At 41.5% G+C, this 121896-nt stretch overlaps 11 protein-coding genes and 1 pseudogene across 20 annotated transcripts; 6 read left to right on the top strand and 6 right to left on the bottom strand.

Annotated features, from left to right (window-relative positions):
* The first annotated feature begins 251 nt into the window (after positions 1-251).
* On the top strand, positions 252-30010 carry si:dkey-28e7.3 (trafficking kinesin-binding protein 1). 7 transcript variants are annotated; one of them, XM_034600159.1, is made up of 17 exons: positions 252-381; positions 3727-3865; positions 11791-12144; positions 12363-12551; positions 20733-20809; positions 21008-21124; positions 21213-21307; positions 22359-22467; positions 22788-22866; positions 22954-23084; positions 23476-23550; positions 23679-23890; positions 25275-25493; positions 25709-26043; positions 26264-26452; positions 26707-26809; positions 28280-30010. In XM_034600159.1, coding segments are annotated over exons 4-17 (2157 nt in total). In that variant the 5' UTR covers positions 252-381; positions 3727-3865; positions 11791-12144; positions 12363-12550; the 3' UTR covers positions 28695-30010. The 7 variants fall into 7 exon arrangements, 6 of the variants coding, with proteins under 6 accessions (XP_034456050.1, XP_034456057.1, XP_034456090.1 ...); XM_034600166.1 differs by having other exon boundaries at positions 3727-3869; positions 28280-29146; XR_004615419.1 differs by lacking the exons at positions 252-381; positions 3727-3865; positions 11791-12144; positions 12363-12551; positions 28280-30010 and adding exons at positions 16207-16658; positions 27058-27152; positions 27186-27341.
* A 45-nt stretch (positions 30011-30055) lies between these two features.
* Positions 30056-31068, bottom strand: LOC117770799 (gastrin/cholecystokinin-like peptide). Its single transcript, XM_034600544.1, has 3 exons — positions 30714-31068; positions 30391-30636; positions 30056-30255 (listed from the first exon to the last, which is right to left on the bottom strand). Exons 2-3 carry the CDS (start codon positions 30632-30634, stop codon positions 30179-30181), a joined length of 321 nt encoding a protein of 106 aa, XP_034456435.1. The 5' UTR covers positions 30635-30636; positions 30714-31068; the 3' UTR covers positions 30056-30178.
* A 3899-nt stretch (positions 31069-34967) lies between these two features.
* LOC117770656 (keratin, type I cytoskeletal 20-like) lies at positions 34968-39146 on the top strand. The gene is made up of 9 exons (XM_034600312.1): positions 34968-35470; positions 36649-36774; positions 36920-37002; positions 37636-37792; positions 37954-38115; positions 38211-38336; positions 38477-38703; positions 38798-38838; positions 38933-39146. The coding sequence occupies exons 1-9, from the start codon at positions 35075-35077 to the stop codon at positions 39037-39039; spliced, it is 1425 nt and encodes a 474-aa protein (XP_034456203.1). The 5' UTR covers positions 34968-35074; the 3' UTR covers positions 39040-39146.
* Positions 39147-46298: 7152 nt separating this feature from the next.
* On the top strand, positions 46299-48788 carry LOC117770667 (keratin, type I cytoskeletal 13-like). 2 transcript variants are annotated; one of them, XM_034600331.1, is made up of 8 exons: positions 46299-46804; positions 46841-47055; positions 47254-47336; positions 47459-47615; positions 47716-47877; positions 47965-48090; positions 48222-48439; positions 48563-48788. In XM_034600331.1, the coding sequence occupies exons 1-8, from the start codon at positions 46534-46536 to the stop codon at positions 48660-48662; spliced, it is 1332 nt and encodes a 443-aa protein (XP_034456222.1). In that variant the 5' UTR covers positions 46299-46533; the 3' UTR covers positions 48663-48788. The 2 variants fall into 2 exon arrangements, with proteins under 2 accessions (XP_034456222.1, XP_034456214.1); XM_034600323.1 differs by having other exon boundaries at positions 46299-47055.
* A 1914-nt stretch (positions 48789-50702) lies between these two features.
* On the top strand, positions 50703-53192 carry LOC117770684 (keratin, type I cytoskeletal 13-like). Its single transcript, XM_034600341.1, has 7 exons — positions 50703-51459; positions 51658-51740; positions 51863-52019; positions 52120-52281; positions 52369-52494; positions 52626-52843; positions 52967-53192. The coding sequence occupies exons 1-7, from the start codon at positions 50938-50940 to the stop codon at positions 53064-53066; spliced, it is 1368 nt and encodes a 455-aa protein (XP_034456232.1). The 5' UTR covers positions 50703-50937; the 3' UTR covers positions 53067-53192.
* A 1980-nt stretch (positions 53193-55172) lies between these two features.
* On the bottom strand, positions 55173-58647 carry LOC117770724 (keratin, type I cytoskeletal 13-like). The gene is made up of 8 exons (XM_034600404.1): positions 58257-58647; positions 57779-57861; positions 57444-57600; positions 56613-56774; positions 56400-56525; positions 55596-55816; positions 55421-55431; positions 55173-55321 (listed from the first exon to the last, which is right to left on the bottom strand). The coding sequence occupies exons 1-8, from the start codon at positions 58593-58595 to the stop codon at positions 55224-55226; spliced, it is 1197 nt and encodes a 398-aa protein (XP_034456295.1). The 5' UTR covers positions 58596-58647; the 3' UTR covers positions 55173-55223.
* Positions 58648-58715: 68 nt separating this feature from the next.
* LOC117771737 lies at positions 58716-61113 on the top strand (annotated as a pseudogene).
* Positions 61114-63093: 1980 nt separating this feature from the next.
* Positions 63094-66568, bottom strand: krt98 (keratin 98). Its single transcript, XM_034600391.1, has 8 exons — positions 66187-66568; positions 65710-65792; positions 65375-65531; positions 64534-64695; positions 64321-64446; positions 63517-63737; positions 63342-63352; positions 63094-63242 (listed from the first exon to the last, which is right to left on the bottom strand). Exons 1-8 carry the CDS (start codon positions 66523-66525, stop codon positions 63145-63147), a joined length of 1197 nt encoding a protein of 398 aa, XP_034456282.1. The 5' UTR covers positions 66526-66568; the 3' UTR covers positions 63094-63144.
* Positions 66569-80168: 13600 nt separating this feature from the next.
* Positions 80169-83428, top strand: krt94 (keratin 94). 3 transcript variants are annotated; one of them, XM_034600376.1, is made up of 9 exons: positions 80169-80570; positions 81044-81126; positions 81228-81384; positions 81525-81686; positions 81839-81964; positions 82657-82877; positions 82997-83010; positions 83103-83187; positions 83219-83428. In XM_034600376.1, the coding sequence occupies exons 1-8, from the start codon at positions 80169-80171 to the stop codon at positions 83150-83152; spliced, it is 1215 nt and encodes a 404-aa protein (XP_034456267.1). In that variant the 3' UTR covers positions 83153-83187; positions 83219-83428. The 3 variants fall into 3 exon arrangements, with proteins under 3 accessions (XP_034456267.1, XP_034456258.1, XP_034456250.1); XM_034600367.1 differs by having other exon boundaries at positions 83103-83201; positions 83242-83428; XM_034600359.1 differs by having other exon boundaries at positions 83103-83428.
* Positions 83429-89901: 6473 nt separating this feature from the next.
* Positions 89902-99117, bottom strand: LOC117770694 (stromal membrane-associated protein 1-like). Its single transcript, XM_034600348.1, has 10 exons — positions 98838-99117; positions 98279-98412; positions 97442-97527; positions 97258-97333; positions 97091-97153; positions 96923-96998; positions 94577-94710; positions 92747-92954; positions 91615-91952; positions 89902-90580 (listed from the first exon to the last, which is right to left on the bottom strand). Exons 1-10 carry the CDS (start codon positions 98953-98955, stop codon positions 90446-90448), a joined length of 1368 nt encoding a protein of 455 aa, XP_034456239.1. The 5' UTR covers positions 98956-99117; the 3' UTR covers positions 89902-90445.
* A 1387-nt stretch (positions 99118-100504) lies between these two features.
* On the bottom strand, positions 100505-105252 carry cenpk (centromere protein K). The gene is made up of 10 exons (XM_034600469.1): positions 105138-105252; positions 104694-104801; positions 104531-104587; positions 103622-103685; positions 103343-103389; positions 103151-103233; positions 102434-102532; positions 102151-102286; positions 101979-102032; positions 100505-100809 (listed from the first exon to the last, which is right to left on the bottom strand). The coding sequence occupies exons 1-10, from the start codon at positions 105138-105140 to the stop codon at positions 100654-100656; spliced, it is 807 nt and encodes a 268-aa protein (XP_034456360.1). The 5' UTR covers positions 105141-105252; the 3' UTR covers positions 100505-100653.
* A 6111-nt stretch (positions 105253-111363) lies between these two features.
* Positions 111364-114334, bottom strand: lbx1b (ladybird homeobox 1b). The gene is made up of 2 exons (XM_034600480.1): positions 113364-114334; positions 111364-112847 (listed from the first exon to the last, which is right to left on the bottom strand). The coding sequence occupies exons 1-2, from the start codon at positions 113689-113691 to the stop codon at positions 112372-112374; spliced, it is 804 nt and encodes a 267-aa protein (XP_034456371.1). The 5' UTR covers positions 113692-114334; the 3' UTR covers positions 111364-112371.
* Between the last annotated feature and the right edge of the window lie 7562 nt (positions 114335-121896).

The following is a 121896-nucleotide window of genomic DNA, read 5'->3' as shown; positions in this document are numbered from 1 at the left end:
GGAGGGTGAGATGAGGGGTCTTCAGCTGCAACATAAAACCTTATCCTTAGGTGTCACTAAATTCTAAACACTGAACCTTTAACACAGGTCAAGCTAACAGGCATGTTTATAATGGGCACTGCCCTGTTAAAAAAAAAGAAAGTAAAATAGCAAATAAATAGTCAATTAGTCAATTTAGTCAGCAGAAAGCAAAAAAAAAAGAGCTATCGTTAATAAGTTTTAAATAAACCACTAATGTTTCGCCGCAGAACTACGTGTCCCATGATGCCCCGCGCGGTCAAGATGAGCAAATGGAACACGGAGCGGAGCAGCCGCGGTGACAGCTGAGTTTACTGAGAGACCCTAAAGCGACCACGGACACACTCAGGTGAAACAAAACATGTGAGTTTAACCTCGTCTCCTCCTTTCTCCTCTCGTTTTGATTCACACACAGTTCTGCGGTCGACATGTTTGTTTTTTTTAACAGAACAAACGTGGTGAATTTCCACAGCGCTCCAGCAGCAGCAGCAGCAGGGTGGGATTTCCCTCTGAGGTCGGAAGTGCTGATGACACGATTCTTGGTTGTTTATTTAACATCTTACAAGCACGGACTTTCTGACTAATACAACACAAGTCAACCACATTTCACCCACAGCTCCGTGCTCATACGTGCACGGAGCTGCTGCTGATTGTTTACAAGGTGTTGTTTTAGCTGCCTTAGTAGCTAGCAAGTTTATGTGGGCTCTTCCCGGTCTAGCTAACTGTTTTATTTCTTTGATAATAAAGTAATAGCTGCTGTCTTATTGTGAAACTTATGCACGGCAAGTTTATTAGTACAAGACAATCCAAAGTGCTTTACAAGGCATCATGGCACATTGTAAAATCAACTTCAGGCGATACAAAGAAATGAGCATTTAAAAAGAAATTGAAAAGATAGTATAATAAAAACAAAAATATACTTTATAGAATACCCTTCAAAACACACTTAGAAAGTGCTTTATGATAAAAAAAAAATGGAAAGTTGAAGGCCAACAATAGGAAATAGTTAAAGAGCAAACGATTTAAAAGCAATTTGTGGATCACACAGCAATAGAGAACATATACAGATGATAAACGAGTAAAAACAAGATCAAATAAAACGTTATAAAATGATTAAAATAGAGAGTACGATCAGAACTAGGAGAAAAAAGAAATAAAAGAGTGAAGAAATAGAAATGAGTAATTATTTGATTTAATAAAAACGCTTAGGTAAATAGGAAAGTGGTTCAGCATTGATTTAAAAGAACTAAGAGTTGCAGCAGACCTGCAGTTCTTTGGGAGCTTGTTCCACTTGTGCAGCATTAAAACTGAACGCTGCCTCTCCAGCTGTCAGGGCTTCTCCATATGAGTTTTGAATCTCAGTTTACAGCAGAACGAACATCTCATTACATCTTCAGACCCTCCTCCTGTCACAAACACTGGCGACTCCTCTGTTATTGAGAGTCACCTGCTCATTGTTCTTCATCCTGCTGTAACAATAGCCGGTGTATATATACACCTTCATATACACTGTAGAGTCAGACAGCACAGACTGACAGAAGGTGCACCCTCTCTGAATGCACACGGGTTACTGTAAGCTGCAGGGTAATGAATGGGACCTTTGTGTGTAAACAACTGCACATTATTCACTGTGTGTTCTACATAGTTGGTCGAGATTGACATGCAGAGGCACACCTCTAACCCAAATGCAATCTGAAAATAAGTGTGTATTTAGTAAATTGAAGTTATGAGTTGAAAAACTCTAACTTTAATATCCCTGTAGATAATTATACTCAAAAATATACTTTCTTTCACTTGTTCTTTCCCTCCTCGCTTAACATGTTTTTAAATGACGCAATGTTTAAGACCATCTAATTCTGGTTGAGCACAAACAATCCATCTATCCATTGTCTGTACTGCGTATCCTGTATGGGTCAAAGGGGGCTGGAGCCAATCCCAGCTGGCGAGAGGAAGGTACACCCAAACAGCTCATCAGCGAATAACATAAACAAATAAATAGAACATAAATACAGAAAAACATAAATTAATCATTCATTAACTGTAATCGAGGTAAAAGTTTGAAATACACTTGATATTGATTAAAGGTCATATTGCCCAGCCCTGCTCAGACAATTTATTTTATCCACAGCAAAGTAAAATCTAGTTTCAGTTCACAAAGTTTGTTTTCATGTTTATGTAATCCTACTACATTGTTTCTTCAGTTTGGTCTTCAATAGTCATTTTTGCCTGGGTAGAAAAATTATGAAAAGGTACATCAGTTTCTTCTCAGAGACTGAAAAACAAAACCAGGCGCTGTATGAAAAGATTTAATAGCTGACTCAGTTGCTCCAAACAGTTAAAGGTTATGCTGATAAATAATTCTCTGTTCTTTTAATGAGTTTACAGAGTGTAGGGGGGGGGGGTTGTCAAAGCACAGATTCAGCTCAGAGAGTTCAGCAAAGCGGAGGAATGTGAAGTTCCTCACTTTTTGGAAAACATCTTGTGTGATGTAACTGAATATTTTAGCTGTTTGCTGTGAAGTCATGGCTGTATCAGGTTTCATGTTAATAACCAAACAGTTTCTATTTTAGAACAAGTGGTAGATCCTTAAGAAACCACAATTCCCTTTTTTGGTGAACATGCAAAAGACGTCAAATCACAGCGTAAACATGCAGATCAGTCAGTCGTTGTTCAAGGTGTTAAATGATCAAATGGTCTTATAGCACGATGGCTACGCTGCAATATAAACACATGCTTTGGAAGTATTATCATTTGTGCTTGTTCATTGTGTTTATATGTTTCTCTTTATTGTTTCTGTCATGTTTTGACTGAAGCAATACTGTGTTTTTTTTGTCCTCAGCATTGTCATTAGTTGGGACAGGGTAGACACTGAGGAATCTTTAAGCATACAACATATCCATAGAGGATTTTTTTTCTCACTTGCTTAAACATTGAGAGATAGATTGTTGTTTAATGTTGTTTTTTTCCAAGTGTAGTCTTTCAGTGTGAGAGCAGGACTTACTGATTTCTCGTTCAGATCCTTGCACTCAAATAGCCCCCGCTAGTGCTTAGATTTGCTCTGCTTGTGCTCAAACTATTAGTTAGAAAAAGACCCATAGTTTTCAACATCGTCACAGATTTTCCAGGGAATAATTGATGGATCTTGATGGAAAAAAATCCGGCACAGTTAGGGGGCTGGTATCTATGAATGTGAGCAATTTGGTGCAGCTTGGTTGGATTAAATGATACCGTTGGTCCTTGGTGGAGGTATGTGCTCTACTTAGGGCCCTAGTTTGTTTTATACAGAAACTCTACCTCAGATGTGTAAAAGGTTTTGCTGGTTGTCAGGTTTTTGTCATTCTCTGCTCATAAAGTAGAGTTTACAACCACAATCTTCACTCGGGAGCAAAAACCAGTCTTTCAACTCAACAGAAATAACAATGTGACATTAATCATGGTAATTATTTATATCAACTGATGTGAGCATTTTGTATCTTTATATAATTTAAACCACATCATCCAGCCCTATATAGACCACTGTCTTTTCTCACTTTTAGGTCACTTATCTGTCCATTGTGACTCAGGCACCATAGACCACCACGCCTTTTCTTCGCATGTCCCTCCTCCTCCTCTCTCATTCCTCCTTCCGCTCCACCTCCACCCCGCCTCACTGTTGCTCTCTCTCTCTCTCTCTCTCTCTCTCTCTCTCTCTCTCTCTCTCTCTCTCAGGACACACTCGGGACAGGACAGAAGCCGGCCGGTAAAGCAGCACTAGCGGCAGAGATCATTTGATTTAATGGGTGTACACTGAACAAGACAGTTCCCTCTCCTGCACAGATCATCACATGCTAACTGCTGCAGCGTCACAGTAAGTAAGTCTCTTTCAGCTTTTGAATCAGTTTTATAGCTGCTGGGCTTGTCCAGTGTTATTAGCATTTTAGCATGATCTCTGTGTGTCTGCTGCTGAACTCTATCTGTGTTGATTAGCTTGGTCCAGAACAGAAGCTTTTACCGGTTAATTTTTCTGCCTAATTGTGGACAGAAACATAGAGAATGAATGCATGATTTACAACAATATATTATCCCTGAAGTCCCCTGATTATGTTTGTATTAGTTGAATCAATCATTTTTTTAATTTGCTTTAGGCTCTTTGTACTTTTGAACCAGCCCTGCTGATTAGATGTCCTGAGGAGATTTCTTGGTTCGGACTCTCTGAGGTCTTAAGTTTGTCTCTGAACTGTCAGGTGGGACAATGTGTGGGAGACTTCCTGTTTTATTTTCTCTGCTGCTGTTTTGACATTGAGCTGTTCCTGAACACGACACTACACAACAGAGTGCCTAGCACCAAATTCATTAGAAAAGTTGTACAACAGTACTATGATATAAAACACTGACATGCTTGGTAGTTCATGTTGACCTCATGCTGTAATCGTCAACGCAGCTGACTCAAGAGTTTTTTCTATAAAAGTCTTTTGAATTAAAATAAACATTTACATAACGGATGAGAGCGAGAAATAGATCTACCACTAAATATGCACATGCTAAACAATGATTGAGAATAGCCCTTATGTGCGTGCATAAATCTGTTAGTCTGTGTGTCTCCAAGACCCAGTAAATAAATGCATCAGTCTGATCTTGTGTGCACTTCAGGCAGTTAATGCTATATGTGGTTTATATTTAAGTTCTTCTAGTTTATTTCTTCCAGATTTTAGTTACACATTTAGAAGCTATGTTGTGGTTAAGTTCTCAAATTCGGGAACAACATCTGATTTAACAGACAACTTGGTTGCTACTCAAAGATTAGGTCAGAGTCAAAATAAACACTAGGTAGTTAAGTCCACTGCCTGCTTGTGAGTCTGTTGGTTTACTGTAGTATGAATGGAGTGAATATTCTTTAAAACCCCAAACGTCCTGCTTTAGGTCTAACTGGGGACACAAGAGCAATTTGATATTACTGATGGGACTGTGCAGAATCATTTATTTTAACCTTGCCGCTTGATCTCACAGTCTGTTTTAGAGGTCATGGTAGTCAGTAACTTAGCAAACTGACTCTGTGTTGCACACTTGCATAATATTTAACTCTTGACTACGACACGTTATTCCCTCATAGATCTGCAAGGTGATTCCTTTGGGAAGTTTTATGTGTTCCTTTATAAGCTCTTTAAGCTAATTTATGTGACTGCGTTTTGAGAGAACAGAGCAGATTGTTCCTTCAGAGAGTGAGTGATAGTTATTTGACTTTATGTGACCACTTTCTTTTCATGCAGAGTTGCTGTCCAGATTTAGATCTCCCAGTTGTCAGGGTGACATTCTTGCTCTGATTAAGGTCTCACTCCTTTAACTCCTGTTCCTCTATGTCTGTCCTATTAGTTCTCCTCCGACTCACGTGAACACCATACCCATGTATACGGTTAATCTCAAATTGGACAACTGATTATTTGATTGACACATAAAAATGTGAGTGGCTTTATCGCTTTTCATATTCATGTCAACAATATTCTTGGATTTTGTACCATTGGTCAGACAAAACAAGCAATTTGAAGATTCTTTTTATTCTTATCATTTTATTTTTCACTTTTTCTGTTATCTTATAGAGGACTAATTGATAAATTTAAAAACATGACAGACAGATTCATCAGTTTGTAATCATTATTCATTTTATTATTAATCCTTGCAGTCGTATTCCTTCCTGCCATTTTCTAAGTGTTCATGTAAGCTTCTGTATCTTTCAGTCCCTTTCCAGCACCTTTCCAGAGCTCTTTAATGTGGCAAACTTCAATATTTGTTTAGTATCTGGCATCACATCCTGCCTTTTGTCATGGTTTGGGTTTTGTGTTTGCATTGTGCAGACCTCTGCCTGATATGAAACATTTTATAATTAAAATTATAAAACCTATCCGCACAGATACAATTTTAAGGAAGACTATGTTGGCAAGAAGACGCCAGGCTTTCCTGACTGCTGTTGAATGAGATTGAAACTCCCAGATCTCACCTTTATATCTCAGGTCTCTTTTATGATAACAATATGACTCATATAATTGACCTGTTATAGGAACCTGGTCAGGTTGTTAATTTTTAACCAAACCTTTCTCCTAATTCACCATTACGGGGGAGTCAGGTAGTTCAGAACAACTGTCGTTTCCATCATCGAGAAGAGTGTGACAGCAGCGTGGAGCTGGTTAGTTGATGTTGAGGCTGTAGCTTTTAATACAAGAGGTAGTCATTCAAAGTTGGTGATTTATAACTTAACCTCTTTATGTTTTCTTTCTTAAACTTTTACAAGCCGCGTTTATTTTTTTAAATGGAGTAAACAAATCTATATCAGTTGAATAAAGAACTGTAACCTGAGCACTGAGCAGTAGAGTACTGCATTAGTTGGCATTACAGAAAGACACGCATTACCTGTCATTGCAGTTATATTGGTCCATAAATGTCTTATGATGCTGTGTGTGTGTGACTTGGTCTGCTGAGATCGTGACCTGATGCACGTCTGCTTATCTCTGTACTACAACACAATGATGCACTGTGCACATGTCGTCCTCTCAGCTGGTTAGGTTCAAATATCTATTTCCAGCCTGGTGTTCTGAACTTGGTGTTTTACACAGAACTATTGAACGTGGCAAATTATTTCAAATAATGAGGTAAATGCATGTTGCTTGTTTCCCCAAAACAGTCTATTTGAGTTGTATTATGCATGAATTTAAAAGTAGGATTGGTAAGTTGTTTCTGAAACAATTTTCATACTATTTGTTTAAATCCTCCTCACGTCCCGATAGCCGTCGGTAAATAAAATGATGAAGAACAAAAGCAGCTGTATTGTTTATTACAGTCCTTGCAGGACTGTAATAAACACGAACAATCATTTCAGTGAGTTGGAATAAAAAGATTGGCTGGCGTACCTGTCTGTCACTATACCTGCCTGCCTGCGAGCACCCTGCCTGGGCTCTCTCTGCACGTGACAGGAGTCTACAGCTGAAGAGGCGTACACCGCTGATGCAGAGACGAGTCAGAAGTTAGCGAGCGAGTCACGGACAAGTCGGCTTCAGTTGTCTGTCAGTACATGTTCATGGGATTTGGGATGTAGCTTTGATGAGAGGGCCGATGAGACTGGGTTGGATGTATCGGTTGCTTATTTTCAAAGTGTAGCCTGCTTTTGATAGCTTTTCCAGGGTTACCAACCTTAGCTTTAATGTACTCCAGCATAAGAATAAACTGTGCAGGTTTACTAAACAGTTGTTTGGTGACAACAGAATAAAAATGTTAGCTTCAATATTTTCTGACAGCAGATGTTTTCCACTTCTGTCTGCATTTAACTGCATTCCAAACACATACAGCTATTACCATTGTCATGTAAAGAATTGTTGTACAGATTGTCATTGAAAAACTTAATCCACTGTTATGTCACACAGTAAAAGTAAGTAATGTGCGTAATATTTACCTCTTTACTGTAAATTTTGCTGCAGATGTATGTGCCATGCATTCTGGATCAAATTCAAGCCTCTAAAGCTCAAATGACATTAAATCGTTGAATGAGGCAATCACCCAGATCTTGTGTCCTTTATTCTCTCGTACCTTGAAGGCATCTGAGGTGTAATGCTAGAGTTAAGTAGGCCTCATATTCAAAGTAGAATCAGAGCAGTTTCTATTCAACATTGTTAACTTTCCTGTTATATTAATAACCTTGGACATCAGATGCACCCCTCTAAGTATGATATGAAAACAATCTCCTACTGCCTGCTCACATAGCCTGAGGTGATCCCAATAAGTGTTTTACTTTCCTCCTCATTCCCTGTAACTAATGATACCAAAGATACTGGTAGTTAGACTTGTTCATTAAAACAAAGGACATGCTGAACACCAAATATTTATTTGATGAGTGAAATGTTAATGTTTAAAAAAAAAGCATTATTGCAATTAAATGATCTTGCACTGACTCACTTATCTCTTACCTTGTTAGCTCATGTCAAACTGCATGAACTGAGCAGCTTATTATTCTGCCATGACTTGAGTGCAGTCAAACTTGTGGAGGACGACAAAGTTTCAAACGAGTCCTGAAAGAAGAGAGAAAAGGAGAAAAGGTACAGTATATAGTGACTAGTGAATATTCTATAAAATTGACATTATACATATTACTTTACTCAAAATGTCTGACTTTGCAAACAATATATTCCATTCATGCTTTTGTGGAAGGAAAATTTACCTTAAGTTGTGTTGAACATCAAGTGCTAAGCTTTACGAGTAAAAAACTGCTTCACACTTGGTATGTGTATTTTTAACGGCCCAAGAAGTGCAGTGTCGACTTTGGTGCGATTTGAAAACGCAATACGTTCACTGTTAATAAACTCTGAACAAACGTAGCCAGCACGCTGTAGCAGTGGCGGCTGGGACTCGTCAATGCAAGTGACGTTATCGGTCACGACAACAGCAAATTCACAACAACGGCATGTTTATGACAATGGCAACAAGAACTGATTCTCCAGTCTGGGGTTCTGAACACTGAGTCTAGCTTCATTGAACTTTGAATAAACAGGTGAACAGCTCTTTGTGCAGCTGCTCCAGGGTTCTGTGGACTGAGTCCTGGAGTCGGCCTTTACTTGCTCAATCACTGCAGGTCACTTTTACAGTTTCAGAAAGGAAGCTGCAATCGGCATCACCATAGTCCAATAAACACTGCACTAGTCTTAACATATAGCAACTAGTGGCAGAAGAGCTAAAAATGATCTATAACTGAAGAATTTTTTTTATTTTTGCCTACATACAAACATACCTTTAACTTGCCAGTTTAATAGAAGTGCTCCACTATGAGAAATATGTCTGTTAACTTTGAAAAGCATTTGCTAAATGGATCTCAGAGTTAATGGACTGTAGTTCCAAGTTTTTAAATTTAGATTTATAGTATTGAGCATGAGTCTTAATTTTCTGATATCTGAGGCTGTAATTTCCTGATATCTCTCTAGGTTCAAGATAACTAACTCTGCTTCAGAGGATAATTTGGACTTTGCTGCTTGAATTAACTACTTAGAGGTTTTATTGTTTTCTGAGCAGCTACACTCTCACTGAATTTGTCTTGCAGTAGGTCACTCATTCAATCTGTCACTTACAGACTGAATAAAAAGTGTTAACAGTATCCTTTATCCCATTCATTCCTAAGTACTATAGTACGCAGGTTTCAAATGCTCCCCTCCTTCAACCCCTTTAGAGCAGGGGTCTTCTGTCCCTCCCTCGTTCCCCTCCCGCCCTCCATCTCACTTTCACTCCTGTGTGCCTCTGCTCACGTACACACCCTCCTGGAAGCACATTATTTGCACGGAGTACCAACGTAGAGCTTTTCAAACACCCTTTACCTCTGTAGAGTTCAGCTCAGATCCAGTCCAGGCTCCAAGGTCCGAGGCATGCAGGGTTTTTCTGCTTTGCGGTTTCAGTTCAGACGTGACTTCAAGCCAGTAGCAAACATGAAGCATCAGCTTTTCTCACTGTGATTATTTTTGTTACTGTCAGGTTGATTCTGGTTACAGTAAACTCTCAAAAATCCCTGATGGCATTTTAAATCTCTTTTGACCGTCTCTTCTGTTGCTGTGTCTGAATGCGGATGTGCACTAATCCACTGTGCAGCCCCATTATGTTCTGTATGAATGATGCTGTGGCTGATTACTCAGCTGACAGTTTGGGTTTTTTCCCCTCTGGCATCCTGCCCAGCACAGTAAAAAGACAAGAATACAAAGGAGGGGGAGAGGGCTAATAACCGTGTCCCCTGGTGTCACCCCTAAGTGGCTGACAGGGTCTCGCTCGGTTGCATGGCTAACTAACCAACTGTGTGTTTCACTAACTGCTAAATTAGACATGACAGGGTGTTAATGTGAAAAGCTTGGACATGCCTGTTTTTTTTTTCTTCCATGAGTGGATAGCTTTTGTTTTGTATGCATGATAAATTAATAGATTATGCAGAGTGTCTATGGGATGTAGGCAAGTGGGAACCTTTACTCTTTACTCACCCCATGCATACTGTAGATTTACTGCCACTCATGGGCCGTGTGAAGGGGGTGAATATAAAAGCTGGAGTGCATGTGTGGCTGCAGTGCGGAGTCATCTGGAGGATGCATGGTGAAGTGCTGGCTGCAAACCAAAACACTCAGCTGATTGGATGGACTGTGCTGTGAAGGATGAAGGGAACAGAAAGGGGCCTCTGGTGGTGGTAGTGGGGGCATTATTTCATGGGTTATCAGGTGGGTGTGTTGTGATGTGTACACAGCTGCAGTCTTTAGCTGTGTGTGTCATGTGCATTTGTGGTCTGGGCTTATCATGGCCGTCTGGTAGCTGTTGCTTTAATTGGGACTAACTCTATGCCCTCTGGCCTGCTTATTTTATAACTGCAATAACTGGTTGGAGGTATCAAGTGTCCTTTTCTTACCAGCCAAGGTAAGGCATGAAGCCTTTATGACAAACGCATTATTCCAACAATAATACGTGCTTATTTGAGCTGTGGGAGACTGTCTTTATTATCTATAAACAAAACAGATACACTAGTTGTTATTATTAAAATAATGCAGGCTAAAATCTTTGTCATGAATGTTCCTCTGAAAAATGTCCTGACTGAAAATGCATGTTTTGTTTTAATGCTTGTTGTGTACTATTGTATATTACCACATTTAATGACTAACAACACGGTTCATATTTTTCATAGAAACAAAAAAAAAAAAAAAACTTAAAAAAAAACTTATATGCTCTTTGCAAGACAAGACACAATATTATGCAGTAACAAAACAGAGAGTGTGTGTTTTCTATATAAATTATTATTATGATATTGAGTATGATTATGAGTATGGCTTTACTACTACTACTACTACTACTACTAATAATAATAATAATAATAATAATAATACTTGGTCAATTATGTCCAACACTGCTGAATTAGTCACAGACCTGTGCAAATATTTAGTAACATTTGCTTTCTACTGCTTAATATAACACAAATTCTTGTTGGCCTTAGCTGTTAGCGGTTCTGTGTGTGGTTCACTGAGCATGTACCAGCTCTTGCTCTGTATAGGAGTGTTACAGTTATGCTGAGGAACCTGATCTGCGTGTAGCTTCGGGCTGTAACTTTATCTTTGTGACCTTGAAACACAGACAGGGGTCCAGGCCCTGCTTTGTCTTCTAGTCAAAGACTCTTTGGTCAAACAAAAGGTTTGATATTGGGTGAGTGTGGATCTTTTGAAAAATAAATGAATCTTATTTTGTTACAAAATTAGATGTATTAGGAACCATGGTAAAGGTAACAAGTTCAGTGTTAAATGTGTTAATTCTCTCTCACACGCACACGCACACATAACATGGCTGTATGGAGTTTTTGTTTTATAAAATGATGAAATGACACTTTATCATTAAGTTTTGTCACAGATATACAAGGCCTGCACAGATATTTGTTAGATAGAAAAATCACTGTACGAACCAGTTCAATTTCCATATCAGGTGAGGCTGTAATATTAATTGTTATATAGTTTGTTTCTAACCAGTTATTTATATATTACATTGTAATATAACTTTCATTATATTCATAAAGAGTAAAAGTCAAGCATTGCGTCAGTTTCTAATTTAATGTGTTTATTTGCTGAAAATCTGAAATATAGAAATCTGTCCTCACGTCAAATTAAAGTAGTTGAAGACAGTAAGATTCAGCAAGATCATTGTATTACTACTACACTATCACTGCATTACAGACTTTCCTGCACACAGATCCTTTAATATGTTATTGTTTCCTGTCTTTTTCCTTCTGTCTCTCCCTCTTTCTCTCTCTAGTCATACTCTCCAACGAGTTTGAGCCTGATGCCCTGAGAGCCTTTCTTATCTCCCTGAGCCACCAGGGGGCCTCAGTCCCACAGTGGCACAGCTGTAGCCTTCAGTTTGTCTTCATCCTGAACCCTCCGGCCCCAGTCAAGCTGTCCCACCCTGCCTCCTCTCCATCCTCTTCTTCTCCTCCCTCCTGGCCCCCACAGGCCCCCCTGGACTCCCAGTCAGCCATCTCCCTCTATGAGGGGAGGGGGGACGCGGCAGTGTCTCTGGATGTGGACCCCCAGCCTCTTGAGCTTACTTCACAAGAGAACCTCAGGGACCTGGGACCACGGCCCTGTCATGATGTGTCAACTTTAACAGGTAGGTCCCACCTTGAATAATCGTATACATGTGGCTCGATTGATTTACAATTGAAAACTAGATGCTGGTTCCTACATTAATCAGCAGAGGGCAGTGTGTCACTGTAGATGACAAGCATGTTTACTAATGGTTTTCTAAGTGCTGCTGACTTTCAGTGTTTTTCTTTCCTTATCCACAAACCCACACACACACTCAAACAACGAACCCCCCTCGCTCAGACCTTTGTTCCAACCTACCTGAGCTGGAGATAGTGAGCCTGTTATCAGAGGCTCAGCCCAATTACACTCTGCGAGCAGACAGCGTGTTTGGGTACGACAATGACGACTGGCTGCACACACCCCTGCTGCCACCAGAGGTCGTTCTGGGACTCACTCACGACCAGATCGGAGAGACGCTCAAGTACTTCAGTGAGTATTGTTTCATTTGCACATTAGGTGCTGTATTGATTGACCTTATTATGAAATGTTAAATGTGTCACTATTGACTTTTGCATTTAATCATTACACCTTACATCAGAGTAAATAAACAGTCATTTCCCTGCAGCTTCATGTGCAGCTCAGTTTTTTTATATTTTAAATATTGAGTATGGATGAATCCCACTTCATGCTATCCTCTAAAAATATACAGACTGTAACTCCTTGTCATATTTATCAATATAAATTTTAGAGGTAGCAACACAAGCTATATATCTTTACAAGAAAGTAAATATGATAATGTAGGGATTATCCCAATAGTTCACCACCTTAGTGATAATTTATAAGTTAAGTTGAAAGGTTTGTTGAAAGTTAATACGTTACTTTGGCCAATAAAATGTGAGATGGCAGCTTTTTATGATTGAACAAATTTCAAATTAAGGTAAGAAGACAAATTAGATCTTTGTCTTTACAGATGGATCAAAAACAATTGCTAAGTGTTTTTGAACTTACAAAACCACAACAAATACCTACATATACAAATACAGTATTTCTAACTAGTGAAACACTGTTTGCATTGTATTTAAGAAAGAGATTTTTGCTAATAGTCACGGGACTGTTTTTGATAATGACCTCCATGACCAATTCCGGTGTAGAAATTCTCACTGCATGTGTTTTCTCTTTGTGTTCTGAAACCGAGATGAAATTGTGAGACAAACAGGACGACAGAACCACAATACCCCAACCAACCCCAAAATATCACAATGATTGGTCTCTTTAAAGTTAGGGCAAGATACATGAGTTGTAAACATTGTATGTTATAGTCTTCCTGCTGCATGTGTTGCATTTGGTCAAACTAAGATGGAGTGACGCCTGCTTGGCAAGTTCAATTTGATCAAGATGGATAATAATAATAATAATAATTTTGTAATACTAAATTCCGAGCCGTCTTTTCCTTAATGTTTGTGCTCTCTCTCCTGTATGTGTTCTGTAGTTAGAGAGTCCTCCCCTCTCCTCAGCCACATTTGTGAGTCACAGATGTCAAATGTCAGCAAGCCGATTAACCTGGCGTCTCTTGGCTTCCTTAACAGTTTCCACTGTAGCTCCACAGATGGCTCATCCTAGTGGCCACTTTGACATCACATTGACACTGTTGGCATATCTGTTGCTGCAGCAACACCGACAGGGTTTATCATTAGATCTATAGATATTCTAGACCTGTGAGAGGTTATGGCAACCTCACCTCATCTACGAGCTTCCTTTGAAGGTGGAGCATTTGTTAGTTTCGGTAAATTCCCTCAAACACACTGAGGGGTTGATCACTGAGTCAATAGAGAACAGTATGACATTCATGATGTAAAGCCAGTAAATCAGTGATTTGTCCAGTGACACATAAAATTCAGTTTATATGGAAATATCAGACATTTTTACTTTGCAGTCAGACAGTATTTGAAAAGTTTGAACTTACTCATAACTACCTCTTCAGTTTATTTTCTGTATTTCCCCTGATGAATTTTCCATGTATATTAAGTATAATGTTTCTTTATTTGAAGATTTCCTTTACTCCTGAAGACCTTGGTTCATGTTGATAAGATTTCATGAGCTTGTTTGTGGCTGTGTCCTCACAGTGTTAGATAGGCTATACCCCGGTGATGCCAAGCCACATGTTGTTATCAACATGACTCCTACAGCAGCAGAATGTTAATGTTGCTCTGCGTCTGCTGGGTGTGTCAGTAGAAAGATGTTTGAACACATACTCCATATTCAGCTCAATAAGGTTGGTTAATAAGAAACATATCGAGTGTCTCAGGTTTCTTACCAATAATGTGATTATGGTTATGAAGCGTGAAGTACCTGTCACATTTAATTGAGTAACTTATTTTGAGGAAGCACTCTTCATTTTTGATCCACACCTAAAACATAATTAATGACACATAACTGATCCACAACAAGGAGCAGCTCTCATGGGAAAATGCTTAGTGTCAGTTCAGACGTGCAGAGGAATTTCACTTGTCTTGTTAAATAATTAGCCTTGTCCCGCAGCGTGTTTTGCTCTTGTTGTTGAGAGCTGTTTGCAGACAGGGAGGAGGACATGTCTGATCTTTAATAAATAATTACTTTTCCTGTGTCAGACAGTATGAGCACTACGTGATTATCGTGCAGTTATGTTTTTCTGTACCAGACGCCGTGGGGCCAAATCTGCAGTTAACGATACAAATGACCTTCCAGGGTGTTGTTCCCTAAGACAAATATTTCACCAGTGTTATCAGCTCTCAGTTTGCACAGATTTGTACAGGTCACATAGCACAATATGTACTCAAAAGGAGTTACAGTGGGTTTGATTCTGATTTTATTTCATGCGTACATTTTCTTTTTCAAATTTCTCTTTATGCATATGTTGATAGATCTTTAATACATAAGGTAATCACGTGTCTCATAGGGATATGATATTTAGAGGAGGTTGAATCAAAGCACTTTACTGTATTGTTGTGTTTTTATTGCTGGGTGGTGACTCGAACATGTAGCACTCGTCTTTGCTGGTTATTGTGGTCAAAGTTCTTGAGACATTAATTCCTCCTATTGTCAACTGCAGAACTTTTACTTATGTTGTTGCAGTGTTGGCCTGTTGATGTCTAGGTGGTGAACCATCCCTGGAAAAGAAGGTTTTATCTCCACATAGACAGTGCTTGTTTCATTTTACTGCAAAGACCGAATGAAAGAAAGAAATGGGATAGCACAAGTGCAAAGTTGCATCCACTCTCTCTTGCGTGCATCATTTGATGTTGAAAGAGTCAGTTTGTATATGAAAAATGGATGAGGAGGTTAATATTTGATTGCAAGAAACTGCTGTGTGGGGTCAGACAGGACGGTGATAAAGGTGGCTGTAAATAACTGTGGGTCATTGCAGCTTAATCACTGGAAGTGATTTGACCTGGATTGAAATGAAAATGAAGCTGTTACAAGATTAAATACAATTTCTGGGGTTTCCACAATGATGTTAGAAAATAAAAAAATCAATAACTATTGGTCCATAGAAAGCAACTGGCTAATCCTAAGAAAGGGATCAGGTAAATTAATTAGATTATTAAAATTACAAACAATGTGCCTTAATAGCAATTTGTTTTATTCATAATGGGCTTAATCTTTACTGAAATTAATCATTAATTTAATATAGAAATGTGTTTGAATAGATTGTCTCAAATGCCTGATGAGACTCTCTCATGGCAAAAAAATAAATGACTATTTTTTCCTCTGGGTTTCTTCACAGTAATCTTAGCCTTCAATCCTATTGATTCTGTTGCCTCCATCAGACCCCTGTGGGGGGGGGAGTGGCTCAGTCTGCAGCAGTATTACGCAGACCCCTCTCTCTGTCTGGTGTGACGTATGTATAGAATAAGAGCAGCCATTGGCACAGGCGGAACCTACCATCTCCTTCACTTCAGAGGGGTGGGTGGTGTTTGTCAGCATCCTTTTTTAAATGCATCAGATTTCCCATCCTGAATATTTGTTTTCATTTATAACCATTTTATAATATATTCTTGTGCTTGGACAAAGCCAGTGTGATCAGTAGCAGCTTTGGTCGCTCACAGTTTAGATTTTCTTCCTCCTTCACCCCCCCTCCTCTTCCTCCCCTCTTCTCTTACCCGGTAGTCCAACGTGGCCAGGTGAACAGAGGCAGGCATGACGACAGATGGCTCGTACAGTCTGAGGGATTATTTATTAACACCAAGCAGCTCACATTCTCTTGCACACACAAACACAGGTGTACACACCCACTCACGTAGACCAGCGGACTCTGTTTTCACATATACACAGGCCAGCAGGACGATGGCTGGGACACAGCTGCTGAGACACAGCACAGCCAACACACAGTAGAGTCAGAAGAACAAGGGATTTAACTGATGGACGGAGACACCGAGGGTAGTTTCTCTGCGGTCACAATGGAGGTGTGGAGCTCCTCTGCCTCTGAGGAGGAGGAAGAGGACAAGAGCGCGTCCAGCCTTGTGGATGAAGCAGTGCAGGAGAAGATATGCCTCAACAGCAACAACAATAACAATAATAACAACAACAAAGACGGTCTTTGCAGGGAGGTGACACAAGGTGAGATAAGACAGCGCGTGATGTTCCAGCGGAGCTCAGGTGTTTGTTATCTAAGTGCTTTAATTCTAAACAGTGCTCTGCATGTGGGGCAGGTGCAGTGGTGCTGTTGAGGGTCATCCTGTAAATGAGGAATACCAACAGAATGTCTGAATTTGCAGCTCTTATCACGAAGATGCTTTAGTTCAACATTTAAGTGTCCAGAGAGGTGTTAAGTTTTGTAAATGGATTGAGCGTGAATGCTTCCTCTTAGTGTGGTGAAGGTCACTGAGCCTGTGTGTGCGTGTGGCCGCAGTCTGCAGCAGCAGAATCTAGCCTGTGTACATAAAAGCATTGTGAATCCTGGTTGTGGCTTGTTCAACTGTGGTTAATATATGGAGGTCAGACCCATAATTCAGGGAACATTATTTTAATGCCACAGTTTCTATTTCATTACAGTTTTAATTTCTTTGCCACTGACATTCTATTAGAGTGCTATTTTGCATAATTTGAGAGGGCACATTGTTTTGAAATCGTAGAAAATGAAAACTTGTCTGGTCTGTGGTTCAGAAGGTCACAGACTGCAGGTAAATTAACTGTGCTGCTGCCCTACTTCCGATCCTGTCTTCTGAGGGTATCGCATGCGGATGGTGTAGAGCAGTTTGACTTGGCACGCTAAAATCTGTTTATTGATGCATCTGCTTATAAAGAAGAACATGGTTGTATGTCTCAGATTAAAAAGGTTTTTGTCCTGAACAGAGCAGCAGTGTCAGCAGTCACTCTCCTCCATTACTCCTCTGTGCGGGGCGTTCTTTGTCTGAATGGGCATGTGGCTGGTGCCTGCACGAATACTGCGACACGGGCACCCCTCCAGAATGAAATGACGTTCTAAACAACAGTCTCTATGCTTCAGCAGATTGGAGCTTTAACTGTATATTATGTTTATTACGTCTTTATTTATTGTTTATTACATTCAAATCAAGCACTAATCAGTGATGAATCTGGCTCTGAAAAATGTAACCACATCTTTATATATTTCCTTCCACTCTCCACTATTTTACCACTCTAAAAAATGTCTTGACAGATCTACAGTAAGAAGCTCTGCGAGGCAAATTTGAGCTCCTGCCAGCTCTGCAGAACTATGGAGATCAATAGAGGATAAATGTGAATCTTATTCTTGGCGCTGATCCATGCCTGTCTGATCCCCACAGCATAACGTCATAAGTAAAGCTAAGTCAGCAGGGTTCATCCAAAGGAACAGTGTTGACCTCTTCTTCCTCTGCGGGTTAGCCGCCTGGATTTAGCTCAGCACCAACTGCAAAAGCTCTCGGTGGCATAATGCATCTCTTTCCTTGATCTGTGCTGCACTGTAGAGTGAGGTCAAGAGGAAATGGATCAGGTAGTTCAGCTGGTGAGACAGTTTAGCTCCTTATCATGAAGATGAAATTATACTTCATTGACTAAGAACAAGAACTCCTTGGAAATAGTACACAGCAGAGGTACTTTTGTAGTATAGTCCTGTGGCAGAAGATGGATACACTGTGTTACAGGACAGTATCTGGAACCTCTCCACTGCCCTGCTGCCAACATTTTTCTTTTAGCACATGTAGCAATCCACTTTAAGGACAATAGGATTTTAGAAAGTTATCTAATTAACCTTTGTTGATTTATATAATGCAGACTAATACCTAATGCAGGTATTTTAAACTAATTAACCATTTAGTGCTCAGGAGGACTTGTATAAACCTTTATAATAATGTGTAATTTAGACTGTGATTTACGATTACTTTGCATGATTGAATGATGTAAATTAGTAAATATATATAGCCAGTCAGCGAGTCTTAATATCAGAAATAGACATGTTGACTCTGATTATTTTGATCAAGGTGGATGATGGGAATAGTTCTATTAAAGCTTTTATGTAGGTTTTTATCAGTGTAATAAACCAAAATAAACGTGTCAAATTTCAGTGTTTATTCTTGACCTTTGAAAGAGCCGAATTATTTCAGCTCAGTGTCCATTTAGTAGCTGTTGTGCAGCTTTTGATTATATCACATATACTTTATCAGTGAAATAGGTGTTTAAAATTGTTCATTTTCCTGTGTGACATTTCTTCAGACAGATTCAATTTTATGATTAGACTTGAATTAGCATGACAGTATTCCTAACCTGCATTTTGAAGGCTGAGTCAGCTAGAAATGAGAGATTACTTCTGCGATTGGGCAATAAACGCTCACCTGGATTTTCCCCCGTGCAATGTCTGAGATCCACCAGTGGACCTGTTGCATCGTCACCACTGAGCTCACAAATTGAGGGAAGGGTTTCATGTATCATTTGTCAGTTATGTCACCATTGTGACCCAGATCCACATTTAACAGGAGTGACATTAACATTTCTGTTCACCGCCCTACTGATGTTATGGTTAAAACCTTTGAACTTTGACATGGGTTAAATTATTTTCACTACCTTTTTTTCTTCTTTTTGAAGCATTTTTGTTTCTACATTTCTCTTTAGTGAGACCATACCACTACCATACTGTAAATCACCTCAGAGAGCTGTAGACCTTATATAATTCATGGGCAGCTATAGTTTACAGTGGAATAGTTCAGCACAAGGTTTCCATTAGGCTGATTAGTCACCGATACAGATATCCAATCACTGTTTCCAGGCCAAATTCAAGTGCATCCATCTAATTACTTTGCAGTATGGCAACTACCAATCTGAGTCCAGCTAAGCTTTCTGCTGAAGTAAGCTTTTTCATTCAGAGTTACACACAAGTCCAGGCAATACTCATCATTAAAAAGAGATGAGTCAGATGTTAAACGACAGTATTCATCTTAAGTCATTACGTTTTGTTCCCTCAAGCATGTATCTGTTAGTGTAGGCAGCTATTTAATGTGAGTCCTTGGTGTAGTCAAAACAATGTGGGTAATTAACATTTAAAAACAAATAAGGATAATAACTTTTCACCGTTTGGCTCATGTTCAATGCTTTAATGGCTTTAATTAAGAGCCTGTGTACGTCATTACCAGATCTGTCTAAACTGAGTACATAAACAAATGTAAACAAAAGTAGCAAGTCAATAAGCAGTCGTTGTTATCCCCTTCATGCTGTACATGTCCTGCTGGTGTGAACACTCAGTCAGTTTAGAGCTTCCTTCTCGTTGAGCTATATCGGTATTCAGGAGAGAAGGCCTTTATTGGCGTCTTATCTGGGCTAAAAGGGATCAAGCTAAGAGGATCAGTATCTGGCTGACAACAGGGAGATGTTGTGGTCTGAAACTCAGAGCAGAAGTGTGCTCTGTATACTCCACACTCTCATTCATTAAAAACAATACTTTCAGAGTTTTCACCCCGGCTGTTGTTACAGGTTAATATTTCCTAATTATTTTGTGCATGTTAAAGAGCGTAGTCTCTCTTTCTTTCACTTTGTTTACATGATCAGGTAATCTATGAAGAATAATCCAGTTTTAAATGTTTATAATCCATAATCTATGTTCATCAGAGAAATTCATCCAGGAATTCAACAGAAAACACAAAAGGTTTAATAGGAAAACACAGGACTTTACAGCACTGGATGAGTGAATTGATTGGCAAGTTAACTGATTAATTGAAACTGATCAGAACACTTAACACAATAAAACTATAAGTGGATATAAAACACATAAAACTCTATTCTCTAACTTCTCAAAAAATGAATAATTTATTAAATAATAATTTAATAATACAACGTCAACAAATGGGTTCAGGGCCATAGCATTTTCAATATGGATATTTGATGTGTTATTAATACAGGTAAATTGCATGTAAAAGGGCTGTTACCTGATTGTGAGAGGTTACAAGGTCTTTTAATGCGACTTATGTACAGTCATTCAATTTTTTCTAATGCTGACTTTTCAGTAGCTAATTTGAAAATAAGAACCGAAGAAGCGACCAGTCGAAGTCAAAAAGCTTCTCCACTGTCTAGTTAGTATCCAACACATCTCTTGTCTCATAGAAACCAGTTTGTGAGGCCGTTGTTGCAGTGTGTCTACTCTGTGCCGTCTCCAGCTCTGTATCTTCCTGCATTCATCAAATCCCTCTCTCCCCCCTCCCGCAGTGCTGTGCTCAGACAGAGTGGGCCAGGTCACCAAGACGTATCATGACATTAAGGCAGTCACCCACCTGCTGGAGGAGGTAAGAGAGAGACACTCAGCCAATGAAAAGGATTAAAGAGGATTAAACTTAGCTGCCTCTCTGACCCTCACTGTTTTCAACTGTGACTTCCTTCCTTAAACTCTTATTGTGTAAAATAAGTTTTAGAAATATATGCATGTTGTTAATAAATATATGTTAACAAATAAAATAAATGCTGTACTTTGTATCACTTTGCAGAAAGAGCGGGATCTGGAGTTAGCAGCACGTATCGGTCAGTCTCTCCTGAAGCAAAACCAAGAACTAACGACACGCAATGAAATGCTGGATGAACAGCTTGAGACTGCAAAGGAGGAGGTAAAAACCTGCCTCATGACACACACACTTACTGTTGTCAGTTATGTTACAGTCTGCTGAGCTCAAGTGATCATGACTTATTTTCTAGATTGCACAACTTCGACACGAGCTCTCGATGCGAGACGACCTCCTTCAATTCTACGCGAGCACTGAAGAGACTGAGAACGCGGAATCGCTCTCACCGTGAGTGCAGCACGCACGTCCATGTACACTGAGGTTGAGGAATGACTGCCATTAATATTGAGGTCCTTAAAAGTCCAAGTCTATGACTAAGTCTTTGTACTGTACATCCAGTATCCTGCATTTTCTGCAATACATAATACTGAAGACTTTTCATTACACTTATTTCCCTTTCAGAACAGACAGAGCAGCCTCCTCCCTTTAAATACACAGGAATTACCTGTTGATAAGTTGCATAGTTCAACCTTGGTCTTTGACAAACTTTTTGCTTGTAGTTCTGTTCTTTTTTAAAATTGTATTCTTGTGAAATTGAAAAGAAAAGTACTTTTTACTGCAGTGCAGTGCGAGCATAAAACAGGTGATAGTGAAGACACTTTGACTCTGAAGGGAGCAACGTGTCTTCACTATCACACTGAAATGTTGCTTTAGGGTCCGGTCACACATACAGTATGCAAATGTTTGAGCGGCGAACCTTCGCCTCCCGTTTCAATCAGTGCATCAAGGAGGCAAATAAAACCTGCCTGTCCTGTGGCAAAGCAAATCACAGGGTGACTTCACATGGAGTTTAACTGTGGTGAACTTTGACCGATCTTGTATTTATGACTGGGCCCTCACCCTGCTGCTCAGTACACTGAGTCTGTGTGGAAGCAAACACATGTTAGAACATCTCCACTGATCCTCTCAAAGTTTCCTGCTAAGCTCTCTACTAAAGTCCTTCCCATCAGCAGTTAATCATCACCACTATTCACTGTTGTCCCTCTTTTCATTGTATCCGCTCAGTCAAAGCTTTTTGAACCATTAATCACAGATTTTCTGATTTCAGCTCAATCATTTATTGTTTCAGTTTTACAACTACAACATGTTCTTTGTAGACAGCCATTAGACTGTATTTGTAAAACAGTATGAATAACTTGAATATTGGTTGACATAGGAGCTGAGTATTTGTGATTATATACACTCTGATTTAAGGTCATGCGTGTTTCCTATAGATATTTTTGAAAAAGAGTGAAAAGATGGGTTGTTCAATGAAGACATACTTTTTGTTTTGTTGCAGGATTAAAAGGAATGAATCGTGCAGTTCTCTCACCAACTTTGTCCACTACGACTTCCTGCAGCAGAAACTGAAAGTTTTAGAAGAGGATAACCGGAAACTAAAATTAGAGGTATTTAGCATGACGCAGTTCCCACAAGGGAAATTTTTTTAATTTGTATTTTTTATATTGAAAATGTAACTGATACACAGACCAATCATTCTGTAATATTTAATTGTTCTTAAAACTACTTCAATATACCAGAAATGCAGGATGCATTCTTATTTCAAATCTACAAATTAAAATTTAACATATTTCTGAAAATAATATGTCATCAATGTGAGGTTAAAGAGTTGTTAAGTCAATATTTGGGGAAGTAACTGACATAGATGTTTCACTTTGAAATGATTGTATAATACAATACAATTCATACATGCTTAAAAACTTTGCAGGCTCACGAGCTCACTACAGAGACGACCAACTACGAGGAGCAAGAGCAGGAGCTGATGATGGTGTGCGTGGAAGAGCTCTGTAAGTGTTACAGTGCAGATTCAACAGCTGGAAATAATGTAGCTGTAACTTAGGTACAGGGGCATTTATCTGACTTGTGTGTTTCAGCATCTGTCAACAAGCAGGTGGTTGACCTCTCAGAGGAGCTGGCACGGAAAGTCGAGGACACTCTCAGACAGCAGGAGGAGATCAGCTCACTGCTCGCTCAGATTGTGGACCTGCAAGCCCGCTGCAAAGGGGTGAGGGACACACACACACACACAACCACACACAAATACATACATACACACACACACAACCACACACAAATACATACATACACACACATAAATACATTTACAGAGAAGCACAAATTCTTCCCACAAGGTGTCCTCAAGGAGCAGCCACTCAGTATATAGTCCTGTGTCATTATGATATATTCCATATTGCTTTGTTCGTGTTATACCTTTTACTGTGTAAAGCACTTTGGTCAACCAAGTTGTTTTAAATGTGCTATATAAATAAAGTTGGCATTGACTGTAATAAGTGTCATTTGCTTTCAACGGTTTCCATGTTCTTTAAACACCAACCAATAAATTCATGTGAAATCACAGTAAAACTCTTTTAACTGTATTCACTCTGTCCTTCCAGCTCACCCATGAGAACGAGGGGCTGAACCAGCAGCTGAGTTCCTCCCGTGAGAGTCAGATGAAACTTAAATCAGAGGCAAGACACTCACTGTTAAATACTTTTGTCTTCCTGTCTGTATGGCTGAATGGTTGTCAAGTCTCTGCATAGTTGTGTATGTTGTGAGTTCTACAATATATAATTGTGTTGTCTCCCCCTGTCTGCAGCTCAAGGACCTGCAGGACAAGTACTCGGAGTGTGGAGACATGCTCCACGAGGCCCGAGAGGACATTAAAAACCTGCGGAACAAGAGCGTGCCCAACAGCACGGTGCAGCGCTACACCGCACTGGCCTCTGTCCTGCCAATGGACTCACTGGCAGCTGAGATAGAGGGCACCTTCCGCAAAGGCCTGGACACCCCGGCTCCGTCAGAATACAAGTGAGTCCGTCAGTTTGTGAGTGTGTTCTCACCTGTTGGAGGCAAATGTGAACAAGCTCAGCACCAGGTTATTTTTCCTATAAGTAAATCATCAAGGGTTATAAAAAAAGTGCCTCTAGTTTTACCCTCTGACCTTTTGGATGACTTAAACAAAAACACAGCCCTTCAGAATTTCATTTATATTTATTAAACAATATTGATCTTATTCATTCTTTTTTTGTTTTTAATCTAGTGAAACCCCACTCAATCTGTTTTAAAGTGTAAAATCCCCTGTATGTTCATTGTTTGACAATGTCTTGCAGGAATATTGAGAAGAAAGCAGTATAGCTTTTCTAATATTTCAGTGAAAATAATTTAGTTTGCAGAGCAGAACTCAAAAACCATTTGGAGTATTTTCATGAAACTTCACACTGATGTTAATCAGGCATTGGATTTGTACCTTTTTGAAAATATGATCATCTTCTGTGTTTTCATGGCAAAAGTTTGACTCAAGTTTGACACATTTTGCCAAACTGAGACGTGGCTCTGTACTAAGTAAGAGAAAGAAACCGCGCAACATTCTGTTTTCAGGATATGGATATGAAGAGATTACTCTTAATCAATATTAATTACTTCTAGGGAACTTCAGGTAACTGATATATCGCCAAAGTATCTGCCCTTTCAGGTTTTGTGGGTTCTGGGGAAATGTCCACTCCCAATGACTTTTTTAACCACTGCAAAAACAATCTGAGATCTAATGGTTTCTGGCACAAATCCAAGCTGACTACAGTGGCTGTTCTTGTGCGAAGCAGAACTGTCTTTTAATTTTACAGAGCAAAGTGTTTCACTTGAATTGAGTTCATTTAATCCTTAATCCGCATCAATTTGCTTTGAGATCATGACAATGTTCCTGGAGTTATATTTATTAGCTGTATATCTGTATAACTGTATCTACAGTAAAATACACTGAGAAAGACTACGTGTAATGGACAGTTAATTAAGTCCATGTACTCAAGTACTATGCATAAGTCAGATTTTGAAGCAGCTGTACTTAACCTGTGTATTTCAATAAAAAGTGCTGGCATGGGTTGAGACTAAATACTTGAAATGATGTTCAGGTTTGGGCAGGGTTGGTTACATTGGCAAGGGCTGAGTTTGGGTTGGGTTTGGACACAAAAAACTGAATGCCATGCTTCGTTCGTTTTTCCTCGGGTGCAGAAAGTTTTTTTTATTGACCTTAAAAATAGATCATAAATCACACCGTTTTCTTCCTGTAGCTTGTGTAAGACAACACTTGCATTAGAGCCGATCTTCTGATATTGTGATGGGGATACTGATGGTCTATGACAGTGATGAATGTTCAAGTGTGATTCAATGACCACTTATACTCTGCTTATCCTGAAAGGAACCACCCGTGGCGTGTGTTTGAAACAGTGAAGGTGGTGAACAAGGTCGGGAAGCTGCGGTCTCTGTGCCAGTCTCCGGCACTCCCAGGCTCCAGCCCGGGGTCGGCTCGCTCCAGTTATACCAGCACCCCCCGAACGAGCTACTATGGCTCTGATAATGCCAGCTTTACCCTGGAGGAGAAGCCCAGCTCCACTCAAGCTCAGAAAGAGGACAACAGGTGTGTGTGTGTGTGTGTCACTGCACTGTTATCTCGAATGGAAAATTCCACATTTCTTTACATGTAGGATATTATCAATAACTTAAAATGACATTCTTTGTGTTTGAACAGGACAGGGTTTGCAAAATGAACTTGATATTGATAATAATAACCACTAAAGGAACATTTTCTGTAAGGTTGAAGCAGTTAAACATTGTCATGTGTTCTCCTTGTAGTGTTGTTGGGCCAAAGCGTCTGGGTCAGCCGGGCACCCCAGGGGGCCAGGACCTGGAAGCTGCTTTGCGCAGCCTGTCGGCCCGCCAACAGAGCCACTCCTCCGAGCGGCCTTTCTTTGAAGTGGAGCGTGAGCGTAAACTCCGTGCCTTGGAAGCAAACTGCGAGGACGGCGAGGTCTCCAGTGGCTTTCTGACACCAAACAGCCTGGGGTCCAGCCCGGCAACATCGACAGGCACCAACTACTCCAACGGCAGCTCACGGCACTCCTGTGGCTCCTCGGCAGGATCCAGGTCTTACCTGCCAGACCGCCTGCAGATCGTCAAACCTCTGGAAGGTAAACCATCCATCCATCATCTATGCTGTTACTCTTCCACACATTGAACTGTTGAGGCAGAATATTACACACACTTCCATCTTGCCTCACTCATCTCTGTCAACTTGTTACAGCAAGATTCACTTTGATTTTACTCATTCGGGAAACAAGTAAACCTTATTTTGATTGTGATGTACCTGCTCTCTTTACAACCGGTGTTCCTTGTGACTCTGTCCGTCAGGCTCTGTGACTCTGCATCAGTGGCAGCAGCTGGCCAAACCAAACCTGGGCGGCATCCTGCATCCACGTCCGGGCGTCCTGACCAAAGACTTCAGGGAGCTCGAGGTGGACATACAGCACGTCTACAGCCTGAACGACCTGGAGGAGGATGAACCCGACCTGTCGCAGCTCTCTGGAGCGCACGCCATGGGTAAGACACTTGCAAACACACTGACTACACACATGCTACATTCAGAGAGTTCCACCACCTCTGTCATGTATATTCAGTTTAGCAAATACCCTTTAGAATGGTTTCTGCTACTGGTTTTTTCAAGCTAGCAGCGTTTGTCTGCCATTCAAGTAGTTTCCATCCTTATTTATTCTAACCCATATAGTTTCTCATCATAGTCTGCTTTATCTTTCGTGTGTAGTTTAACATGCTTCTCTCCTTCCATGATCGCCCAGCCTCTCCACCTGGTCCCAACCTCCCTCAGACCTCTCCCACACATACCATTACCACCTGCCAAGTCCTCCAACCCTCCCTCCTCATCCCCTCCTTCCCTACTAGGTAAGAATACACACTGACTTTTTTTGTGTTTTTTTTACCACGTTGTGTTGTCTTTATTTTTCACAGCTCTAACCCGGTGAATTTCCATCTTGGATAGTAAAGCTACTTTTGAGCTTGAATTTGATTTTGTACTGATGTGATGGTCATTAATCCACAACCTTGTTTCGATACAGGTGTTCCAGATTTCATCTTTTCCATCCTGCTGCTTTATTTATCTCTTTGCCGTCTTCTGCTCTTTACCCTCACAGTGGCAGAAAACGTCTGTCGAGGCTCTTTCTCCAGCTCTAGAAAGAGCATTCGGGGAAAAGTAAGAGTTGGGGGCAGATTCACAATGAATGCTCAGTAAATGTCTCGGATATTAACCACGCACGCACCATACCCTGTTTGTCTGACTAAATAGTGTCTTGGTTCACATTTGAAGAAGGTGTTTGGCCTACATTTTCACTAAGGAAGACTTTGTATAACGTCTGAAATTCCACTGTAAACCTTTTCTATGACCTATTAATGACCTAATGTTCCTGGCTATTTCATGAAAAACCATGTACAGTGCCTCTGTGAAATATACACCCTTACTACTTACTAACACTTTGTGACGCAGAGTTGTCAAAAGCTGCTTTTCGACATGCACTGAACTCTGGATCATTTCCTTACATCATCCGGACAGGCTGTATGTAAGAACGCAAATGTCTGAGTGAGAGGCTCCAGACATTCTGGAGTTTTTACAAGGCTGCTGGCGGAAGAAACTCAGAGAATGTCCAGAGCCTCTCACGTGAGCTCACTCATGTGAGCTCAAAACAGCTGGAGATTCTCTGGAGCATTCACCGCGAACGTGTTTATGACGTTTCTAACAAATGCAAAAATGAAAAAGCAAGAAGAATACAAATATCTCAGGATGAAAAAGCGGTGCCATACACATAGAGGACACAGAGGAGGATGTCAAGAGAGCGTTTGGTGACAGGGGCAGACGCCGGTGTCGATGTGCTGTCAACAAAAAGACATGATATCCACAGATGAATTAATGTTCCATCCGGCCTCTGCCTGCTGCACCACCCCTCACTCAAACACTGCTGAGATGTTTGTGTTTTTGTGAACGCAACGGAGCAGAGAATCTCCTGCTGCGTTGTTCATATGTGAAAGGGGAACCCGGGAGAAAGTCTGGACCCAATTGTGCAGACATTCTGTGGAGTTCATGTCTGAAAACGGCTGTGCTGTCTCATCTGCTCTTACTTTGTTTCTACTCCGACACATTCTTGCTTTTCCTAGGTTTTTATCCTAGCAACCACACTAACATCATGTTTATTCATTTCACAGCAGTGATAGACACTAACAACAACTGAACTAACTGAAAACATCATTCTGTTTTGTGTTGTGTATGAACTTTCATGTTTGAACAACAACAGACGGCTGGATTTCTAATCTATTGTGTGTTAAGCTATGTTTGGTTTTTAATTGTTTTATTTCTGTGTGCAGCCTTCACTCTTTCGGCCTGCCACCTTGTCGGAGCTCTGAGCACGTGAGCACTTCATCTCCTGCCCACCAGCAGCACTTTGGCCCACGAGGCCGGAGCAGCACCACCACCACCGACACCACTGCAAACATAACCACCTCATCACCGGGACTCGTGCAGTTGCTGCAAGAGCGCGGTATCTCAGCCGCTCCTTATCCCCACCACCTCCTGCACAACAGCTACAATACAAAACCTCCGTTCACAGCAAACGACAAAGGTGGAGGCTTGTCATCGGCCAGGGAAGCAGGAAGGAAATTTTTCAGCTTGAACCTCGTGGGGAAACTTCATAGCCTCGGGCTGCACAGGGTGGCAGCCTGGGGGATGATGGGCCGCAGTAACAAGGAGAGAGAAGCAGCGAGGCATCCACTGAACGTCTGACCATCCACCACTCACTCCTCTTTCATTCACCGCAGTGGCTTTGAGTGGAGCCATCTGACACTGCTCTGGTGTCTCGAAAACAAGAGACGCAGAATGCGCAGGAGCCATACTTTGAGTTGTCCGTTGTGTATAGCACTGTTCTTTTGTATGACGTTATGTACAGTAGATAAACTTGTGTCTGTGTGTGTGTGTCTGTGTGTGTGTGTAACATCTTCATCTCAGGACAATCACCTGATCACCTGACCAGTCCGTCTGACTGACACTTTTCTTTTTACACAAAAAAAAAAGGAAACATCTTTAAAAAACTGCTTTTTATATTGTGTTTTGTGAATGTCATTTTACAGTTTCCTGCCACCGGTTTAAAAAAAACCCTCACCATCTTTTTTTTGTTTGTTTGTTTCTGAAGTGAAAAAAGTCAAGTTGTAAGTATAAATAACAACGAGAGAGTAGATAATTCAATTGCACGTCTTTTTTTTGTTGTAATTAGTTAAAACCACAAATCAAGCCAATTCTGGTCCTGAAGATCTTTCAAATGCACTAAATTACACTTTGGTCTTCCTGTTCAGTAGCTGCTACTCTGAAGAAAGCATGTTGTATATAAGATTGTCAAATGGCATTAAATGGATCCAGAAGCACTGCGATGACTTCTGCTCCACACTGGGGGGGGGGCCGGCGGCGATGACGCTGACTGAACTGAATGTCGATCAAAGTCGGATCAACTTCTGCCCCCGCAGTTCGTCGCCTGCTTTCACACAGCACATGTCGTCATGGCTGCGGACGGTGCCGCATCAAAGTCTTGACTCCGGACTTAACGTGTATCTTGATCCAAACCTCAGCAAAAAATAAATGAAAACAAACAAATCAGGTCTGCCAATGCCGCATTGAAAAACAGCCAATGAGAGTTTTAAAAGCAATATGTGTATTGACTGATTGTATTGACTGAAAAATCTTGCTTGTACAAAGCTGCTGTATTTCATGTCATCAGGAACTTTTGAAACTGCTGGGATGTAAATGAAATCAAAAATCCTGCGGGGCGTTCAAAGTGAATTCTCCGTGGTGTTCAGGGAAATATTCTCTAACAGAAATACCAGTAGAATAAAGTTATTAATAATAATGTAAACAGCATGGTTCTTCAATGACCTGCAGGTAAAAGGCATAGGATACTTGTGGATGCAAAAGGGAATGAATCAAACACAGGTTATAATTTGTGTTCATCAACCAAACCACTGTTTCTCTGCTGTATAGTCTCTGTTGTTAGCATCACATGTGTGTGTAAACTGAACCACCTGTGAATAAAACTTTGCATTTTCATCAAGTACAGTTCCACATGTCTCCGTGTTTCCTCTTCAATCAACAGATAAACACTGCAAGAATTCTGCCAAATAGTTTATTTGTAAAGTTGCAGGGACAGTAAAACATTTCCTGTTGAAATCTAAAATGTGAACACAAAGCAGGGGGAGCTCTGAGGTCGTCACCGTGGCGTCTCACTCTGCGTCCCGCCGTCCGAAGTCCACCCAGCCCTGGTAGTCTCGATCCGGCATGCACTCAGAGTTCATCACCTCTGTGAACAAACCAGTCCTACGTGAACCACACACACCGATTCAGTTTACACCTCCTCCATCTCATGTATCTCACTGACAGGAAAACCCCAACCGCACAGAAAATAGCTTTCACACCCCAACAGCCCACAGCATACCTGAAATTGCTTTCATTACTTGTTTGGTCATAATCTCCCGTTCGTCCTCAGATAGGTGTGCCCGTCTCTCCATCCGTGCAGAGCGAGTCTGAGGCGCCGGCTCCCGTCTGTGGGCCGAGTCCTTCGCCCTCTCCCTCTTGGCCAGGAGCTGCTGGAGTGTGCTGGTCGTCTCAGGTGAGGAGGCCGCACCGCACACGAGCAGAGCCACCAGCAGTGCCAACACCAGCATAACTTTCCCTGACATGTCTGTGCATAAAAAAAAGGCAGACTTTTAGTAGAATTTATCATCTTTTAAACCATTTAGAATGAGAACAGCACTGTACCTGTGGAGATGAGATGAGTATGTTCACAACTACGTCCAAGAGATGTGAAGCTTCTGGTGCAGATCTGGTGATTCTGAGCCGATCTCAACCTTTTATACCGAAACCTTTGAGTATGAGTGATGTGGCCTTAGAATCCCAGAGTGATAACAGTGTTCACTGATTGATTGGGAGACGGATGCACTGGGAGGATGTGCGTAAAGGAAACGACAGACCACTACATCTGTGAACCCATTATTGTTCTTTTCACTCACCTGGAAAGGCCCTTTTTGCTCCGCAATAGCAATTAAACAGCTCAATGTATTTACACTAGAAATCCAATACAACTTTAGAGCCTTTTTCAACCAATACTTAGTATCTGGCGTAACTATGCAGCAGCTGACTTCCTCACTGTGAGTGTGTGTGAGGCGGGAAACTGGCTTTTCTTGTGTCATCAAATGGCTTTTGGTGATTAGATATCTCCATATAATAAGCATCTGTTGTTACTAACAATTCACACATATTGGAACAAGAGTCAATTCATTCTTTCCCATTTCCTTTAGTCACTTCCTTCAGGCTGTAGTTTTTATGCCCCTGCATCGCTGACAGCCAGTGGCCAGAGGTGTTGTCCGCCCCTTGCCATTCTTGTGAACACCATATCTCAAGATCACTTTGAGGGAATATCTTCAGATTTGGTTCAAACCTTCAGTTTGATTTAAGGATGACCTGATTACAATTGTGTGGTCAAAGGTCAAGGTCACTGTGATGTATGCACAGTATTTTTTGTTTTGTCGTGCATGTTTGTGTCTCTTCCCAAAGTATTTCCTTTCTCCATTCAGGAAACAGCAGCATAATTTGGATAGAAACAGGTAAAAGGTGACAATGAATGGTGACAGTTATTCGTTTACGTTGCCAAACCAAATCTGAAAGTTCCCCCATACCGTGTGTTTGAGCTTTAAAGAAGACAAAAGTTGATATTTTCCAAGGTTTATCATCAATTGTTGCTTCAAATTTAAATTTAAAACAAAATTTTAAAGTGGTGCAAAACTTCAGAATTGTCTTTATTAGTGGAAGAACATACACTAGATACTCCTCTAGTGCACAGCCTGATGGCAATTGAAAAAATGGCAAAAATATGGATATTAATATGGATGTGGAAACATGGATATTATCCACGGTGACATTTGTAATAAATAGACCATTAGAATTAGAATCTGTGACTTGCAGTGTTTGGCCTCTTGATCGTGATACCTCAAGTCTGCCTTATTATTTCAAATTTTGACCAGTTTTCACTTGGACTCAGGATGGTGATTCTAGTCCATCATTCATTTTCAGAAAATAGAACGGGATCCACTGGGTGATTATCGACTTCATTGCGTCACGTTGTGCTCTGGATTCCCTAAATGACACATGTAACCCATTAGTGAAACCCAGCAGAGCGTTGTTAACATCAGCGCTGTTTGCAGACTGTATAGATATCCTACAGGTATCCCGTCCATAGTGTGTCCTGTTTCCCCCGACTTCTGTAAAGCAGAAACATCATGAACACGCCCCTCCAGCCCAGTATTTTCTGACCAATGGATGATTGATTTGGTTAATTAAAATGAAGACAAAAGAGGAGCAACGCCAGCACAATGGAGAGAAGGCCCTGAAGGTGTAAGTGTTAGAAAAAGGGAGTCAACCTCCAGCGAACTAACACCTGCGGATATAATCACAAAGGATACACCTGAACTGCAGCAGGAATTCAGACATCACTCGAGGAAACACACAACCATCTGAAATCTGATAAATGTGCCAGACGCCATGCTCACACGTTATCAGGCTGTGGCAGATGTCCATCCCTGCTTTTGTTTGTTTTCAGATGTTCACTTGTGGACTCTCAGCTATGTGCCAACAAAAATAATGCTTTAATAAAAAGCTGCAGGACTTGTACAACTGGTGCGATGATGAGTTTACTGAGAGTACACTAATGGTTGTGTGACTGTGTCAGTAAAACCATCATCTCTGCTGCTCTAGCTGTTTACTTCTATCTTTTCTCTGTGTCTTTCAGTTTTTGGTCCCAATCGGATTTAAAATGTGTTCTGGGGGATATTTTATTAAATCCACAATACAACACTCAGACATATTTTACAGGAACTAGAATCACCACCCTGTGGTTGTCTGCCTCTGGCATCGTGTGCAGTTTTAGTCCACATATATATATCTTATTCCAGACTATGAGATCACCGTGACCTTGACCTTTGACCTTTGGCATTTGACCTCTGACCTCTGACGACCAAATCTAATCGCTCATCCTTGAGTCCAAATAAAGTATGCGTACCAAACTTGAAGAAATTCCTTCAAGGTGTTCTTAAGATAATGTTGATAAAGGCTGAGATGGACGACCCGATAACATTTCTCTTCCAGCCACTGGCTGACGCTGGCACAAAGGCAAAACAAGCTTTTTGGGTTTACAGTAAAATAATTAGGGAAAAAAGTCTTGTGGTCTAAACATGGTTGTATTAGATTAATTATTATTTACACACCAATTAATAACAAAAATAATCAATTAAATCAATGTTAAAGATGTAATAAAAATGTTACTCTTCTTTAGTGATATGCAGCTCAACACGGCAGTTTATGTCACACCCACAAAACTTCCTACACAACTTGTGATCCACAACAAGAAAACTGAATCACTCACTACACTACACCAACACTGACACTGAAGAAACTGATAGAAATACACTGACAGCAGGTTGGTGTTAAATTCAATTACATAAAAAAGCCACTTTATTGCATAGCTTGTGCTACCTTATAGTGCACGTCACACAAAAAGAACCAGCACGTGTGTGGAATAACTAACAGACGTAGAAATATACAACAATGGTCGTCCACGCTGTCCTCTGCATTTGGCCACAAGCTTTTCTCTACATCACATCTCATGTCGTCTCTCATCTGTAACAGATTTACAGTGCATTTGTGTTAAGTCGACCTTGAATGTAAATACATGTCTTTCCTTCTGTTAAAGAAAACCTGTCAAACAAAAAGAACTAAAACATCCCTTGTGTTACACGCAGTTTCTAAATGTGTGTATCACAGGATGCAACTTTTGCATCTGCAGTGGAGTTTGTTTTCACTATATAATAATAATAATAATAATAATAATAATAATAATAATAATAATAATAATATTTTTGTTGTTTGACATGTTTTTTTTAACAGAAGGAAAGACATGTATTTACATTCATAGTCTTAAACATGGATGTAAGGAAGAACCTCTGCCACAAAATTGTTTTCGTGCAATGTGTTATCTTTCACTTTCCTTGATGGGTGTTTCCCTGAGATGTCTTCTAAAGATTATTGTGTCAATCACATCAGGATGTTTTAGTCCACACCTTAGATAAACATTCTATTAAAAGGGTGTGACAGTGGTGAGAAACGTGCTTTACTTTTAAATGTCTTTATTTTCACACTTTAGTTAATATATTTTTGAGACAAGTGGAATTTACAGTGAAAATAAACTGATGATGATGATGATGATTGAGTCCGGTTCTGGTCAAGGTTTTTCTCTCCACAGGGGCCATTTCTTTTTTGCTTTTTTGTGGGTACTGTTGGGTTTCTCCATCATTTTGTCTCAACCTTATAATATGAAGTGCATATTGATAATATATGTGGTGATTTGGCGAAATACACACATAAACTTCAATTCCTAAAATGGCACACTGCAGGTGCAAGCTGTTTTGGCCGAGCTTGCCAGATCTAGTTTTTCTCATCATGCCCCTACAACGTGGAAAAACACACGGAACAATCCACAGCACATCTTCATGTTTTAGTTTATTCATTTATTTGATTGATTCATTTGCTTTAAATCAAATGTTATGAACTGAATTTATTCCCAAAAATTTGACTTTTGTTTATTTTTGTACTTTGCTATATTGTAAATGGGGTCAATTTATTCCCAAGTTCAAATAAAGGTGGACTGACTTACTGAATGAATGAATTGTTATTTCTTCTATCTAAAGCCACCTTAAAGGAGTTCTCCCAGTTAGTGCATGAAATGGTTAAGTCTTTTGCATTTCACCTTGCTGCAGCTGCTTTAAGTATGAGTGACATTTGAGGAAATAAGCTATCACCTTCATGTCTGCCTGGATATCCATCTGATGATCAGCTATCCAGTCCAACTAGATATTCAACCTGTCTTCCACAGAGCGTCTCTAATGCTTGTGCATGCACCTATTAAGCTGCATTTACTTTTGAAAACATATTATCTGCATACCTTGCATAGTTGTGGCCGGCGACCTGACGCCTTCACAGTTCTATAAAAACCCAGCAGTCTGCACTGAGCCACTACACCAGTCTTCTAGCTCTCCACCAGCCTCCACTTGCACCATCCACCTCTCACCATGACTTCAGCCCTCATCGGCCAAAGCAGCAGCTACAGCTCCCGCAGCATCTCTGGCTCCCGCACCATCTCCGGCTCCCGCAGCATCTCTGGCTCCCGCAGCATCTCTGGCTCCCGCAGCATCTCTGGCTCCCGCAGCATCTCTGGCTCCAGCGCCCTGAGCCTGAGCGGAGGGATGCAGGTGCTCGGAGGCAGACAGACCCGCATCTCCACCGGCGGCTCCATCCTGAGCAGCACACCCAGCATGTATGGAGGAGCAGGGGGTTACGGGACCCGCATCTCCCAGTCTGCGTTCTCCTTCGGCTCTGGGTCTGGGTACAACGAGTGTGCAGTCATCGGCAATGAGAAGGGGACCATGCAGAACCTCAACGACCGGCTGGCCTCCTACCTGGAGAAGGTAAGCCATGAGGATGATAAGGATGATAGCTGCACAGGTTCTTATATGTAAAAAACTGACTTTAAATTACATGGGAATGCACCCATACACACACACACACACACACACATAACATAACCCTAACCCCTTAACCCTGACCCCCCTAACCCTACACACATGTTTGTACTTATTTCTTAGTGAGGACATTCATTGACATTAACTAAATGCCTAACCTAAACCTAACTTTAAACCCTAACCCTAAAACCTTAACCCTTAAAAAGGGTTAAAAGTCTTAACCCTCAAACAGCCCTTGGAAAAATGTAGGTCCACCCAAAATGTCCTCACTCTGTAGGGTCTATGCTTACACACACACACACACACACACACACACACACAGACACACACACACACACACACACACACACACACACACACACACACACACACACACACACACACACACACAAATGCAGACACCCTTACTTACACTTCTGAGTATTTGATATTTAAATCACTTTAATGTATTTTAACAGTGAATGTACTTTTTGCTCTGTGCTCTTTGTTTAACAGTTATTTGTTCCTTTGCAGTTTTTGATATCAAGAACCTTCATATGATGTCAAATATAAATCATTGTAAAATAATCTGTAGCTCCACTTACAACAAGCTCCATCTGGACCAGATGATGCATTAATGCAAAAAGGCCTAAGATTACATATGATAATACAATACAGAGAGACTTAACTTCTCTTTTCTTTTACTTTACTAAGTTAGATATTATTAGTTGATTATGAAAAGTAAAGGCTAAATGACCGATCACTGATAATGACATATATGTATGTAAAATGATGAATATACCACGATTCAAGAATAAAAATGCAACACAAAGTGCATTTCATAAAAGTGATTTAAAACCTTTATGTTCAAACAAAATAAGAAAATGAAATTTTATATAAATGTTGTATATCAGGTAAAACATTTAAAATTTAGCAGTCGGAGATCAATTGAAAGAGCCATACAAAACAGTGTTACCTCAAACTTTTCCTACTCAGACTAGGAAAAAAAAGAAATGAAATGCATCTGACCTGTGTGGTGTATTCTTGAAACAGTGGATTGAGGGAGAGAATAATTTGCCTCCAAGTGTCACCATGAGTCAGACCTAGGAGTTTCATAAACAGTCACATTGTGGTTGTGTTTGCAGGTGAAATCCCTGGAAGCGGCCAACAGGAAGCTGGAGGTGCAGATCAGTGAGTTCTGTGAGAAGAGATCCTACGTGTCCAGAGAACTCAGCGGATACTTTGCCTCCATCACTGACTTCCAGGCGCAGGCACGTCTCACAACAAGCACATCCTGACACGTTGGGAGGAATGCACGCCTCACACTCATGTTTTAGACACGTGAACAGCAACCGTGTGTCTACTCTGTGAAAGTGCAGAGTAAATACTGACTTCACTTCATTTCCCCTCCTTTAGGTCACAAGGAGGCGCTTAGAGAATCAAAATGTCCTCCTGCAGATTGACAACGCTCGGCTGGCTGCTGAAGACTTTAAAATGAAGTAGGTTTACATTCCTCTGGGACCTGATTCTAAACTCATATACACCCTCCATTTCATCTGAGTATATGTCAAACAAATCTGAAGAAAGTTTTCTTTGTCTACTACATGTAAGCTGTATGTATGGAGAGTTCTATTAACACCTAATGAAACATGACCAAGACATGTTTTTGCACTTATTGAGATTTCATTCCCCGATGGCATACGGATGTGGGCCACTTCAGGCAAAGATGTGGCAATGGCTCATCTGGCCTTCTTGTGGCCCTGCGCAAAGGGATGTGAGCCTAAAGTGGCCATCGTGTAAATGAACAAATATGGCCCAAATATCCCAAAACAAATATTGGCAAACATGCGGTGCTTTAGGCAAAGTGTTATATGGATGTGAACCTAAAGTGGGCCATATGGTAAATGGTATCTATGGCTGAAATAGCACAAAACTAATTTGGTTCACATGTGATATTGATGTGGCTTACTTTTGGCCCAGATCTGGCAAACAGGACCACCCAAGTGCCATTATTCCAATCTGAATGTGGGCCAGATGTGCGATGTGTGGGATGTGGGCCAAAACAGATTTGTTATGTTAGGTAAAACTTGAACAGACCTCTAACTGCACATCCACCCAACATCTCTCTGTAGGTACGAGATGGAGCTGCACTTGCGCACGATGGTGGAGGCCGACTTGTTTCGTTTCCGAGGGATCCGGGACAACGTGACTCTGAACATCAGCGACCTGGAGATGCAGGTAGAGGGTCTGAGAGAGGAGCTGGCCTACACCAAGAGCAACCACCAGGAGGTAAGAACCCTTCAGTGGATTCAGAGGGATTTACCTGCTGAGTAATCTCTCGAGGGTTGGGGTTGCAAGTGCAAGGGCGCCATCAGCTGGTGGTTGCAGACATGACTCTCAGGGCAGGAGGACAGAGAAGTGTTAAATGCATGCTCTTCTCCACGCTGCAGGAGATGCGTCTGCTGAGGGTCCAGCAGACTGGTAATGTGAACGTGGAGGTGGACAGTTCAGAATCGGTGGATCTGATGAAGACCATGCAGGAAATCAGGGAGTACTACGAGACTATGATCTTGAAGAACAAGCAGGAAGTTGAGAAGTGGTTCCAAGAAAAGGTGAGATGGGAGGGCCTGAAAATGTCCATGAAAGTATGGTGGGAACTTTCAAAGTATTTATCTTGTGTGTGTGCGTGTGTTTGTGTGTGTCTAAGATGTCTAGTCTCGAGGTGGTCCTCATTACAACCACCACAGAAGTGAAGACTTATTACACACAGCTGGCAGAGCTCAAGAGGACCTACCAGAGTTTGGAGATAAATCGACAAAGCATCTCCACAGAGGTCAGCCACAGACGAAATGACACAGTGTAGATGAGAGTAATCTGATCGCACTTTCATATTGACTAGATACATGAAACCAAGATTTCCCCCTCAGTTCTTTTTTCTGATGGAGCTGACGGTCTTTCATTGTCTCCCTGCAGTTTCAGTGCCTGCACCAGAGTTTGGAGGAGGCAAACAGTCGATACAGCATTCAGCTCAGCCAGCTGCAGGTGACCATTAACGTTCTGGAGGAGGAACTGCAGTGTCTGAGAGTCTCCACCGAGCATCAGCAATCTGAGTACAACCTGCTGCTGGACATCAAGATGAGGCTGGAGCGGGAGATCGCCGAGTACAGGAGGCTGCTGGAGGGAGGGCAGTACGAGAAAAGGTGAGAGATGAAGTGTGTTTTGCCTGGAAGTTGTATGCCGACAAGTTGGAGCAATGAAACATGTTCTAAATTGAACGTTCCCTCTCCCCCATAGGACTGTGATCATCAGCAAGATGGTGGAAGAAGTGGTGGAAGGTAAGACTCCACACCGGCTTCCCAACACACTTTCTGTGCCGTGGTAACATGTTGTCGTCATGTGCCTCTTTGTGTTTGTCCCCCACCTCCACAGAGCATAAGCCCCACATCGAGAGGAGAGTGAAGACCATCGTGGAGGAGCTTGTTGATGGAAAGGTGGTGTCCTCCAGCGTCGACACCCAAGTGACAGACATTCAGTGATTGTATTTTACAGCGAGGTTGCAGCAGGTGATGATCTTTCCTTGGCAGATGTTCACTCTGATTATTCTGACTCCAAAACAATGATTAAAGACAGAAATCAAAGAAAAGAGTGTATTTTTCATTTTAATATTGTTTTAGTTTGATGGTAGATGTACCTTAGTCACTAGAAACAACAATTCTTGCATTGTTCAATTTAGGTAACCGAAAGACAAGGATACGTTTTTTTTTCCTGGGTTCAATGTTGGTGACACATGTATTTTTTCCCATGTGGAATACTGTGTAGTAGGGGTATGCTAAGTTGTGTTTTGAGTGTAACTCACTCATGACCACCAGGTGTCACCTTTGTCTTTCTCTCTGAAGGATCTAACTTACACACCTTTGTTGGACCAAACAACTTGTTTTAAGTAGCAACAGATTGTTGCTGCCAACGCGAAATTTGGAAACACAATTTTCTTTATTTCAATCAAGGGGAAATAAATTATGATCTGCAAATAGCACAAAATTATATGTATTAAAGCCATTTTAACAGTAAAAAGGAGAGAAACCACACTGCTACACTGGATGTGATTAGATAGATAGATAGATAGATAGATAGATAGATAGAAAATAAAATCACAAAGACAGGACATTATGTGTCAGAATGTGTCCTGCTGTAAATGTAAAGAGTTCATTATGATCTGACTGTTCCAAAAACATGGATCTGAGGATTAGGTTCAGTGAGGTCGGTCACTCCTGAGTCACAGACAGCTTCTTCACTTCCAGTAGGTGGAGCTGAGTCAGGTGGAGACTTGATCTGCAGTAATCCTCACACCACAGTTAACCAGTCTGACAGGTTAATGTGTTGGTCACTAGAACAGCTAAGACTTTCAATCTTTTGTGGTTTTTGTGCTCCACTGTATCCACACGTTGCTGCAGTTTATCATCGGTGCTATTAAATATGAGTGATTCATGCTTTTTCATGTTTAGGCAAAGAGGACGTGATTCACAAATTTAACTTCACACTGCATGACTAAAAAGAAAAAAAAAATACATGTGCACCATTGTGGGCGAATCATGCATGTTATTCATATCACTGAAACATAAAAAATGTATTACCAACTTTAAAAGTACTTAAATTGGTAACACACAAACAAAGTTTTCAAAGTTTTTCAAATTAATGTTAACAATTGGGTTAGCATAAGTTAAGGAAACTAATTTGCCTGTTTACAAATGAATTATTTTTAAAAGTTCGTCCAACTATTTTCTTTGTCAGTGAAAACGATTTAGTTTTAAGTCCACAATTCTAACATCAAATTCGCCCTTGTGTCAAATTTCCTGGCAATTCAGAAAGTAAAAGTTGTCATACAGAGTGGGACATTTTCCTGCATGTGTCAGTAATGGATCAAGGATTTTTCTTAATCAGGGGCCACAACTTGATGTAACTACATCTCTGGACAGCTTCAAAAAACCACTCAAACACCTTTTGAGGGGGCCTCCACCCTGTCATTAGTGCTGTTTAGTTCTATCCTGTTTTGTGCAAATTGCTTTCTTTTCTTTTCTTTTCTTTTCTTTTCTTTTCTTTTCTTTTCTTTTCTTTTCTTTTCTCTTCATCCTTGTTACTCTTGAAAGGCTCTATATAAATCCAAGCTATTATTATGATTATTATTATGATTATTATTATGATTATGATTATGATTATTATTATTATTATGATTAACTTTCACAGAGGGGCCAATTATATGCACAACTTCCATGCAGAATTCCTGATTCAGTAAGATGCACATAGAAGTAATTCCTTGTTTACTCTTAGCTCTATAGCTTTGAGCAAAGCCCCACAAAATTGTTCAAACAGAAAATATAAAATTCTCAGCAAATGCTTCTATTTATTGTTAGTATCGTTAGTGAGTGGCAGTTATTTTGAGACTACTGACAGCAGAGGGGCCAGGGCTCCCCTGGATCCGCCCCTGGCATTTGTGCTTTTGGCTGTAGCAGGGTGCACCACGCCTCTCACCAAACGCCAGCTGGGATTTGCTCCAGCCCCCCCTGCGACCCTCAAAGGATGAAGATGGTCTACCTCACAGAGAGAGAAAACACAGGCGGTCATGCTACTCCGTGTGTGCGCGACGTGAGGAGGTGTGGGTTTCCCCTCAGCTGAGAGCAGTTTGCTCCATTATGACCAAACCACAGGCAGTAACGAGTTTAATTGTGTGCACATTAAGCCCAGTCGAGACAACTCGCAGCAGAGAAAATAAAGCTGCTGATTTAATAATATCGCACACATTAATGAGAGAGGAGAAGCTCTGCCGCTCAGCTCTGAGTTCAGAATCGTCTGCAGTAATTTTCCAGACCTTTCAAACCATCTCAAGATGACTAGATTAGTTGAGGCAGGAATTATTGCTCTCTTCTCAGGGTGTGTCTAGTCCCTGCAGGGCACTTCCTGATACAGCAGAAACCAGCCTGGGCCTGTGGTAGAATGAAAGTTCACAAAGGCAGAGGAGCATTGTTAGTGCGTTCATGAGTAATCACGGAGCACACTATCTCTCCTACAAGAGATCTAGGGCGAGATATTGTTTTAAGCTGGCTCTTACATGAGACAGTCACACGCCCAGGTAGAAGCTCTGCTATTTCTCAGCTCATACTGCATTTTGAACATACTGTTCCAGTTTCTGCTGAAAGCTGCAGGCTACTTGTGACTGTGAGGCACTTCATACTCACACTTTAATGGACTTCTTGCATTCTGAGGAGTAAACCTGTCAAAAAGAATTATTGCAAGTTCAACAGATACCACAGGGCAGGAATCAGTCTGTAGTGAGGTTTGAGCAGATATGGCGAAAATACGTTCTCATGGTAAAAATGTTCACATCTGTCAATTTGGATAATTGTCAAGATAAATGTGAAGTATCATGTCTCTGAAGTTTGGTCGATTTTTGCACCTTAGTGAAAGTTGAAGACATTTGTTAGAACATGAAACATTCCACAATCTGAGGTTAAAAATTGAAACCAATTATACTAAACCATGCTTGTGCAATTCATGAACATTATGTCCCAGGAGGTAAGGCAATAGTTTGTCTGTCTGTAAGATAGCACCATTACACAAACCATACTGGACAGATTTACACTTTCTCAAAGCTTCCAGAAAGGGATTTTTTTTAATTTTTACATTTCCACCACTTTCCCCAGGAATAATTCATTGATCTTGATGAAAAGAATCTGGCATATTTCCGGAACTGATGAGTGTGTGAAATATGGTGCAGCTTGAATAAATTTGAAGGGGATTGTTGGGCCTTGGTGGAGGTATGTGCTCTACTGAGTGGTATTCTTGTGTTCTCTTGCTATTGGAGAAAATAATATTGCAATGACAACTGTTATCATTTGATTTTTGTATTTGATTTTAAAATGTTTGAAAAGCTGAATCCAGATGAATGCAGATGGAGCGTGTTCCAGTTCGCAGGAGTATCTTGATTCCAACCATGAATACCTCATTCATGCTCTGCAAACAGAAACCGCAGTCACACCTTGCCTTTTACTGCCAAGCATACCGTTCTCATTATTCATTCATCTTACATGACAGAACAGCTCTGTCCTCTTTTGTCAAAACAAGAGGGTGCATTGTGTCACTCTGTTGCAGAACGTTGTATTCAAACTTAATATGTACATTTTCTTATACTTATTTGGATGTATCTGTGAAATAGTGGTTGATAATGTTAAGAGGCACATGGACAGAGATGAAACCTGCAAGTACATCACTGATTTTGTGTTTAACCTCACAAAACCTAAAAGAAAAGGGCACATTTCTATATAAATACACAATGCACAACAACACTTGCAGTTGTGTTAATTTTTATTTGCAGATTTGCAAATGCAAGTTTTCTGCAACATCTCATCAACACAACCACAGTCTCTCAGCTGCTGGCTGCACATATCACAGCTGCCTCAGTGCACCTTTCTGTGATTTTCAAAGGATTGCATGTCATTTAGTTGCAGGAGCAGATAAAATAATGTATCTTTAGTACAATAATGATAAATATATTTGGTGAAAAGCTTCTGAAAGGTCATAAATGTATGTGACATTTAAAGGCTAAATACTTGGCAAACTAGAAGGGCAGACAGTGAATACCTCTGCCACTGCCCAACAGTCCCTCAATGAAACCACAGTTAAATTCACTCAATCCAGATATTTATTAGTGGTCCCGGGTCGTGATCGTGGTGGCAGGTGATTACAACAAGACTGCTTGATATACAATATAACTACTCACATTACTGGCAATAACTCCTGCATTTCAATTGTCATTGCTGCTCTCTCTATCTCTTTCTGACATTTTCTTATGTATAAATACTCAAAACATTGACACACCTTTCCATTATGTTAAAAACTGTTTCTTCTAATAGATGTTGTAAATACTGTTGTTTTGTTGATGTGTCCTTCCTGTTGTTTTGGTAGTTTTTCCTCACTATTGTTGAGGGTTACGAACAGAGGATGTCGCACCTTGTGAAGCCCTATGAGACAAATTGTGATTTGTGAATATGAGCTTTACAAATAAAATTTGATTGATTGATTGATTTTGATTTGCACCAAATTGCACACACTCAAAAATATCAGTCCCTAAAACATAGCTTTTTTTCCCCATCAACATTCATGAGGTATTGTCCAAGAAATCCACAAAATGTTGAAAAAGGTGTTAAAGAAAGTGAAAAAAAAATGCCTGGATTTACCCCCTGATTCAGTTCTGTACAAAATGTTGCGGGTTCTTCCTTGACCTGTACCAAGCTTCACGGAAGTCAATCATGATTTTTTTGTGTAATCTTTAATCCACAGATATTTTTGTGTGTGTTTTTTTCATCTTTTAATTTGTTGGTAGCTAGTTGAGAAGTCTTCTTTTAGCAGGCTGTAACGACGAGTCAAAATCCTCACTCCTGTACCAGTTCAGTTCACAGCAGGACACTGACTAAACCAACAGATGCCAATGTGAGAAAACAGACCAGCAGCTGTGTAAGTGGTCAATGGTTGTTAAGATGTTTCCCTCTAAACCACAACCCAGGGTGGCGCTATAGAGGGAAAGCCTGAGTACCACTTGACAGACAGACATACAGCTGCTCCCTGCACACATGTTAACCTATGAACATTATTGCATGTGTTGTTTCAGAACATGTTTCTCACAGACCAGGCTTATTCAAGAATCAAGCTTCAAGATTCAAGCTTCAAGATTCAAGCTTCAAGATTCAAGCTTCAAGATTCAAGATTCAAGATTCAAGATTCAAGATTCAAGATTCAAGATTCAAGACTTTCTTGTCATGTGCACAACAATTACATTTAGCTCAATGTAATATGTAATTTGTAATGTAACATTAAAAAAAAGAAAGGAAAAAAAGTGAGACTTTGTTTGAGTTTTAGATTGTTGGATTTTTTCTTACAACAACATTAATTCTGTTTCAGAAAAAGGGAGGACAAAATTGTTTATAAACTGAAAAACAAGTTTCCATTTATGATCACTGCATCACTTTCTCCACCATCTCCTTCAGTGTGAGACAGCTACCTGGTTGCGTGTGACATCTGTGTGATCACAACCGTTGCCTTGAGCCTGAGGAAAACTGGCTCAGTTGAGCATTACCTCATTTCTGGAAATGTTCTATACCTGTGATAAATGTTCTTGTCATAGCTTCTATTTTTTTTCGATTTTATTATTATTCATTTGCAAAGTTGTCCAACATTATTATGAGCTCTATTTCATTGCAATAAATATGAGAAAACCTCATCAGTCTGCAGAAATCAGGGCGAGCTGACAGTTTAATGGTTACGGTTACCACACGCCACATGGATACAAACTCCCTGAGCAGAAGGCCAACTTTTGCTGTGTCTAAAAACTCACAGGTTCACATACATCACGAAGAACTAGTCTGTTAATACACATAGTAAACTTTACATAAGCTTAATCAAACAGAACATTTTGTATTAATGTGCTAATTTGTTTAAACCTCACCTCCAGTGCCACACCCCAGTGATATACTACCACAGGAATGTTTGAACGCATCCTTGTAAAGACGTGCACAGCCTGTGTCGTGCACTAACATTTACACCAGCACTTGGTTGTGCATAGGTTATCCATTAAGAAACTGAGACTGCAAGTGGCTCATCTGTAAAAATAAACTTTTTTTCCTACTTTTCCGCGAACTTGTTTTTTATACTTGAAGACAACATAAATCTAAAAAGAACAAGCGTGGAGCAGTGAAATTCTTAACCAAGTGCAATTAGCTTTGCAGAGCTGTACTTTACCTCCTGTGCGTTGGTGTGTCGGTGTTAAAATACTTTCTCCCCGAGAGACACAAATATCTTCCCCCATATATTACTGGGGTTTCAAACTAAGTACTTTGCACATAATTTATGGTTGTTTAGCATATGCATGGGATGAGTGTGCAACCGTCAAATGAAAAGCAGCAGTGAAAAGAAACATCGGCTTTTTATTACTTTGAGCTGTGCATGAGCACAGTCTGCTGAAGTAATTTGTTAGTGAGAGGTAAAACAACTCTTTGTTACGTTCAACCACGAATAAAATCAGTCAGTACTAATACATGTATTATTCTAAGAATAAAAGAAGCAAAAGATTTAATCACCTGCATGTTTCTTTTATAAATCTAATCAGACTCAACAAAAGACATGAATGTGGTGACATGGAAAGAAGCACACAAGGAAGAGCTTCTTCTTGTTGGGGCATGATGCACATACCGAAGTGCGCTGCCAAGAAAACGAAGAAAACATGCAGGCACACCTTCAGCTTTCAGGCACTCCTGTGAGGTCAGGTCTCAACATGGCCTCATGAGCATCTGTAAAAACTGCTTCTAGTTGGGAATGCTGCAGGCTACTGGGAAGCAAAAAGAGAAAGTTTGTGGAAAGATGTGAAAATGAACTGAAACTGTGAATAGAACTTAAAATAATAATAATACTAATTGTACCTTGGGTAAGTTAGTTCAGAGAACAAAGACAAAGGTGTGTGAGAAGAGTTGAGCTGGCCGATAATTAAGTTAAAAAAAAGTTCTGTATTGAACCCTATAGTGTTTGTAATGATTGTTGGCTTGGTATCGTAACAGGTTTGGCCAGTATGGCAGTCTTGCTCAAGATTTATGGCACAAACTCAGCAGACACATGATCTGTCACAATTTTCAAACTTGCTGGATTTGACTGAATAACTCACCTGAGGGAAAACATGCAACGGGCGTAGCCCTTTTCAATTTAAACAGTGTGGTTTGGAGAAATAAAAGAAAACAGGATTAAAGCTAATCCCACTTTATTCTGCTCGTTGCACAAAATTAACTTGAAGGGTGTGTGTGATGGGACGGGCTGAGCAGCCTTTATTAGGTCATGCTCCTCCCTTCAGCCCTGCACGGCCCCACCCACATCAGGCGCAGCAGCAGCCCTGTGCAGGATAAAAAGGGGGCAGAGGTAGAGCTCTGCATCTTACTCCGTCTCCTCTCCTGGGTAGTCAGACCTCCTGAGCAGTCTTCACAGTATCATCTGCAACAATGACCAGCAGACCCAGCATGACAAGCATGTCAAGCAGCAGGTCCGGGCGTTTCGGAAGTGGAAGTCTTAGTGGAGGTGGAGGTGGAGGCTCGATGCAAAGGTCATATGCCTCAAGTGTGTATGCCGGTGCAGGTGGCACTGGATCTAGAATCTCCACAAGCTGTTATGGAGCTGGTGGAGGTGGTGGTATTAGGAGTAGCATTGGAGGTGGATTTGGTGGAGGATCTGGAGGTGGATTTGGTGGAGGATATGGTGGAGGATTCGGAGGAGGATCTGGAGGTGGATTCGGAGGAGGATATGGTGGAGGTGAGAGCGCAGAGCTGAACATCTCCACCAACGAGAAGGCCACCATGCAGAACCTGAACGACCGTCTGGCCAGCTACCTGGACAAAGTGCGCAGCCTTGAGAAGGCCAACGCTGAGCTGGAGCTGAGGATCCGCCAGTTCTTGGAGAGCAAAACCGCCCCCAATGCCCGTGACTATTCTGCTTTTGAGGCCACCATTGCTGACCTGCAGGGAAAGGTATGTCACATGACCTCTGAACCCTGAATGTAATTTACCATGTGAAGCAGCTCCCATACGTGTAGGTTTATACACTGGAGGGACACTGCATGTGCGTGACTTTGTCTACAGTGATTGTGAAAGACTGATCTAATGTTACATGCAATGCTACTGTGATGTGTTGGAGTCTGAAACATGAAATATTTCTTTGTTACACAGATCCAGAATTCCACCTGTGTCAATGCAGGAATCTATCTGGCTATTGACAACGCAAAACTGGCAGCAGACGACTTCAGAACCAAGTAAGCAACAAGATCAGAGACAAAAAGTGTCTAAAATCTGTGAATCAACCAGACCCTGCATTTGTTAAGAATGCATACATTGATGTTAAGTTGCAAATGTCTGCTCTCTCGCTGCCTCACAGGTATGAGAATGAGCTTGCCATGCGTCAATCGGTGGAGGCAGATATTGCCGGTCTGAAGAGACTGTTGGATGAGCTGACACTGGCCAGATCAGACCTGGAGATGCAGATCGAAGGCCTCAGGGAGGAGCTGATCTTCCTCAAGAAGAACCACGAGGAGGTGGGTCCCAGACGCAGAGCATCTAAGTGAATGTGCTTTGCAATTCTTTGAACAAAGAAACAAGATCTATCTACTTCTTAACAAACTGTTTATTCACCAGGAATTGGCAGCCATGCGCACCCAGATGAGTGGACAGATCAACGTGGAGGTGGACGCAACACCTCAGCAGGACCTGACCGCCATAATGGCTGAGATCCGTGAGCAGTATGAATCTGTAGCTGCCAAGAACCAGAGAGAGCTGGAAGCCTGGTTCCAGACAAAGGTAAGACAGGGCCAAAACCACAGTGGATTCATTTTGATCAAGGGTATGTAGTACTATATGACACTAATGTTTTTACTTCTACCACAGTCAGAGACGTTGACCCAGGAGGTGGCAGTCAGCACAGAAGTCCTCCAAACGACCAAGACAGAAATCACTGAGCTCCGTCGCACACTGCAGGGCCTGGAGATCGAGCTGCAGTCACAAATGAGCATGGTAAATAAAAAGGGAGCAAATCTCTACACTTGCCTTACCAATGCTTTCTCTCCTCGTGCCACTTCCAACATTTTTCCAGTTTATACATTTTTTCACCTTCTTTCATTCTTCTCCTCTCTTTCCTCCCGCAGAAATCGGCACTGGAAGGCACCTTGGCGGACACAGAGTATCGTTACTCCATGCAGCTCCAAAGCCTCCAGATGCAGGTGACGAGCCTGGAAGGACAGCTGACGCAGCTGCGTGCCGACATGGAGCGCCAGAGCCAAGAGTACAAGATGCTGCTCGACATCAAGACGCGGCTGGAGATGGAGATCGCAGAATACAAGAGGCTGATGGACGGAGAGGGCAGGTGAGGAAATAAGAGACAGGGTCAAAATAATGCTTTGAAATACTGTCTTTCCCCTTCAACTCTGGAATTTTAACCATTACAATGGTTTTAATGGCACCACTGTATTTGTCTTTCTTTTCACAGTATGAGTGTTTCATCAAGAACCTCCTCATCAAAGATGATAGTGGTCACAGAGGAAATGCGGGACGGCAAGGTGGTGTCCTCCTCTGTCACCACCACATAATCTGTCCCACAAAGCAAGCACAACACAGAGGGTCACACCCGAAGAACACAAGCTCAACATCGAAACCAAAACCTTCCTTCATATGCACATGTGAATGTAATAAAAGGCTCTCTGTTTGCTGACTACTATCTGTCTGACCGAGTCTCCTTGATTCTAAATGATGTCATTATGGTAACAGTTGCAATGGTTTGGTTTATTTTAAATTGCACATTTGATCTTCATCCTGATAAGAGATGATTTAAGTATTTGGCAGATCTGAGATAAGATTATTTTAGACAAACGTGTTTAAAATGACAGCTTGAAGCTGGAGTAGCAAAGTGTTCCAACCACGTTATGAACCGGATATAAAGCGATAAAGAAACTGGGGATAAGGTTCTTATATGAATCCTGAGGCTATTTAAGAGGGAAAATGTTCTTACCTACTCCTCAACAATTTCTTTTGTGATACCGATGAGTTCAGGGCTTTACCCCCACAGGCTGCACAGGTTTCAGCAGCACATCAGTAAAATATAGCTCTGTGTTCAAAAGCAGCATGTTTAGGGATTTCAACCCAATAAGCAAGGATTCAAAAGTTCAAGTATACCTGCAATATACCAGTTTACTTCTGCAACAATAAGTGAACGTCCGCCCCTCACAACAAGGAAGTGCTGGGTCTGAATCTGCTTCCTCCGGCAGTCTACATGCAAGTTTGAATGGGGGCATATGAATTCAACTCACAGGGTGTTACGAATGTGGCGGACTGGCACCTTGTCAAGGGAGTTTACTTCCACCTCATGCATGCTGGGATCTGTCCCAGTCCCTCATTACATCGGTTAAAGCTTCATTAATCAATGTTTTTGATGACTAGAGCGTGTGTTTCCACCTCTGCGAGTAAACCGAAAAACTTTCATCCCTTTTTTATTCCCCATGATGGAACTTCATGTGTGAATTAAAATATTTTTCCCTGAATCTGCCAACCTGTTCCATAAACTGTACATCAAGTTGACACATGTCAACACCTTTCAATTTAAAAACTCATCATACAAAAATATAATAATAGAGGCACACAGTGGTCCAGAGGAGGAAGGTGCAGGGTATTTTTTGGTTGCAGTACTTCTATTGGCCACTAAGATATATTGACAAGAATGCTGACAAGCAGTGCCTTGGTCTAATTACACTCCCCTTCGACTGCAGCTCCATGGGGCAGCAGGTTTTCGCCCAGCAGAATGTTATGGCTGACACATTGGCAAATAATGTCTTTGCATTCTGCAGAAAATGTGCAACATTATAATCCCACTTGAACCATATATCTTCCGAAGACATTCAACCACAAATAAAATCAGTCAGTAATAATACATGCATTATTCTAAGAATAAAACAAGCACCTGCATGTTTCTTTTATAAATCTAATCAGACTCCACAAAAGACATGAATGTGGTGACATGGAAAGAAGCACACAAGGAAGAGCTTCTTCTTGTTGGGGCATGATGCACATACCGAGGTGCGCTGCCAAGAAAACATGCAGGCACACCTTCAGCTTTCCGGCACTCCTGTGACCAGTCTTGATTGATGTCAGGTCTCAACATGGCCTCATGAGCATCTGTAAAAACTGCTTCTAGTTGGGAATGCTGCAGGCTACTGGGAAGCAAAAAGAGAAAGTTTGTGGAAAGATGTGAAAATGAACTGAAACTGTGAATAGAACTTAAAATAATAATAATACTAATTGTACCTTGGGTAAGTTAGTTCAGAGAACAAAGACAAAGGTGTGTGAGAAGAGTTGAGCTGGCCGAGAATTAAGTTAAAAAAAAGTTCTGTATTGAACCCTATAGTGTTTGTAATGATTGTTGGCTTGGTATCGTAACAGGTTTGGCCAGTATGGCAGTCTTGCTCAAGATTTATGGCACAAACTCAGCAGACACATGATCTGTCACAATTTTCAAACTTGCTGGATTTGACTGAATAACTCACCTGAGGGAAAACATGCAACGGGCGTAGCCCTTTTCAATTTAAACAGTGTGGTTTGGAGAAATAAAAGAAAACAGGATTAAAGCTAATCCCACTTTATTCTGCTCGTTGCACAAAATTAACTTGAAGGGTGTGTGTGATGGGACGGGCTGAGCAGCCTTTATTAGGTCATGCTCCTCCCTTCAGCCCTGCACGGCCCCACCCACATCAGGCGCAGCAGCAGCCCTGTGCAGGATAAAAAGGGGGCAGAGGTAGAGCTCTGCATCTTACTCCGTCTCCTCTCCTGGGTAGTCAGACCTCCTGAGCAGTCTTCACAGTATCATCTGCAACAATGACCAGCAGACCCAGCATGACAAGCATGTCAAGCAGCAGGTCCGGGCGTTTCGGAAGTGGAAGTCTTAGTGGAGGTGGAGGTGGAGGCTCGATGCAAAGGTCATATGCCTCAAGTGTGTATGCCGGTGCAGGTGGCACTGGATCTAGAATCTCCACAAGCTGTTATGGAGCTGGTGGAGGTGGTGGTATTAGGAGTAGCATTGGAGGTGGATTTGGTGGAGGATCTGGAGGTGGATTTGGTGGAGGATATGGTGGAGGATTCGGAGGAGGATCTGGAGGTGGATTCGGAGGAGGATATGGTGGAGGTGAGAGCGCAGAGCTGAACATCTCCACCAACGAGAAGGCCACCATGCAGAACCTGAACGACCGTCTGGCCAGCTACCTGGACAAAGTGCGCAGCCTTGAGAAGGCCAACGCTGAGCTGGAGCTGAGGATCCGCCAGTTCTTGGAGAGCAAAACCGCCCCCAATGCCCGTGACTATTCTGCTTTTGAGGCCACCATTGCTGACCTGCAGGGAAAGGTATGTCACATGACCTCTGAACCCTGAATGTAATTTACCATGTGAAGCAGCTCCCATACGTGTAGGTTTATACACTGGAGGGACACTGCATGTGCGTGACTTTGTCTACAGTGATTGTGAAAGACTGATCTAATGTTACATGCAATGCTACTGTGATGTGTTGGAGTCTGAAACATGAAATATTTCTTTGTTACACAGATCCAGAATTCCACCTGTGTCAATGCAGGAATCTATCTGGCTATTGACAACGCAAAACTGGCAGCAGACGACTTCAGAACCAAGTAAGCAACAAGATCAGAGACAAAAAGTGTCTAAAATCTGTGAATCAACCAGACCCTGCATTTGTTAAGAATGCATACATTGATGTTAAGTTGCAAATGTCTGCTCTCTCGCTGCCTCACAGGTATGAGAATGAGCTTGCCATGCGTCAATCGGTGGAGGCAGATATTGCCGGTCTGAAGAGACTGTTGGATGAGCTGACACTGGCCAGATCAGACCTGGAGATGCAGATCGAAGGCCTCAGGGAGGAGCTGATCTTCCTCAAGAAGAACCACGAGGAGGTGGGTCCCAGACGCAGAGCATCTAAGTGAATGTGCTTTGCAATTCTTTGAACAAAGAAACAAGATCTATCTACTTCTTAACAAACTGTTTATTCACCAGGAATTGGCAGCCATGCGCACCCAGATGAGTGGACAGATCAACGTGGAGGTGGACGCCACACCTCAGCAGGACCTGACCGCCATAATGGCTGAGATCCGTGAGCAGTATGAATCTGTAGCTGCCAAGAACCAGAGAGAGCTGGAAGCCTGGTTCCAGACAAAGGTAAGACAGGGCCAAAACCACAGTGGATTCATTTTGATCAAGGGTATGTAGTACTATATGACACTAATGTTTTTACTTCTACCACAGTCAGAGACGTTGACCCAGGAGGTGGCAGTCAGCACAGAAGTCCTCCAAACGACCAAGACAGAAATCACTGAGCTCCGTCGCACACTGCAGGGCCTGGAGATCGAGCTGCAGTCACAAATGAGCATGGTAAATAAAAAGGGAGCAAATCTCTACACTTGCCTTACCAATGCTTTCTCTCCTCGTGCCACTTCCAACATTTTTCCAGTTTATACATTTTTTCACCTTCTTTCATTCTTCTCCTCTCTTTCCTCCCGCAGAAATCGGCACTGGAAGGCACCTTGGCGGACACAGAGTGTCGTTACTCCATGCAGCTCCAAAGCCTCCAGATGCAGGTGACGAGCCTGGAAGGACAGCTGATGCAGCTGCGTGCCGACATGGAGCGCCAGAGCCAAGAGTACAAGATGCTGCTCGACATCAAGACACGGCTGGAGATGGAGATCGCAGAATACAAGAGGCTGATGGACGGAGAGGGCAGGTGAGGAAATAAGAGACAGGGTCAAAATAATGCTTTGAAATACTGTCTTTCCCCTTCAACTCTGGAATTTTAACCATTACAATGGTTTTAATGGCACCACTGTATTTGTCTTTCTTTTCACAGTATGAGTGTTTCATCAAGAACCTCCTCATCAAAGATTATAGTGGTCACAGAGGAAACGCAGGACGGCAAGGTGGTGTCCTCCTCTGTCACCACCACATAATCTGTCCCACAAAGCAAGCACAACACAGAGGGTCACACCCGAAGAACACAAGCTCAACATCGAAACCAAAACCTTCCTTCATATGCACATGTGAATGTAATAAAAGGCTCTCTGTTTGCTGACTACTATCTGTCTGACCGAGTCTCCTTGATTCTAAATGATGTCATTATGGTAACAGTTGCAATGGTTTGGTTTATTTTAAATTGCACATTTGATCTTCATCCTGATAAGAGATGATTTAAGTATTTGGCAGATTTGAGATAAGATTATTTTAGACAAACGTGTTTAAAATGACAGCTTGAAGCTGGAGTAGCAAAGTGTTCCAACCACGTTATGAACCGGATATAAAGCAATAAAGAAACTGGGGATAAGGTTCTTATATGAATCCTGAGGCTATTTAAGAGGGGAAATGTTCTTACCTACTCCTCAACAATTTCTTTTGTGATACCGATGAGTTCAGGGCTTTACCCCCACAGGCTGCACAGGTTTCAGCAGCACATCAGCAAAATATAGCTCTGTGTTCAAAAGCAGCATGTTTAGGGATTTCAACCCAATAAGCAAGGATTCAAAAGTTCAAGTATACCTGCAATATACCAGTTTACTTCTGCAACAATAAGTGAACGTCCGCCCCTCACAACAAGGAAGTGCTGGGTCTGAATCTGCTTCCTCCGGCAGTCTACATGCAAGTTTGAATGGGGGCATATGAATTCAACTCACAGGGTGTTACGAATGTGGCGGACTGGCACCTTGTCAAGGGAGTTTACTTCCACCTCATGCATGCTGAGGTAAACCGAAAAACTTTCATCCCTTTTTTATTCCCCATGATGGAACTTCATGTGTGAATTAAAATATGTTTCCCTGAATCTGCCAACCTGTTCCATAAACTGTACATCCAGTTGACACATGTCAACACCTTTCAATTTAAAAACTCATCATACAAAAATATAATAATAGAGGCACCCATTGGTCCAGAGGAGGAAGGTGCAGGGTATTTTTTGGTTGCAGTACTTCTGTTGGCCACTAAGATATTTTGACAAGAATGCTGACATGCAGTGCCTTGGTCTAATTACACTCCCCTTCGACTGCAGCTCCATGGGGCAGCAGGTTTTCACTCAGCAGAATGTTATGGCTGACACATTGGCAAACAATGTCTTTGCATTCTGCAGAAAATGTGCAACATTATAATCCCACTTGAACCATATATCTTCCTAATCAATGTAAATGTTCTATTTCTTGCCCTTCAGCTCTGCTTTGATCTCCATCATCGACTGCATATAAAGACAAGTCTCCACATCCTCCAGTTCAGCAAGAATTAAGCCAGTATATCCTTGATACGGGTGCCGCGGTCTTGTGCCTGTGATTTATTTAGTTGTTTAATTATTTGGAGCCAGACACTTCACAGTAGTGGAGCTGCAGCATCAAAGTCCTGCCGATCTACGCTCTCAACCAATCCCAGTGAGTCAGTCTCAACTGTCAATCATGACATCACACCTTTTTTTAAGCATCAAACACTAGAAACCAAACTTATCAGAAACATGAACACTTGTACATACATCAGCAACTACCTCAAATGACAGAAACCGTCTTCAGGAAAAATGTATTTGACATGCACTTAATTTGGTCTATGTCCGATCTGCTAACATGGAGGAGGTGTAGTTTATAACCTATACTGCAGCCAGCCACCAGGGGGCAATCAACATCATTTGGCCTCACTTTGAGGAGCAGTCATGCCGTCTATCTTTACCGTCTATGATTTAAACTAACTCTTGAGAAAGGCATCTGGGTCATATGTGCTAAACTTTTTAATATTCTCCACCAGCTAGATGAAACTTGTAATCCTGTGCCTACAAGTAACAAGTTTGTCAGAGCTGCAGAATTTGGAATCATCTTTAGGTGTGTCAATGTGAATGGCCCGCTATTGACATTACACGTATTATTTGCATTGTCAATTGAAAAAAATTCATGCAACACGTACAGGTAAACTCCAAGATACAGTGACACCACTGTTTTTACACTTTATACATAATTCAAACAAAAAAGACTCATACTTCATCAGTGAGGGACAAAAATGATCTGCTCATTATAGAATTCAACGACACCAGAAACTTCAATTCAACTGCAGTATCTTTATTGATTTTTGTGATTGCTTCCAATTTTTCACTTAATCTCATCCACTTCTACATCAACAGTCTCGCTAGTGCCGACCACCTTTCCATCCACAACTGTCTCCACCACCGTGATGACCTTTGTGACCACTGAAAAAAAGAAATGAAACAACAATCATGAGCAAACTTTAGACATTTTAGACACATCAGGTTCAATTTAATGATAAAAGGTTGTTGAAAAATGCTTACCTTGTCTGGTGCTGGTAATGATGGAAAAAAAGAAAGTGGAAAACATTAGTCTGGAACATATCTACATCACCATTGTCTTCAACTTGAGTGCATATTTTTCCTCTAACACCCTCTCATTTGTCTCATTTTCAAATGTTTCTCTATCCCTTGTTTCTCTCTCTCCGTCAGGTCTCACCTCTCATCCTCCCCATCCAGCAGCCTCCTGTACTCTGCGATCTCTAGCTCCAGCCGGGTCTTGAGGTCCAGCAGCATGTCGTAATCTTGCTTGTTGCTGGTGATGTTTGCGTGGAGCTGGGACAGCTGATTCTCCAGGCTTGTGACCATGGCCTGGAGGCTGGCAAGCTGTGCTGCGTAGCGAGCCTGAGTCTCTGCCAGGGTGTTCTCCAGAGTGGATTTCTGTTGGGGTTTCGAGGGAAACAGGTGATTATACATTCAGGAATATTACATGACAGTGTGCATCTAAAAATCTGCTTAAAGAACTGTTGAGTGTTTAGCTAACGCCAACTCCTCATGTCTCCTTATTTGCTTTCTTGCAGTGCTGAATACAAAGCTAAAACCTGCAGCAAATTAGCTTAGCTTAGCTTAATTACTGGATTCAGCTAGCCTGGCTTGGAAGTAAAAGTTAAAAGAGTCTGGTACCAGCAAAAGTATTGTGGTGTTATTGGGGGTTACACAGACTTGTATTCAGCCATGCCCACTTGTCTTGTGAACCGATGGTAGTCTTTATGCTAAGCTAAGCTAGCTGGCTAACTGGCAGAGGCTTCATATCTAAAGCACAGACATGAATGAGGTATCAATTTTCTCCTTTAGTTCTTGGCAACAAAGCAAAACAGTATATTTCACAAAATGTCAAACTACATCTTTGAACCTACTGTTTCTATAACCATACATTAAAAACTACTGTGTCGTCTTGAAAATATAGTATCAGTGTCAACCCCAGCAAATAATCAATCTTCACATGTTTACAATGTGGACATACCATGCTCGAATTGGACTGGAGTTCGATCTGAAGCCTCTGGAGGGTGCTCTTCAGGTCCCTGACCTCTGTGCGGGACGTCGTCAGGCACTCTGTGTTTGTAATCACGTCCTGCTCCACCACTGTAAGCTGGACACAACATGGCACGTGTTAATGAAGAATATCAAGTGACTTGACCCATAAACGAATTGAGCGGCGACCGTTGTGACGCCTTACCTTGTTCTGGTACCAGGACTCGAGCTCCTTGCGGTTCTTGCTGATCGTGCCCTCGTAGTGCTCTCTGATTTCGGCCATAACCTTGTTCAGGTCTGGAGAGGGAGAAGCGTCTACGGACACGTTGACAGTGCCTCCGATTTGACCCCTCACCAGAAGCATCTCCTGTACAGGTCAGAGGGGAAACAACTTGATGAGGCACTGGAAGAACGCAATAAACCTTTTACTATTACAACAGTAGTCGATGCAATGTATGGGTGCATTTACTTTGGCTTTCATCTCTTTTCACTTTGTGTGTGTGTGTGTGTGTGTGTGTGTGTGTGTGTGTGTGTGTGTGTGTGTGTGTGTGTGTGTGTGTGCGTGTGTGTTATGTGTTTCTGTTCTGTGTGTTGGAAAAACAGAAGCAATGAGCTAATGGGTGGAGAGAAAAATACAAGGACGTGTGCAAAGAGAAGCGGGGGCAGCTTTGGGAAAAGACTAAAGGCGGCAGACGTGTTTATTTAAGCCTAACCTACCATGGTGTTTCCTCAGTCTTATCAGTGTTATTAGAGGTAAGGCAGAGGTCATGTGAGTGAATTGTGACCAGTTGAAACCAGGATTACAGTGAATAGCTGGTGTATTTATCTCTCTGCAGCTGAAAAGTTGGATGGTGTTTGCCATTTAATCAATCACCAGTGTAGTAACATACTTTCAAGTCATGTGCTTACACAGGGTGGGTGTTGGCCCATGGGATACATTACGTGATGACAAATGTAAACTGTGTGTAAAGCCACGCTTGAAAAACCTGAACAGTTTGAAATCAGCGCACCACTACTGGCTGTTCCCTCATCTCACCTCTTCGTGGTTCCTCTTGAGCATGATGAGCTCGTCCTTCAGCGACTCGTACTGACTCTCCAGATCCATCCTGGCCATGTTCATGTCATCCAGCACCCGCTTCAGTCCAGCAATGTCAGCCTCCACAGCCATCCTCATGGCCAGCTCGTTCTCATACCTGAGGAGGGCGACACACAGGGAGGACGGACAGACAGGTCAGAGAGGTTCGGTGGCTCGTAAAAGTTAGAATTCATCAGTTAGACATTAGTTACCACTCTGATGCGCAATGTCAGGTTTCACTTATGTGTCAGTGGAGAGAGGGGCAGGGGGTATTGACAGAAATAGAGGACACTCACTTCATTTTGAAATCATCAGCAGCCAGTTTTGCATTGTCGATGTCCAGGATTGTCTTGGCATTGAGCCTGGAGGCGACACGAATCTGAGGAAGAAGATAAAAACAATGAACCGTGTAAGGAAAGATAGAGTCTAGCTTCCGTTTCATATCATCTCACTGTACACAACAACCTGACTGATATGGGAGTTTTGAGACCAGCACTGGTATTTGAGAGTGTAGATGGTTGGTTGAATTTTGTTATTATTGGAGGAAATCCCTTAAATCTTGGGTTCTTAAAAAGTTGTCATAGATTAGTGTAGCCTACTCGGGGGGGGGGGGGGGGATTATCACACATTGCATACTGATGATAACCTGACCTACTTTAAAACTGTGACAGACATACCAAACGATTTACCACCTACCCACCCACTAACAGTGAATGTTAACATTCTAAAGATGAGAAGAGAGAAAAGACAACACCCACGTCCCCGTTCTCTTACCTTGTCCTTCAAATCTTCGATGATGACAAAGAATCTGGTGTGGTCATGGGAGACGATGGTTCTGCTCTGGTACCAGTCTTTGATCTGCTTGTCCAGGTGATTGTTCTCCTTCTCCAGGGTGCGCACCTTCTCCAGGTAGGAGGAAAGACGGTCGTTTAGGTTCTGCATGGTGGCCTTCTCGTTGGCACTAACGTGGAGGTCCAGGCCGTCGGTGAGGTCGAAGCCTCTGGCGGGAGACCCGTAGTTCATGCTGGATGAGGAGATGCGGGTGCCCTGTCCACCGGCTCCACCGTAGACGCTCATGGTCTTCTGGCCGTAGGATGTCGATCTGAAAGCCATTTTGGAGGGTTTGGATCTGGAGTTGATCTGCTGTTGAAAGCATCACCTTGGTCTCCTTGTTTATATAGCGTCACACACAGAAGAGTGGGAAGGGCCATGATGGATAGTTGAAAGGCAAGAATGCGGTTGACAGGTTACCCCATACTCCTCTTTACAATCTCTCCATCAACACGGGTGTGGTGACGTAGGTAGGGGTTCATCCGCCTCTTTTCAGGTTGGACTCGTGATTCCACATTATATGGTTTCTCAATAAAGAGCATTCTTTGAATACTACACAATCAACCTTTCCTAGAGTCTATAACCTGAAGCAGTTGGTAAATGGAGCCTGCCTGGTTCTGCTGTTTTGAAGCAGGTTTAGAGACACAATCACACACTGAATGGTTTAAAACGATTCCTTCCTTCAGAAGAACCTGTTTAGCTATTTTGCATAACATTCATTAATTTGCTCACAGCAGTGAGAAAAATGGCACATACCAGTGACAATTTCACTTCGGTGTAACTCGGGGCTAAAGGTTGAAGGCAAGGCATTTCTAAGTTAACCTGGGTTATTTTAGTCCTATCAAACAGAGAAAAAAGTTTGAAACAAAGTTCAAGTAACAGAATATCTCATTATCATCCTCGTCCAAGTCACGCATGGAAAAAACCTGTCCACCAAACCAGCTCTTCTCAGGTTAGGGGTGACAGATTACTACTAATCTCAGTTTAGGCTTGCTTGATATTTCTTCTAATAATTTATTTTGATTTGTTTAAATTGTACTATTTTTCTTAACTCAGCAGCCATTGGATGGATTGCCATGTGGAACAGACATTTGTGTCTGTAATTTACCATGTGAAGCAGCTCCCATACGTGTAGGTTTATACACTGGAGGGACACTGCATGTGCGTGACTTTGTCTACAGTGATTGTGAAAGACTGATCTAATGTTACATGCAATGCTACTGTGATGTGTTGGAGTCTGAAACATGAAATATTTCTTTGTTACACAGATCCAGAATGCCACCTGTGTCAATGCAGGAATCTATCTGGCTATTGACAACGCAAAACTGGCAGCAGACGACTTCAGAACCAAGTAAGCAAGATCAGAGACAAAAAGTGTCTAAAATCTGTGAATCAACCAGACCCTGCATTTGTTAAGAATGCATACATTGATGTTAAGTTGCAAATGTCTGCTCTCTCGCTGTCTCACAGGTATGAGAATGAGCTTGCCATGCGTCAATCGGTGGAGGCAGATATTGCCGGTCTGAAGAGACTGTTGGATGAGCTGACACTGGCCAGATCAGACCTGGAGATGCAGATCGAAGGCCTCAGGGAGGAGCTGATCTTCCTCAAGAAGAACCACGAGGAGGTGGGTCCCAGACGCAGAGCATCTAAGTGAATGTGCTTTGCAATTCTTTGAACAAAGAAACAAGATCTATCTACTTCTTAACAAACTGTTTATTCACCAGGAATTGGCAGCCATGCGCACCCAGATGAGTGGACAGATCAACGTGGAGGTGGACGCAACACCTCAGCAGGACCTGACCGCCATAATGGCTGAGATCCGTGAGCAGTATGAATCTGTAGCTGCCAAGAACCAGAGAGAGCTGGAAGCCTGGTTCCAGACAAAGGTAAGACAGGGCCAAAACCACAGTGGATTCATTTTGATCAAGGGTATGTAGTACTATATGACACTAATGTTTTTACTTCTACCACAGTCAGAGACGTTGACCCAGGAGGTGGCAGTCAGCACAGAAGTCCTCCAAACGACCAAGACAGAAATCACTGAGCTCCGTCGCACACTGCAGGGCCTGGAGATCGAGCTGCAGTCACAAATGAGCATGGTAAATAAAAAGGGAGCAAATCTCTACACTTGCCTTACCAATGCTTTCTCTCCTCGTGCCACTTCCAACATTTTTCCAGTTTATACATTTTTTCACCTTCTTTCATTCTTCTCCTCTCTTTCCTCCCGCAGAAATCGGCACTGGAAGGCACCTTGGCGGACACAGAGTATCGTTACTCCATGCAGCTCCAAAGCCTCCAGATGCAGGTGACGAGCCTGGAAGGACAGCTGATGCAGCTGCGTGCCGACATGGAGCGCCAGAGCCAAGAGTACAAGATGCTGCTCGACATCAAGACGCGGCTGGAGATGGAGATCGCAGAATACAAGAGGCTGATGGACGGAGAGGGCAGGTGAGGAAATAAGAGACAGGGTCAAAATAATGCTTTGAAATACTGTCTTTCCCCTTCAACTCTGGAATTTTAACCATTACAATGGTTTTAATGGCACCACTGTATTTGTCTTTCTTTTCACAGTATGAGTGTTTCATCAAGAACCTCCTCATCAAAGATTATAGTGGTCACAGAGGAAACGCAGGACGGCAAGGTGGTGTCCTCCTCTGTCACCACCACATAATCTGTCCCACAAAGCAAGCACAACACAGAGGGTCACACCCGAAGAACACAAGCTCAACATCGAAACCAAAACCTTCCTTCATATGCACATGTGAATGTAATAAAAGGCTCTCTGTTTGCTGACTACTATCTGTCTGACCGAGTCTCCTTGATTCTAAATGATGTCATTATGGTAACAGTTGCAATGGTTTGGTTTATTTTAAATTGCACATTTGATCTTCATCCTGATAAGAGATGATTTAAGTATTTGGCAGATCTGAGATAAGATTATTTTAGACAAACGTGTTTAAAATGACAGCTTGAAGCTGGAGTAGCAAAGTGTTCCAACCACGTTATGAACCGGATATAAAGCAATAAAGAAACTGGGGATAAGGTTCTTATATGAATCCTGAGGTTATTTAAGAGGGGAAATGTTCTTACCTACTCCTCAACAATTTCTTTTGTGATACCGATGAGTTCAGGGCTTTACCCCCACAGGCTGCACAGGTTTCAGCAGCACATCAGCAAAATATAGCTCTGTGTTCAAAAGCAGCATGTTTAGGGATTTCAACCCAATAAGCAAGGATTCAAAAGTTCAAGTATACCTGCAATATACCAGTTTACTTCTGCAACAATAAGTGAACGTCCGCCCCTCACAACAAGGAAGTGCTGGGTCTGAATCTGCTTCCTCCGGCAGTCTACATGCAAGTTTGAATGGGGGCATATGAATTCAACTCACAGGGTGTTACGAATGTGGCGGACTGGCACCTTGTCAAGGGAGTTTACTTCCACCTCATGCATGCTGAGGTAAACCGAAAAACTTTCATCCCTTTTTTATTCCCCATGATGGAACTTCATGTGTGAATTAAAATATGTTTCCCTGAATCTGCCAACCTGTTCCATAAACTGTACATCCAGTTGACACATGTCAACACCTTTCAATTTAAAAACTCATCATACAAAAATATAATAATAGAGGCACCCATTGGTCCAGAGGAGGAAGGTGCAGGGTATTTTTTGGTTGCAGTACTTCTGTTGGCCACTAAGATATTTTGACAAGAATGCTGACATGCAGTGCCTTGGTCTAATTACACTCCCCTTCGACTGCAGCTCCATGGGGCAGCAGGTTTTCACTCAGCAGAATGTTATGGCTGACACATTGGCAAACAATGTCTTTGCATTCTGCAGAAAATGTGCAACATTATAATCCCACTTGAACCATATATCTTCCTAATCAATGTAAATGTTCTATTTCTTGCCCTTCAGCTCTGCTTTGATCTCCATCATCGACTGCATATAAAGACAAGTCTCCACATCCTCCAGTTCAGCAAGAATTAAGCCAGTATATCCTTGATACGGGTGCCGCGGTCTTGTGCCTGTGATTTATTTAGTTGTTTAATTATTTGGAGCCAGACACTTCACAGTAGTGGAGCTGCAGCATCAAAGTCCTGCCGATCTACGCTCTCAACCAATCCCAGTGAGTCAGTCTCAACTGTCAATCATGACATCACACCGTTTTTTAAGCATCAAACACTAGAAACCAAACTTATCAGAAACATGAACACTTGTACATACATCAGCAACTACCTCAAATGACAGAAACCGTCTTCAGGAAAAATGTATTTGACATGCACTTAATTTGGTCTATGTCCGATCTGCTAACATGGAGGAGGTGTAGTTTATAACCTATACTGCAGCCAGCCACCAGGGGGCAATCAACATCATTTGGCCTCACTTTGAGGAGCAGTCATGCCGTCTATCTTTACCGTCTATGATTTAAACTAACTCTTGAGAAAGGCATCTGGGTCATATGTGCTAAACTTTTTAATATTCTCCACCAGCTAGATGAAACTTGTAATCCTGTGCCTACAAGTAACAAGTTTGTCAGAGCTGCAGAATTTGGAATCATCTTTAGGTGTGTCAATGTGAATGGCCCGCTATTGACATTACACATATTATTTGCATTGTCAATTGAAAAAAATTCATGCAACACGTACAGGTAAACTCCAAGATACAGTGACACCACTGTTTTTACACTTTATACATAATTCAAACAAAAAAGACTCATACTTCATCAGTGAGGGACAAAAATGATCTGCTCATTATAGAATTCAACGACACCAGAAACTTCAATTCAACTGCAGTATCTTTATTGATTTTTGTGATTGCTTCCAATTTTTCACTTAATCTCATCCACTTCTACATCAACAGTCTCGCTAGTGCCGACCACCTTTCCATCCACAACTGTCTCCACCACCGTGATGACCTTTGTGACCACTGAAAAAAAGAAATGAAACAACAATCATGAGCAAACTTTAGACATTTTAGACACATCAGGTTCAATTTAATGATAAAAGGTTGTTGAAAAATGCTTACCTTGTCTGGTGCTGGTAATGATGGAAAAAAAGAAAGTGGAAAACATTAGTCTGGAACATATCTACATCACCATTGTCTTCAACTTGAGTGCATATTTTTCCTCCAACACCCTCTCATTTGTCTCATTTTCAAACATTTCTCTATCCCCTGTTTCTCTCTCTTCGTCAGGTCTCACCTCTCATCCTCCCCATCCAGCAGCCTCCTGTACTCTGCGATCTCTAGCTCCAGCCGGGTCTTGAGGTCCAGCAGCATGTCGTAATCTTGCTTGTTGCTGGTGATGTTTGCGTGGAGCTGGGACAGCTGATTCTCCAGGCTTGTGACCATGGCCTGGAGGCTGGCAAGCTGTGCTGCGTAGCGAGCCTGAGTCTCTGCCAGGGTGTTCTCCAGAGTGGATTTCTGTTGGGGTTTCGAGGGAAACAGGTGATTATACATTCAGGAATATTACATGACAGTGTGCATCTAAAAATCTGCTTAAAGAACTGTTGAGTGTTTAGCTAACGCCAACTCCTCATGTCTCCTTATTTGCTTTCTTGCAGTGCTGAATACAAAGCTAAAACCTGCAGCAAATTAGCTTAGCTTAGCTTAATTACTGGATTCAGCTAGCCTGGCTTGGAAGTAAAAGTTAAAAGAGTCTGGTACCAGCAAAAGTATTGTGGTGTTATTGGGGGTTACACAGACTTGTATTCAGCCATGCCCACTTGTCTTGTGAACCGATGGTAGTCTTTATGCTAAGCTAAGCTAGCTGGCTAACTGGCAGAGGCTTCATATCTAAAGCACAGACATGAATGAGGTATCAATTTTCTCCTTTAGTTCTTGGCAACAAAGCAAAACAGTATATTTCACAAAATGTCAAACTACATCTTTGAACCTACTGTTTCTATAACCATACATTAAAAACTACTGTGTCGTCTTGAAAATATAGTATCAGTGTCAACCCCAGCAAATAATCAATCTTCACATGTTTACAATGTGGACATACCATGCTCGAATTGGACTGGAGTTCGATCTGAAGCCTCTGGAGGGTGCTCTTCAGGTCCCTGACCTCTGTGCGGGACGTCGTCAGGCACTCTGTGTTTGTAATCACGTCCTGCTCCACCACTGTAAGCTGGACACAACATGGCACGTGTTAATGAAGAATATCAAGTGACTTGACCCATAAACGAATTGAGCGGCGACCGTTGTGACGCCTTACCTTGTTCTGGTACCAGGACTCGAGCTCCTTGCGGTTCTTGCTGATCGTGCCCTCGTAGTGCTCTCTGATTTCGGCCATAACCTTGTTCAGGTCTGGAGAGGGAGAAGCGTCTACGGACACGTTGACAGTGCCTCCGATTTGACCCCTCACCAGAAGCATCTCCTGTACAGGTCAGAGGGGAAACAACTTGATGAGGCACTGGAAGAACGCAATAAACCTTTTACTATTACAACAGTAGTCGATGCAATGTATGGGTGCATTTACTTTGGCTTTCATCTCTTTTCACTGTGTGTGTGTGTGTGTGTGTGTGTGTGTGTGTGTGTGTGTGTGTGTGTGTGTGTGTGTGTGTGTGTGTGTGTGTGTGCGCGTGTGTGTTATGTGTTTCTGTTCTGTGTGTTGGAAAAACAGAAGCAATGAGCTAATGGGTGGAGAGAAAAATACAAGGACGTGTGCAAAGAGAAGCGGGGGCAGCTTTGGGAAAAGACTAAAGGCGGCAGACGTGTTTATTTAAGCCTAACCTACCATGGTGTTTCCTCAGTCTTATCAGTGTTATTAGAGGTAAGGCAGAGGTCATGTGAGTGAATTGTGACCAGTTGAAACCAGGATTACAGTGAATAGCTGGTGTATTTATCTCTCTGCAGCTGAAAAGTTGGATGGTGTTTGCCATTTAATCAATCACCAGTGTAGTAACATACTTTCAAGTCATGTGCTTACACAGGGTGGGTGTTGGCCCATGGGATACATTACGTGATGACAAATGTAAACTGTGTGTAAAGCCACGCTTGAAAAACCTGAACAGTTTGAAATCAGCGCACCACTACTGGCTGTTCCCTCATCTCACCTCTTCGTGGTTCCTCTTGAGCATGATGAGCTCGTCCTTCAGCGACTCGTACTGACTCTCCAGATCCATCCTGGCCATGTTCATGTCATCCAGCACCCGCTTCAGTCCAGCAATGTCAGCCTCCACAGCCATCCTCATGGCCAGCTCGTTCTCATACCTGAGGAGGGCGACACACAGGGAGGACGGACAGACAGGTCAGAGAGGTTCGGTGGCTCGTAAAAGTTAGAATTCATCAGTTAGACATTAGTTACCACTCTGATGCGCAATGTCAGGTTTCACTTATGTGTCAGTGGAGAGAGGGGCAGGGGGTATTGACAGAAATAGAGGACACTCACTTCATTTTGAAATCATCAGCAGCCAGTTTTGCATTGTCGATGTCCAGGATTGTCTTGGCATTGAGCCTGGAGGCGACACGAATCTGAGGAAGAAGATAAAAACAATGAACCGTGTAAGGAAAGATAGAGTCTAGCTTCCGTTTCATATCATCTCACTGTACACAACAACCTGACTGATATGGGAGTTTTGAGACCAGCACTGGTATTTGAGAGTGTAGATGGTTGGTTGAATTTTGTTATTATTGGAGGAAATCCCTTAAATCTTGGGTTCTTAAAAAGTTGTCATAGATTAGTGTAGCCTACTCGGGGGGGGGGGGGGGATTATCACACATTGCATACTGATGATAACCTGACCTACTTTAAAACTGTGACAGACATACCAAACGATTTACCACCTACCCACCCACTAACAGTGAATGTTAACATTCTAAAGATGAGAAGAGAGAAAAGACAACACCCACGTCCCCGTTCTCTTACCTTGTCCTTCAAATCTTCGATGATGACAAAGAATCTGGTGTGGTCATGGGAGACGATGGTTCTGCTCTGGTACCAGTCTTTGATCTGCTTGTCCAGGTGATTGTTCTCCTTCTCCAGGGTGCGCACCTTCTCCAGGTAGGAGGAAAGACGGTCGTTTAGGTTCTGCATGGTGGCCTTCTCGTTGGCACTAACGTGGAGGTCCAGGCCGTCGGTGAGGTCGAAGCCTCTGGCGGGAGACCCGTAGTTCATGCTGGATGAGGAGATGCGGGTGCCCTGTCCACCGGCTCCACCGTAGACGCTCATGGTCTTCTGGCCGTAGGATGTCGATCTGAAAGCCATTTTGGAGGGTTTGGATCTGGAGTTGATCTGCTGTTGAAAGCATCACCTTGGTCTCCTTGTTATATAGCGTCACACACAGAAGAGTGGGAAGGGCCATGATGGATAGTTGAAAGGCAAGAATGCGGTTGACAGGTTACCCCATACTCCTCTTTACAATCTCTCCATCAACACGGGTGTGGTGACGTAGGTAGGGGTTCATCCGCCTCTTTTCAGGTTGGACTCGTGATTCCACATTATATGGTTTCTCAATAAAGAGCATTCTTTGAATACTACACAATCAACCTTTCCTAGAGTCTATAACCTGAAGCAGTTGGTAATTGGAGCCTGCCTGGTTCTGCTGTTTTGAAGCAGGTTTAGAGACACAATCACACACTGAATGGTTTAAAACGATTCCTTCCTTCAGAAGAACCTGTTTAGCTATTTTGCATAACATTCATTAATTTGCTCACAGCAGTGAGAAAAATGGCACATACCAGTGACAATTTCACTTCGGTGTAACTCGGGGCTAAAGGTTGAAGGCAAGGCATTTCTAAGTTAGCCTGGGTTATTTTAGTCCTATCAAACAGAGAAAAAAGTTTGAAACAAAGTTCAAGTAACAGAATATCTCATTATCATCCTCGTCCAAGTCACGCATGGAAAAAACCTGTCCACCAAACCAGCTCTTCTCAGGTTAGGGGTGACAGATTACTACTAATCTCAGTTTAGGCTTGCTTGATATTTCTTCTAATAATTTATTTTGATTTGTTTAAATTGTACTATTTTTCTTAACTCAGCAGCCATTGGATGGATTGCCATGTGGAACAGACATTTGTGTCTCCCTCAGGGTGAATTGTAATAACTCTGATCATCCCTTGATTTGCTTAAGACCAAAGATGTGTTATCCGCTCACGTTAGCATTCAGCCCAAAACACTGTGCTGCACCTCCATTTGTGCAGCCTTCAGAACCACAAACAGGGCTGCAGACACGTAGCCATCTTAGATAACTTCTTCCTAAAATTGCAACTAACAAAAATGCATTTTGTGAACCAGACTATGGTTATTTAAAGTCATGTTAAAAGATTAGTTCTGTTAGTAATTCTACTCTCAGGCACGTTAACTGACCTATTTCACAATCACAACCTGTCAATTATGTTTTAGTTCACATGACCCTCATCCCATATCAACACAAACTGCAGGTTTTATAAGAAATATGATATATATATATATGTGAAAGCACTGGTTAACTAGAATGACACTCAGTAGAGAGCATACCCACACCAAGACCCAACAGTCAAGAATTTTACGTACAATCTGTCCCCTAAACATGCCTGATTGTTTTCATAAAGATCCATGAATTATTCTCTGAGCAACTGGTGCAAATGTTTAAAGATCTCACTATGTGAAATAAACAGAAAGATTAAATCCCGTATCTGAACCTAACGTTTTTCCCTCAGCCGTACTGCATATAGTCTTGCAGTAAGTACCTCATAGTGTTTGCGTAATTTTGCTTACAAACAAAACATAACGTCCTTCCCAAGAAATGAAGGTAATTAACACATAACTGCCTGAGCTGGTGTGTACAGCATTACACTTAGCTGCTGTAACTGTTTTGAACGTGGGCTGGCGTTTACGAGCAGCGGGTTGATGAGGTAATTTTAGTCTTTCGACATGTTTTCTCTTGCAGTACATTCAAGTTTTGATTTGTTATTTCCTTTTCTCAAAAGCACAAAACAAACAACAAACTGTAACCTGACTCCAGGGCTGCAACATTTGTTAAAGGTAACTGGAAATGTGGTTTTCTTCACATTATTTCTCCTCTAAAAACTGGTGGAATAAGAACAATCTGATAAAACCCTGCTAATCTAAACTTGTTCCAGTGGTGAAACAAAAGTGTAGCATGAAGACATATTGCGAAATGATTAAAAAATCTCTACCAACTTTTAATATTCAGATGTTTCCAGCTAGTTTGGTTGGGTTATAATTATTGTACAGCTTCCTCATGGCAGAAGAAAATGATAACCCTGTTTTTTCGTTCTTTCAGTAATCTCTTTGAACAACAAGAGCAGGGCTGCCTTCCTCTCATCATCTCACACACACTTCAGTCAGCAGTCACACTGATAAGCAGGGCGAGGTCTGATGACTGATGGTTTGATTGCACCTGAAGAATGTCAGTCTGTTGGGTTTTTTTTAAACATGGGATGATGTGGAACAATCATACTTGAGACACAAGACACAATCCGATTCCTGCGACAGACAACAAGCTGTGAAATGATTTATGTGAGAGGACGTCTGCTTGAGGTCCATGAGTGGCAGTCGGAGATTCCTTAAATATTGAACTGTCTGGTTAAAAACAACTTGAGTTGGGGGACAAGAAGGTGCTTTAGGCATCAGCACCAGGCACCGCTTCAGGTAGATAGCTGACATTTAACTTGTCATAGAAGGTAAAACATTAGAAGGGCAGACACACGTTAGGGATGCACTCCGTGTAAGTGTCCCAGTGAGAGAGATGACAGTTTGTTCAACAGCAGGGATTAATGTGATTAGTTCAACATGTGGTTCCTGTGATGACATGTTTTAAACTGTGTGCTGTGAACAAGTCGTACTGTCATTATCTTCTAATACTAAGACCTAAATACACTGTAACTCGGCTCCAAAGAAAATCTAGAAAATGGGCAACATATTACTTAAGTAACTAGAATGCCACACAGTAGATTCCATACCTCTGCCAAGGCTCAACAGTCCTCATGAAACCTTATTTAATTTCACTAGATCTACATTTCAAATTTCACACTATCCTAAATATCTGTCTGTTTTTCTTCATCAAGATCCATTAATCATTCTCTAAGAAATTAATAAAAACATATAAAACACTGTTAAAGTAAGTGAAAAAAGAAAATCCTGAATCCGCCCCCTGATCCGGATTTGCATGAAAATGTAATGGATTCTTCCCTGACCTGTTTTGTGGTAATCTGTCCAGTAGTTTTTGCATTATCTTGCTTACCAACAAAAAAACACTAACCTAAGCTAATTTATCTGTCAAAAGAAACAAGTGAGATGCTCACACATAAAATCGTTGTGCCTGGTGAGGGCTCATTTAGACATTAGCTAAGTGGACAGAAACAGACAGAGCCTTCGATCTGAATTCCGTGTTCATTTCATCCATATTTGTGCACATCTACGAACAGATGAAACGGAGCAGTGCCACTAGAAATCGTTGGGCGACAGTGTAGCCAATAGTTCAAGTGATACGACACCAGGAAGCGAGGAAGATATTTCAACAATGACCAAACTTTTCGAGGAGAGACTTTGCAAGTGGGGGAAACTACAGACATCTGATGTTAAATCAGCCTGAAGAATAATTTTCAGACAAGATAAATCGTGAACTAAGGCAAATTTATCTTCCTTAGAATTCACCTTTGCTTCAACTTTTAAGTTTCTAAATTTAAACTGTTTTAGAAGATATAGCGTTTCCAAGGCTGAATCTGGTTTTATGATAACATTGGTTGAGTTTCAAGCCTCGAAGTCTTGTGGGCAGTAACGCAGTAACCTGATCAGCATGATCAGCTTGTAAAACTCCTTCATTGATTTTTACCTTAATCCTTTCAACCCTTTTTTCCATCTCAGAGTAGAAAATCTCTTTTGTTCTCTCAAACGCTCGAGACAAGAATGCTGCTCTGCCTGCTTCCTTGGTGCTACTGCAAAATCTTTCTCCAAGACAAGCAACGCTGCTGTGTTTGCATGTGGTGAGGGATGGAAAGTGTAGGAACACACCTTTATGTAACCATGCTTGAGTAGTTAAACTTTTTACGCAGTAATCTGGATAGTTTGGGAAAATGACTGTATTTTGTGTGTTTTATTGGTCACAGAGGTTAGTTGACCTTTAAGTTTGGCAACTTGGTGAATTGAATGTGATTAAATCACAGAAACTCAAATGTGCAATAAAAGTTTTGGAGCACAAGAGCCTGAGGGTGTTTTACTCAGTGTGAAGAGACATTTGTACGTATGAAAGTTTTTACAACTACATTGCTTTCAATGGTTTTTTTGTTTGTGTTTTACACTGAACTGCAATAATTTCTCTGCATGTTTGTGCATTGATAAACAACTATTACACTTATGGTACTTGGTCTGTATTTATAAAGCACATAACCCATTCACACTCATTCATAAAGTGCATGTACCTTAATCCCAATATAAATGTCAAAATCAGCTTTTATACTTTGATCTAAATGAATGAAAATTACATTTTTAAAATTAACTGATTAAACGTTAATTAGCAACATTTTTGTGTAATACAAAAGACTTTATATGACACTGATGAACCATAAAAAGACATTGAATTGTCAGCACTGTATGAGTAGCATGGGCTGTCCAGTCGTACCATGTAGTATGAGTTTTTGTACTTGGTGAAAATATGTTGATGCATGAGGAAAAACTAACATCCTTAGTTTTAAGGAACAACAATAATAATAATAAACTATATTTCTATAGAAACTTTTAGAAAACTGAAGGCAAATAATGGGAAACAATTAGAAGATCACACAACATTAGATCACACCCCTCTGGGAGATTTTTCCAAACAGTGGGAGTTATGAATTTAAGTTATGATGGATAAATATCTGCAGGAAATAGACATTCCTCCAGAACAGAGCAGTGAGAGTAGTCCGAGGAAGCACCACTCTAGCCCATCCCACCCCCTCCAAGAGTCTTCTTTTATTAGCATTTTTAAATCGTGTAGTCCGACCGAGATGTAATTTTCGATTACTCATGTTAATAAATCAATCTGTGCAAGGTATTTTGTCAGTGGGTTTGGAGGTTTATTAGGTAAGCTAAGCTGTGTAAAAAATAAAAAAAATGTCACAGCACGGACCAATCCAGACCAAGCACAGACTCACTCCCTTCAAACCTCAACGCCCACTTTCCTTCAATGTGCAGGACAGAACAGAAGAAAGAGAGAGAGAGAGAGAGAGAGAGAGAGAGAGAGAGAGAGAGAGAGATCAAAGTGGACACGCATCATCTATTACCAAGAACAAGAACTGCTTTGTCTCTTTCTTTCTGCTCAGTGAATGCCGATACCTTCAGTCATCCACAGACACATTCAATTCCCAAGTCACATTCATTGCCGTGTGCCTGCATGTGTGCATACCCGTGTAGTTGTGTGCACTCAAAAGCCACATACCCTTTGTCTCACTGAAGAGTAAGAATGTGTTTCTACCCTTGTGTTGCAATACTCAGCTCTATTTAAACACTTTGAAACCTCCCAGACAAACAAAATCATCCTATTACATTTTTTCAGTATTCATAAGACAGATAATGTCATTGTTTGGATCTCATATTTCTCTTTTGCCCCTCGCTTTCTTTTGTCATCAACTGTGGCAGCCCAATAGATTTAGAAAGAAATCAGAAAGCTCATTTTTTTAATTCGACAACTTTCACAGCTTTCTTGGGTGTGGCATGGTGGTTCACTTGCAGCTCCGGCACAGAAGTGAAGCTCGCTCAGTTTACATGGTGAGCAGGTTGATGAATGATCACTAGATGGTGCACTTCATCAGAAAAACTCACCTCCACGGCTCAGAACAGGACGGGTGTGGCCGTGGGATAATCGGTTGCATTTGGAGACAAATAGTCCCTGAAGACCGTATAACTTTCCTTCTTATTAACTTTGCAACATGACATTTTTATCATTCGCAGCCTTTTTTTGTCGACTGTATATTAAAATATCTCTTCCCGTAGTGTAAGTAGGGTTAGAGCACAAAGTTTGTTTTGTCCATATCTTTGTCCAACTTTAGTTAGGGTTAGGGTCTGCTTCAGATGAGTTTAAAAGTGCAGCTGATTATTCACCACAATATACAGGTGAATGTTTAACTTGTCATGCAGAAACTGCTTCCACGTAGAATGGGCAAACACCAAAACCAACGTGGCACACACACACACACACACACACACACACACACACACACACACACACACACACACACACACACACACACACACACACACACACACACACACACACACACACAGGTCACAGGGGTAATCCCACCTCTCAGCATATAAAATCAGCACTAAATGCCTAACCCTAACCTAAACCTAATTCTAACCATAAAACCAAGTCTTGACCCCTAAACAGTCTATTAAAGGGGGGGTCACAAAGTGAGGACCGGCCAAAATGTCCTCACTTACCCAAAATTTCCTCACTTTCCTAAAATGTCCTCACTTTCTCAAAATGTCCTCACTTTCTCAAAATGTCCTCACTTTCCCAAAATGTCCTCCCTCCGTAGGTTGTAGGCTTACAAAGATAGCTGTACAAGAGCACACACACACACACACACACACACACACACACACACACACACACACACACACACACACACACACACACACATCCTAACCCAACGCTATTTATAAAGAAATCAGAACGCTCATTTTGAATTCTCCAACTTTACTGCAGCTCGACAACTTTCACAGCTTTCTTGGGTGTGGCATGGTGGTTCACTTGCAGCTCCGGCACAGAAGTGAAGCTCGCTCAGTTTACATGGTGAGCAGGTTGATGGATGATCACTAGATGGTGCACTTCATCAGAAAAACTCACCTCCACGGCTCAGAACAGGACGGGTGTGGCCGTGGGATAATCGGTTGTATTTGGAGACAAATAGTCCCTGAAGACCGTATAACTTTCCCTCTTGACAACATGACACTTTTATCATTCACAGTCGACTGTATATTAAAATATCTCTTCCCGTAGTGTAAGTAGGGTTAGAGCACAAAGTTTGTTTTCTCCATATCTTTGTCCAACTTTAGTTTGCTTCAGATGAACTTTCTAATTAAAGGGAACAACTGCAGAGAGCTACTGAAAGCATTTACTTGTCTACCAAAGAGATGTTAATTTTATTTGTGTAATGTGAAATTCCATAAATGTGACACCACCCTTTTTTTTAGCACACACGTGCTTTATATCACTGTGATTCTGAAGAGATGAATGAAGAACACAGAAGACCACCAGGAATAAAGCACTTCCAGACAAACCTAACAATGTTCTAATATGACCTGATTGATTGTGCTGGTGGAATGAGTGAAGGTAGGTCTAGTGACACAAGAGACATTTAGGAGAGTTTAAAAGTGCAGCTGATTATTCACCACAATATACAGGTGAATGTTTAACTTGTGGACAGTCTAACCAAAATCTTATCTTGACACTAACCATTAACAATTAATGCCTAGCCCTAACCCACAATTCACATCTTGAATCTTCAACTAACCTGAACCAGGAGCTCAGAAATTATGTTTTGCCTCATTAGGACCAGGCTTTTGAGGTCCACTGGTTCTGACAAGGTCAGTGTTTATGTTGGAAAAAGTCCTGATTAAGTAACAAAAATGAGTACAAATACACACACACACACACACACACACACACACACACACACACACACACACACACACACACACACACACACACACACACACACACACACACACACACACAGGTCACAGGGGTAATCCCACCTCTCAGCATATTTTACTGGAGATGCCCAGTCAGTGGTTCAGTCCAGGTCATTTGTCGGACTTGTTGCATGCTGGGATATTATTGCAGGTAGTTGAGCAGGATTTCATATAGCCTGTGGAGGGGCGTGGTACATTCTGGAGGAGGCTCAACATCTGTGAATCATTGTTACTCACCCGTCACAGAGGTGCTATCACTGCTGCGTATGCACTTTTGCATGTGTCTGTCTGTATACAGAGCAGCACAAGGCTTTCTGAAGAGGTGTTCTCAAAGTGTTGTTGTGGAGGTGGTTATTGAGGAGGTAAGACCTGAAAACCTTTTACCCAGGGTGGATACAGCTGTTCATTAAAATCATATAAGTTGGGAGCTGATTCACAGAACGAGCCCGGTTCTGTTTGGCTGCCGCTGGCCATTTGGATATCCTGCGTTTGACCCTGCATTCATTTAGAGATACAAGGGAAAGATAGCAGCACATGCAGAGTTCCATATGTTTTCAAGATACTCATACCTTAGGAATTGGCTGGGCATTGAGAATGAATTCGAGTCAAAAACAAAACAGAACGCAGACATTAATCAAACTAGAATGGCATTCAGTACAACACACACTGCCATAGCTCAACATTCCCCTTAAATTCAAGCAAGCTGCACCAAATTGCACAGTTGTAGATATCAGTATATGGCCATTTTTTTCATCATCGTCTAGTAAGTCCTGATTTTGTCCTGAAATTGAAATGGGTTCTTCACTGTCCCATGGCCTATCCTTCCACCAAGTTTCATGAAAATCCCTTTGTCAGTAGTTTACTGTAATCCTGCTGACAAACAAACAAACAAACCAACCAGCCAACTAACAAACAAACAAGAGCATAACCTTGTTGGCAGAGGTAACAATGTTTATCATATGTATTGTATCACTTGTTGTTATTCAACCCTGATATGATTAGAAAAACGTCATATTTTATGTTTACAACAGGACTGAGCCAGTGGGATTTGGCCTGGTTTGTCTGTGTGCCAGAAAGTCAAATGCTAAAAGACCTCGTTAGCTAACTATTTCAAGACGTTGCACAGGCTATATGGTTTAAGAAGATTTTAGTATTTTAGCACATACCTAAACGTACCTGCAAATGATGTCCCTCCAATACTAAACATGGAGAATCAGCGTTCAGTTTCTATTCTCCTCATTTGTGGAATGAGTTCTGAGAACTGCAGATCCGCTGCAACCCTTAGTTCTTTGAAATCAATGCTAAAGCCACTGCCTTTTGTTAAATCAAATAGTTACTCATTTCTTACACTGCACTGTTATTTTATCTGTCTCTTTTATCTCTTATTTTATATATTTATCTTTTATTCTCTATTTAACTCTTTTAATTTCTTTTCAAATGCTTCTTTTTTGTTTTGCCTTTTACATTTTATGTAAAGTGATTCGAATAGCCTTGTTGAAATGTGCTATACAAATTGACTTTGCTTGCCTTATAATTACATTATCCTACAGTTTCTTAACCTTTATGATTTATGTGACATGAATCACCAGTGAAGTATAAAGCTAATGTTAGGCTATTAACAAACTACATAGCTGTTGGACGACTTCACCACTTTTAAGCTTTTAACTGGATTTGGCGCACTTACGTCTTCTGTAGAAGCAACCGACTTTTTAAAAACATGTCAAACCTTAAAAGAAAATCATGAGTGGGCTATTTACTGATATTTCGTGTCATATAATATGAAAAGGTCTTGAGCTTACCTTGTTGAAGCGATCTAACCAATAACCCAGCCTATTGTTGTGCATAGTCTTAAATAAAAAATGTTTTTCCTGCTTATTATATTTGATGATATTAGGCTGCTGGTACGTAATGTGCATACATGTAGCCGCAGCACTGACTGTCACAAGGTCACAAAGGTCAGTCTGTTGACCCAGTCTCTGCAGAATGTGGTGACTGCACAAATACAACAATCATTTTTTCCCCTTAAAACAGATGAAGCAAAAATTTGTTAAAATATTACATAGAATGAAATTTCTTTACTTTTATCTTTTGATTTTATCAATATATTAAAGGCACAGTGGTACTATATATAGCTACATGCTAACCTCATCATGCTAACATGAGCTCATCACTTTGCTTACATTTGTTAAATAGTAGCGAGCTAAAGCTGAGACTGAAATGTCATTAACTTTAAGTACAACTATAAACTCAAATATTAGACAATAGAACACTTTCACTTACAAGATGAAAAATCATGGGACACATTTGATAATGGTATCATTTATTTCATAATAAACTTAATTCCAAGATAATATTTCACGACTTGATATGCAATGGAAATTTGTATAAATATATAAATACAATATAATAAATATCATAATATAATAATATAAACTTGTACATGTAAAAAAAACAAGGTCAACACTAACTAAGGTTATAAAAACATTGCGTAGCTATGTCTTTTAAGGAATATGTACAGTGAGAAACACAGTATTGAAAAAGAGATTGAACTGTAGCCTTTAAGTTGAGTACATGAGCTCCACATGTGTCAGCAGCAGTGACACACTTTAAGCTGCTGCAACAAAGAACAAAGGTGCACCAGTGTGACATCGGTATATGACATGACATGTCATATGTGCTATCTTTTCAAAAACGGAACTGACCTATTGTGAAAGACATGAGAACGTTGGCTTCCTCTCATTCCCACCACACCACGAGTCTGATGTGCACGGGCCAGGTTATGTGCAGTATCTGCAGTCAGGTGCAGGAATCCAGATCATCCAGAAGTTACAACAATAGATGGAATTTAAGCAGGAGTGACACATATGTCTACCATCCTCGATGTTGCTATGCTGCCAAAAAACAGTGGATTATTTTGATGGTGTTGTGAGTCTATGGTAACTTAGAGGTGATTGTTTAGAAACAGAAGAGTGGACTTCCTCTCATGCCTCCGTGAGCCTTGAGTCTTTGTTTTTGCACTGAATAGAATCTGAAAAGCAGGAAACGAGTGTTGTTGCAGGAGGCAATCTTCCTATTACCGCTCATTGTGATTCATTAATCAAAGGTGATTTAGGGCCAGATTTATGACCCTGAAGCATTTATTTGACCTTCTTCAAAGTTACCTTTGCCACTTTAATTTCTCTTCCCTTTGAAATTTGAAATTGTACCACAGTGCACTATACAACAGTTCAGCACGACATGATGCCTATTGCACAAGAATTAACAAGCTGCCCTGTGAAAGACAAATGTGCAGTGCAATAGCTGTTAGCATTACCTGCAAATAGGTTATCTGCACAGATTGCTGCATCTCTTACCCAGGAAAAAAAATCCTCCTTTACTAAAGGTTGAAGTCTGTTTGGGACCTTATCTTTATTTATACTTCACAATAAGCAGTCTGATTTGAAGAGGGAAAGGGTGGAGTAGTATTTCTTCTGAGTCATGCAGTTTACTACTCATAATGCATAAAAAAATCTCTCACAAAGGACTAGTGGGGCCACTTTAAGTTTGAGATAAAGTTAACATGAAAGCCTTCGAAGATTTAATGGATTTAAGTGTAGAATGAATGATTTAGCCTCAGATATAGATCATGTGTGTTGTGTATTTTAAGATAAGGAATGTCTTGCAGGTCTTGTTTGTATGAAGTAAATACTCAATACTTTTTTCTCAGTCATGCTCAGTCAGATACTAAAATGCACCTCAATCTGGGTCAGAGGCTCACTTGGGAAGCTATAAAAACAGTCTTACATGTCATACTCATTTGCCATAGTAACTACAACATATATAAAAGAAATAGGTGGTACTGATACTTCAGATAACACAGATGAAAACTTTGAGAGGAGTTTCCTGCAGCGATGTTCAGGAGAATTTTGAGTTTTCAGTCGACCATGTGAATGCGTCACAGGTTTGGTTTTAGTGAAAACTCCCATCTATGGTCTCAAGCTATGAAGTCATTGGCTTTTTGCCTTGACATGTTGTGAAGCAGTCGCTTGTCTCCGACCTACTTTACACAAAGCTATGCCTCAGCAGACAACCCAACCAGCAAGGTATTTGGCCCCCCCTGTCTGTCTCTTTGCCAAGACTGACTGATTCAGCTGCAATGCAAGAAAGCTCAAACTGTAATTGCTTCATCCACATAGCATTTTGTCATTCCAGGAGCAGAGTACAAATTTATCTTGCGGACGACAAACAGAAAACTCACACAAAACTTTTTCCCTTTTCTGTACCCATGGGACCTCATAGCACCTTCTAGGGTTCGGAGTATATTTCCACTCTGATGAGTGGGAGTTTTTCATGTTCTCAGTAAGGGTCTAAGTGTAGAGGATTTCACTGTTTTCATAATGTGAAAGGCCCGCTCAGACTATATTTAACAATTGATCTGTTGATCTGTTTCAACTCTCAAACCACAAAAGGCTTCAACGGTTATTTATAGAGCTGTAATAAAAGTTACTTCCCTTTTCAAAGATGAATTTTGTTGGAGCAAATTGTGTTTGGATGGCTAAAACAGTCGAGAATAACAGAGAGGTTTGTATGTTTATACATACTTTTTTGAGTTGTTGACCTCAAATGAATAGTTCAACATTTGAGGAAAAATCTTATGCTACTTATAAATTTATGCTACTCATGTGTCTTTACGCTAAAGATGAAACTACGACCTGCAGGGTGAATATCATGATGAAGACAGTTAAAGGTGTCCACAGGATAGATGTTCATAGTCATGCTAGCTTGTCTGTTTATAGGAAGGTTGGATGGCTCCATTTCAAGCGCTCCTGGTTTTGGTAGTCAAATCAGCTCACTTTTAGACTCTGTGTTGATGCCTATAGATTTCAGCAACCATAAGATTACACTGTAGCCAATGATTCTAATAGTACCATTCCTTCACACACACACATTTATAGGTCCCAGGTTGAAAAAAATACCAGAATTCCACTTCAAGATCTAAAAGTTACATGTTTCTATCAAGAATGATTTTTGATTATTATTGTTATGAAAGGTACTTTACAGTGAAGAATGCGTTTCTGGTTTGCATGAAAAGGTTTGAAAAAAATGTATGGGCTTTTGGTTTTCAATGGTTTTGTGGATTCTAGAAAAATTCCTCTAATTTGTCCACATGTGTCTGTGATAAGATTAGTTTGATAATTTAATACAATTCCATACAGAGGGACCAAACCCTGCTCAAACAACGAGTATACATGAAGCATGACTCATTGCACTGCTCCCTTTGACAGAGAGGTGATCCCGTGTGACACCCCACACCCCACCGCCCCTCCGCTGACTCCAGATGTTACATTACAAGAGCACAGAGATTGGCCAGAGTCCAACTCTGAGATAAGGATGACACACACACACACACACACACACACACACACACACACACACACACACACACACACACACACACACACACACACACACACACACACACACACACACACACACACACACACAGGATATAAGACTGAGGGGGGATGTTGTATGTGATATGTTGAACAATGGGGGGGGGATGAAGAATTCCCCTAAATGGGTTTGACTGAAGATATGGAAAACAAAAACTGGTTTGTGGTTCAAGGCTATACATTTTCCCTTACCGCTGTCAGACACTTAATTACTTTATAACTTACCTGCTGATTTGATCTGGTTGACTGCAGATTAAAAGTGTCTCTGATAAGGATGAAGGAATATTACTTGATGTCATTATTGACTCATGGCGGGACTCTAAAACAATAACTGCACCTTTTGTTTGCATAAGGATACTCAGTGACTAGTGTGATCAAGACCAGACTTGCAGGTAATTATAAACCAGTCAAATTTATACATGCAGACGGATGCACACAAACAGTACACAAATACACACTCCCACAGAGAGATCCCCACAGATCAACAGAACACAAAAACACACACACACACGCACACTAGTTGCGTAACAGTTTCCTCACAGGAATGGAAAGAAACCGAACCCTGGTCCTTGAAGGAAAACAAACAGAGGTTCTGCTCAGCCTGTGGTTGAAGTGTAAAGGAAAACTCCCCCCTTCCCACTCTGCCTCCCTCCTCCCACACTGACCCGCCCCCGGTCCAGCACTATATCAAGAGCCTCCCTCCCTCCATCAAACCCTAAGTCCTGCTGCAGTCTACAGCTTTACAACAGTCCTCTCTCGTCGTATCCTCTCGTGACCAGCAGACAGTCAGCCATCATGTATCAGAGCCACAGCATCATCACCGGCCCTGCCACGATGAGACAGAGCCGCAGCTATGTATCAAGTTCTCTTCCCCACAAGGCTCACAGTGTGTCAGGATTCAACACAAGATCCTCTCGCATCTCTTCTTCCCAGGGGCGCAACCTCTCCTCCGGGTATGGAGGTGGCTACAACTTTGACCTGTCCAACGCCCTGGACAGCAACGTGCAACCGAACGAGAAGGCCACCATGCAGAACCTGAACGACCGTCTGGCCACCTACCTGGATAAGGTCCGCTCTCTGGAGGCAGCCAACAACAAGCTGGAGATCCAGATCAGAGAATACTACGAGCAGAAGGGGCCTGCAGCAGAGAGGGACTACAGCAACTACTGGGCCATCATCAATGACCTGAAGGACAAGGTAGAGTGTGTACCAACCTCGACAGCTTTAACACCACAAGTCAAATGTTTGCAGTGCAGTTAATGATTATCAAGAGAAGATTTGAAGAGGGTAAAAAAGTAACAAATCGTCACGTCACGTCATAACTATGTCCTGACAATTTCCCTGATGTATGGGATCAATGAAGTGTATTTATTTTTCTGTAACTATGTTAGAGTGTTTGATGTGTGTGATGAGGTTTTTTGACTGACAATTTAGAATGAAATTATTTCTCAAAGCTAAACATGAACAAAAAAGGTTGTCAAGTGCTGTGAACCATGTTGCACAGCTACTGTGATGAGTCAGATGCAGCTTTCTCCCTACAAAGAGTCAGCTTCTGGTGGAGCCTATTGGCAAACATATCAAAATTAAAACCAGTCGATGAACTACTATACAGTACGTAATTGATACATTTGAATTTACACCCTCCCCCCCTGTTGCTGCTTTTCAATAAGATCGCTGGTGCCACCATCGGCAACGCCAACCTCCTGCTCCAGATTGACAACTCCAAACTGGCTGCTGATGACTTCAGGACCAAGTAAGCATGAGTCTGGATACTTCTGTGGACCTATCCTCATCTTGGAGAAGACGTTGTAGTTGTTGCTCATCACCCCTCTCTTTTCTTTTCAAACTTATTAGATTCGAGCATGAGCTGATGATGCGCCAGTCCGTCGAGGCTGACATCGGCAACCTACGCCGCCTGCTTGACCAGACCACCCTGACGAAGGCCGACTTAGAGATGCAGATCGAGAGCCTGCAGGATGAGCTAGCCTATCTCAAGAAGAATCACGCAGAGGTGACTGACGCATTTCCTCCTGCTATGATAAATAATGCTTGCTATCATAACGTGAATCTGCTTCAACACACCTGTAGATTTCTTAAACTCTGCCAAAAGATCTTAACCCTGACTTCTCTCTGCTCCCATTGGCTGTTTAGGAGCTGGCAGCAATGCGCTCTCAGCTTAGCGGGACCATCAACGTGGAGGTCGATGCCGCACCCCAGCAGGACCTCAACAAAGCCATGGATGAGATCCGTTCCCAGTACGAAGCCATCACCGACAAACACCGTCGCGACCAGGAGTCTTGGTTTAATGAGAAGGTGAGAAGGTTTTCCCATAAACAAAGGCACCATTTCCCACACGTTGCAAATGACTGGGTTCACTCCCTCCGCAGTCTAACCTGTAATTAAACATAATCCTCTGTGAAAGCAATCACCAAGACTTCTAAACGTTACTTTATTTCTCTTTTCAGTCTTCAACCCTGACCAAGGAGGTGGCCATGAGCACAGAATCAATCCAGACGTCCAAGACAGAGGTCAATGACCTGCGGCGCACACTGCAGGGCCTGGAGATCGAGCTGCAGTCTCAGCTCAGCATGGTGAAACCACCCCCCCTCTCAAACCCAAACCATCTGTTCTCGTCTCACTGATCTTGCCTTATATGCGCAAAATTCCCTGATCCCTTTCTTACTGAGGGGGGGGGGGGGGGAACTGAGAAACAGCCAGTGTTAGAGGGCCAGGAGCAGAAGGGAGGTTGAAGGAGGGGGACTTTACTGAAAGATAGAAAGCAGGGTGGGAGAGGGAGAGAGATAAGAATGATGGGAGCTGTATTTGAGAGGAAGGAGGGGCTCCCGCTGGGAAAAACATATTATAGACATCTGCTCAATTTCTGAAAAGCATCAAAGAGCTTGAAGTAAACTGCAGGAATGCTGGAGTGGATCGCCCCAAAACGTTGTACTCCCACTCCCATGTGTGTGCCCAGCTAGAATTAATCCTTTAATACTACCTGCAGGAGCAACACACTGCTCTTGTGCAACAGTGGAGCAGTAGTGAAGAGAAGACACATGTATTAAAAACCTTCTACATACAATTCCGCTAATTATTCCTCCAAAAAGGAACGCAGACATGCCTTTGTGTCTGTCTGATATATATAATCCAGGGTGGGGCTAGTGGTTACATACTTTAGCTTGAAATTGTCACAACTTTCACAAATGATTCACAACAGTGAAATATGCCTGTTGCAATTCACGTGCAAAAACTGAACTAAGTTTTTCCTTTACCTCTCCAACAGAAAGGGGCGCTGGAGAACACGTTAGCAGAGACAGAGAATCGTTACAGCAACATGCTCTCCGGCTACCAGAACACAATCAACATGCTTGAGGCAGAGCTTGGCAACGTGCGCAGCAGCATCGAGCAGCAGGGTCAGGAATACAAGATGCTGCTGGACATCAAGACCAGGCTGGAGCAGGAGATCGCCACCTACAGGAGCCTGCTGGAAACCGAAGAGTCCAGGTAGACAGAGCGATACAAACGTACAGACTCATGCTGATACCAATTATTAAGAAGATATGCACATGGCCTCTCATCTAACTCTTTGTCTTTACTGTTTCCTTCCGTCTCCCTCATGACAGACCCATTGGAACAGGTAAGAGATGTCCGGTTTAACACGATATCACATAACCAAAGTGTAAATAGTGTAACAACAGACATCATGATCTTTTCTTTTCTTTTTAACAGGGGGCTCCAAGACCACAGTCACAACCACCACTATGCGCAGTTCCAGCTAGAAGGTCCATCTGGCAGGACAAGCTGTTCTCCGAAACACACACACACACACACACACACACACACACACACACACACACACACACACACTCACTGACTAATTAAAGTTGAAACACAAAATGAAACTGTACCGGAAAAAAACTGAGAAATGATGAAAGAGAAGCCTGTGTCAAAGTTTAAGAATGAAACATCTGAAGTTGAGAAGAAGAACTACATGACGTACTGTGTGCGCTTGTGTGTGTGTGACTGAAAAAATAAATCTGCTGGTGAACATGAAATTCGTGTCGTTTTCTGACTTTGCAGAGAGTCTACATCTTTTTCCATAACACCAGACTGTTTGTGCAGTCGTCCTGGCAACTGCATTACGTTCTGGGAGGTGGGATGTGAGGGTTTGCGGAAATCTACGTTATGTAACAGGAGATGTTGTCAGGAAAGGGTGAACAATGGTTCCCAGCTCCCAGTGTGGAAAGCATTAGTATCCAGAGAAGAGCGAGCTTTAATCTCGATGCTCTCATAACTCAAAGCAGAGCAGGAAAAACTTTCAGAAAAGTGCAAGTTATGTGAGCAAACAAAGTGAATGACCCAAAGAGGTTTCTTAAACAAGACACACCCTGGCGACTGACTAATCTTTGCCCCGGAGGCTTTTACATGAAGCCTGTCACCTAGTAACAAGCACACACATGGCTCACGACAGAAACACTGAGTGGGAATGCAAACACTGACTAACCAAACAAAGAGAGTCACTGTGGAAACAGGTGTCATTTGGGACCGCACTTTGGCCTCTGTTTATGACCAATGAGCTGCTATGATAAAGCGCTGTGAAGGGTGGGGCTCCTCGGCCGCTGCACCATGACTTCATACGTGTTTTGTGTGAAAGAGGCAGGGAATTGTTATGTTCATGTGGTGTGTGTTAGAGAGATACAAGCAGAGAGGGAGTGAGAGCAGCACTTGAGCCGCTGTGCTCGGTAAAGGTCAGCGTCGGAAATTCATTATCCTATGAAGAATTTGCGATTCCTGAACGATGGTGTAATGTTGGTTTTGGAGAAGGGAGAGATTACAGAGAGGATCCGATTGCAAAATCCAGCCCCCCTCTGAGGAGCCTCACTCAGCCATATTTGGACCCATTTCTCTTGCACACTGTTATAATGACAGTTGATGACAAAGCCCTTAGAGTTATGCTTGTAATTAGATGTGAAAATCCAAAGCAGAGGTCGTGAAGACATGTTGCATCAAGATCTGACCATTTTACCCAGATCAGTGTTAAACCCACTAGGCCTGTTGAGGGAAAAACTGCTACAGAGCAAACTAATGGCAACCCTGATAAACTCTGAAGATGCTTCATCTCTGCCATTTTAGATATTTGTCATGTATTCAGTACATTGCTTTTAAGTTGTTTCCCATGTTTATTATATGCACTGCTGTCTGTCTCTCTCTGGGTGTGATCTGTAGAAGATACAGTACGAGTCCAAATCTTTGGTTAAATGACAGAATGTGAGATATAGGTCATATCTCATGCATTGAAGGATATAGACCTGAGTATCTGATGTTGCCCTAATGCTAAACAGGTTAGAAGAAATTTGAAAAGACCCCATTGTTTAATTTTGATAGTTTTGGGTTCAGTGATTAACTGCATACATGGCTAGAGACAGTGTAAATAGTCAAGAAATAGTTTGACATTTTGAGAAACATGCTTGTTTGCTGACTCGTGGAGGGGTAGATGATAAAATCTTCTCATCGCTGTATGCAAAATATGTATTTGTGTTGTGCATGGAAATTTGTAGGTTTGGGAAACAATGACATCACAGTTTACTTTGAGCATGCGCACCGTTTTGTGCAATGAAGATGTGCCAGGAACAACAACAAAAATGAAAACAATAACTTGCTCTATGTTCTTTCCATTTTCTCAGTTTACTGGTGGATAACAAACAACAAGAATCAAATTAATCCACTGAATCAAATCTCTATCTACTGGCCTGGCATGCTTGTTTGAGCATCTTTGTAGTCCCTTTTATGTTCTAGTCTGGACTGATTTATTTTGTAAAGCAAAGGTTGTGTGCAAGGAGATTTTTTTTTAAAGTGAGAAGAAAATATCCTTTAAAAAAATATCCACAGTGGTGCAGACAAGGCAATAGACTGTGTATTAAGATGGACGACACCTCTCCACTTCCTACCACTATGCAGAAATGAAGCCAAAATATCTGGGATATGAAGGCTGCCATCTTGTTCATTTGGAACGTGAGTCTGCGCAGTACTGATCGGGGTATGGAGCTGCGATAGGGAGGTCTCCCCGACAGACAAGCTCGACGAATCACAAGTCTGTCTCAGCTGTGTATCATGATATTTCACCCCATTTTTATATCATCAAATAACAAATTAAAACCAATCTTTTAGAGGAAATATACACTTGGATATACATCATAAAAACTACCTAAAATGACAGAAACATTCAGAAAATTTACTAGACTGTGGGCAATGTTTGGTCCATGTCGCATTTACTAACATGGAGGAAGAAGGGTTTATGACCTAAACAGCAGCCAGGTGGCAATCAAGACGCTTTGGCTTCACTTTTGGGAAGTAGTCACGTCGTCCATCTTTAAATACTGACTATCAGCTAAGTTGAAAGTTTCTCCTTTCAGTTTCTTTTACTAAGTTAAGGTCAGGTCATCTGGGGTCCAACAGATATCAGTGACCTTGAATGCCTCATCTTATAAACCAACATAGACAATAAACACAATTTACCTAAATGCAGAAGTGTTAGTTACATCACTATCTGAACTGTAATGATGGCCTGAGTTAAGACAGTCTCTGGACTTGAACCAAGCTACAATGGAGGAGTCATTCCACTTTTAATCCTCTCAATCTATTTGCTCTAGAGCCAAGTATGTCGAGCGGTGCAGTACAAACTGCAGCTAAACAAGGAGCTGGTGTTTCAGACGCAACACAACTACATTGTCTTACTTTTATTGAACTGTTTCATGAACGATTACTGAACCACCACCCAGGCTGCAGAGCTGGAAATGGGAGCGGCGAGAGAATTAGCTTCAATTTGTAACAGAGCCTCACCTTGGTATAAACAGCTGTCATTAAAAAAAAATTACTACTACAAATTTGGGCTTATGATGACAGCTGGATAAGACAAAGACGGACAAGAAACCACAGCATGAAAAAGGCAGACTGCGCGTGGCTGAACAAAGGAACACGATCAGACGCCAAGTTGCCGACAGTCATTTCTGTTTTTTCTCCTCGTCGTGGCTGTCTGCCATCCAAGGCTAGCCCAAGGCTAACGCAAAGTGAGATCATGGAAGAGGCGAAGACGTTACTCACTCGATGTCACAAGACTTCAGTTTAGTTGAATTAATGCCAAGTTCATTGGGAGAAAGATGAAGGCCATCATTGTTTAGATACTTTGATGCTGTCTGTCTTGATATTGTCAAACTGTGGAGGAAACGCTAACCTTCCCACAGTGTGTGCAACACTTTATCGTTCCGTAACTGAATCCCTAGCTGTGTCACAACCACAATATGTTGTTAGCGACTTCATGCAAACAGGCACAGGTTCAGTTACACAGAAAACAGCAGTTTAATTAAAGAGGTAATTCAACATCTTGGGAAATACTCTCGGCAAGAGCAAAAAGTCTTATCAGAGAGCTGACTGGAATGTAGGCCTGCTGTATCTCACTGTGGTATTTTACGAAATCACAATGCGTTCTCATATCAGAGAAATGTTTAGTTAAGTATTAATCATGTCCGCAGCAGTTAAACCGGATTTCGACGTCCGTATCAGCAGGAATGTTTCCATCTCAGGGTCAGAAAGTCCACCAAGGGCCTGGAGAGAGAGAGAGAGAGGGGGGTGGGGGGAGACATTCTTCACTCGGCTGGCGGACTCTATTCTCAACCAGTGTTAGGTTTGACACACAAGCTGAGAGGAATGCCGAATGTCCTCGCTAAAGGTCTCAGACGCTGTATGGCATCGGATCTCACTGTGAAAGTTTTCAAGTCGGGCTGCTGAGCTGCAGCGAGGCGTAGGAACAGTTGAGAGGTAGAGAGCGGAACGAGGCCAAGTACGTTTGAGGGGCTTTCAGGGCCTGCCAGGCGTGAGACAGGTGTGATTTTTCAGGCATTTGCACGGCTGTAAGTTTGTTCACCGTGTGCAATCCAGACCAGTCACAATCAGTCCGTTCCCAGCATTAAAAATACAGTCATCGACTATGACTATTGTGTTTTACCAGTGCTGTTTCATTAAGAATGCATGTGGCTCTGACCGGGCAATGCACGGTGCCTGAAAGGTGGGTGTTCAACATGTAGGGCTGGTTTGAGGGACCACACCCTACTTGTAATTCTGAGAGCTTGAAGACCAGGATGGAGCAACCTGGGCGGGGCTCACGGCGCTTACTGCAGCTTAGCAGTACTCTATCTAAAGTGCATGCTATCGAAAAAGGGAGAGGTTGTTTAAACAATACGTCTGATCCTGGTGCACTTTTGTATTGTAGTGTCTGCAGAACTGATTATTATAGACTACACTCACTTTTAAAGCCTCCATGTGGGCTTGGATATGTACTTCCAGCATGCACTGTTTGGAGAAACCTAAACTTGGATAAAGTGTGTTTATACAGTAAAGCATTCTGTTGAAATCCCCTCTAAGATTCATAAACTGTGAGAGTAATATCCAGTGAAAGAACCACTGATGAAAACCTCTCAGAGGAAGCATGAGGCACATTTTCCCTTCAAAACTGCTACTGCTGCTACTGAAGAGTGACTCGGATTTTCCAAATGATGTAAGCTTGAGTTAATGTGACTTGAAGGGTCCTAATAAACTCAAACAAAGGCGCATTCATTGCACCAGTTGTTCGAAAAAAGCAGGGGTACATAAAAGAGCTGATTTTCGGTGTGTAGCACCGTCACAAATGTTCAGAAGGGGGAAAAGAAGCCATGATATCAGGGCAAATGCAATTAAAATCCAAATGAATGAAAGAGAAATGAAAATGAATGAACATGGACATAGGCACATAACAGTCTGCATTTATTGTAAGCAACATATTGAATTGTAGCTCTTATTGGCCACAGGCTTTAAACAGGGCACCTCCCTGCTTCTCCTGCAGAAGTTAAGACAATGCTGCCACCAGCTGCTGGTTTGTATGTTTAAACCACAAGACGAGGGTTCAGCAACAACCTCCTTCAAACCTCCTGGAAAAACATGTCGAACCTTTCACAACACATTGGTTCAGAAGTAAAGCAACCTATTTAGCAAATATAGATTGCAGATATAGATTTATGTATAATATCAGTATACAGGTTTAAGATTAAGATATGATGTTGCTATGTGAGGATCGATTGTTAGAATTGTAAGACTATGAAACGGAAGTGAGGGGGGTATTGGTTTTTAACCCTGCAGCAACAGCTTCGACAGTGGAAGACAACTCAGTTCAGTAAGAGTCCACAAAGAACAATAACACAACTTTGAAATAGATCAAATCCTTTTTTACTCTGTTCTCTACAAGCAGACATGTGACACACAGGGACTGTCTTCAGTGCTGAGTACTCACTGCCCACAGTGACCATGTCACAGTTAGAACCCACCAAACCTTTAAAGAGCAATGTTTTCACATCGAATAGATCAAGTGTGAATGTCCATTTGCTGTGAAGCAGTTTTCAACATGACAATACTGCCATCTTGAGGGCTGGAACAGGAATTGCTTACAGTAGGACAGGACGGTGTTGACTGTTGAACCTCCAGGAGCTGCACACGAAACACTTTCTTCAGTCTCCATCGTTAAATCATCACAGTGGAAATATTTTCTTTGGGAGATTCAATTGAGACTCTTCTAGTGTTCTGTAATGGTCTGATATCAATCTTAAAGTAGGTCTGTAATCCAGGCTACATATGTACAAGCACTATTCCTCACTGTGCTGTGTTGGATATAGTACTTCAGTGGAAACCTGGATCAGATGGGAGATAAAGTGTGTCCCTGCATGTGCATGTGTATTGGCGTTTCCTCCCAAACACCAGGATTCCCACTGAATGAATTCCAACACACTGGCACAAACACAGTTCATCTTTCCACTGTGTTGTGAGCCATGTTCTCCACCAACACACTGATTGGACTGACACTTGGTTCTCTAAAACCAAGATTAAACTTTACTAAATAAATAACCAACTTTTACTATTAAAATCACACTACTCCATCGTGTTCAGTTTGTTGTGGTTGACACAATCCCAATAAATGTAACTGTACATGAAAACAGAGGTTCCCAAACATTTCAGCCCCTGACCCCTAAAATAACTGAGCAAGCGACATGTGACTCCTCAGGAAACTGATCTTATCAAGTTAATAAACAAAGAAAATCCCCCAAGTGATCATGTTGCAGAATTTCCTGTGGTGCTGTTCAATGACCTGTTGCAACTGATGCAACCACCAATCTCTCATATTCACCTTAGGGGTCACATGATGTAGACAAAGACAATCAGAAGGCGGATTATCATTGGCATGGTTTTATTTTAAATATACCTAGTATGTTTTAGCTTTTGGGAAAAATGTATGGCTAAAATACGATCCTGCAAGATATTTTTTAAATTGTATTAGACTTCTGGAATTCACCTTGTGACCGTCCTCCTCTCTCTCACGACCCCACAGTTTTGCATTAGCACAAGTGAGATAAAGACCTTCATATTAACACCAACCCTCATTAACAGTTTCATAGTTTCCAGCCTTTTAACAAGCACAACAGTTGAATGATAGACACATCAAAGCATATGATTTATTATCACTTTAATTTTATAGGGGAACCACAAGTACTTTAAAAGAAGGTTATACAGCGCTGTACATTTGGGAGCAGTACTGAGACTAGAAGAGTCATATCTTCTCCCTTTAAATATGATTCATTTAAATGTTCTATAATCTTATAATGATACAGTGATACAATAAAAGCTTGTGTAACTGGTCCTGCAGCTTTTCTGATATGTCGATATCATTTTTGTTGGGACTGTTATCTCCTTGTAGTTTTTCTTTTCCAAAAAAGGAAAATAAAAGTTATGTTCAAAAACCATACGACAGGCAGAAACTGCCAGGCTGTAATCCTGCATGACTCCCAATTCACTCACACAATAGAGAGAAAGAGAGACAGAGAGAGGGAGAAGGAGGGGGAAAAAAACGAGATACAATTTTCATGTTCTGAAGGCTGGTCTGTGATGGAGATAGGCATCAGTTCATAGTGAAGCACAGAGAAGCACAAGATATACATTTGCACTTTCTGCAACCTCGACTCTTACTCTGCCCGACCATCGACCCGCTCCAAGGCTCACTTCCATAGCTGTGTGCTCAGAGTCTGGCCTGATCCAGCTGCTGCCCAACCACCCATGGCTGACTGAGGCTGGCCAAAGGTCATCTGACCTCCTGCACCGTTCAGAGTCATCCCTGACATCTGCTGGTTCATCTGCAGATGTTAGACAGAGGAGCAACACTGGAAAATTAACATCGATGAAACATACAATAACTGATTTATGACGCTAACTTGTACTGAAGAGTAGAGATCACGATCTCAAGATATATTGAGACATGATTATCCAAATTAATCATATATTTTAATATATTCACACATTTTGCCTGTAAATGACCTAAATAATATGTTGTTTTCATGATAATGCATTTTATAGATATCTTCTGAAGTCTGTGTTAATTTTAATCAGACAGATGCACTATTGAAGTCTGGTCCTTTTATTTTGAAATGGTAGTGATGGTAGGAGATACAATATACTTTTATTTTGAAAAGGTAGTGTAGGTAAAGAAAAAGACGTTAGATAAAATGTCTGGTGTCTGGCAAATGAATGAGAAATCATACTTTTTGTTGGTTTAGCACCTGGCTGATAAGGGCACAAGGTTTGTAGATATTTAGCTTCTTATTGTAGTTAATATAAAGAAAATTTAAAATGTACTTCTGCAGTTTTGCTACGTTTAAAGACAACTGTGTGAGTGAGTGTGAATATTTCTGCCAAGGAATTGATATGCCATTGGATGTCAGACTGCAAAAAGTCACAACTCTTTAAACTTCACCCAAAGTCAGAAAAGGTTATTTTTGTTTTTTAAGACATTCCTGGTGCTGTTTAAAACCTTTATAACAAAATGTACCTTTAAAAAAAAATAATAAAAAACTGCAAGACGCTAATGAACTCTACAGGATAAGCTGGAAAGATGATAAGATAATGAATGGAGTGGGGATTTGTGATGCAGCTCCAATTCTAAAATCATGCTTGTGCTGCCATCTAGCGGTGGATAAATGCTTTGCCCCCGCCCAGTACAGTATGGCCTCTCACAATGCACCATTGTGCAATGCATCACCACAGCTGGGTGCGGTCACACGTGTTAGAGAAGTTTCAAACACCTGACACAACCCGACAATACAAGATTTACTGTTGAGTTGCTTGTTTGTTACACGATCTCCTGAGAGCTGCAGTGACAGTGTATCCGTACCTGACCCATGTTCCACTGAGCCTGCTGCCCGGGCTGGATGGCGTACATGCCCTGAGCAGGCACCATGCCTGCAGGCATCGCACCGCCCTGTGGTCCCATCATTCTCGGGGCCATACCCATCACACCAGTGGCGGGCGCATTTCCCATGAAGCCGTTGGTCATTGTCATCCCGACCATCATGCCCGGACTGGGCCCCATCATGGCTGCACCGCTCTGAGCCATCATGGCACCCATGACGGTTGTGGATGGCATAGCTGTGCCCATGCCGGGGAAGGCCTGATAACCAGCAGGGGCCTGGACAGGAAACTGCATCTGGGAGGGGCCCATGAACATGCCAGCTGAGGGAAGACGTAGGAAAAAGAGGGAAGAACGTTATGCACACTAATACTACATCCCAGTATCTTTATGTGTAAGATGAGGCTGATTTCCAGAGCATGTTAAATATTTGGCTGTATAATAATATGTTTGAGACACATTTGTTTGTATTTCAGGCAGAAGTATTGGGAAAATTCGGTGGTATCGAGTTGGAAAATACTATTTGCTCTGTCTGGAAACCATTCAAGTGATGTCGCTTGGCAAAAAAAATATGTCACCACAGCTGAGAGGAGAGAAGGCCAAGCTAAAAAACACTAAGAAGAAAGGTACATGGACGGACAAGCAGAGATTCAATCTGCAGCTGAGAAAAACAGACCGTGGCTTTATTCACTAAACAACTGATGATAAAATCGTTGTTATGTGCGTGTCCAGTGACCACAGAGCAGAATGGTTCAAACAGAGGAAACCAGGGCTGGGTATTAAATCGCAGCAATTTTTTGGGAACAACCTAAATGTGACCAGAAAGTTCCTTATTTAAATTAAAATATTGCTTATTTAAGACAAACAGTCAAACTTCTGGTATATAGGACAACATTTTACATTTGAGAGGCTTCTTTGCTTATGGAAAAGGTTTTTTTGATATTTTTCTCAAGCTATTAAAAAGGTATTGTTTTTGTAGGCCTGGACCCCTTGAGCCCTTTGTGATGTAAAAATGTAACCGTCATTTAAAAAATACGTGACAGTGCATGGTGGTTTATACAGCGGTATTTCACATCAGCTTGTGTGTTGATGAATTTCAGACGAATGCAGCTCTCACCAGTGGGCTGCGGGTGGGACATGCTGTTGGTTCCATAGAGGGACAGGATGGAGTCCTTGGACAGGGGCTTCTTGACCGTGTCGTCTGTTTTAGTGGTGCTACTGCTGTCGCTGAACAGATCGAGCTCTCCCTGCCCCGACGCGGAGCTGGCTCCCACTCCTGCTGCGGGAGCTTGTGTTGGAGTGCTGGCAGCGTTACTGGAGCTCACCTGGAGGGAGGAAGAAAATCCAGAGGTTACCATCATCGGTTTTGGTGATGAAAAATCGGATTTAATGAGTTAAACCCATAAAATAATTACATTAACTGTTTATAATAAATACAAAACATCACACAGCAAAACTAGAGATAAAATCAATTAGTCCTTTTTACGTATGGTCTCAAAGCTTTTAGGTGGAAATCTTTGAATTTCCTCAAACACAAACAGTGATACTTTTTGTAGGTCCAGTCGACATTTTGGCTACTCTCTATTAGCAGCTATCTCTTTATGAACGCAGATAAATGAAAAAGCCCAGAGCTGATGCATTTTCGGTCATTGTGTTCCGCCTCTGCTCTACACACGGACTGTTTACCTGCAGGCAACCAAAACCTGCTTAAACGTGACTGGTCAAATTAGAAATGGAAACCAGAAGCCTTTCCATCCAAAAGTCTAGTTCCTCACAGATTCTTCATACTCACATGCACAATCTGTTTACAGAGACCACACACTAGAATAACTGTGAGTCTGGGCCGTTTTTTGGACCTGGTTGTCATACATGGGCAAACAGCCATGAGCTGTATTTAGCCAAAATTAACAGGATGGTTTCCACATTTTATCCAGTAATAAATGGAGTGATAATTGTCTGTGCTGCACAATAACATCCCATAATTCAGCTGTGGCCTGGTCGTAGCTTGTTCAGCCATAAAAAAGGTTAATTAAATCCCCAACATCGCACAAGTTATTTTAGTCGCAGTACCTGTGCCAAGACACAGTTAAGTAGCACCATGAGTTTATATTTCATACAACACAAAGGTCTGGTTTTACTCTTCATCTGTCTGTCTGTCTGTCTGTCTGTCTGTCTGTCTGACACACACACACACACACACACCATCTTTCTCCCCTGTATATCTCTCTCTGTGAAGCCCAGTTACTACAGTCAAAGGGCTCAACTTCAGTAATAAGACTAAATAAAAGAAATTTGCTTGGTTACGATGCAATGGGGTAATTTACAACAAAAGACAGAAAAAACTTCCTGCAGAGATTTTTCAGTTGGGTAGATGTAAACATGGGCAGCCCGAACAAGAGCACAGGAAACTATTTAAAAAAGGGGAAAATGAGTCTATAAATTATATTGTCAAACATCAGAACATCATCATTGTTTAAAATGTTTGTTATAAATACATATTGCTCCTCTCAAATATGAGGGTTTGCTGCTTTTCTCTGCTTCTACCGTTGTAAATGTGTTTGGTGTGTGTTGGTCAGAAAAGATGTGCTTCGGAGGACTTGATTTGAGCATGTATCACCATTTTTGGAAAAATAATAATCAATAAATGAATGGCTAGTGTAAATGATTATTGGCTGCAGCGTAATTTTGAATGTTAAGTCAATAAACCTGATTTGCTGGGTTTATTTTCGTTATTGCGTTTGTGCCTGTATTCCATTTGAGGCCATCCATCTGGGTTGTTGCCGTCCTGTGGCCCAACCCTGCTGCTGATAATCATTTGACTTTTTATTTTTTATCACACATTTAATTTTGGTTTTTACACCAAGACAACCATTAATGTTCAACCCCGCTGAGCAATATTTAGAAATTAGCACTAAATCTGGACTTGGGAGTTATTGTTTGGTTTTACCTGAGGAAACTGAGCAGCGGATGAGGACGAGGGGAGGGGGTTGGATACCATGGGGCCGAATATATCCAGGTCATCATTGTTGTTCTGGCTTGTGCTCGTGCTACCATTGTTAGCTGATGCAGCTGTCGGTGCGTCTGTGTAAGAAAAAGGAAAAAAACTGGTTTTACAGGTGTAACATAACCATACATCATTAGGAAAGGCAACACTGTAAGAATTCAGCATAATTCACTGATGAGTTCTCAATGATATTCTACCTGCATCTACTAAGAACTTATGAAAAATCATATATTAAATCCTAATACAACCTCTAACTGCAGAGAAAAGAGGTTTCAAACCAACAGATCTCCTGTTTACTGAGGTGGACTGTGTACCATTTGTATTTATTTAACTGCAGTGCCCTCCCACTGCTGTACAACTGCCAACACAGTGAGGATAATGGTTAGTCCATAAAAAATTAATCAGCTTACCCATAGTAGCTCATCAGCCACAAAACAAAAATAAAAATAAACCTCCCATCCAAACATTGCAAAACCCCTCCATGCCAATCAGTGGCAGAAACGCCATTATCTCAACATTGTAAATGAAACAGCTATAATGAAGTGTTGTCGTTTAATTACTAACACCAGAGCTGTTGCATTTAAAAGACAGGACACAAATCAAATACAATGAAAACAATAACATGTAGTTTATGAAAAACAGCAGATGTAAACAGATACATGTCCAGACAGAAATACCCACATAACAACTAAGCACTGAAAAACTGACCCAGCAGTGGATCCATGAGCAAACCTAAATTATAAAAACCAAAATGACCTCACTCGCCACTGTTTCATAGGATTAAGATGACTGTGCTGTGCCATCACTGGAAATTATTTTGTCTTCTTTCTTTGTGATATTTAACATTGATCCTCCAAAATAAAAGCACTAAAAAGGTGTACACCCGCATTGAAAGTAAAACAGGAAGAAACTTCTCTATGGTGCGTGAGTCAGCAGCTGTGGCACTTCCTCTGGATAATGGTGGTTTACTGGTAGAAAGTTAATGCAAAGCAGTGGGGGGACTTATATAGTTTGCATTAGCCAAAACTTAAAAGAACAGCAGACTTCATTACAGCTCAGCAGATCCCAGAACCGTGAGGGTTCTGTCTTTAAGGGGAAAGGGAATGTACACTCACACACTTCCTGTGTTACACAGGCACTAATAACGATCTGAAAGAGGAACACAGTCAGCCTTTTAAAGAAGATCTCTGAAGTCAATTGCCTGATTAATACGCATCAACATGTTTAAAACTTGTTTATACTCGCACAAGACACCGTGGCCAAGGCCTCTGTAGATCGCGTGCAAACTAAAAGCTTGCACAGAGGCATTTATGGGTTCTGAGGAGCACAACAAAGTATTGCAGCTCTCACACTCAACACAAAAGATGGCAAGACGTCATTTCTAATGTGTGCACCCTTGCACTGGGGACAATAAACCAGCCAGTACAGTGACAACACAAACTGAAGACGGGGACAGCAGTGTTTCCCACCCATTATCTTAGCCGTGGCTGCCCACCATGTTCTAATTTGTCCTGCCACCGTTTTATAATGACCCACAAGAAAATTGATGCTTCTCTTAATAGCATAAGAGATATCTAGGGTAGTTGTTTGCGCCGTTGTTTGCTCCGTTGTTTGCTTGTAAAGCTGTCTGCAATGCTATTTGCTCATTATATGCTCATTCTCCCTCTTGCAAACTTGTCCTCCAGTCCATGTAGTTTTTACCATCCACACAGACAGCCAGACCTCGTAGTTTTTACCATCCACACAGACAGCCAGACCTCGTAGTTTCAGCTCCAACTGTGAGTGTACCCGCTAGTGTCACTCAAATTCAATGCTGTTCTCTTACACGCGGGAACTTCTCTGTCATTTGTTTTTTGTTGCACATGAGGTGCACTCGTGCTACCATCAGACTGGATCAATCCTGTGGGGGACAGTCAGGGTTTGGCCCCGGCTGAATCCTGAACCACAGTATCACAGCCCAGTGCAGCCCTCCTCTGCTGTGAGGGAACAGTGGTACACAATCTGAGGCAGAACACAACACCAACATGCTACACCCAAACAGTGTAAGCCAACCTAAACCCATCCTATATAAATACACTGTTGTTCCTATAGTAAATAAGGATCAATAATCGAGAAATACATGCCAACCCAAGTCCATAAACATGTAACAACCGGCTCAACGAGTTTGTCCAGTCATTTGTTATGTCAACAATTACAGGCTGAGGTCATAGTCTGCCTCACTCCATGGGAAATATCCCAGTCACACTGTTTATGTCCGATTGTTTTTAGTTTCAGGTAAATGACACTCACCAAGGCCTAGTAGGTTCACAGCAGGTTCTAAAGTCTTTGAGGGGCTGATTTTGGGAACTGGCCTGGACTCTTCACTCTTTAAAAAAATAAAAAATCGTCAGAATGGGTCAAAGACAGTGCAGAGGAGCATGTCCATCCATCTATTCAAAAGGTGATGTGTTCTGATACCTTGGTGTAGGATGACACCTTGGTTCCTCTGTCTGGCTCCCTCTCTTTCTTGCTGTCTTTAGGCTGAAAACACAAAAGAAACTCAACATGAACCACAGACATAAACATGAAAAACATTGATGGAGGAGCTTTATGTTAAAATATGAAACACTTCTGTTCGTACTTACACTGCTCCCATTGGTCACATTCTTGCTGTAATATTTCTTCTTCTCATATTTATCCCTGATGAAGAATTCCACTGCTCTGGGGTCAGAGTTAAAAGGAAAAATAAGCAACATACAAACTTAAAACAAATGACTTTCTACATCATTTCACTTTTTTCACGTGCATGTGCTCTGGGATGAAGGATACTGGTCTGTTTGAGGTCTTCTGAAACTATCTGGAAGGTTGGCCTCATAAAGCTTCCTGGCCCTGGTGTTACCCATATCCTGTATACTCTGAAATAAAAAGGAAAGACAGAAGGGTTAATAAGAAGATCACAGTTTTTTTGTTATCTTGGCTTGACACATTTGGGGAAAGCTTGTGTTGCAAACCAGGGGTGTGGAGTTTGTGAGAGGTGAGTGTACTGTATACTGTGCAGGGCTGGTGGAAGGCTGGAGGGTGAAGATGGGAGAGATTCTCAAATTTGGGTCAAACTACCCTGTCTGATGTGAGTCATTAATATCTGCCAGACACTCTTGTATTAAAAAGTTGGGGTTTGTATAGAAGCTTTCAGAAAACGTACTTCACAGTTGAACTTATGACTTGAATAGTCTCATTATTTGCAAGATGAAAACTGGTAATTATGGTAACGTCCAAATGACCTGATGCGGCAGCCTAGCAGGCTATCAAGTTGCGTCATGGGAAAGGGAGGACACTCGATCCACACTAGGGAGTCGGTGTAAACTGTGCCCTATACTGGGATTACATCCTGAAAGTGGAAATGGTAACAGGTTTGAGGAACTGAAAAGCCTGCAACCTTCTGGTTAGTGGACGACCGGCTCTACCCCATGAGGCACAACCACGCAGTATAAAAAGTGTGCATATAATGTTCATATTGTCCATATTTTAATGTCTTTTTTTTGTTTTAATTCTCAATTATTTTGTCTATTCTATTGATCTCTCATTTAGACTACCTGCTGCTACAAGTGGATTTCCCCAACATGGATGAACGATGTTTATCTTGTCTTATCAACGAGTAAACAGTACCTGGATCTGCTCTGAGGTCCATTGGTCCAGGTTGACTGACTTCACTCTGGATATGTGCACTCCCAGGTTTCTGTGGATGCCCGCACATCGGATGCACATGAACACTCCCAGATTCCAGGATGCCCATCTTGGACCTGGCGAGGAAAAAACACAACAAAGGGGATTTGGTTTTAAATGGAGAAACATACAGTCTCTGAACTCTTTATTAAACAGCCAACATGGAGATCACTGTGTGGTTTCAGCGGAGGAGCTACCACCGGCAGTTAGACGCCTGTAACACCCGGAGCCTGCGGTGCTGGAGGCGGCGGGGCAGAGACGCTGCCGGAAGCTTATGTTGGTTTAGAGAAGTTAGCTCGCTGGTTAGCCACTTAGTTTAGCTCAGGGGGAAGAGGTGTCAGCTGACTGACCTGAGCCAGTAGCAAACTAGCGGGTTAGCTTAGCCAGGCTATTCAACGCATATGTTGTGTCGCTCCTCGGCGTTAGCGGCGGATTCAGGGTGAAAGTGTGAACTCTGTGGAGGAAGAGAGGAAATAACGAGTCGACGGAGTGAACGTCGCACCTTTCGCCTCGCAGTCGGCGCAGTACTTGTTGTCTTCCTCCCTCAGCATTTTGGACAGGATGGCCTGGTGCTGCTCGTTCAGTTTCAGGGCCTTCTCTCTCTCCGAGCGGGTCGCCATGTTCGCGGCGGCGGCGGGACGTTATCGACGAGGAGAGATCTGCGAGAATCAGTCGATCGAAAGTCGTTTCTGGTAAAAGACCATAATCAGAGGACCGGACGCCTCCGAGTAGGGAAATGAAAACACCCGGAACCGGAATCCAGTCTCCGCCCACAGGAATTCGAGAGCTGACGCGGCGTCGGCACCGGATTGGACGACGGTGCTGACGTCGTCTGACGCACGGTGTTTTTTTGTTTTTTTGTGAATTAAGTTTTTCCATTTTTTATCAAAAATCCATCATGAGTTTATCAGCTCTTTGTCAGTGATACATTTACTGGAGACATTTCTCTCTCTCTCAGACTCCAGAGCTGCAGATCAGACACCACTCAACTATTATTATAGTATTATTATTATTATTAGTGTTAGTCTAACTTCATCAACAGGTGCTACTATCATTGATAAAATCATTACATCTATAAATATCATTTTATTAATTTTGTTATAACAACCAGTCCTATGGAGCTTAAAGGCATAGTTACCCCAAAAATGAAAATTCCCTCATTATTGCCGATGGAGGGGTGGGTGAAGTGTTTGAGTCCACAAAACACTTTTGGAGTTTCAGGGGTAAACAACGTTGCAGCCAAATCCAATTAAAATTGAGGTAATTGGGGACTCCTTCTTCAAACGTATAAAAACAGAAAAAAACATAAATCGCCTCCATACTGCGCCTGTGGTGTCATACAAGTGTCCGTAAGCCCCGACATTCAAACTTGACTCGATACAGCATCATTTACTCCGTGTTTTTTTTTCCTAGACGTCTGCTGTTATCCTCCTCCTAGTTCCTGCTGCAGTAACTGCAGCTATCACAAGTTCTCACGAGAACTGCAGCAGGAACTAACTCCTCTTTTCCTAATGTCTTCTCCACCTAACAGAACCGGTGGAGGCAGATGGCCGCCCACAGTAAGTCTGGTTCTAGAGGGGGAACTGTTGTATTTCTCTATTATATTGTAAATTCTCGACCTAAGTGCTTTGAGATTATGTACGTTATGATATGGTGCTATACACATAACATTAAATTGAATTTCTGCTGGTTGCTCATATTAATAATGAGAAGATAATCATCCTATGAATGCAATTTAGCATCACATCAGCTCCAAAGTTTATTGAATATGAGCAAGAAAATATAAACAATCTAATGAATAACTTGTACATATATACAGGTATATCTGTAGGCCTCAAACGTGTTGTACACTCTAAATAAAACTGAATATAAGAATTTCAAGGACACTGATAAACACTTACATACTATACATTGTTTATTACTAATTGAACCTGGCAAATGAAAACAGCTATGAAACTATAATCCAGGGAAATATTTAGACAAGAGAATTTGTTAAATGTAAAAGAGTCCATGGTTATTCTGTACATACAAACAGGATCTTAACATAAAACCTACTTGTATAAAGCCTAAATGGGCAATTCATAAAATGCTATCTTTGAAATGCGCGCGCGCACACACACACACACACACACACACACACACACACACACACACACACACACACACACACACACACACACACACACACACACACACACACACACACACACACACACACACACACACTGTATATACATACACAACAGCAGCACTGTACAAGGAGACTGGAATTAGAAAGACATACAAATGGTGCCCGAGATGGCTAATGCACCACTGCCCTAAAAGAAGGTCTCCAGGCGGATCTTGAAGTGATTCTCCTGGTGCCTCACTGCAATCCCATAGCGGAGAAGCATCTCTATGTACGGTGGCCAGAATGTGTCATCTATCGTCACATAGGTGTCGTGTGGTGTGCTCAGGACCTTGTTCATGAGCACCTTCGGGGGAACAGGAGATAGAGGTGAGACTTGGGTTAAGCACGTCTACAATCATAGTGCAAGATGATAACTTTTTCAGTGAAACAGAAAACACTACACTTAGACAGGAGAAGGAGAGAGATGACAAGGGAGCTGCCTCACACCTAAATAAAGGATATTTATGTTTAAATGGTATGCGTCATTGCCACATACTCAGCTATATTTGTGGCTGAGAATTACTATGACATACTACACACATTCATTATTGGACTATATGTGGAGTGCAGGGAGTTGATATGGTTGGTGCCCACACCCTTAACCCCTTATCATTCTGAAGCAAAATGTGACTGTGTCTGACTGTCTGTAGAGCTGTAATCCAGGGATGATAGGGATGGGAGTATGACTCTATATCTCTATAGGAAATATAAACAACTAAAGTATAGACATGGTGTTTATTATTGTAAAATACCGCACCATTCAACAGCTACCACAGGTGCATCACAACATACTTGTTTTTTTAGTTTTTTAGAACTGTTGTGAAAAATAAAAATACCAATACAGTATTAAAATTAAACGATCTGCACAACTGGGGAACCATCAGTAGCCTTCAGTTTTCATGAAAACTTGTTTAGTTTATCCAGTTTGGACGACTGTAAAGAACACGGTGGCCTCCATAGAGAGGAGCCGCTCCCGATGTAAATATAAAGTATTTAAATATAAAGGGCCCATTCTAGGGTAAAGGAAACAACAATTTGTACAATTTAAATAAAACACACTAGTGAACACATCACTAGGATTATTTTATATTCAATTTCTGCCTGTAGAACCCTTTTACCTATATTTTACACACTGGACCTTTAAGGAGATGGGTCCTGGTTTTGTTTTCTCACTTTCTTTAACAAGGCAAGTTAGGGCGTGAGTCTCGGCTAAGGTATTTTTTTATGTGGGCAGTATGTTCCTCTTACTATTTCCTCTTATCCTCACAGAATAACAAAACTCATTAAAGTCAGGGTGAAAAATGTATTTGCCCTCGTGGCTCTGTTGTTCAAATAATTATCTCTGAAAGGGTCTTCAAATCCCTCATCAGAATAAAACTGGGGTAAGCATCTGTTAGGATTAACAAATCTTAATATTAGATGGTTTTACAAAAACTCAATTCAATTCTTATTATGTGGTGCACGAAAACTGACCTCCAGGATTTCATTCAGTGAAATCAAGTTTTCATTTATCCCCAGTTCAATGTTCTGAAAATGAAAACAAACGATTGTAAGCAGCACAGGAGCAGTAACAGCACAGACATTCACATGTTGATAGTCTATAAATGCTCAGTCAGTCATGACAACACAACACAGGCCACTGCACCTTCTTCTTCCTGTTTGTACTGGATTCAATCTGAGGGAGAGGAACATGCTTCTCCAGGACGTCCCCCAGACACTCCATCAACCTCTCCTGGTACACCTTCATTTTCTGGATTTTGGCCTTAGTGTCCAGCAGTACACTGTGGAATGCATGTTTCAATTATTTTTTACATAATTATCCTCTTCCCACATTCCTACTGCACTTCACATGCTGTGCCGCCTCTGGAGGAGATGCACCTCGTAGCGTGGAGTCCTCTGGTTCTGTGTGACTTTGCCACCATGCTCACCTCTGCTCTGATATTTTCTCCTTGTCCATTTGAAGTCGTTCAGCGTGATCACTGGCCGCTATTAGCACCTGTTTCTTCTCCTCCAACCACTTCAGTTCACTAAGAAACACAAACACAAAACGTTCAAAGCAATAAACAGAGCAAAACAAAAGAAAAACCTCTGCTGAAATCACAACTGAAAAGCATTTACGTGATCTGTGACCCAGTTCAGACCAGGTATTAACATCTGTCCTGAGTTATCCAATCACAAGTGGTCTACTCTACAGGTCTGAACGCTCCAAAATGTATGTATCCTCAATGTGTCCCATCCTGGGCCACATACTACTCCGCTGACTTCAACAAAAAATCTAAAGCGTTTTTACTCTTCTCAGATCCCATACATTGATTTGTTTGTGGCTACAACATCAATCACTGATCTATTTTCATTTCAAATGTCTTTCCTAGCAGGGCTGTGCACAGCTCATAGATTCACTCAGCTCCTCTTTACACTGCACACACAAACATTGTGAACTCTGTAAACTCAGACTGGGTAGAAACACAATTTGTTTTTTTTGCAAACACAAATGACATTCATGATTATTTGCATATAGAGCAGGGAAGTGAGATCCGATGACAAGTGGTCACAGAAGATCGGATCTCTTGGGACAAATGTTAATACCAGGTCTGAACAGGATTCAAGACCGGACCTGAAGTGTGTTTGTAAAAAATATTACATACAGTTGTTTGGTCTCTCTCAGTTTGTCTGTCTTTGCTTCGTAGCAGGAAGCAACCATCTCAAGTTCAGAACACAGCTTGAGCATCTGTGAAAAACAACAGTGAGAAAAGGGGATTGCATTACTCCAGTCATTTATTTATGATATTTTAGTGAGACAATGTATCTTAAATGTTGCAGTTTATACATAAACACACCTCCTCTTTTCCAGCTTCGAGTAAAACCTCTGAATTCGCTGCCAGCACTAAAAGACACAAAATAAGTTAATTCATTATACATATGTAAATTTGGTCATATCACACATTGGATGTAGCATATTTAACATGAGATTTGAAATGGGAGATGATATGGACACAACACCTGAACTAAACTTCGATTGCGTGATTAAACAGTGATGCACCATTTTAACTGGCATAAAACTGAGGCAGTTGTAAACACTTACAACATGGTTAGATCAGTGTTGATGAAGGACTTACATTTAGGCTCCACTGCCTGCCACTGCTTCAGTTCAGCTTCTGTTGCAATCAGTCGATTCACTGACTATTGTAGATGAATATTCACATGGTAAAAAAACAGACAAACACAAAACATTTACAGGTTATTAAATGGTTGATTGACTATTCAATTATTTATATGTATTAATGTTATATTTTAAGACTGACAAACTAATTTTCAGACACCCAACCCTGTGGTTATTGGACGACCTTCTGACCACCCTCAACATCTTTGGAACCAAAAGGTTTTGTCATCCTCTGACCTGCTGCAGTGAGAAGGTTTGAGCATGTTGCTACTTATAAAGTTTAGTGCTATCTTGGTTTAAAAAAAATATCCCTCACTGCTCCAAATCCAGTTTGGAAACAAAAACAAACAAAACCAATTTGAATTCAAGTGTGTGAATCTTCATCCACGTGTGTGTGCGCGTGCACTACTACTATTACAAGTACTAGCATTGAGTCACAACGTCAACATGATGACGAGCATCTTTTTAAGCAGAAATGTCCAATACTTCCTGGTTCTAGCTTATTTTCATATATGAACCAAACTAAATATCATAGCCCTTTGGAATAAAATAAGATAATCAAATAATTCCCCTAGGACTCAGTGTACGTACACAAACAAACAATTAACAACAGATTACCAGAAACTAGCAAAATAAGTGTGACCACTATGCACAATAGAGTTAAACTGTACACGTAGTGCACTGGGAAACAAAATGTGCAAGGGTGGACAAGAAACATTTAACCACTACATTTAACCCCTATCAAAAACATAATTGTGAAGTTTTAGCAAGCTTCTATATTTCCTTAAAAAGGACAGAGACATTAGGATGGTGCTGCAGAGAATCGTTAATAAAGTTAATAAATGAAAATGTAAAGTCTTCTCACCTGCTCCTGTGGGTTCTCGCAGTAATCTGGTTCAGACAGTATGATCTCATTCTGAAGCTGCGGCACAGAGACACAGTTGGTCACAGTGAAGGGTGTGTGTGTGTGTGTGTGTGTGTGTGTGTGTGTGTGTGTGTGTGTGTGTGTTCAGGTTAAAGCTTCTTACCTTCTCCAGCTGAGAGAACTGCTCCTCACACAGCTCCAGCAGCTCAGCCTGAGCAGCGTCTGACAGCTCTCCTGCTGCTGCTGCATGTTCAGCTGCCCCCAGCTCAGCCTGACACACACACACACACACACACACACACACACACACACACACACACACACACACACACACACACACACACACACACACACACACACACACACACACACACACACAATAAGCAGATAAGGTAAGTGTTGTTTTTACCACAATGTCTATGTCACAGGGAAAGATGGCGCGTGTGTTAGGTCTTAGCTGTCCGCAATTCACGGCGGAGAAATGAAAATGTGTGAGTTTACGTTAACGGAGCAAATATTCTCATTCACGAATAGGAACATATCACACTCTACATTACTGTGTCGTTACGCGATTCACAAGACTTCGTCCAATATGGTGTTTTCTTACCATCGATTGTGAAATGTTCCCCTGTGAGCGGAAGACAACAACAAGGCGCCTCCTTTTCAAAATACCGCCAACGTTGATGACGTCACGTCCGCGACAGCGCGCGGAGCTGATGCTGCGCAGCACCGCGCAACTGCAGAGAGGGATGTCCACAAGTGTGCCATGAACAGCGAAGGTCTGCAACTTTTTAAAGTTCAAATATACACAAACACAGAAAAAGCTCACAGAGATCACACACGTCCAGACAGAGACAGTGTGAATGTTCAAACACATGAAAGGGGATATTTAGACCAGAGATGGGTAAGAAAATCTAACACTTACACAAGGGGCTAGGAACAAAATAAAAAGAATTAACATATATCCTTAGAAAACATATTTGCTTCACATCTGTGCAATCTCTCAAGCGATGAGCAAAATGATTTTAAAGTCATTCATAAACTATTCAAAAGAGGGCTTGGAACTTTCCTACAATCTGATGATATGTTATCATGATAACTAACAGATGAGTTTAGATGATCCAAATAGATAAGAATATGGGAAATGTTAGAGGTCAGGTTGTAGTTTACTTTAAGTGACAGTTTGTAATATCGAGCCAAAATTTGTTAGAAACAGGACTTGAAAAAATAAAAAAATAAATAACAGGGTTCTAAGGTTTCGGCCGTCTCAATACAAGGCACAAGGGTCCACTTCAAAATTAAACCCTTTTTAAGAAATTTGGCTGCCGGGTAAACCTCGTGAATTATTTTAAAGTGGGTCTCCTCCACCTTTGGGGAAGTCTGAAACCATGACTCTACCAAATAGGTTAGTTTTCCACCACAGTAATGCTGTTTTCTGGGTAAATGGGTGATTAAATATAAAACAATTGGTTCCCTCAGTTGTTTGTAAATACATAAACACAAACAACATAAAACTGCCGTTATCCACAATACATCTGACAGCTACAGTCACTGGTTACTCTAAAGATGATGTTTACACCATAGACAAGCTTGACTATCTTATATATTACAACAACAAAAAATTCCTGATGTGTTTATTTGTAAATAATTGTATTTATCCATAAGGAACTTCATTAGAGCATCAGTGCGTATCATCCACATATAATGCCACTGCATACCACATACGACATCCAAAGAGAAACCAACAGTGGTAAGCACAGTTGATAAATGTAATTGTAAGAAAAAGACAATCAATTGTGTCAAAATTAAGTGTCAAAATAATAGATCAGCCATTAATGAGTCTGATGGATGTCGGAACAAAGCTCGACATGGCTCTGCTAGTCCTGGCTGTGAGTGAGCTGCATCTCTGGCCACAGGGTAAGTGGCTGTATTGGCTGTGTAATGTGTCTGTATGGTCTGAGGCTATTTGCACTACTTTTATCCTATGGTACTTTTGCATTAGCAGTAGGCTAAGAATCCAATATTATATAGGCTAACCCATCCTGCATTTAACTTAAATAAGTTAAGTGACATTCTGACAGCATGACTTGAGGGAAAGTTAAAGATCAATACACTGTCATTATTTTTATTCAGCATTGTAAGATAGTACATATAAAGTGATTCCTGCAATATGCTCAGACCCCCTCATGCATTAATCCCAGCAGCCAGTAACACAGTGTGTGTGTGTGTGTGTGTGTGTGTGTGTGTGTGTGTGTGTGTGTGTGTGTGTGTGTGTGTGTGTGTGTGCGTGTGCGTGCGTGCGTGCGTGCGTGCGTGTGTGTGCAGTAGGTGTTTAGAGGGTGTGTGTAGTGAGGTCTGCTAGTGAGTGTGTGCAGGAGGTGTCATTCTGGTGTCTGAATGTTCCGGACAGTCGACCTAATGCAGTGCTGCACAGTATGGGTGAAAACTGACTCCAGGGGACAATGATTCTATGATTGTCCTGAAAATGGCATTATTAGCTCTGATGACATTTCTGCTGTGAGACAGATCTTCCTGCTACACTACAGGTTGTATGATGGCATAAGAATTGAATTCCTGAGCAAATCCAAATTAATTCCCAATTATTTCATGGTCTTTCAAAACAAAACAAAATGTATTTTTTTCTCGAGGATAAAACTTGACAATGGAGGCCTTTTTCATTATTCTATGTAAACTTCTTTTTCTCTTTATAGATTACCTTACATCAAGATACAAAACTTGCACAAGGTACCTAATCGGCCTGATACTGATGAAGCAAATAAAGTAATTTAATACGTTATTAGTCAAGTAAATATTCAACATTTACTTGAATATTCAATTTTCAGGTAAAATAATATTATATATTATTCCTTTTGCAAAACACACTGAAACACCCACACGCACACACACACACACACACACACATCATGGCTGATTAACTGCTCAGTGTGGTGGAGTTCACTGTCAGGTAGTCACCAGTAGGTGTCTCTGTTTGCCTCTGCTCAGACTCGAGTTTGCAGCTTCAGTCAGCACCTGCACCTTCTGGTTCTTCTCCCACTTCTCTCCTGTATTTTTTTATTTCATTGTCTCAGCCTGAACATTGACACTTTTCTTATAACCCGTGTAATTTGGTCTGACTCATGATTTAAAGAATGAATCCATCAGATGTGGATGTGCTTATAGATGGCGATGGCACTTGTGTTAATTTCACGTCATTTTATTTTTTAATTCAACTCTTTATTATTTATTATGTAAGAGTTTTGCTCAAATTAAATTGTCCATCATTTCTATTAACTTAATCTCATCAGGCCATAGTGAGACAATGTTTCCCTTCTTTACCTTATGTTACTTGACACCTGCGTTTATCCATAATGGTGTTTTATTTAAGCATATGTATGTGCTGCTAAGGATTTGCAGAATAGTTTCTTTACTATAACGCGTTTCTTTGAAATCTTGATTCACGTCTCTGCTGAAAAATACTGAGTTAATGGTGCAATATTGACGATATTTATTTTAGACCTTAACCAGCATCAGCCCAGCAGAGGAAGACCTGCTTATCATGAGCCAGCTACAGCAAATATTACAATAATCATTTAGTGAGTCATTAAATAATTCAGTGTAAGACGGAATGCTTTGGACATTTCATATTGTATCTACTGTGTCCTCAGCAGCCTCTTGTTTGCCTTGTGACTCCTCACGGTGTGAATTGGAAGCTGCTTTAACGTTTGTTAAACCATTATTTTCTCTATTCTGCTGCCTCTCTGTAATATTTATCATTGCACAAACTTAGATCCCTGAGACCTGCTGTCTGAGACTGAGGCAGATTCACTTCCACAGCAATTAGCTGCCATTCTGTGATTTGTTTTTTTATGGATTTTTCCTACTGAACAGTGCAGAAATGTACAGAATACACGAGACAATCTGCATCTCTTTCTCTCTTTTCTCTCACACACACTTGTTTATTTATGAGACACAGGCTCATAGGTTGGCTGTTGTTTGGTTGTAATCATGTTAATCTATCAATGAATTTTTTGCAACAAAATTAAAGGAGCAATTTAGTCCAAATAACCAGACTGTGTCTGAGTGTTTTAATCTGGTGGGCATGCAGCCGCAGAAGTAGAGAAAACCATGTACATGTATATATATTTACTGATTTTCCTGGTATATGATTTCAAGCCCCATCCCCAAAAAATAATCACATAGCCTGGATTATTTGAATGATCAATTAGAATTTGATTAATATGCAAATTTGCGAACAAACTGTTCCATTTGAGCCTTCAGCGCAGCCTAATTAATCAACAGTTAAAGGAAATTAATACATACATCAATTCTGTCAGGAACATGCTTAGTTCAATCGCCCGTAAAATTGAAGTTTGAAGTATTAACTGGCTCCACAGGAAGGCTATGATTAAAACTCTACAATTCAGCTCTATTTAGATATATAGAGTGATTTAACTGCAGGCAGATATAAAGTCATTTACAGATCTCCTTTTTATACTTATTCAATAATAATAATGGTAGTAATAATAATAATAATTTGAAATTGAGGGACTGTTTGAGGCCTATGGATACACATTGTTTTCACATTTTCTGTAAGGGTTGACCTAATTAATCTTTTGTAATGTTTAAATACTGTCACTCAATGAGTGTCTGAAGGACCAGTGTCTTAATTTACACTTTGCACCTGAGACGTTACCACAAGGTGCAAATAATAAGAGCGAGAGAGGGAGAGAGGGAGTATAAAAAGGGGAGGGGAAGAGATGAAAAGAGAGGGCTGTACTATTGTTTCAGTAGGGACTCATGCATCAAACTTCAATTTTCCGCACGATTGAAGTAGTGATTTTTTCCATCTTGAAGTGAAATACTGAAATACACTTAAGACCTCCAGATTAATTACCACGAAGTGGTCCCTCAGACTGTAGTATTACTTATCGCTGGGCCCGCCTGACAAGCCCTCATAAAATAAGCAAGTGGAATCCATAAACTTAGCCTGCCTTAACACTCTCTCCCTTCATAAATATGCTTGATTCAGAATGGGGTGCAGAAGACACACACACACAAACACACACACCCGCACACACACGTACACACACACAGAGAGAGTGAGAGTTGGAATATCTAATATGTGAATCAAATAGTCACTTTTTTGTTTGGATGTAGCTTTAGAATAAAGTTTTACCGGTGATATTTGGCTTAATAAGTGTTTTATAACACACTAATGTCTAAATGTAAGCAGATACAGGAACAAAGTGTCTTACTGTACAATATTTATCACCAATGTTAATTTCTACAGCAACCACATTTATATATTATTTCAATGGATTTACTATATATATTATTACAGAGGCTGCATTTATGGTGCCCACAGCAGGTGTTAGAGTGAGCAAACACAAATACATTATAAAGGCTATACTGCCTATAAGTGCTATGTGAGGGATTCAAGCAAAGTTATGTTTTTTTATTTTAAGTATATATTTTATAAATCTTTTTAATTGATATCCTAAATAAATATATAAATAGAGAGACTGATTTATATAATTTACAATAGTTTCAGTTATATTATAGGAATGTAAAGTTCTTCCCATCATCCTTAATGATAAAAAAGTAAGAAACAAAGAGCAAACAGAGTGAAAGAGCTGAGAAGAAGACAGCTCCACTTATCGTTAGTGTTAACAAAGAGGGTTAAACGGGAGGCTGCCTTTTGAATTCCTCTTCTGGACACTCTCTCTTTCTCACATCACCATGTTTTCAGCTTCATTAAACTCCTTAAAGACAAAAGGAATAAAGAGGCAGGAGAAGAAGAAAAAAAGATGAGGGAAAAAACTAACAAAAGAGCTCCCTAACCAGACTTTGGCATAAATGTCACAGTCCAAACTCTTTATGGCTCCCTACTTAACATTAAAAACACTCTCAACAAAAATCCATTTCTTGTTTAGAAAACGTTCTTGGACAGAAGTCAAACATATTATTCCGCCGCTAAAAAGCGGAGGAACACAGGCGGCTCACAAAAAAAGGGCACTTTCATTGTAATTCATTGACTTGTTCAAAACGCCAGGCGAAGAAAGGGGGCTAGACATTAATAGCCGCAGATGCCCTCATGAAGGGAGGGTCTATATGGCCTTTGTTCGCGCCCAGTTAAACAGTTTAAAAGGAGGGTTAACTCAATCCATCAAATTGTCTGAAATTGTGAGGAAATTTCAAAAACCATATGGCCTCCAAACGTTTGCGTCCTTTCTGTGCGGTGGGACACACTTGTCTCAGTATTGCTGCCTGCGGGGGACCGGCCCTGCGCCTTTGTGGCCCGTCCCATCAGGGAACTGCTGCTCATTTGTCCCCACTTTTCATGCTTTACGCACAAAATTACGGCCCAGTCCCGCAGAACAAAAACAGGGCTCAATAAAGGCCCGGAGAAAACTGGCCCAAAACTTTGTGTTTTTTGTGGCATCCTCCTCTTTTTTTCTCTCTCCCCCCCCCGGCACCAGATTTGTGTTTCTCACATAAATTTTTGCCACGAATGGAGAAACACGTCTGAGGGTCAAGAAGCCACGATACGCATTTAGGCTGCTGAAAGGGGATGTGAGATTCAAGCCACAAAATGTTTAGAGCATCATAGTAGAAAAGGACACAAAAGGGACAAAATAGTTGAGGATAATAACTCTAAATGGGCCGATTTTCATGGGCTTACACGCCCAGATTTGGCAAAGAGAGCGTGTTACTAAATGATTTTTGTCTCCAATAGATACAAAAAAAACCTCTAGGCTTTTATATCCACAATAAATTTAAAAAAAACTCGATGTTAATTCAAGAATTGCAACATAAAAGAAATATTCAGAAAAGCCATTTTATTCCCATAGTAGCCTATATACATTACAGTCTGTGCATTGGTTTTTCAAATAATGTCCTGAATTTAGAAAGGCACTTACAGGTGTACAAAACATAACAAATTTAGGCTATAACTGTAAATCTATTGTATCCAAACAATAAATCTGAAAGTAGCCTACAGCTCGTCAAAATCACCGCAGTGTTCTCTGGTGTTGTTCTCTCGCCATCGCTGGAGCATTTTCCCAGGATCAAAACGCACAAAAAAGCATGTGAACGTCCGAGTTGGCCTTTTTCACGTTCAGCATCATCATCATCATGCACTGCAGCAGCGGGGACCACTAATATATGAACTGAAGGCAGGTGATGATGAAGAGGAGGAGGAGGAGGAAGAGGAGCCGGCAGTGACAGAAGTGACTGAATGGCGACTTGGCTCACGGAAAAGACAAAAGCGTTTAAATTAAAAAAAATATAATATTATAAAGTCAAAAATAAATAGATAATGATCACAAATCAAATCATGCATTTACATGCAAAAGTATGGAAAACTGGAGCACTTTGAGTGTGTGTGTGTGTGTGTGTGTGTGTGTGTGTGTGTGTGTGTGTGTGTGTGTCACAGGCCTTTAGGAAAAGCAATGGAACAGGTGTGTGCGCGTGTAAATGTTTATGTGTGGGTTATTGTGTGCGTGTGTGCGTGCGTGTTTGTGTGTGTGTGTGTTGGCCTGTAGTGTAAAAAAATAATAAGTTACTCATGTCATGTTCGACCATATTGCTCTGATTGCATGGAGTAACAGTTCGCGTATGGATACACTGTAAAATACCACTGCATATTTCTGGTTCAGTGTTCATGCTTCACTATGAATAGGTCTATCTGTGCCGATATAAAAGTCATTACATTTTGGTACATGTTCTGAGATATGGTATACAATATAAGCAGTAAGTTACAAGTCCTCGGTGGGATTTTCTTTTTTCTCTCTATCGTCTCTCTGTGTCTGTTGTCGCCTCCTCGGCCCCACGCTGCGCCATCAGTCATCCACATCAATCTCCACGTCCTCGTCCTCTGAGCACTCTTTACTCGTTGTGTGGTCTGAGAACGGAGACAGCGGCGACGTCCGCAGTTTCTGGCCGAGCTTGCCTCCCCGCGCCGGGGACACGGGGCGCGGGTGGCCCAGCGTGCCGTTGGCGCATTTCTCCAGGTCCGCCAGCTTGGCGAGCTTGTCCAAGGGGACCTGGCCTACGGCCTTGGCCGACTCCACGTCGGCCTTCATCTCTTCCAGGTCCCGTTTTAGCTTGGCTCTGCGGTTCTGAAACCACGTGATGACCTGCGCGTTTGTCAGGCCGAGCTGCTGCGCGATCTGGTCCCGGTCGGCGGGGGACAGGTACTTCTGGTACAGGAAGCGCTTCTCCAGCTCGTAGATCTGGTGATTGGTGAACGCCGTCCGGGACTTCCGACGCTTCTTCGGGGTGGTCCTCTGGCCGAACAGAGTCATCCCGTCCCGGCCTGTAAGGGTGGAGAGGAGGCTGAGTGAAAACCACTGAAATACGCAGGTGCTTGGGTTTTTTATCCGCACCGCTGCAGTGCGTGCGTAAAAGTGATCACATCGCAAAAATAACAGTGGCAGTGATGTGTGAATCACTAAAACCTTTAAGCCTTATGGGAACAGGTAATTACAGGAATATTACACAGACACCACTGGGAAATATTGAGCAGCAGACACATGAGGCCTTAATATATTAAAGAAAAGCTGTGGCGATTTATTTCGATGAAGAACAAAATTACCACGGCTTTGTTCGATGAGACATTTTAAGAAGAAAAGTATGCATTAATTAACGCAACAGAAAAAAAGTACTGTTGTTTTGAGAAAGCTAATTTAACGACTATGAAATGAAATATAATTTAAATTTGTCCAGTGCAGGCCTTTGCGTAATTTAAAGAAGAACATAAAAATGCATTGGATGATACAACATTACAAAAATGTATTAGTGACGCGGTGACTCAGTGCGGATGGATCTTTACCTTCCGCCGCCTGTAGCACGCTGACTTCCAGCCCCTTGAAGGTCTTGCTGGCCAGCTCCTCCAGCGCGCTGAGCGGGGAGGTCTGGTTGAGCAGAGCGCGGCTGGACAGGGGGATGCTGGACGGACGGTGCTTCTCGGAGGACGAGATGAGGTGCGCCGTGCCGCAGATCGTGTAGCTGCGCTTCACGGACGGCTTGTTCAGGATGTCCTCGATGCTGAAGGGGGTGAGCGGCTTGTTGGAGTTGGCAGGAGGCGGCAAGTGGTCCAGCGGACTTCGCCTCCTGTTCTCCACTGCATCACATTTGGCCACCTCTTTGGATGTCATCATTGGTTTGCGCGCAGAGTTTACGCAGGAATTCGTTGCAATAGTACCAAAAAAAACCAAGGGAGGAAAGTCACATAACACTTAGGGAGGTTCGAAGAAAATAAAAAATAAAGATGCAGAGGGGAGAAGAAAAGAAAATCTTATTCCAAAATGGGGGGGGGGGGGGGGTGTCTTCAAAGTGTCGATCCTCGGGAGCAGCGGGTCCGCAGGAGTGAGATGCCTCCCTGAAAATGGCGAGGTCCACAAGAGTTGACGATTACTAACAAGTTATCGTCGATTGGTAGGTAATCAATTATCTCCAGTGGCACTTTCGCCCTCTTCCCTTTCACTCTTTGACTATGTTGCAGTCCAGTGCAGGGCTTTTTGCGACTGGGGGTGTCCCATTAATTAGGACGCATGGCTGGAAGGAGGAGGAGCCCGGCGGAATTATAATGCTTTGTGCTCTTATCATCTTTGGTCTAATTTAGTCGTGTGGTGAGATACCAGAATAGGTATATGGGGTAAATGAGGGGAAGCAGAGAGAGAGAGAGAGAGAGAAAAGGAGAGAGAGAGAGGGAGAGAGAGAAAGAGAGAGGGATGAGGAGGGGAGAGAAATCACAATCCGTAGCCTACTTAAGCGTTTTTACGCGTAAAACTTCCAGTTTCAGTCCAGCAGCATGCAGGGGTTTCTAGTCTTTTATTTTAAAAAAGTATATGGATTATCCGGATTTGATTTGAAAAAAACGATAAGTCCTCTCAGGGGTTTGTTGTAGGTGTCGCAGCCATAGTCAGGAGGATATTTTCTCTCGACCCAAAGCGTGGATGATCCTTTGTTTTGTAAAGGTAATGTAAGAGCTGGGCCATATATCAGCTCTGACGATACCTCCTCTGGGGCGGGAGAGAAGGAGCAGCATGCATCCCTCTCAGCAACGCCAGAGCTCGGCCATAACTCAGGCGAAAGGGGCCGCTTTTATATCATCCGAGAAATAGTTCATCTCCTCTCAAATTTCCCCGCGTCCTCCAGGTTTGACATGATGGCTTTATCTGGGTGCTGCTCTCTAAACGCCACCACAGGCTGTTTGCATAAGAAAAACTATCTTTGCAGTGGAGGATAAAAAACATTGGAGTTTTTCCACATCGAAATTGTGTTCTTTTTCTGATGCAAAGAAATGTAAATAATTGTTTTTATTTATTTAAAGACGTTGCAGTTTTTATTTAATGCTTTTTATTTAATTTTCTTTTGTTAAAGGGAACTTTGGTGATTTAAAAAACTATAGTACATTATTATTTAAATTATTATGTTACTGGTGTCCTTTGTTGTTGTTTTTAAATATATTAAATAATAATAATAATAACGATAATAATATTTAACAATATATATTTTTTGCTTCATATTTATGCCAGATTAAAATGCTGTAAGTGAATATTGTTTTATTATAATAGTATTACGTCACTGATGACCAGTGGAAAGAAAACATCAACGTGATAATGATGATAAATGCAAATTCGCATTTTTAGCCGATTTGTTATTTCAATGTTTCCAGTATATATTTTTTTATTAAAGCATAACATGATTGTATTTTATCAGCCTGCGTCTCTACACTGCAAATGAGGTAATTTAACAGTATACGTTTCACACAGGGTTCAGTTTCTCGTGGTGATGAAAGTATAGGACTGAAAACACAACGACAAAATGAGGAAGTCATTTTTAATTTGCTCCGATCTTTTGACAGAACAGAAACAACAATGGTACTTTTATTTGAACGAAACTTAATTTCATATAATTAGTATTTTTCGGGTTTTTTTATGACAAAAAGAAAGAAAGAGGCAAAGATTAAAATGTGATTTCTGACTGCTTACATCTCCAGTTTATTTTGTCATGGTTATGAAAGTAAAATAGCAGCCAGGCACTTTAAAGCACATGTTTTATTTGCTGCAGGTGGGGGGGTGGGGGATCTGATTTCAGGAGCAGAGGTGATCATTTGATTTTTTGCTGAAATTCAAACCTCCTGCATGTTCCTGTCACGCTTTTCTTTTTTACTTCCCCACTCAAAATCTGTAGATCTACTTTAATGACACAACTCTGAGCTGCAGAAGTTAGAAACAAGCAGAGGTGTCCTGCCCCAAACTTTTCATGATGCTACTTTTAAACTTTAATGGTTGACTAATGACTTTATTATCCTCACACAAATTTAGATTCATTAAAATGGTATGAATGTTGGAATGGTAATTTAGCTCTAGACCTTGCATTCACTGAATATGAACATATATTGTGTTTAATCGTTTACAACTAAACACATTTATCACACAGCTGGTGATTAAGAATATGTATTCACAAAAAAAAAATTAAATGTCAATTAGCATATGATGATGTTTACTATTATATTTTTGTGTTAACCTTTTCCAATGAACTAAACCATAAAACATGATACGGGTTGATCCATTGTGGGAACATTTGACGTCACTTGACTTCAGAGGAGTGGGTTTGCAGCAGGCCGAGCTGTGGACGATCGTGGTGTTCAGTGCTGCACCGGCCTGTTTATTAAAGACAGATATTTGGAGTGGTGTGTCATCATCTCTGTGTCTGGTGTGCCAAGGTCAACGACACGACCGGCCTCTCTGCTCTCCTTCGGCCAGAGAACTTAATCTCTTAAGCTACTAGACTGTGCAGGGGACGTGCCCTGGCAGGGGACAGTACACACCACAACACTGATAGGCCCGCTCATACTCAGTTGCTATTCTTTTTCTACCATCTAATAGGTCTAATGAATACATGTATGAAAGAGGATTAGTTGATTTTTATTCCCTTGGAAGATTTAACGGCTGTCTTTTGATGGATTTATATCCATAATAAACCTTAAAACAATCTCTGGAATAATATAATCCAGCAGAGTTAGTTTAATGTATCTACAATATCCTGTAATCTGCCTCTCATTGGACATTAATAAATGCATTCACACAACACAAACACCTCTTTGTCTCCCAACCAGGTGTTGATTTAGGCCTTTTCACACTGCACTGTGTTAGCTTAAAGTGCCATCCTGCAGTATGTGTTAGTGACCTCATGCCGGACAGCGCTCACATGCAGGCTTAGACTGCGATTAGACAGCTGCAGGGGAAACTATCCACATAGTAGCCATTTTGTGAGACCCCAAAGATGGGTGTCATCTCTCCCATCTCCCAAAGGCCTGCCTGTTATCTCACACGACACCAGATATAGATACAGAGAGTGGGAGAGGGAGGGATGGCCTGGCATGTCTCTCTCTCTGTTTAAATCGTGTACTGTATAAATCACACGTCATTACCAGAGGTCACTGGCTGAGGCACACCATTGGACGGTTTCGTACAGCGAGGGCCAGTCTGGTTGGAGGAGAGTGGATTTATTTGGCGGTGGGATCTCTGGCAGCCATATTTTATGTGTCTAGAGATGTAATAACAGGCCTCTGACAAATCCCTGACGGCCCAGCTTCTCCTGCTTGCAGTGCTGTGCCCATAAGCAGCACCATTATCACCGTGCTGCTCAGTTCACCATTCTTTCCAGGGTTGGGAGGTCTTTGTTGTGACTTTCACAAGTGTCTCATTATTAAAGGGTCAGTTCACCAAAATCACAAAAGACCCACTTTAACTCCAGCGTCATCGATCCATGATGGGTTTTGGATTTATTTGACAACATTTTTAAGATATTCATCTCAGAAACACTACAAATGTTTATTGACTGGAGACTAATTGAACTGGAGGATAAAAAGAACACAATGGGGAGAATATGGCACTTGGAATGAATGTGCAACACAACTTAAATAGGAAATCAGAATGAAAAAACATGTTCTTCTTCTTACAAATAAAACATTTAATTCACAAATAAAAAAACACCTTTACTCATGTTAACACTTTGATAGGTTTTGCTGCTGCAGTCACTTTGCCTTGTATGAACAGTATGGTGGCTTTGGTAAATATAAGTCCCTGTTACTATCATAATAAAAGTGACCAGGGTCTGAAACATTGTTTTAGATACATAAATGGCTAATTTACATTCTAAATGTACATTTTCAATATTTTTGGCAGCATAAACACAAATTCCATTAACCTCTATTGTAAAGAATGGCAGCAGAAATCTGTGAGGCAGACATTTAAAAAGATAAAACCAAACACATACCACAAGGGAAACATAAATATCTGTGATAAAACAAATATCTATTGTTTATATAAGTATAAAATATAAATATTATAATGCAAATATACTTAAACATATAAATATACTTAAACATACAATTAAATGTCATTTGTATAGAGGCACTATCAGCAAATTACAGTAATATTAAAAGCAAAATTCAAGTATGTTTCAGACTGGACCCTTAAAAAAATTATGTAACTGTATGCTAATGTAATTACATTGTCATTACATTGGATTTCTGTTGCAAAGTTTTTTTTTCTATGAAATGCTTCTGTGTCTGCAAAAAAACAAATATCAACTGCAGATTTGAAATAAATGTAGTGGGTTGAAACATTTTCAGAATAAAGTAGGAGAAAAAAGAAATACATAGGTTACAAGTTATTAATAAAAGAGTAGATTTGCATACTAGCTTTTAGACGCTGAAAATCTTTTCATATATTTTGATTTGGGCGGAATGCCCCTTTAAAAAGTATCCCTCATTCACTCCTGCCTCCTCCAAACTAAACAAGAAAACTTTTCTTTCATAAGTTCTGATTGTAAAAATGAATGAATGAATAATAAAGGCGGCTCGCTGACTCCTTCCAACACCTCAAACAAGCTGCAGAAATAAAAATGAACAGGAGAAACTGAGGGGAACAGGCCAGTCAATAAATTACAAATCATGACTTTATGCCCATGCAGGAAAAAGCAAAAAACAGGTGCACAGTCTGCCAAGAAATACAAGAAGCGCAGAAGTTGCCCCGTGGCGACTGCATAATGCAGAGTTAGTCTCTCCTTAAAGGAACCTCTTTATGGGTCTCTGGCTGTAATAATACAAAGTGTACTCCCTACCATGGACGCTACAGAAAACCATCCAGTCAAAAAACATTTTGACACCAATGTTTTAATGCAGAGAGGGTGCCACTGTTGTTTTCTTTGATTTCTTTTTCTTTACATGAGATCTGTTCCCTGTGTCTCACCTGGTGGGAACAGTTGCTCCTCTCACACTCCTCTGCCAGCCTGTGACAGACTGGCTTTCACGCCCCTGATCATCCTGGTGTGGTTTGGGGCCTGTACGCTTGTAGCTGGCTCGGGATGAACACGGGCGTTCCTAATTTAACAGAAAGCACACTTTGAAACTGCACATATGTGGCCACTGGAAATGAGTCGATTTTGATCCTCCTTTCACAATCTGCTCTCTTCATTTAAAAGCGATCAGTTAAACAGCAGTTTGCACACGCTCGTATCCTTTCCCCCCTCCGCCTCTCTGCGTTAGCCGAATCCCTCCACTGCACTACAGCACGGACGCCATCGCTGCGTCGCCAGATAGTGCTTCATTTGAATGTTCTTCCTTTCTCATCCGCACTTCACCATAAAACACAGTAAGCAGTGACGCTGAAGGATTGTGTTATTTGGGCAGGCCAGGGTGGAAAAGATTATTCACCGCCTTCAGTAATAAAAACTGCCAGAGGAGAACTGGGGAGAATTATGACAGCAATCCTTTAGGTTTTGTTTGTGGAGGCTGTTGTGTGTGTATTTTCTTTAATTCTTATTTGATGCAAAGACTTACAAAGGAGGATAAAGGGGCCTTGAGGTGAAAAACAACTGAAAATATCATTTGTCACATTCAGAGAGCCGCCACATTTCTGTTGATTACTCTTATGTAAAATTATAGATCATAGTGTATTTGTATTACCTGTTACTTACTGTTAAATGCAGGTTGTGATTACCTGCTTAACATTATCCACCCTGTGATCAGCATCACGACATCTGATCATTTCTGACTCCAAAAAGGATGTGTGGTGTCGACTGTCTCTACCCAAATCAGTGCTTATATAATTCAAACATGTATTTAAAATAGGATAAGACCACAGGGCCACTCTAATTACACGAAGAGGCTTTGGGTTGTGTTAATTCAATGCCCACAGGGGTTTTTCCAATATGGCCGCATGGGAACAAATGCTGACAGGTCAGCTGTTCTTTCTGTGAGGAGAGGAATGTCTCTCTTTCTTCTCCTCGCTCCCTCTTCCTCATTCCCTCCATCCCTTGTCAATTATTTTCCGCTCTTCCCCGATCTCACTCTTCTTTTTTGTCAAGTGTCGCTCCCAACTCTCTCTCTTACTCACACACACACATGCACAAGCACACATAAACATTGTCTTTGAGAGATGGCCTCTGTCTTTCAATTAGCCTGCAATGGCCCTCTTACAAGGCTGGCGTCTGGCGAGTAAGGCCCGCAGCAGATGCTGCTGTGGATTGGCCGTTCATCTGCAGCCTGCAGACTGTATTGAACAGTCATTAGGGTGGAGCTGACTATTCATGACAGAAGAAGTGGCTTTGTGTGGGAGGGGATGCTACTGCAGGTTGTCTTTATTCTCTTGTTCTTACGGTGTTTGTTTTTACAGTGGTAAAGGAAGGGGGATGTGACTAGGAGGGTAAACAGACAATGAAATGTGACTGTCTGACAGTCATCACTGGCGTGATCTCTTTTATTTTCAGTAGTTTTGTTTTAATGCTACTTCATATCATTTTGAAGGAGAAAGCAGAGAAGGAGAGAAACGGAGAGCCGACAGCTACTGAGAGCCCCCCGATGGGCAGGAGAGCCACGAGCCAGTCTGTTGCATTGGTGTATGATTTGTCGACTCTCCGTGGGTCCGTTCATGAAGCACCTGGCAACCCTGCACAGAGGAATATGGTGGCTGCCATGACCATACACCAACACACACACAACCATATGCCCCCATTGTCATTCCAATGAGCTCAGACAACATTCACTTTCCCCTCCTTTCAGCCAACGCTATCAATACAAACCCCATGTGGAGGGGCCTGGGTCAAGAGGGAGACCCACTACAAAGTGGCCGCTGACACACAGAGAGGCACAAGCAGACACACACACACACACCCACACACACACACACACACATATATGCATGCACGCACACACACACCCTGCTGCCTCTCTCGGCTCCTCCTCCCCCTCCCCTCCTGAACCCCTGTAGGCTGGACTGAGGAAATGTGAATTAGCTTCATCAATGCAGAGGTTAACATTGCGCAAAGACGATATTGACCTCTTGTTGTATTCTTGGTTTGATGTCTTTCTCAGGGCCAAATGCTTATGAATAAAAATGGCAAGGGGAGAGGTTGACAAAGGGATTTGTCTGACTAATGCCGAGGGAAAACCCCTCGGGGAAAGCCTGGTTAAGCCCAACACCACCGAACCCCCACCCCTTCCCTGCAGTATTATCAATCACAGAGCAGCTCACACACAGCATTGTTATTGTTTTTGCCATAATTGTATCAGAATAGCTTTCATTTGTCTCTAATGAAAAGTGTCTGCATTCATCATGCTAATGCAGTGACAGCATAAATATTACACGTGGCAACCTGCAGAGCCTCCTTAAACAGAAACATGCAGGAAACATATGTGCGGCCAGGTTGTGCCTGCCTGGTAACCAAACAATTTAATTTCACTTTAATGTGTGTGTCGGGTCAATTCCCACAGATTACAAGAAGACCTGGTGGTATCTAGCCATGTGGTTTGGACGTGTTTTGACATATCTGTTAGAGATTTCTGCTGTTATTTAATAAAATGGAGGTGAAAGGAATTTTAATTGTGAAAACCACAGGAATGACAGGAAAATTATACCTGGAAATTGCGTCTCTGTTACTTTAAATAATCAACTTAACAGTTTTCATACAAACTTCTTTCGTTGAAAGTAGTTCCAATAAGAACTGTACACAGTTTACTGTTTCTGCAAAGACTGTACATCAAACTTCATACACCCTAATTTTCTTAGCATGGAGGCAAAACCCCCAGAGAAATATCTCATACATATCGCAAAACCTAAACAAATAAAATGATCAATTCTGGTCACGCCCTTCACTGTACTTAAATGTTTCTTATGGTATGTGGATTTGATTTTGAACCTTACCCCCTCACTATCTTTGCAATCCGACATCACGTGCCTGATCTGATACAGCAGCACACACCACTCTGTGGATCATCTTCCTCAGTTGGAAACTCACTTTAATGCCCACCTAGAGTCATTGGGTCAGAAACATATATGGCTGTCTGAGGC

The sequence above is a fragment of the Hippoglossus hippoglossus genome, chromosome 1, assembly GCF_009819705.1.
Source record: "Hippoglossus hippoglossus isolate fHipHip1 chromosome 1, fHipHip1.pri, whole genome shotgun sequence".
Classification (NCBI taxonomy): Eukaryota; Metazoa; Chordata; class Actinopteri; order Pleuronectiformes; family Pleuronectidae; genus Hippoglossus; species Hippoglossus hippoglossus.
Note: the sequence above shows the minus strand (reverse complement) of the source record. Positions and strands in the feature narration are given on the sequence as shown.

Bases quoted from the DNA above. Each gene is read 5' to 3' on its own strand.
- cenpk (XM_034600469.1), bottom strand. The intron at 104,588-104,693 runs GTAAGAAGCTTT...TCTGTGCCGCAG, and splicing joins AGTTCTCTCAGCTGGAGAAG to CTTCAGAATGAGATCATACT. The intron at 103,234-103,342 runs GTGTGTTTATGT...TGTTTTTCACAG, and splicing joins TCGAAGCTGGAAAAGAGGAG to ATGCTCAAGCTGTGTTCTGA.
- LOC117770799 (XM_034600544.1), bottom strand. From the start codon at position 30,634: ATGTCAGGGAAAGTTATGCTGGTGTTGGCACTGCTGGTGGCTCTGCTC. The intron at 30,256-30,390 runs GTATGCTGTGGG...GTTTGTTCACAG, and splicing joins AGTAATGAAAGCAATTTCAG to AGGTGATGAACTCTGAGTGC.
- si:dkey-28e7.3 (XM_034600150.1), top strand. From the start codon at position 16,460: ATGGACGGAGACACCGAGGGTAGTTTCTCTGCGGTCACAATGGAGGTG. The intron at 22,867-22,953 runs GTAAGTGTTACA...TGTGTGTTTCAG, and splicing joins GGTGTGCGTGGAAGAGCTCT to CATCTGTCAACAAGCAGGTG. The intron at 23,085-23,475 runs GTGAGGGACACA...CTGTCCTTCCAG, and splicing joins TGCAAGCCCGCTGCAAAGGG to CTCACCCATGAGAACGAGGG.
- LOC117770656 (XM_034600312.1), top strand. From the start codon at position 35,075: ATGACTTCAGCCCTCATCGGCCAAAGCAGCAGCTACAGCTCCCGCAGC. The intron at 37,003-37,635 runs GTAGGTTTACAT...ATCTCTCTGTAG, and splicing joins GCTGAAGACTTTAAAATGAA to GTACGAGATGGAGCTGCACT. The intron at 38,704-38,797 runs GTGAGAGATGAA...TCTCCCCCATAG, and splicing joins GGAGGGCAGTACGAGAAAAG to GACTGTGATCATCAGCAAGA.
- krt98 (XM_034600391.1), bottom strand. From the start codon at position 66,525: ATGGCTTTCAGATCGACATCCTACGGCCAGAAGACCATGAGCGTCTAC. The intron at 65,793-66,186 runs GTAAGAGAACGG...CTTCTTCCTCAG, and splicing joins TCGAAGATTTGAAGGACAAG to ATTCGTGTCGCCTCCAGGCT. The intron at 65,532-65,709 runs GTGAGTGTCCTC...CGCCCTCCTCAG, and splicing joins GCTGATGATTTCAAAATGAA to GTATGAGAACGAGCTGGCCA.
- LOC117770694 (XM_034600348.1), bottom strand. From the start codon at position 98,955: ATGGCGACCCGCTCGGAGAGAGAGAAGGCCCTGAAACTGAACGAGCAG. The intron at 97,334-97,441 runs GTATCCTTCATC...CTCTGACCCCAG, and splicing joins AGAAGACCTCAAACAGACCA to AGCAGTGGAATTCTTCATCA. The intron at 96,999-97,090 runs GTATCAGAACAC...ATTTTTTTAAAG, and splicing joins AGGTGTCATCCTACACCAAG to AGTGAAGAGTCCAGGCCAGT.
- lbx1b (XM_034600480.1), bottom strand. From the start codon at position 113,691: ATGATGACATCCAAAGAGGTGGCCAAATGTGATGCAGTGGAGAACAGG. The intron at 112,848-113,363 runs GTAAAGATCCAT...CCACCCTTACAG, and splicing joins CGTGCTACAGGCGGCGGAAG to GCCGGGACGGGATGACTCTG.
- LOC117770684 (XM_034600341.1), top strand. From the start codon at position 50,938: ATGACCAGCAGACCCAGCATGACAAGCATGTCAAGCAGCAGGTCCGGG. The intron at 51,460-51,657 runs GTATGTCACATG...TTTGTTACACAG, and splicing joins TTGCTGACCTGCAGGGAAAG to ATCCAGAATTCCACCTGTGT. The intron at 52,844-52,966 runs GTGAGGAAATAA...TTCTTTTCACAG, and splicing joins CTGATGGACGGAGAGGGCAG to TATGAGTGTTTCATCAAGAA.
- krt94 (XM_034600376.1), top strand. From the start codon at position 80,169: ATGTATCAGAGCCACAGCATCATCACCGGCCCTGCCACGATGAGACAG. The intron at 81,127-81,227 runs GTAAGCATGAGT...CAAACTTATTAG, and splicing joins GCTGATGACTTCAGGACCAA to ATTCGAGCATGAGCTGATGA. The intron at 81,687-81,838 runs GTGAGAAGGTTT...TTCTCTTTTCAG, and splicing joins AGTCTTGGTTTAATGAGAAG to TCTTCAACCCTGACCAAGGA.
- LOC117770667 (XM_034600323.1), top strand. From the start codon at position 46,534: ATGACCAGCAGACCCAGCATGACAAGCATGTCAAGCAGCAGGTCCGGG. The intron at 47,056-47,253 runs GTATGTCACATG...TTTGTTACACAG, and splicing joins TTGCTGACCTGCAGGGAAAG to ATCCAGAATTCCACCTGTGT. The intron at 48,440-48,562 runs GTGAGGAAATAA...TTCTTTTCACAG, and splicing joins CTGATGGACGGAGAGGGCAG to TATGAGTGTTTCATCAAGAA.
- LOC117770724 (XM_034600404.1), bottom strand. From the start codon at position 58,595: ATGGCTTTCAGATCGACATCCTACGGCCAGAAGACCATGAGCGTCTAC. The intron at 56,775-57,443 runs GTGAGATGAGGG...TGACCTGTACAG, and splicing joins TCAAGAGGAACCACGAAGAG to GAGATGCTTCTGGTGAGGGG. The intron at 55,817-56,399 runs GTATGTCCACAT...AAACCCCAACAG, and splicing joins TCCAGTCCAATTCGAGCATG to AAATCCACTCTGGAGAACAC.